This window comes from Gymnoscopelus microlampas (genome assembly GCF_963454915.1).
Source record: "Gymnoscopelus microlampas genome assembly, chromosome: 20".
In the NCBI taxonomy this organism is placed as follows: domain Eukaryota; kingdom Metazoa; phylum Chordata; class Actinopteri; order Myctophiformes; family Myctophidae; genus Gymnoscopelus; species Gymnoscopelus microlampas.
The window spans coordinates 16,193,611-16,337,789 of record NC_139957.1 but is presented as its reverse complement, the minus strand read 5'-3'; the positions used below and the strand labels follow the sequence as shown (position 1 = coordinate 16,337,789).

General features: G+C 41.5%; 5 protein-coding genes across 8 annotated transcripts; 3 read left to right on the top strand and 2 right to left on the bottom strand.

Annotated features, from left to right (window-relative positions):
* Positions 1-8,103: 8,103 nt before the first annotated feature.
* Positions 8,104-9,574, top strand: LOC311036371 (acyl-coenzyme A diphosphatase NUDT19-like; the record flags this gene model as incomplete). The annotated part of the gene is made up of 1 exon (XM_084045016.1): positions 8,104-9,574. One exon carries the CDS (start codon positions 8,104-8,106, stop codon positions 9,331-9,333), a length of 1,230 nt encoding a protein of 409 aa, XP_083901142.1. The 3' UTR covers positions 9,334-9,574.
* Positions 9,575-32,071: 22,497 nt separating this feature from the next.
* Positions 32,072-65,084, top strand: rab11fip5a (RAB11 family interacting protein 5a (class I)). Of its 3 annotated transcripts, none has more exons than XM_084044449.1 (6): positions 32,072-32,771; positions 49,996-50,507; positions 52,412-53,027; positions 56,619-58,988; positions 60,005-60,149; positions 62,320-65,084. In XM_084044449.1, exons 1-6 carry the CDS (start codon positions 32,386-32,388, stop codon positions 62,575-62,577), a joined length of 4,287 nt encoding a protein of 1,428 aa, XP_083900575.1. In that variant the 5' UTR covers positions 32,072-32,385; the 3' UTR covers positions 62,578-65,084. The 3 variants fall into 3 exon arrangements, with proteins under 3 accessions (XP_083900575.1, XP_083900574.1, XP_083900576.1); XM_084044448.1 differs by having other exon boundaries at positions 56,316-58,988; XM_084044450.1 differs by lacking the exon at positions 56,619-58,988.
* Positions 65,085-66,154: 1,070 nt separating this feature from the next.
* Positions 66,155-101,497, top strand: sfxn5a (sideroflexin 5a). Its single transcript, XM_084045264.1, has 14 exons — positions 66,155-66,316; positions 68,408-68,476; positions 70,489-70,566; positions 71,890-71,916; positions 72,863-72,917; positions 74,016-74,041; positions 74,327-74,380; positions 74,989-75,045; positions 75,771-75,836; positions 78,228-78,318; positions 81,637-81,752; positions 90,878-90,963; positions 96,298-96,415; positions 98,593-101,497. The coding sequence occupies exons 1-14, from the start codon at positions 66,269-66,271 to the stop codon at positions 98,668-98,670; spliced, it is 969 nt and encodes a 322-aa protein (XP_083901390.1). The 5' UTR covers positions 66,155-66,268; the 3' UTR covers positions 98,671-101,497.
* Positions 101,498-101,500: 3 nt separating this feature from the next.
* emx1 (empty spiracles homeobox 1) lies at positions 101,501-110,934 on the bottom strand. 2 transcript variants are annotated; one of them, XR_014599860.1, is made up of 4 exons: positions 110,254-110,934; positions 106,663-106,850; positions 102,213-103,578; positions 101,501-102,138 (listed from the first exon to the last, which is right to left on the bottom strand). XR_014599860.1 is itself a non-coding variant. In XM_084045265.1 (3 exons), the coding sequence occupies exons 1-3, from the start codon at positions 110,615-110,617 to the stop codon at positions 103,411-103,413; spliced, it is 720 nt and encodes a 239-aa protein (XP_083901391.1). In that variant the 5' UTR covers positions 110,618-110,934; the 3' UTR covers positions 101,501-103,410. The 2 variants fall into 2 exon arrangements, 1 of the variants encoding a protein (XP_083901391.1); XM_084045265.1 differs by having other exon boundaries at positions 101,501-103,578.
* Positions 110,935-122,387: 11,453 nt separating this feature from the next.
* Positions 122,388-123,140, bottom strand: noto (notochord homeobox; the record flags this gene model as incomplete). Its single annotated transcript, XM_084044543.1, has 3 exons — positions 122,388-122,597; positions 122,711-122,892; positions 123,011-123,140. 3 exons carry the CDS (start codon positions 123,138-123,140, stop codon positions 122,388-122,390), a joined length of 522 nt encoding a protein of 173 aa, XP_083900669.1.
* Between the last annotated feature and the right edge of the window lie 21,039 nt (positions 123,141-144,179).

Genomic DNA, 144,179 nt, shown 5'->3' with positions numbered 1-144,179 from the left:
GCAGTGGTGGAGGACGTACTCAGATTTCTTTACTCAAGTAAAAGTAGCAATACCACAATACAGTATAAAAAGCGCTGAGAGCTTGTAGATCAGCTGTTTTTGAATAGACAAAGTATAAAATAGGTTAATTGGTTAATGTATGTTTTGTAATAATGATCTAATCCCTATAAGTAATTAGTGACAACAGTTTTCAAATAATTATCTCTCAGATGTAGTGGAGTAGAAGTATAAAGTATTGAAACATGGTCATACTCGGGTAAAGTAAAAGTACGGTACATAAAAACTGTACTCAAGTACAGTGCTTGGGAGTCCAGTGGCATGGGATGAAGGGAGAAGGATCGAGTCCACTGAAGAAAACTGAATACCATGCCCCAAAAAAGGATTTGAACTGAGAGGATGATCACAGAATGAGGGAGATGAGTGTTTACGTTTGTTAAAGTTAGAATGGGTTGTATGTGACTGCGTGATATGCTTCATGAAGCATGCCAGTGATATTTGTACCCTCTCAGAGTTAAACTAGCCTCGGAAACCCATGCCTTTTTTTTTGTTTCAAAGAAAAAAAAGGCATGGGTTTCCGAGGCTAGTTTAACTCTGAGAGGGTACAAAGAGTTAAACCAACTCTGATGATTTGACTGTGTACAGTTTTAAACACCAAATTGAAAAAGTGCTGTGAATGGGAGGACAAAGTCAAACAATCATCTCTCAATTCTCAAGAAGTGAGTGCAATGTAAGGTGTTAAAGGTGTTCATTTAACTCTGAGGTTGTACAATGTAACTAATTACATTTATATACAATTTTTTTTCTGTGAGAATGCAAGAAGGAATGCAATCATTTTAATTTGACATTAATGGCGAGTGAAGGGTTTTATTGTCACACGTTTTACAATACAGCTGTCACAACATTGCAGACAGCGGAAATCTTGTACTTAGACTTTCCTTAACAATGTGTGTAAAACAGGGGTAATAGTGTGTATGTGTGTGTGTGTGTGTGTATATATATATATATATATATATATATATATACACACACACACACACACATACACCTTTTTTCTTTGACATCAAGGCAAAGGACTCACTCTAGGAAAAGGGCAGACTCCCTCCTGAAGAATAACAAATAATTAATAGTGTGTGTGTGTGTGTGTGTGTGTGTGTGTGTGTGTGTGTGTGTGTGTGCGTGGGTGTGTGCGTGGGTGTGTGTGTGTGTGTGTGTGTGCGTGTCAGAGAGAGAAAGAGTAAATCAAATGTCAGACAACAATAACTGTGGCAATTACTGCTTTGTAACTATAAAACATATTGTTGGGTTGTACACTTTACTGTCACAACATCCTTTTGACAGTTTGTTTTTCTTCTTTTGCATGTTAATGTTGACACAAGCAGTGCTTGACTGTATTACAAACGTTTGGGCGATAGGTCAAACAGATTTAGGATCTTATCTGGAGTGACTTAAAATGAGTGTGGCAGAAGAATAAGCTTCAAATCTTGGGGTACCAGTATTACACGCAACCAACAAATAGGCTTGTAAGTGCTATTCCAAATAGGGAAACTAATTAGTTGGGCTTGCTCCGCTGCCATCAGTCTGCGATAGTGCAGTATTACTGTCAACTGCAATATTAATGCTGTAACTACAATACCACAATAATAACGCAGAATAATTACATTTTAGTTTTCAGACATTTACTGTAGCTGATGTATTTATCAAAAATGACCAACAGAAGAGTCAGCAGTCATCAGAGCCATACTGCAGTGCATACATAGTTACTATAATGTTAGAATGATCACATATGTAGTGCAGTGGTTCTTAAAGGGTGCTCTGAGGCACACTGGTGATGTGCTGTTAGTCCAGGAATTATTGCAATATACAACTCTACAAAAAGTTATGAATTATTTTTATAATGGGGATATCAATTTACTATATCAATGTGTACAGTGCACACATTTCCCAAAAAATATTGCTAAGGTTTTACTAATGTTTTTTATTTGGCATTAGTAAGTGTAGAATGATGTGTTATAGAGAATATTTTTGCACAGATATGAATACAGGTGTGTCTTGAGATCTTGACTTGCCCTTTGCCTTGGGCACAAAAAGTTTGAGTTGTGTGAGAATGATGAAACTGCTCAGTAACAGCTCACAGGCCAGGTGTGTTGATTCCACACCAGTCCTTCGGCGATCCCAAACTAGTTTTGATTCCCCAAAAGACATGAATGTACGATAAGGATCTTCTTACATCTGCTTACAGGGAGACCTCACAGTGGGCCTTCAGTCCCAAGCCAAGGAAGGGAAATCCTGCAGTCAGAGTTCATTTGATTTGGCTTCCTGTCAATATTGAATATAGAGAAAGCTACCTCATCTAGCTTTATGCTTAATAAAAGACTACCACCTAGTGGTGCAAGAAGGAATAGATAGAGTCTCTCTCTCTGACAAGCTTAAATACCATGCTTAAATTCTCTCTGTCTCTAATAGACAAGCTTAAATAGGCCTACCATGCTTAAATTATATATATTTTTTAAATTCCATATTTGACACTATAATTTCACAGTCTTTTCTCCAATATCACTCGTTTTGACCTATTACATGATGGTCAAAAAGAGCAATTTGGCTAAATAGCTAATTTATGCTTTTTATACTATGTGGTACAACCCTTTTGACAAGTGTTGCATGAAAGAATAGCTGACACTTTTTCATTTGTGTTGAGTGAAAGATGCCATTTTAACTCATTATTATAAATACATGCCACTCATTCTGAAGAAATGCTGTTAAAGGGAACTAATATGTCAATGGCTGGAAGATTGTTGAACTGGTGAGAGATTTCTGGGAGGGGAGGGTTGGAGGGCAGAGGCATTATTAACAGTAGATGGCATCTTAGTTAAAAGTCTCAAATGCCTTGCTTGGTTAAGGTGATTTGTCAACTTATTACCGAAATAAAGTTGAGTGTGGGGTTTACACAGAATATCATTATCAACAAATACAAAAAATATTCGCCTCTTGATATTTATCTAGAACCAGTAACAGTGCTGATATGGGCAGTAGAGGGAGTGCTTGGCTAAAGTAATCCCATGTGTTGTGTAGCATCTAAAGCTGTTTCAGCCACCAGATGGAGACTTTGACACATTCATAGATTAGGTATTCACAGCTGCTTGAATAAAGACTCAATAAGGCAGTATATATCCCTACTAATAAAAAATCCTCAGTATTATTGTAAACAAATGGACCCATTTTATTAAATGTGTACACTCAGGGTGAACTGCTGGCCTATAGCGGTTAAGGCACATACCACATAGGCTCTAATTGATTGATTGAATACTTTATTAACAGTTTGAAATTAAAAGGATAACACAAAAAGCCTTAGGGGCTTGTTTCCATTGTGGTCCTGTGTATTCAATTCATCAAGAATGCAGCCTGACAGCGAGTCGATGGTTTGATTCCCGAGCCCGATGACCTTTGCTCCATGTCACTCACTGTCTCCCTGTGTCTCTCTCTACTGTAGGCTACTATCACTAAAGGCAGAAAAACAAATATCTAAAACAAATACAAATAATTGTACACTCAGGGTTACAAATGGCTATATTAATACTAAGGATTTTACTGTGTAGTATTCCTCCATTCACAGGCATGTATTGTCTGACACCCTGGAGGTGACAGCTTGTTTGACTATAAACTATAAATACCTTTATATTTGTTGTTGTTAAGTTTTCGCCTGCAGCAGGTTTGTGTGATTACTGAATTAGAAAGGCTCTCCCCTACCTCACCAACAACCGTTTATGTCCTTGAGCGCTGAACAGAGCTGGTTGGAGCTGCTCAGTGGTCTAGCAGCAAGCAGACTGGTAGCTCTGTGATGCTTCCATTCAGGAATGTGTTTAACTGTATGAGTGGGATGCAGGATATCAAAGCAAAGAGGATCTGGGATTTTTACCTGGATAAAAAAAACTGTGATGAGTTAAGGTTTCAGGGTCTTTAGATATCAGACCCTCTCAGCCAGGTGAAAATGATCCCTCCCCAGGTAGTGACCACCCAGTAGTGCATGTGTAATCCACATGGAAACTGCAACTGTCATTAAATCCTCCTCTGCAGTGTCCCAGAGCCACAGCTATGCCTGAGTGAATATGTGCTTTATTGGTACCATCACAAGAATGTCTGCCACTGTGGCTTGTATTAATCACTTAAACCATGTATACTCTGTTCACTGGGGTCCCCCAGAGGTCTATTCTTTCTTTTTTTCCTCTATACAAAATCTTTTTGCTGAATGTGTCCCTATTTTCACCAAAACGTTCACCTATTATGACATGCCCAGAGTAAAGACACTAGGGTTCAAGGGGTTAAGCAGATTAATATTCAAGTTAAATTTGGTAGGCCAGGTAGTGCAAGTATCACACAATCCTAATGTCATTGGTTTGAATCTTTCTTGTAACCTCTGTAGTGTCATGTCATACTGTACCCTCTATTGTCTTGTCTATGTCTTTTCACTGTGCTATCATAAAGAAAAAATGCAATAAAATCATCGTAAGAATGACAGTAATTTCATTAATTTATATCAGTCTTTCATGTTTTTTTATGAAATTGACAGAAATAAAGAGAAGCTTACTGCACTTACACAGCCATGTAATCTTGTGCATATGCGATGTGTTTATGGATGTCACGCACAGTCGCACACAAAAGTGCGCACGCACGCACGCACGCACGCGCGCGCGCACACACACACACACACACACACACACACACACACACCGTGGGGTACAGTACATACAAACTGATGAAAGTTTTTAATGCACACAATGAAGAAACTGCGTAGGTGTTTTGTTTATAGTCTCCTATATGCTAAAGAAAATTACGTTTTTTATTTAATCTAGATGACTTGTATGTTCCAGGCCTTTATGCATACGAGGCCCCCATGAAATCTTGTTCTCCATCGGGCTCTGTGCATAATGAAAAGGGGCTTATCGTGATGTTGGGCCCCAGGGTGACGTCGACTTTCTCCATTTCCACCACGAATAAGGTGAACGCCACTTTCGACTACGTGAACGTGTGGAAATCTCCCCGGACACATATAGCCTAGGTGCAGGACTGGGAACAATAACTCTGCTAGAGAATAAAATGAAGAGTTCAATTGGGAAGCGATTAAAATGAATAGAAAGAAGCCTCAACCTGATAAGACACATACCATTTCCTCATCTATTTAACATTCATTGAATTGAATAATCCGGTCTTATTATCGTAAATAGTCTGCATATTTACCCTGAATATGCAAATTTATGTTTGCTGCAAGCGCTCCAGCGACTTAATAATTTTTTCATCAATATATGCATATCTCTGTCCCTTTCTCCTATAGCTATTTATGGAGAGGAGTGGAGAGAGAGAGAGTGGGAGGGAGAGAGAGGAAAAGGGAGAGACTGGTGAGAGAGTGAGAGATGAATACTGCCATATAGTGCTCATTGTTTCTGTAACTTTTCTATTCTTTTTTTTTTTTGCTCTTTGCCCAGGGCCAACCCAGTTACATTTCAATCAAAAGATTCATTGTAAAGTCATTATCCCAAACTAGGCCTCGATAATTGGCTGTCATTTTGCATAGTGGTCCCACTGTGGCTCTGGGGCAAATGGCTGTGGTCTTATCTTTCACTTTTAAGGAAAAATAATGGACAATTTATCATTAATCTTCTCCGGGAAATAATAACAAGTTAAATGTCATTCCCCATGTCGTGCCTTACAAATAAATCTCTGTTGCTTTAGGCTGGAGCTGATCACTGACTGACCTAGCCTCTTCACAGAGAAGGTAAAGGAGAAGTTTAAATGCTTGAATGCAAACGGCAATGGCTAAAGGCCTGTATAGAACTAGAGGATTAACATAGCTTTTCCTCCCTGTCACCGTATGGAATATACAGTCGTAGTAATGTTTTGTAACATAGTAATGTATTGAAATATGATAACACATATGGAAAGTGTATTTGACAAATATATACACATACAATTTGTATTCCAGATATTCTTGGTTACATTAGCTTAATCCACAGCAAGTTAAAGTAAATGCAGAAATTCAGTGTCTTGAAATGTACACACATAGGCCCATCTACTTAATAATATGCACAAATCATTGTCATCAAGTCATTTTGATTTACCTTGCATATCATAATATTTTGATTAATGGGGATTATTCTTTAAATATCAAGCTTCAAATATATATATTTTTTCTTGCTGGTTATCAAAAGAACATCTGAAAGGTTTTGGCCAGTGACCCTGTTCATTCTGTGAGGGTCTCTGAAACCTATTAAGTCAAACAATAGCCAATAAATGGCTAGGCGAAAAGGGGGACATCAGCAGAGGACGACACTCATTCCCATTCGTTTATCGGATTAGTGCCCCTGCAAAGGACAAGGGGAAGGGAATGACTCGTTTGGCATTCAAAGGCAACTGTGGCCCAAGAGGACTTGTTTGAACAAGGATCAATTATCAATCAGTCTATCGTTGAGCGTGAACACGGAGAATGCAGAGATGAACAAATCTTAGATGAGATCTGTTGACAAATAGCCGCCTAAGATCCTGTCAATGAATGCACACGACTGAGCGCCTTTGGCTTTGACACTGGACGGTGACACTGGTCACGGCTGAAATACCCGCTTCAGATTAGGGGGCCTGAGTCAAATAGAGTTTCAAATAACAATAGATTAGTGTGTATTATGTCTTGTCAATTGTTGGACCTCATTTCTGGCCCCTATTGTCAGTTGAATGATATTAAATTGGGGCCCTGACTAGCTTCTACAGGGCAAATGCGTTCTTGTCTCAGTTGATCATGTTTAATGTAATTTCACATCAAATATGAACTCCTTTGCACACCTGGGTATGTTATGTGATGAAGTGTGCATAAGAGGCCCCAGGTACGAGGGGAAAAAAAGAAAAGTCTAATACCTTTAAGGTACTGCATCCAAAATGTTGTATGTTTTCACAAATATAATTCAACATCTTTGTACATCTATTTCTACTGTACATGTGTTTTATGAATTCGAATTACCGTTACAGGATTCAGTTAAACACTACGGCTATATAGGCTGTATCCATAATCGATGATGCAAACAATATTATATAATGCTGGAAATTGAAGACTACTGTACATTCAACCATACCAGTGTTTTTGCATGTTTTTGTTCATTGATACCAAATCATTTATAAATTACACTAACCAATTACTGACCATTTTCCAAAGCATGGCTTTTTGTAGATTTATTTTTTTAATGTTTTATTGTTGAGAGGAGAGTGTATAGATACAAGAAACCCATGGGCAGGGAGAGAGTAGAGACCTGCAAGATAAGACAGAAGTCAGATTCAAACTTCTGTCCCTGACATGTGCACTCACAAGCAGCATGATATGGCCTGTGCACTTACTGGTTAAGCCACCAGGTTAAGCCACCAGGCCCGTAGTTGGGATGTTGTAAGTCGTGGCTCTAAGAAGCGAGACATGTAGAAAAGGGTGTGTGTGTGTTTGTGTGTTTGTCCAAAGCTTATCTTGCAAACCACCGGACCGACCAGTGCTACATTTCTTGTGCAGACTGTCAGCATAGGCCAAGGAAGTACTTCTATTGATGATTTTTAATATTTCACTTCAATTTTACAATTTTACAATGGAAGTAAATGGGGGACGGTTCAGACTGAAACCTTGCCCAAATTTGGAGTCATACGTCATAGATATGTATGATGTCATACACATGACGTCATGCATCCACATGCTGTTATTAGACCTTCTTGGGTAAAACTTTACGACGTGGCACCAAAAGGGAAAGCCGTTTAGATAGATGTCTCCTGTACACATGTATGTATTGTATGTAGGCCTACAGCATGTGTTTATGTACTGTCTGTCTGTCTGTCTGTCCCCCACATTTTGCCCAAATATGGAGTTCAGCTCCAGCTCCAGACTGGACTCTAAGTACTGAAGGCACACGGGAAGCCATGCAACTGTCATGTTTTAACAGTTTTTCCCTACCTCCCAAGAATCCACCGTTAGTACAGTGTGAAAATCTACTTGACAAAACAAGACTTGAAACTTGTTTGAGATACAGTACTGTAGGTATCCCAAAATAATTAACTTTATGTCAGGGTTCAACGTTCAGAGGATAAAGCATGAACACGGCTCTGAAGCAATGGAAAGAAGCAGCCACCATCATCCTGGCTGCAGGAAGGACACATCTGGGCCTACATCTGGGTCCTAAGACCCCTAAGCAAGGCACCTGTCCTCCAGGCCGGTCCAACGCCAACGCCAGCCTTCCACCAGCGTCCTGCTTTGACTATGACGTCCTGCTGCTGAAACGCAGCAGTACGAGCGGCTTCATGCCCAACGCATACGTGTTCCCCGGTGGGCTGCTGGAACCCTCCGATTTCTCCAGTGAATGGATGGACATCTTTAAAGCCTTCAGGAACTTGCCGAATCTTGGTTTGGGTCACGTCAAACAGCCGGCGGAGACCAGACCTCCGATCTTTGCCACGGACCGGGTAAAACTGGGCTCTCCGGTGCCGGGGGAGGTGGCGTTGAGGATCTGCGCCCTGCGGGAGACCTTCGAGGAGAGCGGGGTGCTGCTGGTCTTGAATAAAACACAGGAGAACACGTTGATGGAAAGCATCACGTATGAAACACCTGAATCACGGCCACAACCGCAGGTACAAGAGCTGTGCTGCAGCAGCGAGCTGGACAGATGGAGGTCCCTGGTGAACAGGGACCCCTCCAACTTCATCACCATGTGCAGACAGCTGCAGGTGATGCCTAACATCTGGGCGCTGCATGAGTGGGGCAACTGGCTGACGCCCCGCGGCCTCTACGGCAAGGAGAGGAGGTACGACACTGCCTTTTTCATGTGTTGCTTGAAGCAGACTCCTCCTCACACGCTCCAGGATGAGAAGGAGATCGTGCACTTTATGTGGTCCACACCGTCGGAGGTTCTGCAGAGCTACCAGGCCCGTGACTTGTGGATCCCCCCCCCACAGTTCTATGACCTCCGCCGCATGTGTCACTTCCCCTCGCTGAGCGACCTCCACGGCTTCGCCAGCCGCCGTGCCGCCGAGGGCTGTGAACACTGGCTGCCCATCCGCGTAATCACAGACAGCAGCTACATGACACTGCTGCCAGGGGACAAGCTGTATCCAGTCGATGGCTCAGGGCAGGTGGTAGTTGATGACAGTGCAGACGCTTCTCTGGTGGACCATCAAGAGGAGGAGAACAGTGCTCTCCATCGCATGGTGTTCGTGGACAGGGACCCTTACACCCCAACTCTGCAGGTCACCATCAAGCCCAAATACAAGCACCTGCTGCCTTTCCAAACGCCTGCCCCGGGACAGGGCCCAAACAGCCAGCTCTGACCCAGCCTTATTTTAGGTCATGTTGAGGCTCAAATCCAGGTAATTATTCAAAGGGGTAGTTCACCCACAGAGTGCCTTTTTTTTCCTATGAATTTCTCACCTCATGAAGCCTTTTTTCATTTTTGTCGCATTCCTGATCCAATATCGCAATAGTTGATTAACTGAAGTAAATTGGAGGCCAAGGCAAAACTATATATAAACTATTATGAACTCCTAGAGTGGACTAGGTTATACGCTATTGTATTAAATATAGCATTGATCGTGTTAAGAGCTTGTGTAAAGCCTCCTATTTACTTCAATTAATTTACTATTGGGATATTGAGATCAGGAATGCAACAAAAACACAATTTACACATTTACACAATATCAATTACTCACCCCATGAATTCAAGGCGGGGTGAGTAATTGATAGGGTGATAGGGTCATTTTATGGGTGAACTAATACCACCATAAAGAAAATGTTAATTTGTCACTGTCTATTGTACATATTTCTTGTTTTTCATACCAGTAACCTGTAAACTGATTGTGTGACGTTCTGCGTAGTAGTGTATATTTGTCTTCTTAAATGTCATCATGATTTGAGTGCACGGGGATCTCATTTTAAATAAGCCAAGGGCTTTTATGAGCGATCCAGTTTAGAGGACCTTGTATTGTGAATTGTACTTCCATGTACTTTTACCATGTCTTTCTAAATAAAGTATTCAATCAATCAAAAGTTACGCTTAATAATAATATGCCATCATTCCAGATAATGTAGCTGAAAGCACCGATTGATTTGAAAAGTCTTGCAAATGAAAATAATCATGAGAGAAAAGATTCATATATGAACTAAATTGAACCATTCTTCATGGCGACTTTAATATTAGCCAGTGAAGCAACACATTTTATCATGAGTTTATCACCTGAATGTCTGGAGAAAAAAACATGGTATGCTCAGTTCTCTGCAGTATGTATATGTGAATGATAGTAAATGGGATAAAACAACAGTACATAATCATGGATTATGATATAAAAATATAAACATGTATAAGTTATAACCAGCTTGGTGGCCTAGCAGTTTAAGAGACTGTCCTGTAGTGTAAGCTGAAGGTCATAGGTTTAAGCCCTGCAGCTGCCAGTGTCTAGTATCCATCAAAATCGTCTGGTTGAGGTGCTCTTGACCAAGATAATGAACCTTAGAATATCCAGAGTAACACACTGTTACTCTGGATAAGAACATCAAATAAATGCCTGAAACATAGAATGCTAAATTTGCAGTAGCTGTTGTGGCATATGTGTCTGCTTTTTATTTTATTTAACTTGTTAAGTCATATCACTTTACAAAGTAATCTTATCCACTGTCAAGTCATGTGTCAGAAGGTTTGTTTTCTTTCACCAACATGCCTTCTGTTCTCAATTTGCAATTAATTGCTCTACTTGATTTTAAATCCACTCTTGTTTTCTCTAAAAGCATTCATTTAAGTAATTGATGTTTATTTGGATATCCATTAACATGATACTACTCAGTAAATATACAGGAATTTTGCAGGCATTAACAATTGACAGTACATATGCCACGCAGTCCAAGGACAACAGGGCCTCTAATACAAAAAAGTGTAAAAGAACAGTGGAAAACTATTTGAATAAGTAGCAAAGGCCTTCCACTGATGAACATAAGGGCTGGTCAGCTGCTCAGTTGCAATGCTGGTGCTTTGTGCATATATAAACATTCATATGAATCGGCCTATCAATTGCACTTTGAATATGATTGTTTGATTGTTTGGATAACATCATGCTCACTAAAGCACAGGGAATCCACTGCTCCACTTTCAACAAGGTATGACAGATGAGGGTTTCAACCTGGCCAAATGCCACTGTTTGCTCATGCTAATAACATGTAGACTATCTGGCCTTCTTGTTGTGTATTGAATGGAGGAGATCTTAATACTCTTACAATGGCTATAATAGCATTCTTACACTGTTATATATTGTGTCCTTCAGCCTCATATCCACAACAATAGTGATGGTCAGTGTGTCCATTTGGAGGTCAATCATCACGGCCAATGCGAGGTCAGTGGGTGGACGTCCCCTCTGTCTGCGAGGGCAGGCTGAAGGGCAACAGACTTCGAGGAGGGTGAAGGGTTAAGCCTAAATTACACTTTGTCACACGGCGATGTCGCTCATGCCATGTTTATTGCTTGAAAATCTGTTGTTTTCGGCGAATGACCCCGTCGTGCGACGCAGTATAAATTACACTCCATAGAGAGGGTCATAGAGGAGTGCCTCCAAGAACAAACACTATCTCCTAATCCTGGCCTTCCCAAATTTCTGGCAGCTAACAGTTGACCATGATGGCTAAGAAGCAGGCTGACTGCCCAGGCACGTCTGAACTCTATCCTTAAAGGGACCTCAATTGGATCATCAATGAGTCTATGGACACAGCTGAGTGTGCTGCTTGCATTTGCAAATTATTCAGCGTTTCGTTTTGACCTCCACTGGAGGAGCGGTTTACGCCATCAGAGCATTACCCAGTGTGGTAACTCTTACCATAGTACATAGTGGCATAAAAGGGACACACAGACCTGCCCGGCACCTCGCTCCCATCACCCGTGTCATTTGATCGGCCGGACTGTTCACTGTGGATTTAAGTAGCTTGGTCAACTCTTGCACCGTTAACGAATGGAGTTCAATTGTACCTATTGCACAACTACTGGTAGAGTGGCACAAAAATAGTGAAAAAAAGCAGATCTACAAGCTATGATGCTGTGCAATGCGTTTGCGCTTATAGATTTGCTATTTTCAGTGAAGAGATTTGGTGTAGATGTTTACATTGTTTACACTTACAGTGTCACAAAAGTGGTAACACATGTAAATAGGTTATTTTGCATGGAACCTTGCCTTGAGATTTTGACTAGGCCTATATCAATGTGGTGGACATTTCTGTAATAAAGCGCTCACAAACGAGTCTTTCACAAACAAGAGTCTTTCACAGGTTTATTAGCTCACTTGCAAGTGGGCACAAACAGCCTTCGGCAGAGTTCAGGCTGAACCTTCCATTCGCTTACTTATGCATTTAATATATTCTTGCTGTCTGGCAGAAACCTTGTACATCCATATTTACAGTCAAATGCCCCCCCCCCCCCTTTTTTGTAAATGAATGCCGCACTTCATTGTATGAGAGTGTCCCGCAAAAGTAACAAAAATAGATGTGTATGTAATGACATGCCTAACATAGGACAGCAGGTTTAAAAGTGGTTATGTCTGTCTGTGGGTTTTATACATATTTAACCAATGAAAAGTATAAACAACAGCTTGTGACTATTAATAACTACATTGGTTTCGGACATCCAAGGTTTCCACCTGACAGCGATGATATGATAATAAGAGCATGGGACTATAATTTGAACAGTGTAGAGTACAGGATGCTATAAATTCTAATATAGTCTAGAATATTAGCTCAAGGCAGGGTCAGATGCTGCTAATTAAAATTGTCACTTGTCTTGTGTCCAATTAGGAGGACAGAGACAAGGCCTTATTTGTCACATACAACATCTAGTGAGTATAGGGTCAGGAGGACAGGGACTAGACAGTGACATGGTTCAATTCCTTCCATCAGAATCAACATAGTGATCATTTACTATGTGTTTCAACCTGTTGTGAAATACAGTAGGTTTTTATGTTGAAAGAAACAGTGATATACATTATAATTCTCATTAGTGAGACATACAAGCCAAATATAGATCTGAGCACATATTTAAGACGATTTGTAAAACAACAACCCTATTCACATACTTAAAGCATCTAGATGCCACACACGCGCGCGCACACACACACACACACACACACACACACACACACACACACACACACACACACACACACACACACACACACACACACACACACACACACACACACAAAATGCTTTTCTGTCCCATCTACAGGGGGTCAACCTGGGACGCTTTAAAAATCCTGACTTGGGAAACACTGGAGAAAAGCCTCTTGGGAATTAACCCTACCCTGGCAACCCCAAACAGTAAATGACAGGGGGCTTACATGATTTCTCTGTTCCCTGGGGACATCAAACAGGTCAGAGACAACCAATTGACTGGGTCCATTAAACATACCCTAGTAAAGTTATTCAGCTATGATTTCTCTGTCTCTTTTGGTTCTGTGTGTTATATGGCTCATCATGCATCCGTGGAGTGTTGTGCGTCACTCTACAAAAATGTTGTATTTTCAACAGAGGTAATTGTTGACATTAGTCTTTACTTTGCTCTCTTACAAAACTAAAGGGAGACTATTCTGTTGTTCTCTGCCCTTCTATTTCTGTTGTTTCAGTGTTATTTTGGTCTCTGCAACAGGGAGACATGTCTACAGTATGTCTATGTCTCTGTTCTTCTCTGCCCCTCTCCCTTTCTCTCTTGTCCCATTGATTGTAACCAGTTAAATGTTTAGACAACATTCACACCTACATTACTCTCACTCTCTCTCTCTCTCTCTCTCTCTCTCTCTCTTTTTTTTAGATTTACTATTGCATCCTCTTAAAATGTGTTTCATGTTCCTTATCTGCAGCTAAATATGCCACTGGCTTCACCAGGGCCTGAAAGGATTTGCAAACAGATCTCAGTGGGATACACTGGGTTAAGTCTGAATAAGAAAAACAATGAAAGTAGGATAGGACACTCCAATTCCCACATCAATTCCTCCCCATTGATATGAAGAGGTAAATCACCAAGGTGATGTTGATTTTACACCAGGGAGTCGTCTCTCTTCCCCGCTACCCCTCTCTCAGCAGGTTAGACCTCTGGGTCTGTGGCTGCCCAGTATTGACTTGTCTCCCGGGGAGGAACAATAGCATTATGTCTGAGTAGATCTCTGGGGTGACTGGGTGTCTTCATTCAGAGAGGGGGCCCTGCTGAGACCAGATTAGCCTCTTTGTGGGGGGCCGCTGGGGATGAGACGCCGAGGGAGGAAGTATCAGAGAAAAGACAAATCATCTTGCGTTCTACTTGTTATTCATCGCAAACAGACAGCTGGAGGGTGCGGCCTTTGAACTGAGAGCGGTTGAGGGTGAGTTAAACACTTTCAACCTGTGCCTATTTTGGGGATGTCATTATAGGCATTATAGGCAACATTTAAAAAAATGTAAAACAATTGTCCAAGATTTTCAAAAATAGCTGATTCACAAGCTTACAATGTGTCATGATGCAATGCGTTGCAGAGCTTGTAGATCCATCATTTTGGACACTTTTTGAATAGGGCTTAAGTGGTTAATTCATAAGTAGAGTTGTGTGTTTTATTGTCTCAAAGTTCTTCTTTTCAATTTATCAGGAGCCCCATTGAGGTGATCACAGGTCCTCCTGAGGACCACAACGCACACATGGGAGAACAAGAAAATAAATAAATAGAAGTCAACAACAATAGAGAAGTAGAAAATGACAATGATCATTAACTGAAATAATTACTTGATCTATTGCAAAACAAACAAACAAACAAACAAAGTCATCACCTAAAGTTCAATTAGTAAATTCCAAGGAACCTTAGTTTGATATGCATTAGGCCCCCATTTGATACAGGGTTTATCTCTGGGACCCTGATCTACTCTGTAAAAGCCTGGTCCCTTTGTAGTACACTCTCTGTGTTACAGTTCCATAATGGTCCATTTGGTTCCTAACACCTTCTAGATCTGCAATTTTTGCAATTTTTGAATAATTTACCTATAATGACATACCAAAAATATAGCTGAAAGCGCTTGAAAAGGTATAATTGTCACGCCTGTGTGTGTGCGTGTATGTAGCCTATATAATCTTGGAGCCATGACTAAACAATCGTGCATAATAACCTATATAATATACGTAATATCTTGGAGCCATGACTAAACAACTTGCATAATATTAGCCAATTTGAATTAGGTTTACAAGATTATTTTCATCATGTGCTTTCTTTATTTCATTGCACTCACTCCCTAACATCTAGAATGCCACTTCTTACAGGGTGACTAAATGGGACATGAACAAAGTGGTCTGCACAGTATGGTAAATGCTCTTTTATGGAATTGATCATTTTTTAACACATGTTGCCATTTGATTTGAGTGGACTGTGCCATCCGTTTTCATTGCCAGTCATGTATTCTAAGGCTGGATTGCATGGCCAACAGATGGCGTCAGATACAAACTCAACTTGTATCTGCCTACTTAATAGATGGTGGAGTAGCCTAGATCCTTTAGGCTGGTTTGAAGAATTAAATAAAGTAAGGTAAACATATTTCCACAAAATACAAAATTGTAAATATGTGTGTAAATAATGCTATCACTAGAATAGGCTATTGTGTATCATATGGTTTTTGCCTCAGCATGCTGTTGTCTGATAGGAAAACAGCATGGAAGATTGATTGTACTTTTTTAATTTGAAGGACCTCCAGTTTGATTCATTAGGCCGCGGCCTATGCGAGACTCTTTGCAGTCTACACTGCAAAAGCCTCTGTGATAATTTAACGAGAATGTGCAAATTAATTTGTAGCCTACACTCTGAGTTACAGAACCGTAAGAGGCCGTTTGTTTCCTATCTATCAGTAATTTAGCTGATGGGAACCCTCTAGCCATGGTTCACATGACGCTCGTCTGTTTCAGGGCTAGGAACCCTCTAAAGTTAACCCACCTGAGAACCAGCGTACTACGATTGGAAGTGAATGGGAAGCAGGTTTGATGGTGTGTAGAATTTGCCTACCCAGAAAAAGAAAATCATATCAACTAAATAGTCTAAGTAGAATAATAGCTTATAGTTCATCGACAAGACACATGAACCTACAAATCCACCCTATTACTGAATGATTGACATGTCCAGAGGTCAAAACGGAGTCCCAGCCGCTAGTTTGCTCTGTTCGACTGGACCCTCGACGCCCCGGCGCAGGCGAACACTTGTCCACAACAGCTGGCCTGAACGAGGCGTGTTTTTCTTTCGGAGCTTAATGTGGTGTTGGTTTACCAGCTTTGTGGATTCTCCTTTTGTGTCTGTTAACCAGGGACTTAGTGGTCTTTGTTCGATTTATATTTTAATTATCTGCTAAACTGCATATGAGGAGCGCTGTGTGGGAAAAGTGCAGAGGGTTTGCGTTGTGAGGCTGACTGTGGGTGTTTGGCACTGAATGAATCTGTCGTTCTGTTTGGATAGGATGAGACCCTGCTGTCTACCGTCAGTCCAGGACACAGAATCTATCAGAGCTGTATGGAATTCCAATAAGTCACTGAGCCTTCCTGCATGGGTTAATGTAAGTTGGATAGTGCCGAACAATCACAAATTCCATTGATACATTTCAAGGTCTAGGTTTTTTTCTTTGTAATTTAGGCATCCTAATTAAGTGATCACTATCACCAATAAAGGCCTTTGCTGAAATGTAGCCTATACTTGAACACAAATGTGGTTTTAGAATGAACTTGAATTGTGTTCAGGATAAGCCTATGCTATAAATTAATATTCCACGGTGGCGCAAGTGGTTTAGTAGCAAATAGTAATAGACTAGGAGCACATGGTATAGCATTGAACTTGAGATGGAAATGTTGGCCTATTAAAATGATTTGGACTTGGGTTCTTCATATATATGCAATATTTTCTGTATAAGATATACCAGATGTGCCAGATATGAGCCATATGGGTAATGCAATATGTCATCATTGTCTGCAGGTATGCATGTATATGATGTGATCTACATGTGGTGTATATATGTATATGTGCAGGTATGTAAATGTGAATTGTGATATGTATGAAAGTAGCCTACTACGTGATGTTTTATTTTATTTTATGTGGAACTGCACAATGGAATCAAAAACTAATTTCCCCACAGGGACAATAAATGTATATCATATCCTTTGAAGGATTCTTTATTTTTGTCCAATAAATGCAATGTTGACATAAATGTAAAGACAACAGTGTCTGTCAGATTATTCTAATCCAGTGCTTTTGTGAACTATACAGCATTTCCCTGGACATTTTACATTTGGTTTTATAATTAGCCTGTTTAGAAGTAACACAAAACATTTTGGTGTGTTTTTCTCATTTGAACACCACCACTATAAGTCGATGACTATGGACTTGGCCATTCACTTTATCCCCCTTTCTACCAGGCCTGTGTCCATGAGCTCTGGATCGCCAGATAAAAACTCATTAGAGAGGACCTGGGGGCCCGGGCCCAATCTGTAATCGATACCTGATCTCCTCTTCACAGACTAAATATTTAGATATACATAGGCTAAAGCTCAGAAACATAGACTGACCCCTCTCTCTTACACAGCTGTTTCTAACCTGCAGAGTATCATCTCTAAATGAAACTTAAATATGATACAGGATGTAGAGTAAAATGACAAATGTCTTCTCAAGTACAGCAATCATCCTCAATATAACTGCACTATCATACTTTGCAACACACGTCTAGCCCAGCTCACAAGAACACACAAGGCGTTGGTTCCACTGTGCCTGAGGGTGCTTCAGGATATACGGGATTGAGGTGTGACTGTGAGTGACAGGGAGGAGTCGCTCAACAGCTGTTGTGCCCCGTGTGAGAATCTCGAGTTGGCGAGGGTGTCACGTACAAGGACAGGAGCAGGCATTTCATTACGTTCAGCGGGGCTGAGAATGTGAGCCCTGATTAGGTATCTAATTACCCAGTTTAGACTCTAAGTAGGCCATTTGCACTCTGGTGCTTGAATTGGTTCCATCACAACCTGACCGGGTCTATCTGTTTCTTTTGGCCCCATAGAAAAGTGTCCCCTCACCGGCATCTGTCCCTTATTGCCTTTTGCTTGCATGTGTGTGCGTTCAATCACAATGTTCTATTTTACAGCGTGGATTAACCGCTGTTATATAACAGCTGTCGTCAGGCTCTCAGCGCTCTGATATGAATCTGTGGTGCTGATGAGGCCTTGATTGACAGCTCTACTCCTAGAATAGACAAGGAATGGACGGGAGGAATCCCCCTTTGATGAGGTCCTAAGCTTGGAGTTGATCCTCTTTAGGGAGCCAGGCTATAGGAATCTCTTGGTTCTCCTTTTGATTGGCCTGGGTAATAACTTAATTAGACAGATTAGATTGTCAGAAAATATTACTAAAGATCTCAGGCCTCCTCTTTAGAAGCTCTATGACGCTAGAATAGGTTTTGTCCCAGTCTGATTAGGGTTAAATTGAGAGATGCTAAGCCGCCTTACAATCTAATTCTGTATATAGGTTCATGTTGCATAGTAAAATAATAGGCTCCATCTTAGTAAAAAAAAAACATAGTAAAGGTCTCGACAATCATTAGACTCTGAGCAGAATCTAAAGGGAGATGACACAGGTTATTAACCTGCCCAAGAAAAACAACGATTAATATTGTAGTTGCTACGGGTGTCCAGCAGATGCCAATATAGGCTTCGACTGGTCTGTGGCATGTACATCTTTGGATGGGAAGATCAGGAAGATTGAAATACATTGAAGACGAATTAAAACAAGATGGGGTCTACAACGTGACTTTCCTGTGGATCTCTGACGCATGTGGCCAGTCTTTGATGTCAGTATGACATCAGTCATCTCCATATATGGGCAAAGTTTTAGCCCATTCTGACCTCCATTGACTTCCAGTACAACATGTTTAAGTAAAATAATGTGTGAACATTTTATATTATATATTAGCTGCCGAAACAGACAGACAGGCACTCTAGAATCGATGGCTTGCCCCCTAAGTGACACACCGTAAAGAAATATTCAAAGCAGTCAGGCGTTATCAGAATATCCAATGTCTACTGTGGGTAAAACTTGATAACATGCAAATTTGGCGTACCCAACATGCTCACTGTACTGTACTTTGATTTGCATGAACAGAGGACAGGGATTTTTAGACTCATTTTAGACTAGGTTCATGCAGTGACTGGAGGTCACATACACTAGTGACTAGCACAAAGACCAATGCTAAGGATCAATCTCTTGGGATTTACACAGCATATACAGAGTAGCCTGTACCACAGGTTTTGAAAGTGTGGGTCACAGACCCCAGGGGACCAATTGGAAAATGGAGGTATTTTCACATGCCCACCAACATATTGTGGACATGTCATAGTAAAGATCTTTCAAAAATAGCTGATCTACAAGCTCATAAAGCCTCGTAACGTAACACAACGGGTCATAACTACGTAGATCAGCTATTTTCAGGCTTTTTTGAAAGGCCATTTCACAATATTGGGGCTGCAGCCAGAAGCTATGGCTACTACTCCGCCTTGGCAAGGAAAAGTTTGGGAACCCCTAGATATACCATACCCTATAGGGTATCTGGGTATATATACCCAGATAGAAGCATATACTGTGTGTGCGTGCGCGCGCGTGTGCTTGCGTGCGTGACCCTTCTTTTGAAGGTTCAGTTGTTTTAATTTTATGCAAACCGTCATTGCCTTGACCCAACCTCTCATGCTGGGGTTTGGATGTGCACAAGTGTCCTGTTTATACATATATATTTAGCCACTTAGCAGACGCTCTTATCCAGAGCGACGCACAGTACAATAACCAAGGTAAAGTAATCACATGCATAGAATGCAGAGGGACTGTGTAGTGCCTCAGGAGGAAAACTAGGATCAAGAGTAAACCAAGAATTTAGCATCAGCTTAAACAATATACTATCAAAATAATAATCTGTACATTGAAACTATAGGATACCAGGTAAACAATTGTTTAAATAACATGCTATCTAAATTACATTCTTCTGTTTCAATATTTTTATTAAACAAAAACGATACAAGCATGATGTCACCCAACATGACAATAAAGACATAGGAAAAAAATACAAATCATAAAAAAAATATTCGCACCAACAGCATCTCTCCCATATACTGTAGACCCCTTAACAGACGACGTCACACTGATAAGAACCAGTATGCGTGCAACCAGTATGCGCTAAATGAAACCCATTCTATCAGGTCTCGCCAGGACGTGCCACACTAGCCAACACACAAGAGGGGGTTGGGGTGTGCTGAAACTAGCGCACCCCGAAACAACAGGTTGGAAATTGATTGCGTGAAACAATCACCTTCGCATCCAGTCTCAATGTTAGTAAACAATTAATTGGTCTATACAGCTAAGCCATTTGTATCCATCCCCTGCATCCCAATTAGTATGACAACTGGTATCCTCCGTCACTCCAATACACAAGACATTTGACCACTCATCTCCTATATATGGCGCTAATGGCAGCCATGCTTCTACAAATTCGGCCAAGGTACCCCGTAGAACATATGAGAGTCCTCTCCAAGGGCAATAAGTGTAACACTTTTTGTAACACAAACCATAGTAGGACACTTGGAGGACTGTCATCAATCCATTCATTATGGGTTGGCAACCGAGCAGCACAAGAAAAACAAGCTTAAGTAACAAAAACATGACAACGAATGACCAATGTATGCCTGCATGGCAGTCATATCTTGGTCAGTCGCTTGCATCAATGTACAGGAAGGGGTACATTACGGCGGAAAATTGGGAGTGAGTCTGCAGTTCTGACTGTAATGGGGAGTTGGTTCCACAGTTTGGGAGCCAGGAGGGAGCAGAGTCTATAGGACGTGTCGTGTGGAGCGTTGGCCGGATGTTTTAGGGAAGGTGTTCAGACAGCTTCCCTGTGTTAGCTGATCTGAGTGAGCGGGAGGGGTTGTAGGGTCGGATCAGGCTTTGAAGGTATGGGGGTGCCATGCTTTTGGTAGCCTTGTAGGCCAACATCAGTGTTTTGTACTTCGTACGGGCAGCAACTGCAAGCCAATGGAGGGAGCGGAAAAGGGGATAGACATGTGGACATTTTGGCTGGTTGAAGACCAGGCGTGCTGCGGCATTCTGGATCATTTGGAGGGGCTTAAGTACACATGCCGGGAGGCCAGTAAGGAGGGAGTTACAGTAGTCAAGTTTTGATATGACTGAGGCCTGGATAAGGAGCTGGGCAGACATTAGTTTATATATTTATATATTTATATACATATATACACACACACACACACACACACACACACACACACACACACACACACACACACACACACACACACACACACACACACACACACACACACACACACAGTGTCACACACACACACACACACACACACACACACACACACACACACACACACACACACACACACACACACACACACACACACACACACACACACACACACACACAGTGTCACACACTCATGACTCAATGCTAATTTAATAACCGCTTATATCACTGTGTTGTGCAACATCTCACCATTATTCTGCTATAATATTGTTCACTTCTCTCACTCTGTGCTTCTATTCCAGGCATTGATATACATGACCTGAAAACATCCAGTTCACTTTAAATAAATTATAATGGGTACAAGGATTTGTCAAGTGGACCATGTTGATGCTCTCTTCTTGGTCGCTACTCGCTACAGGGACTGTTTATTCGGTCTTTACTTGAGTGGAAAGTCTCAAGTGCTTCTGTCAAAATACCCACCAAATAGATACTGATATCTCCATGAACAAAGAAGACCATTTGTCTTCAACCAAAATGAGCTCAAAACTAGAAAAAGTGCTCCTCGGAGCACAGGTCTCCGCCAGGTCAGGTATTTATTGTGGCCTCCTGGTGGCGCTATAATAGGCCAATGTGAAAAGGGTGCCATTTATTCTTAGGTCGTTCACGGCAATTGGACACTGCATTCATGATTTGAGGCATTTTGTTCCAAACATTTGTTTTGCTAAATTAGACCTGCTGATGGCGCTATAACAGGCCAATGTGAAAAAGGGTGGCATTTCTTCCTTGGCCTAGTGAATGTGTTTGTGAAATTTCAGGCATTTTGTTAAAAACGGACCAATCCTGCAAATTTTGGAAGCGAACCTTAGCCAATGAGGATGGAATATGGGAAATCGGACAGATCCGTGTTAATCACATGACTATAGAGATACTGTGTACAGATTTGCATGACGTTTGGATAAAATCTGTAGGAGTAATGTAAGAAAATGGGTTTTGCACAAATTGGCCTCCAGGTGGCGCTATAACAGGCCCATGTGAAAATTTTAAGGCAGAGGTTCTGAATTGGCATCCAGGGAGTGTGTGTGCACAGTTTTGCAGCGACCGGGCCAACGGTGCCAGAGATTAGCTGCTAACGGACGGACAGGACACACGGACACACACGCGGACACACACATGGACGGACGTAGGGTAAAACATGGCGGAGACAACTAGTAATTTATTGAGTTCTCTCAATCCCTGTTGTCACGATACTCTTGAGCAAGGCACTGAAACCAACCAGAGCTTCAGTGGAAATAAATAAGAGACAGTTATTGTACTTGGCAGGTCGCTGAAGCAGTGTCAACAAACCCTCTATGGATAATTAAAGACATGGAAATGAATTCACCTATCTATGATTAGTACGCTAACAAATCCATAGCCTGGTTTCCCATATTAATAGTTAAAAATTGCCCAGTTTAAAAAATAAAATCAACAATCACGATATCAGCCAATCAAAAGAAATATCCCAAAACTACAAAGTACATTCTTCTATGAAGCTAAGACAAAAACAATCATAAAAATATAATATGATAAATAATGCCCCATATCTGTCCAAATTGACATAGGCTTCTATAAGCAAGCAGCCAACCAGCTGATCAGTCAGTCAACGACAAGTGCTCTGCATGTGATTTGCATGCTATACAGTAGTGTACTTAACAGGTTTGTGAAATAAACTTATATTTTGATGGCACTTGCAGTGTTGCAGCCTTTTAACATGGACCACTGGAGTCACACACTTAAGTCACCAGCTCTGGCATAATTAGCAACCAACACAAACCTCTACAAATTAAAGGTTATACTCAAAGTTAGCCATGTGAAATGTAACTTGTTGAGTTGTCGCTTGCCCACCCTCGCTTTGCGAGTCCTTCGTGGGAGGAAGTAAGAAATGATGCAAAGCCTGCCTGCAGAGCTAGATCAGGCAGACAACACAAAGCAGCGCCAACTCAACATCAGGTGATCAGTCACATGCACGCTTCACTGATTGGCACAGGCTATTTAAACATCCCTGCTTACTGCTCATTCTGTTTGATGCTGCTCTGCTATGCTGCTGCCTCTCTGCCATCTTGCTGCACTGCTATGCTGCTGTCGCTTTGAGCTTTGCTCTATGAAGACTTTTGCGTTCCCACCACCATCCTAGCATCCAACTGTGGGATTTATTTCTATACAATTCTCTTTGGGGGTCTTCCCTAATTTAATTCCCTGTAATATCTATTTATCAGATGACTTACTTATTATAAACATTTTCATGCTTACAGGGAATGAATGAATTGGGACAGAGCCTTGACTTCAATGTACACATATGCTCATAGACATTTGTGGACAGAGTTGAATACGCACAGACATTATGACTAGTAATGTGGGGGTTTTGGGGTCAGGTTTAATGAATGTTCGTGTTACTCAAACATGGGCTTCAACCCCTCTCTCTCTCTCTCTCTCTCTCTCTCTCTATCTATCTATCTATCTATCTATCTATCTATCTATCTATCTCGCTCTCGCTCTCGCTCTCGCTCTCGCTCTCGCTCTCGCTCTCGCTCTCGCTCTCTCTCTCTCTCTCTCTCTCTCTTTACTTTGCTCTCTTACAAAACTAAAGGGAGACTATTCTGTTGTTCTCTGCCCCTCTATTTCTGTTGTTTCAGTGTTATTTTGGTCTCTGCAACAGGGAGACATGTCTACAGTATGTCTATGTCTCTGTTCTTCTCTGCCCCTCTCCCTTTCTCTCTTGTCCCATTGATTGTAACCAGTTAAATGTTTAGACAACATTCACACCTACATTACTCACTCTCTCTCTCTCTCTCTCTCTCTCTCTCTCTCTCTCTCTCTCTCTCTCTCTCTCTCTCTCTCTCTCTCTCTCTCTCTCTCTCTCTCTGTGTTTCTTGATCTTTACACTCTTCACCAATAAGTAACTGTACTTCATAAGAACAATGTTGGTTTAACTACAAGATATGCTGAAAGAATGTTTTACATGCATAGATTATCAACTACGATCCCTAGGGCGTGTGCCTGAGGGAGTGCCCATATATGGGCAAGGCCGTGGTGCCTTTTTACCACGGCACTGGCCTATTATTGGGCACTTGCCTAATAATAATTGTATTTGGTTAACTTGAAGGGCTTGTGCCAAGGAACAGTTGTGAGAATATGAAGCTAAGCCAAGCCCAAGAAAGAGTCTAAAGATGGCAGGGAGCTACTACATCTGGAGCTTTTGGCCCAGTGACAGAACTTCAGGGTGTTTAACTGTACATCACACTTTCAAATACAAGAGAAACCGGCTCCTGATGTGAGCCAGTGCTGATCTCAGAACAAAAGGACTGTGGGTTTACTTGGCAGCTCCAAGTGGGGATGTGTGTAAATGTGCGACTGCAAATCAGAGTTGTGCCAGAAAAAAGCATGTGTGCTCAGAAAAATGCCCATGAGTTATAATAAGTAGAAAAATGGGAATGGGAGTTATCATTCCTTTCAATGTACTCAATCATTCAGCACACTTCACTAAAGTTATTTTCGTTCAAACAATTTGTTCACCAGTTGGTTCATTGCTTAGCTGGGTTTCCGCCTGTGTTGCGTTGTCACTCACTGAACTGAAACACAGACAGTTTGTTCTGAATCAGTCAGCGCAACACGCTCTACCCAAGCCGTGGGTAGAACATTAACCCAAGCTGTGCTACTCATATGCTGAGTTGGACATGCTCAGGATAGAACCCAGAACCTGCTATTCAAAGGCAAGCACTCTACCGACTGAGCTACAAGGGCACTAAACTCCTTACTCCTATAGTGTAATTTAGCAATATATTATATATATGATAGTAACAGACTGGATATTAGCTTAACCATGGCCTGATGACCCACTGACATCTGTTTTTGTGTACCGCCTGGACACATCGCACCGCAGACCCAGTTAGTCACATTCCCTGGAGAATCACTAAGCTAGAGGCCTAAAATGTCATTACAGCATCTGTCTATGGTCTGTTAGAACGACGATTCCCAGAATTCAGTTTGAAACAAAACCACAAAAGTACCACTCCAAAACAAATGCTGCAGGGTCCTAGTGTTGAGGATATTTTGGAAAGCATATACCATATGCCAATACCATATATGTATACATATATTATGTGTGTGTGTGTGTGTGTGTGTGTGTGTGTGTGTGTGTGTGTGTGTATACATATATATATATATATATATATATATATATATATATATATATATATATATATATATATATATATATATATATATATATACATACATACATACATACATACATACATACATACATACATACATACATACATACATACATATATATATATACACACACACCAATTATTGTAAAAAAAAAAAAAAAAATCATATCAATTTATGGTGAGTTCAATTTTTATTCCTGAGATTTCAATTGACTCCCAAAATTTTGAGGTGAGGAATTAAGATAAAATACCCTGACCGAAGCCTGAAAATTCTGTTACAATGACTTTGATGTGAAATGCTAGTTTGCTAGACTATTTGGTAATAACATCCTGTAGTTGTTATATTGATTAAAAAAATGTCTCAAATGTTTTTTTCATATTTTATTCCTCACATCACAGTGTATATGGAAGTCAAATGAAAAATCAGATGAGGCCTGGGCCGAAAAATAGCAGACAAATGAAAATTCGACTCACCATCCTTTTATATGGCTTTTTGACAATAATGTGGTGGCCATTTTGGATTTATGCCAATTAAACAGGATTTCTTAGGATATTTAGTATTGTGTACTGGTGACTTAATAGAAATGGTCTGTGAAGAAAACAATTCTGTTACAATTACTTTGATTTTGTCCAAAATTAGCTAGTTTGCTTGGACTATACCCCCCCCCCTATAAAATAAACAGCCGAGCGGTCAGCAGGTGGTTTCACTAATCTATGTATATAGACAATATTTTAGGCCAATAAAAAAAAACGATATACCAAATTTCATTCAAGATTCAAGATTCAAGATGTTTATTGTCACAAGGTACAAAGTACAAGTACATGCACTGTGAAAAACTTAGGTTGGGGGTGCTCCATAAAACAAGAATAAAAACAGTTCATCAATAACAATACTAAACATCCGTAAAAATTAAAAACAGTTTAAAAGTCAGTTTAAAAGACCAAGGTCAGCATACAAGGCCGTCACACCATAGAAATAAATAAATTCATTTCATAGACTTATTTAATAGTCTCACAGCCTGGGGTAAAAAAATGTTCTTCAGTCTACTTGTGCTCGCTTTGATGCTTCGATACCTCTTGCCTGAAGGCAACATAGCGAACAGTCTGTTATGGGGGTGTGTGGGGTCCTTGATGACCCTCAGGGACTTCCTGAGGCAGCGCTGGTTATACAGTTCCTCCAGGCTGGGCAGCTGACATCCAGTGATGCGCTCAGCTGTGCGCACCACCCTTCTTAGGGCCTTATGGTCCTTGTCCGTGCAGCTCCCATACCAGCTGGTGAAGCTGCTGGTCAACAGGCTTTCAACTGTCCCACGATAGAAGGCCTTGATGGTTTTTTGACTCAGACCAAATTTCTTGAGACGCCTGAGTCCATATAGGCGCTGTTGGGCCTTTGAGACCACCAGAGATGTGTGTTCCTCCCACTTCAGCTTCTCGTTGATGTTAACTCCCAGGTACTTGAAGGTTTCCACCCTCTCCACTACAGCACCGCCGATGGTAACAGGGGGCTGTGGGTCCCTCCCCTTCCTGTAGTCCACAATGACCTCCTTGGTCTTGGCCACATTCATAAGGAGGTGGTTTTCTCCACACCACTGCTCAAGGTTGGTTACCTCCTCTCTATATGCCACCTCGTCATCCCCGGTGATCAGCCCCACTACCACCGTGTCGTCTCATTTTTTCACACTTGCTTTTAGTTGATTTTGTTACTTCTAATTGTCTGTGTTGTTATTTATGCCTGTACTGTTTGCTCGACTCACTGCCTCCTAGTTTTAGCCATGGCTTTTCTGCCACTGTTCTCTGCCATTGTTTTATATTCTTTATTTTATTGATTTTTGCTCTGGTTACCACTGTTCCTTGCTATTATTGTTCTATACTTTTTGTGTGTTTTTGCTCTATTTTTTACTTCTGTGTTTTATACTTTTTGTTTTTCTTGCTCTGTAAAGCACTTTGAGCTGCATTCGTGTCATGAAAGGTGCTATATAAATAAAGTTTATTATTACCACCGTGTCGTCTGCAAACTTGACGATGGTGTTTGTGGGATGCAGGGCCACGCAGTCGTGTGTATAGAGGGAGTACAGGAGTGTACTGAGAACGCAGCCCTGTGGTGCTCCTGTACTCAGAGTCAGTGAAGAGGAGGTGCAGTCGCCCACTCTCACTACCTGGGGGCGGCCCGTCAGAAAGTCCAGGATCCAGTCACACAGAGCTTCTGGCAGACCCAGGTCCTGGAGCTTACTGACAAGCCTAGATGGTACTATGGTGTTGAACGCCGAGCTGTAGTCAACGAAAAGCATTCTCACATAGGTATTTCTCCCCTCCAGGTGGGAGAGGGCAGTGTGGAGGACGTGAGTAATGGCGTCCCCTGTACTCCTGTTGGGCCGGTATGCGAACTGCAGGGGGTCCAGAGTGGGGGGAAGCATGTGACACATTATTGCTTTGACCAGACCCTCAAAACACTTACTGGCTATAGGAGTGAGGGCGATGGGCCGCCAGTCATTGAGACTGGTGACTTTCTGCTGTTTGGGGATGGGAATAATGGTACTGGACTTGAAGCAGGTGGGAACAGTTCTGAGGGAGAGAGACTGGTTGTAGATGCCCGTGAACACCCCTGCCAGCTGGTGGGCGCAGGCTTTCAGTACACGTCCAGGAATGCCGTCTGGACCGGCTGCCTTACGAGGATTAATCCTACTGAAGGAGCGGCGAACGTCAGCCTCACTGATGGAAAGTGGCTGCTCTGCGACAGAGGGGGGTTGAGGGGGGGTCTGCTCTCCCACGAACGTGGAGGTGAGGGGGGGCCAGTCGTGCTGGTGGATCTGGCGGAGGGATCAAACCTGGCATAGAATGAGTTCAGTTCATCTGGGAGGGTAGGTGTTATTTGTGGGGTTTGTGTTGTTTTTCATACTTCAGCCAAAAAAGGCCCTTTGGCTGCCAGTCATTGTCATTCTCTCAACCAGTGTCATGAGGCAGTCACCTCATAGAATGCCTTTAAATTAACTTAAATTCTTAAAAGTTAATTTTACTTTATTTGAGCATCAGTTGTGTTGTGGTACAGAGTAAATAGCCATATTTGCTCATGGCAAGAGCAGCTCAACTAATCAAAGAGAAACAAAACGTTTCAAGGGCTGAATGTTTGAAATGTTTCTGGCAAAATCCACAAACAAGCCCCCCCCCCAAAAAAAAACAGTGTGATGAAACTGTCTCTCAAGAGGACTGCCACAGGAAAGGAATATGCAGAATTACCTCTGCTGCAAAGGATACATTTATTAGAGCTAACAGCCTAAGAAATCACCAATTAACTGCACCTCTACAGTTCAGGTAGCAGACACACATCTCAACATGAACTGTTCAGAGGAGACAGTGATTAGGCCTGCTTGGTTGAAAAAACACTACTGAAGGAGACCAGTGAGAGGAAAAGACTTGTTTTGGCCAAGAACACAAACCAAAAGTGAGATTTTTGTGTTGTGCCTTTGTGAGATGCAGAGATTATCTCTGCATGTGTGGTTCCTACCGTGAAGCATGGAGGTGGTGTGACACTGGTGACACTTAAACAGCAGGTCTACCACAGCAATCTGCAGCGATACGCTACCCGATCTGGTTTGTGTTTAGTGGGAACATATTTTGTTTTTCAACAGGACAATGATCCAAAACACACCTCAAGGCTAAGGGTTGTGGTCGAGTGCTGCATCAAATGATAATCAAATCAAATCCTAACAGATCTTATTAGCTATTCCCAGACTCTGCCATGATGGGAGCCAGGGGGAGGATTACATATTCACTGGATGCCCTGTTGGCAGAGCATATCCTCTTATTTGCAACCAATTTCTGATCCTGAACAGCCTTTTTAAGCTCCCTTTCAATCCAACAAAGTTTGTTCCATTATCGTAACAAAGTAGTTTCACGTGGCCTCTTCTGACTATGAATGACAACGAGAATTGTTGAATGGTCTGTATCCAGGGATGGATGGGCAATCGGGTGAATATGACACCATACCTTTTCACGAAAGATCTCCCTCTTTTTGCTCCAAAGGCACCAAAACTGTCAACTCCGGTGAATCTGAATGAAGGCTCATCCATCATGACTCTATCCCAAGGCAGATCAGGAGAACTGTTGAGATGCAAACAGATTACACACGGAACAGGACTGTGTTTGCTGCGTTGCTGTTATTCAAACTTAAAGTGGAGGATATGGATTCTAGTTCTAACATTTAAAATGTTAAGATTTTGGGTCTGTGAAATAGGTAACGATCTACAAGCTCACGATCTACAAGCTCATCTACAAGCTCACGATCTACAAGATCTGTAGATCTGCTATATTCAAAAGGTTTCATACATTTTGAACTTGTGAAATGGGACATTCTGCACAATGAGTACTTTTACTTTTGGTACTTTAAGTACATTTTTATACCAATACCTTTGTACTTTTACTTAAGTAAATTTTGAATACCTTACTTTAACTTGTAATAGAGTATTTCTACACTTCAGTATTGATACTTTTACTCAAGTAAAACATTTGTGTACTTTTTCCACCACTGGCAAAAACGACATGCAAGGACGCATACATCCACAGCTAGGTGGTATGGTTAAACTGTTTGAAGGGACTGTTATGCATGTTACTCTGTCCAGTGACTCAATATACATCCTCATCAAATCATAACTTCATATATTAGATCTCAAACTGTGTACTGTGTATCTGACATACTGTATGGTGCAATTTGGTGTTCAAGGTCAAGAAGGTCAATTATTGTCTTGATTACATGACTATTCATGTTAGAAGGATAACATTGATTTGAAATCTTCTCTCAAGCCATTTCAATTCCCTGCATGAAGTCTTATAATTTATACATCATCATATGACTGTCGTTCACCACAAAACACGGATTGGTCTTATGTGGTCTATGAGGTCTATGATGAAGTATAATAGGTGACCTTTACCTTCAACCACTACTGGTTGCCGATTAGATAGATTGACGTGTGCTCAACAAACGGGTGTCAAAACGCTTCCATGCAGTTCATAATAAAAGTATTTATTTTCTGTTACACAGTTGTCGTCACTTTCAGCATACATTTTTCAAAGTGAAAATACAGGCCAAACTTAAACTGAGCACACACAGAGCACAGTCAAAACTGCTTCCCTCTTCCCAATCAAATCAACAACACCTGTGCTACACCTCATTTAAGCCCCTGGCCAGCCTTGCCTTCGCAAGGTTACCCTCAGTGACATAGGCCTAATCGAATGTCAGAAAACAAATATGGCTCTTACAGTAGTTTCCTATGACATAAGATTCCATGGGCCCTAGACTGACAGGTAGCTATCTTCAAAGACACCATGGTTTATTTTATTTACTTGTTTATTCCAGCATGAGATTTAGCCCAGCTCTCCAGCCATTGCTGCCATTTTGTCCTACACACACACACACACACACACACACACACACACACACACACACACACACACACACACACACACACACACACACACACACACTAGCTCACTTTAATAAGGCTGGTAAAACATGAATCACAGCTGCAGATTTCACACCTTATCAAAGTTACATAACAGCTATCCTAAGGCACTAAAGGCAGGGTCTCCCCCTAGCCATGGTTCACATGACAGTCATGTTTCAGGGCTAGGTCTCCCCCCTCAACCCAATGCTCAATCCATGCACACATTGTTCATGCCACCACCTGATGGAGCATACATTGTTGTAAAGCATCTGTTCTCATGTCTTTGCTGTATTTATTTTGTAATGGGTAGAACATACTTTACATTGTCTATTGCAAAGTAAACTTAACCATATTGACCTACATTCTATATCAAGGGAGCGTATGATCTATAGTTATTAAGTACTGTATGGCACTTCTTCACTTTATAATTCATTATTTATTCAATGTATTCATGAATTTGTCTTTCCCACCAGGCATGCTATGGGTCTAGTCTAGTCTAGGCTATTAGAAGTGGACATATTTACTCATGAGCATCTGCAATGAAGTCATTTAAGGCCAGCCATCTAACCCAGTGGTTTTCAACCAGTGGTCTGGGGACCACCAGTGGTCCTTGAGGGGGTTTCAGGGGGTCCCCAGCCAAATTAAGTTAGGAACCAAATTGACCCTTATGTATTTAACTCTGAGAAATGGAACCAAATGGACCCGTTAACACTCTCAGAGTTAAATGAACACTAATGATGATGATACAATGTAGATTGGGACCCCCAAGAAATCAAAATGGTTGAGTCCCTGGCATATCTTTTCAAATGGGGGTCCGTGGGCTAATATGTGTCAATGTGGGGGTCCTTGACGCAAAAAAAGGTTGAAAACCATTTTAAACCACTGATCTAGTCACATAAATCTTTTCATTTCCACAGACAGACCTGCAGAGTGTGTTCACAACAAGAGCATATTTACAATACATTCCGAAGCACACGGACCTGCCCTGCATTATAAATAATCCCATCATAGCAGCACATGTGTTCGCAGCGCTGCTGGACTTCCTTGTCCTGCAGAAAGGAGGATAAAGGCGTGACGTCGCTGCCTGCAGAGGGGCCTGCGTGCCCGAGAGGAGGAGAGAAGCAGACAGAGAGACACGCACTGTCGGGGAACGAGCGAGGCGAGCGCGTATGCGGCAGGCAGCCACACTGCGAAGAAACACACAACAAGGGGGCTAAAACAGCAACGCGAGGGTGAAATTAACCAAAAAAATATATCTCGACAACTTTTAAGGCCACGAGGGGCAATAATGCGGCGCTGTCAGCCGCGGAGTTAATGCGACTACTGCACACCTTTTGACGAACAGGAGGAAACGGCGGGTCTATCGCGTTGAGAGCCCACCCGTGTCCCCCCGTGTCGCCTCGCCTGCGTCCCGGATACTATGTCCTCGCTATTAATCGCAGAGGAGACAGAGCAGACATGGGTGCCCACACACGTCCAGGTAACAGTACTGCGGGGCCGGGGCTTGCGAGGCAAGGGCAAACACGGGACCAGCGACGTCTACACCATCATTCAGGTGGGGAAGGAGAAGTACTCGACCGGCGTGGTGGAGAAGACCACCTCTCCGGAGTGGAAGGAGGAATGCGCGTTCGAGCTGCAGCCGGGAGTGTTGGAGAACGGCGGCCGGAGCAGCGCCTACCCCCCGGGGAGCTGCGACCTGACGCTCACGGTGATGCACCGGGCTCTGATGGGGCTGGATGTGTTTCTCGGACAAGCGGTGGTTCCCCTGGATAAGGCCTTTCGTGACAATGTATGCGTGAAAAACGAGTAGGTTCTCATTCTATCGTTAAGCAATCTTTCCTATAAGTTCTCTTGTATGTGTTTTTATTTTCAATATAGCCGACAGTTAAATCGGTGTGCTTGTGCTGCTGACCCTAGACTGCGTCGGTTTAGGAAGAGCATCTCTGTGGCTGCTGTATGTTATGTGTTCAGTTTATCAGGTCGTTTCCTGTCTAAATGGCTGATCGGTCAGTTAGTTAGTTGCACAGGTTTGAGGTAAAACAACTGTCACATATCGTTGTTGTGCTGTGCTGCATCAGGCCCCTGCAGACACACCCTCTCCTCCCACGGATAGTAAACTAGTTTAGATTCAGAGTGCCCACTACTGTCCTCACTGAGGAGTACCCACCCCAACCTGCTGTTTTTTCACTAGAAATGTTCTAGAACATCTAAGTTATTCCTTTACTATTCCTGAGAAGGTGCTACTGCATTAGTTTTATTGGATATTCTTGGAATTCTCTCTCTCTCTCTCTCTCTCTCTCTCTCTCTCTCTCTCTCTCTCTCTCTCTCTCTCTCTCTCTCTCTCTCTCTCTCCCCCCTCCTGTGATGTACCACATGGATTAATGGCTGTCCTAATTCCAAGGATTATCTAACAGTTTTACATTCTAAAAGCTTTGGATGTATTTTTAACATAACATGTTATTACATAGAGTGACCCATAGATCTTTCTAGACCTTTGAAAGTCAACAAGATTGGTTGTTGTGTAGCAGGGATGCTGTGTACCCCAAAACAAACATAATATCAGCACGCACCATAACATATTGAGGTAAAAACAAATGTGTTTCAGCTATAAACTTCACCGGCATCAAAACCAGCAGAAATGGCATTTCATAGAGGGTGTTGTGCATCCCAAACATTTTTTGGTTCACTTTATGCGGTCCATAATGCTAATCAATACAGTTCATAGACAGTCTACCTTCATCTGAAAGCAACTCCCAATTTTAGAAACACTGACGTTATTTATGGAAACATGTGGGAAGAAATGTGTGTGTGTATGTTTTATCAGAAGATCTGCACATCACAATCTGTACGTTCCCCTCCTACAGTAGGTAGTATTCATCTTGAAACCCTGTCACAACATCATGGCATTGTGTCGACTAGGCTGACGTAGAATAGATTACTGACTAGATAATTTCCACCTCCCTCATTATTTCTTCCTCCAGCCTTGACTCGTAGGTCATCAGAAAAGCATCTGAGTGAATACACTTCACCTAAGGCCCTGACACTTGAACGCAAAATGAAAGGGGAGCCATTTGCCTCACTGACTGCCCACTGAGCGTGGTCACTTGAAGGTTATTGTCAGCCAGTTGATGTGTCAGCAGTTTGATGCCCCTGGAAGATTCAGTGGCTTCATGTGGCGTTCAGTAAATCTAGGTTAGACAACAAAACCATCGCACCTGATGGTGACCGTTGCTTTCAAAACTTACCCCCCTAAACTAAATGACTACATATTCATTTCCCAAGACACTCACTCTTAACAGTAAACTACTGTACACATTGGCTGTAAAGAGCAAACACTTTTCCTACTTTCAAGACAAGTTCTTAATCAAGTGTTCTATTTATTCCCATTTGGAATTTTGGTTTTATCTACCGCTATGCATACAACACGATACATACTGACAAGAGACTAACTTAATACTAAAAAACATAAAATGAGCAGTGCTAATGAAGGAATGTTCCCTCAACAAGACATGGTGCATTTACACTAAGTTTAAACTTGTAACCTGCTTGGAAAGGCAAGTAGACCAAAATGTAAATCCCTGTCTGTCTCCAACATTCTGTTCCATTATCTCCTGGATGATTTGAACTTGGGACTGTTCCCAGCCAGCAGTCCTGAGGAGTAAAGTTTAGTGATGTGTATGTTGGCATGTTCACTGTCCTGGAGGGGTTTCCCAGCTTTGTAGTGTCTCTAAATACAGTAACTTCAATGTTGTGGTCTTAAGGAGGTCAGCAGAAAATAATGTTTTTTTCCCCATTTTAAAGGGCTGTGCATTTTTAACATTTTGAAAGTGAATGTTACAGCTAGAAAAGGGCCTGAAGGGTCATCAGACTCGACACAAGCTGTCAGTCAGAGAGAGAGGGAGAGGGTGGGGGATTGCACTTGCATGTTTTTTCCATGCAGCATCACTGGTGTTCAGCACTAATGCTGTGGAGGAGGATGCCAGGGGTGGGTATGAGCCAGTGCCCTGCCAAAAGCCCTGTCACTTACCCATTTCTAATATTTATAAGGTCTTTCACAGCAGGCAGAGGCGGATGGTGGTACAGTTCTGCAGCTCGTATATTTCAGCCCTCCCTTTTTCTCAGGTCTTTGCAGGACAGGACTCTGCATATCCTTTTCTGTTTACTACAATCAGTGTAGATTTGAGAAATAGTGTTGGTTGTATCAGAGAAGCTGTAGGCCTAGTATGTACCTGCATTTCTCATTGAGTTGAGTGATGTTTTAGTGTGAGTTGGTCTATAGACGAATCCACAGACGCGCTACCTGTAGCTGCCTGTAGGCGGCCATTGCTGCGGTGTCGCGTCCGCGTAACGTTGACACCGCAGCGATGGCTGCGCGCAAGGCAGCGCTCTGTGGATTCGTGTATATCTACATCAGCTCTAAAGGGAAAATACCATGAGGAAAAAGTGTGATTGAATGGACAACCAAGAGTGCACCATTACATTGTTGGTCACCTGCCTAGATATGTATTTTATTCTGCCTCCATGTTGTATTTGACAAGCCTCAGTTGGGGCACAGATTCACTTTGGAGATTGGAAATGGGCCTATTCCCCAATGGCAGTACAATATTTTTGCTGTAAGTTTGTATCCAGCCCGCAGTTTGATTAAGCATAAAGTAATTAAATGAATGAGTAACGCTTCCAGATTAAACATGTCCAGCATGTCTATGCTTGTGTCAGCAGTTTCTAGTACACTGAAGTAAAAGGCAGAGCACTTTACCCTACGTAGTACGTACAGTATTTTCGAGGAAGAGACAGGGGAAGATGGCTCTAGTTTAGATGTGCATGAGTGCTCTGCTACCTACCACTGTATAGAGCAGATTCTCAGAATGGTGCACAATGGGCACACTCCCCCTGCATGCACACTGAGAGGAGGAAGCTACAGAAGACAGACACAAACAAAAATTAATAGATTGAGACCACTGATAGGTCTTTCCCTCTTTGCAGTATTTGGTACTAAGAAAATTATTTGGTGATTATTTTGTTAAGATACAAGTTATAATGTATTGATATACTGACATTGGATAATACCCTTTTTATATTCATAGTTCTTTTTTTGGTGAGTGACTGCTTAATTAGGCTCAGTTTGAAAAATGTTTTTCTTGTGAGACTTTTTCAAATTACATTTTTGCAACTTTAGGTTTAGACCAAGGATGTTGCTCAGCACTAGCCTGGAAACCAGACAAATCTGCCAGTGCAAAAAAGGCCTCTGCACATTAGTCTGGCCCTGCACGGTTGTGATTGGATTTCGCTGCCCCCGAAGTTGTGGGGCACCAATCAGGGCCCAGTATGCAAACATGGCGCAGGTTTATCACCAGAACCTGCATTCCCGCCCTTTGGAAATGCAGGTTCCACACAGAGATTCCAGACTAATATCTACGCAGTGATATTAGTCTGGCCATGCCAGGCTAGCACGGCACCTTTGAACATTCTTAGGTGGCCATCAGAAACTCCCCTGGGCCTCTGATAAAAAAGCTGCCGCCTCTTGCAATTTAGGGAATATTTACAGTAAGTCAATCTAAATTCTAAATAAAATAGTTCATAATCATAATGCTTTTTAATCAGTTGTGTAGTCCTATGTTGTAATCAGGTTTTATTTATTTACCGCTGGCTCTCCCTCCCTCCTACAATCCCTGCCCCGATTTGCAACATTTGGGGTGGCAGATTTTCCTTGGCCTTACATCTTGATCACGACTACAAAGATAATGTGTACCGAGTATGGCACTGCATGCACACCATGCAGAGAGCAGCATAAAGGCTTAATGGCTTTATCAGTGAACTTGGAATTTCATGGAATAACATATTTATTCAGGTTAGGTTTGCAGAGCAGTGAGAGCACATTGGGTGTTGGCTCAAGCAACACCGTTTGATATAATTATATAGTTACAAAACTCCATACCTGGGAGCTGCCCAGTACCACTGCATTCCTTGGCCACTGAGCACATTCACTGAAACCATTTGGGTTGAATGCCTTACTTAAAGACGCACTGAAGTGACATTTTCGGTCATTTTATTTTGAAGGTTCAGCCCGAAACGTCGGCTCAACGACTCTAAACCAATCAGAAGGTCCCATCCCTTCAGGCTATGGGACGTTGGATCTCAATCACTTCAGCCGTGCTGGCACACGGCTAGTGTTTGTTTACAAGTGAGAGAGAGACGGCCAGTGAAGCACGTTTGCTACTACCTGGCTTATTTCTAACCTATAATGTTTTCAGATACATATTTTAGTGTGCAGATGAAGTTTAAAATGAGTAATACACTCATCTTCAATGAGATTCAAAACGGAGTATCTCTGTAATTAAAATCAGCTGTGTTTGAAGAACGTGCAGCTATGGGAATCAAACAGGTGCATGTAATCAAGATTCATTTATATTCGTGAAGGCTGTATTATGTCATCACGCAGCACGTTTTCGTTTACAGGAAGTAATTAAGATTGGCTTTGTATGGACTTTAGATGTAAAAATACACAAAAATGGGTTTTTTTCTTTTTTTTTGGCATCTATTGTTAGGTATGCCCATATGATGACCACGGATATGCTCTAAAAGTGTGAAAAACATATTTTTCATTTCACTACACCTTTAAGGGATTTTCAAGGGTGTAACTGAAGTAGTTGAAAGTAAAAGAGTGATCTATGGGCCTCTTCACACAGGTGCATAACTAGAGATGCCACAGTCTCTTTTTACTTGATGTGCACCAGTTACAGTCCTGTAGTTAAGCTGAGAAGGCAGAATGAGACCACTAGCTAATGTTTTATACATGAATGTACAAAGATAGGAAACAGAATCTGTGCACCATCAGAAAAAAAAGACTATCCACACAGTGGTTAATCCATACAATGAACAGTTAAAAGACCATACTTACGGTCTGGCATGTTTAGGCCATTCAATATGACTCATGGTGTATTTAGCATTACTGCTGACTATTTTCCAAAGCATACCATTGTTTGTTAGGAAACATAATCTGTACACCATCATCAGAAAAGAAGGAAAAAATTATAATAATCTCCATACAAACGTCAATCCATAAAATGAATAGTTGGAGGACCATACCAGCGGCCTGTCATGTTTAGGCTATTAGACTATGATTCATGGTACAGTATGTTTCTGCTGACCATTTTGCAAGGCATATCATTGTTGGTTTGATTTTCTAGGAAGCCATTGGATTCAGTATGGTGTGTAAATAAACTCGCCTGAAACTACCTTGTGTAGTCCAACATGCTAAATTTAACAGTATGGTTCTTTTTGTCAAAGTTATGGTATTATCTTAGCATGTTTTAAGATATTATTTTGGCTTTTTCTGCCTTTATAGTATACAGTAGATAGAATACAGTAGAAATAGGGAGACAGAGACAGGGAGTGACACGCAGCAAAGGTCATTGGGATCGGGATTCGAACCCGTGACACGCTGTCAGGCTGCATTGGAGCCTTTATACAGTAGTGTATATAGTAAGTGCCCGGACCGCTAGGCCAGTGGTCCAGGCCATTATCTTAGCATTTTAATGTATTTTGAAGTGCAGATTCATTTGAAAAGCCTAAAATAGTCCCTGGAGAAAAACAAATTGAATCACTTAACCGCACAATTGTTTGACTGATTTACTGAACATTGACTAAATTATTGAGGTACGTTTAGTAACATTTTAATAACTTTGGACAAAATGTAAACAAATGTGAAGTCTAATCGTTTATGTACAAAATATGGCCAAAGCGATGAATAAACAATTACTTGTACTGACGTCAGTAGGCACCATCATCAGTTTATTTCATCATCAGTTTGCTTTCTAATACATCATTTCTAGTCAGAAAGTTAGCTGACTCTCCCCAGTTACTCTGAGATGACTGATTTTGATATCTTAATCCTTTCCTGGATTTTCTGCTTGAGGCCTTCTGAAACAACAAACTTTTAGAAAGTAGCTGTTATGTAATACGCCTGGCTCTTATCATTTTACATGAAGTGCCCACAGGCATTTAGACTGGGGAGATTAACCAAGAAATCTAGAGTGAGTCTTTTCAGTAGATGGAAATGGAGAGAATCGCAATATATTTGCAATAACACAGTTGATCTGATACTTTCTTACGCGACTGCCCAGAAACATCTGGACACTTTGCAATGTTTACAAAGCCTAGCCTCCTGTGAAGCCAAAAGAAATGGACCTTTAGGTGTCGATACATGCAAGTCAAGAGAACTTATTTAAAAGTTGATTACAAAGTAGTATGTGAACAGAGGAGACAGCGGTAACAGGTAACCTTCAGGATGTACTATAATGCAGTGTCTCTGTATGCTACATGCCATATTCTACCTGTGCTAGTCTTTTTGGACTAACGTAATGGGTTGTATGTCATTAAAGACTCAGTCTCCATGACATTAAAATCTATGTTTATGTTTTCACATAACGGTTGTACAGGACGAGAGCAGTGGAAACATACAATGACTGATTTTCTCTGGGCACCAAGCTGCAGCACTTTCTGGAAATAGACGGATCCGACCGATAGACTTCCGTTATAATCGGAACAGAATATTCACATAATATTCAAACATTTATTGCCAAAACCAACTTGCAGTTGATTTGGCCTGGTGGAGATCTGTGCTCCAAGGAGTACACTTTTCTATCTTCCAGTAAAATCCAGTCAATTCACATGGAAAGTTTCCACCTTGAATATTCCCAGAATTGTGCTACAACTCTAATTCACTTTAGTATTCCTGATCCCTGGGTTAAGCCTGAGAAGTGTTATTTAAACATACATTCCCATATACTGAATAAAAGTTATTGTCTGAGGGGTCAGTCTGTGGTAAGGCCAGGGCTCATCACATCCAGATGTGGAATGTGGTTCCCCTCTGTCTCCTCCATGCCTGTTCACAGCTTCTGCTTGTGAGGCAGTCTAGAAAGCCAGACACCACTCAAGCTCACATGACCCATGTTATTCTACTGTTCCTAGGTATAGATTTGATGTGTGACAATAAAACCATCCCCAAATATTGCCACTGTCATTGCAACCATAAATTGACAAAATGCAAAAAGCATGTTGAAGCCCTGCCTCTTCCTGATGTGTTGCTGCTAGCTGCTCCCTTCACTATATTTGCACAGTGGCCATTTTGTTATGTCATGTCAACCCCACCCCGATGGTCTCCATTCGCTATCCCCCTCTACTTAAATATAATGTACCGTATGTCCATCTCAGAGTGAGTGAGATCCCATGAAACATGTTGCTAAACTTAATAAATACAATTCTCACTAATACAGATATTGAAGTGTTTAAATTACAAATATATCTTCTAACTTGTGTGTCCTCACCCAAGTCAAAATGAAACCTAGTCCCCCAGGCACCCATAATGCTCCAGAAACACAGTGTCTTGTCTGCCCGGCTGCAATTCCTCCCCTAGAGCACTTTAGAGAACACTGGAGGAACACCTGAATATGTCTTTGATAAAGTAGGCTGATAACCTACTTGTTTTAATACCATTGTGCCTTGTCCTGCCTTGAAGGGTGTTTCTGGGGACCCAGTTGCCTCCTCAGTAGATCTATGTACTGCACTTGAAAGTGTTAACCTAAAATAAAGCACCAGCAGCAGTCCCTGGAATTGATCTTGTATATTTTTTCCCTTCCCATTCCTAAGAGGATCAGAGAGGCGGTGGATGATGCAGATGGTATCGTGCTGGGATGGGATGGAGTGGAGTGGAGTGGATTGTTGTGATTTCCTGTTTTGGGGAGATGGGGAAGCAGATATGCAGTTGTGCGCCGACGAGGCTCTGGAATGGGATTGTTTACAAAATAGATGTCTGTGTAGACTGACTCTGCTTATCTGTTCCTTCTCTCTTAAAAATCATCTTGTTCTTAAGATGTACTTTTTCAAAAGCATTTTCAAGCTTGTGCTTTTCTTTTTTCATTTCATGTTTCATGTTTTTGCCATCTGCCCAAGGAAAAACTAATTAACTTTTCATTCAGATTGGCCAAAGGGGGTGTGGCAATGGGTGTGGCCTGTCACAAAAAAAACTACCTAACTTTTGAACAGATTTAACATAAAACAACACATAACAATACTTTTTATGATATGCCAAATCATGGGCCCATGGGCCAGTGGGAATAACCGATCAACTGGTCACATTTATCTTGGAAGTTATAGTCTATTGGCCAAAAGGGGACATGATGCCAGAAGCACCACAACACAACTGCCACTTTGGCACAGGTCTGGTCTCTGTTGAGCACATTTATCATTGTATCATGTATTATTAACCCTTATTTATACTGAGTAGTTTGACTGAACGTGCATGCTCTTTTACAACGTGTTGTCCCTAACATGCATGTGTTTTTGGTGTGTGAGGAAAACTGAGCACCCAGAGGAAACCCACGTGAACATCATGGAGAAAATGCAAACTCCACACAGAAAAGCCTCAGTCAGAATTGAAGCGAGATGCACTCGAGTGGTGCAGTGGTAAAGTACCTACCCACCACCGTAGAGTCTGGGGTTTTCGAATGGTGCATCCGGCTTTGTCGAGTGTCTATATTGGCCCGTGTTCGGAAGAGGGAAGGTGGGCGGGGAGGGTGATATTTGTCATTGCACATACTTCTACTGGCTGGGGCGGCACCTGTCAGCAAGGATTGTTGGGTGGGAGGAGTGGGATGGAGGCTCTACGTCCTTCCGTTGGGGGCTCCTCGATGGCAGGTGAGCCAGTAGGATAAACCAGCAGTGACAACACACACAAATGTGTGTTGGGGGGGGGGGGGGGGGGTTAATTGACATAACGACTAAATTGGGGAGAAAGAGGGGTAAAAAGTATTTAATGTAATTGATGCAAGGACCTTCTCACTGTGAGGCAACAGTATTAACCACTGAGCCACCATGCCATCTGTCATTTACCGAATCCTTTCATCCAAACAGTTTTACGGTATGAGACTGGTGGTCCTAACCCCTAGTAGCACTGGTCCCAAGCTCTGTTTGTTGTGCTCCATGGACAATGGCACCGTTAACCCAGCAATAGTAGCCTCTTTGTGTGTGCAGGTTTTATTTAACAGAAGACATATTCTGTAGTTTTTCCTTTTATAGGCTGGTCATTTTTGTCTCTGTTTCCGTTTTGTACTTGGCTATGTAGGTTTGGTTGCATTCAGATGTTGTTTTGTGCCAGTTATTTATGTGCCACATGACCTATAAGCACAGGTGCACAGAAATATACCTGTAATATTTTCTGCGTAGTCTGCAAAAAGCAAGACAGTAGCTGTCATGAGAATAGCTTTTTAGAAAATGCCTTTTGTCAGCAGAGGCTGTGTCCCATATATTTTCCGCTTCTCGTGAACACCTCAGCCTTTTAATAAAGCAGGAGAATTTCACTTATCTGGCAGTGTTTACTTTAGGGCTGCACAAGTAATCGTGTGCAATAAAATATAGCCCCTTTTTTTTATGATTCATAATTGTAATGTACCCATATGCTATACTGTAATGTGGCATATGGGCAACAGTGAAACATTTCACTTAAGGAGGAAAAAACACTGTTGTCCCTGCCACCACCACCCAGCAGCGGTGCCTCCGGCTTGGCCAGTCGCTCCAATGAACACAATGGTAGTGTTAGTGGGTGGGAAGACAGCAGGTCCCGCCCCCTATAACAATAATTTAATCTAAGATCATGTGCACTGTAGTTGTAGTAATTGCGGCCATAATCTTACAGTAGAGCTGTGATTCACACAGACAAGGCCCTTCTGATTTCTAGACTGCCTGCAATATGCATCCTTTTTGGAGACCTCACTAAGGCTTTTGTGTGTTTGATATTTGATAGATTGTTTAAGTTATGTGAGACATAAGACTATTATGGATCTCGCTTCCTATTCCTTAACAAAATAACAAGAACGGGGTGGTTACAGACTAGCTTAAATGCCCCCTGAGGTCCTAAATTATAGTCCCTACGCATGCTGCTACCACAGTAATGTTGTATAATTTAATTTCATCATGTGAATGATGACATTTAGTAGAAAAGTCGTAGAAAAGAAAGTCCTACACAGTCAAATACCCAGTGTTAATTTGTAACCAAATGGGCCTATCCTATAATATGTCCATTTGTTGTCATTGACACTCAGAGTTAAATTAAAACACGATGATTTTTAACACACACACACACACACACACACACACACACACACACACACACACACACACACACACACACACACACACACACACACACACACACACACACACACACACACACACACACACACACACACACACACACAATGAAATGGTCTTGGAATGTGGACCACTCCCTGGCCACAGGGTGTTGTCCTGGCTATGTCAGGAGGAGAGGAAGGAATGATACTATTGTTGGAGCATTGGTGTGAAACTAGAGTCAACACCATAAGAAGCATTTTGTCACTGTCGGGTGGAAACCTTGTGTACGTCCAAAACCATTCCTTTTTTATTATTATATGAAATAAAATAAAAGTTTTAAAATAGTGAAAATAGCTGATCTAAAAGCTCACAACGCGTCGCATTGTGAGCTTGTAGATTGGCTATTTTCACTACTTTTGTGCGACACTCTTCTATTAATTTTTGAAAAAACATAAAAACAATATGGAGATACGAGGTCTCTGCCTGACAGCAAAGATTTCCGACTGATGTTCAATTTTGAGGAGCTGTTTTGACACAGAAGCCTAAGCAGACGCTTTGCGCAGTTCTGATGTGTGAAATAACTGTCCCAAGTCCAAAGGTCACGTGTTTTACCAGAGCCCTTTGTTCCAAAATGGGTCATTCAGTGTGTTTACATCAAGATTGTTTGAACCGCCAGGCCGAAGGCAGGCCCAGAGATTTAGTTTTCACCCCTGTGTGTCTGTCTGACTGTTTGTGTATGTGTGACTAATCTCGCAAACTACTACACCATCAGGGTAAGACTTCCATATTTTCCATATGCCATTATATTTTATGTTTACTAAAGAGCTGGAGAGACCAAAGAAAAGTCACTTTAGTTTAATGATCAGTACTTGTCCTGTACAGTACCTGCCACAGCAAAATAATGTCATCACATGCACGACACAGACCCAACAATGACACTCTAGTCCAGTCCATTACTGTGATGTAGATGAGAGATTTGTTCAACCTCTTCATACAGCACTATCGTACTTTGTAGTAGCTTGCAAAGCACTAAATGTTGACACTGTATGTCACATTTTATGTAGAACATTTCACATATGTATATGATTGTCTGCATTTCAATTGGGCTAGTGAGGCTGAAATAACAATTGTAGCAAACTAAAACATTTTAACCTGCTATTTTAGCAATTCATACATATGCACTGACTGCAGTTCTGATTCACTTCATCAGAGCAGGGAAATACTTTTACTTTACAGATTGCAATTCATTTTAATGTTTTAAACCCATTTAGACCTGAGGCCAATTCTAAAAACGCCTTCTAAATTCTGAAAAACAAATATGTATTCAAAAATTACAAAACATGAATGTTGCTATATACTGTACATAGCAACAGGAACCAAATGGGGTTCCCGTCTTGAAAGGTATAGTTACAAATACGGGTTCCCGCCCAAAATGGGTTAAGGCAAATATATCTCTGATTTCTTGTATGTATAATTGATAGTGTAAATATCTGCTGTTATGTCAAACATGTCTTTCTGTTGGTCTTTTGTATTGTTGGTAAATATCCTGTTAATTTTCACATTATAAAAGATCACACTCATTCTGTGAATTAGCTCTGTTCTGTTTCCCTCTCCCTTGCTCTACTCAACAACTCTCTCTCATCGACCCCCTCTGTGTCTGTCTGTCTGTCTTAATGGTACAGAAAGTAACTGCAGATGCTCTGTGCCAAGGTGACCGTCTTGCTTCGCTGTCTTTTATCCAATCATAAGATTATATGGTTCTGCAGCTGTGATTGAAGAACATTTGGGCTGTCAAGGGAAATGGTTATCCATAGTTAGCATGGCACTCTGCATGTATATTCTGCTCAATTTGATCAGAATGAAAACTATGAAGTCAGAACTACAGTTCCCTGTGATGATGGCCCACACTTACCCTTAGCTGTCCTATAGAAAAAAAGAATAAAGACTCACTATATTGACGTGGCACAATAGTGCAGGAATATGGAGGGCTGTATCAGATACAGAACTGTCAAGACAGTCACATTTATGCATACAACGAGGACAGAACAATTGTGGTTGAGGTCTAACACAAAAAAAGTCCATCACAGGAACCAAAGTAACGAAACCAGGAAATGGTGTGTGTGTGTGTGTGTGTGTGTGTGTGTGTGTGTGTGTGTGTGTGTGTGTGTGTGTGTGTGTGTGTGTGTGTGTGTGTGTGTGTGTGTGTGTGTGTGTGTGTGTGTGTGTGTGTGTGTGTGTGTGTGTGTGTGTGTGTGTGCGCTATAAGTAGCATGTCTCAGTTTCAAACCTGATTGTGTGCTACAATATGCACTCTCACTCTCTCTCATCCATAGATGTTTTTCTTTCCATCTGGCAGTGTGAAGTGTCAAAAAATCACCTTGAGGGGACTTCTCTTTTCAGTCATAAAAAAAGCCACTTTTTGCCAGTCATAGCCGTCTCTGATGAGATTTCCCCATGAGTCATGTTGTTGTTGACTTGTTTGTTTGACATTATTCCACCTGTTGGTATGAACAAACAAACCATACCATTTCTAAGAATTGTTTTTGTTCATGCTCAAACCGAAAGCAAAGAAAATCCCTCCTGCATCTCTCCTCCTTCATCCAGGGGTTCCCAAACCTTTCCCTGCCAAGGACCCCCAAATAGCCATAACCTCCGTTTGTGGCCCTCCTATTTTGAAATGGCAAACCTGTGTCCTACACTGACACTTGTCTGATACATGATCAAAGGAGTAGTGTGGACACTGTGGCTTTGTGTTCCTTTAGTTTGGCTGCTTGTTATTCTCAGTGGTCTAGAAATCGGAGGTTCTGCAGTTGTAAAACACTTGATTGGAAACCGGGTCTCCCGCATGGGGAAACCAAACATCTACCACTCAACCGAAGGGGAATCCCTTGTTGGCCAAGACAAGATGGATGGTAGGATTCTGGTCTTCGGGCAGGGCTACTCTTACAAAGCCTGATTTATACTTGTCGCTCACAGACAATTTTCTTCAGACTAGTGTGAGATGCATGTATGTTGGTAAGGTATATTGTTGGTGAAGATAATAGTAGTAGACGGTAGATTGAAAAGGTGTTAAACCATAAGAGGTGTATGGTGACCATAAGATAAATGCCCTAAAATGTAAATGTTCATGGCCAGTTTTATTCAGGGTGTACATTGTTAAATCAGAGATGAGTATTCTTTTACCTCATTACCCTTGCTTGCCTGATCTGAGGACAAAAATAGACACCTCCCAAAGGTATTATGGGATGTCTGCTGGCTCTACTCCCAAAGTTTGTTTGGTGTCCGTTTAGTAGGACACAGTCTGAACCCCCCCCCCACACACACACACACACACACACACACACACACACACACAGTATGTATTGTGTTCTACACGTGCACACACTGACAGAGTATTGTGTAACGTGCACAGATGCTTGCGCCCACGCACAGTCTCATTATGAGGACAGATTGACCTTATTTTCATTTACAATTCTGCATGTCCTCACTTAAGTCAGCACTCAATTGTTGAAAAGCACTCTAATTAATTCCTAATTATTCACTCATTGAAAGGTTTTGGAGAGATTTGTATGGTTCTTGTAGCTGTGGGTACTTTCCAAATGGGGGGTGGGGGGGGGTGGGAGGGTGTGTGTGGGTACTTTCCAAATGGGGGGGGGGGGGAGGGGTGTATGTGTGTGTGTGTGTGTGTGTGTGTGGGGGGGGGGGGGGGGGGGGGTTCAACTATATGTCATGTGTATTATGATAAAAGAACACCATCTCAAAACCAACAAAAAAGAACACTACATTACATATGTGTGTGTTCACATTCACAATGCTCATATGTATTACAATTGGGCCGGTGTAAATTTGAATTCATGTTTGAAACTGAACTGAACCACTAATATTGACTTTGGCCACTTGGAGTCACAGTTTTCTTCTAAAGTTTTAGTTATGCGTGTGTATCTCAACAACCGCCTGAGTGATTAAGTATTATGTTCATCACAGTGTCATTTTGCTTATTACTAATGCAATACAAGATAGATGAGGTACTGTGTACCGGTTCAGTTGGTCCATATATAATAAAACTGGCTTAAGCTTGTACACCAGACCGGATCTGGTAAACCGGCCCAACTCTAATATGTATACATTATACACAATAACATTGCATATTATACAATAACAATGTGTGGTGCATGGGTGCGTCAGCTGTTCAGCAACCAGACTGCCTAAGGAAAGAAATTGTTAATGAGATGGATGCTGTGTGATTTGATGATCCGATTAGGGCTTTCTTCTCTTCTTTTTTTTGATGGAAGGAGTGAGAGCAGAACAGGGGTGGCTACTGTCCTTAATTATGTTTTGGGCTTTCCTTTTGCAGCGGGTGGTGTAAATGTTATGAAATTGTGCTTGTTCTGTGCCAATGACTTTCGCTGCTGTCTTTACAGTCTTTTGTAGCAGTCTACAGTTCTGAGTAGTCAGGTTGCCAAACCACACTGTGTTACAGCCTGTAAGAACACTCTCAATGGTATCCTCTATATTAAAATTGGCTAATGGGTGGGCGGGCCGGCGGACCACGGCCCGCCACTATGCCTCAGACATAGCCATAAACAAACCCGATACGCTCATATCTAGGAATGTCACTATGACTCTAACAGAACCATAAACAAATCCGATACGCCCATACATAGACATATATAGAGATCTGGTTGTCCAGAGCCACAGATCCGACCGCTGTGCCCATATATGGTCATGCACAAATATGGGACCAACCGACTTCAAACTCTGCGCGTGCATCGGCACGCGCAGAGGGCCTGCCAGTTAAGAAATGAAATACCCAATTACAGATACAGTCGCCCAGACCAAGACCTCTGAGTTTCAACCCCAGTTTGGATAGTATTCCAAATGGTATTAAACGCAGAGCTAAAATCAATAAACAACAGACATAGGTCGTTTTTTTCTTTTCAAGGTGTACTAAAGCAGTATGCAGAGTATGTGAGATAACGTCACACCTACAGCTCTATTGGAGCAATAGCTAAAACAAGACTGACATGAAATGTCATTTACAGCTTGGCTACCAATATAAAGAAAACCAGTGTGTCTGTGTTTGTTCTAAGCTGGTCCACCTGGAATTGCTGGATAGCGAAAATGACGTAGATGACCGTACCTTTTTTATTTACCTTGGCCTGTCTCATAGGCCTGCTTGCATCAGGTCTGTTCCGGTTCAGGGGCTGAACAGCACTGCACACATACGGGTATTACGGGGCTTGGTCGAATCCACCATTCCTTTGCTGGGTCAAACAACAACACAGCTTTCACCATTGGAATTGCTTCACATAACGTACACATTGTTTTTTTTTTTTCATTATAGTGCAAAATATGTCACCGGAGCTCTGCCCCTTTTAGAGTATGGTATGGGAGCCAATTGTGGGCCGTCCACCAAGACAAAAATAGCAAGACATACCATCTCCGGTTTACTTACTGTATTGCGTGAAACAGCGAGTGGCGAGATTTGCTGTCGGACGCCGGCGCCTACTTAGGAGACCATTTGTAGGATTTGTGTACCGTGTTGCCTCTAGCGGCTCCAATTGGGATGGCATATATTCCTAAATTAACCATCTTTGCCGTCCGTTCAGAGTGTGGGAAGCCATTGGCGACCCCTCATTGGCTGGCCTTTTGCCAACAGGGAGACAGGGAGAAAGTGACGACTAGTTCCAGCGTCTGTATATTGACAGCTTTGCCAAGCTGTAAAAAAATAGTAATTACGAACCTGTTGAGTGTAGCATGTCTTGAGGATGCCATCTTGGCCAGCAGCTTTATGATCCTTAACCCTTTTAAAAGTTCTACTAGAACTTACATCAGCCTCTGTCACCTCCAGATCGACTACATTAGGTGGACACTGTGCTTTGTCACTGGGCCCAAGTTGTGAAGTTCAAAGCGGGCACAAGAGTTGTTCAGCTCAGCTGGGAGAAAGGCAGAGGTGTTGGTGTCCAAACTGGGATTTGTAGTCCATAATTGCCTCCACATCCAAGCAAGTCACATCCACCGTAGTCATTTTCAAATCTATCCCTAAATTGTATTTTTGCAGCTTTGATTGCACTCCGTAGGTCATACCTGGCTTTTGTGTAGCGTGTGTGTGTGTGTGTGTGTGTGTGTGTGTGCCATGCAGTGAAATAGTCAAATTTTCTGGGAATGTTTTTTGAAAATGTTTTAAAATTATAATAATTAAAAACAAAATGTAGGAAACAAAATAAAGGGATATTTAATCGTGACTCATAAAAATGTGTCCGCGACCCACACATGGGTCCCGACCCAGTGTTTGGAAAACAGGGCTTTAGTGAGCCACTATACCTGCAGACTCCTTCATTGGCCTCTAAACAGACTACTAAATAGCTAGACAGTTGCCAAAGACCAACCATCTTGTTCCATCTGTTGATTAATCATATAATACATGTTTATTGTTTATTAGGATCCCCATTAGCTTTTACCATGACAAAAGCTAATCTTCCTGGGCTCTGACGATTAAAAATGTATGCAGACCTACTGTATTACCCAGTGTGTTGTACGAATAATAAACACACAGTTTCAGGCTGCCGGATCTTGTATTCTCTGACAGTGGTTGAGAGTATATCCATACTAACTAACGTCCATAAGTATATCATGCACAGTATACGTCTGCTGCTATATGCTCACGCACCTTTTATCTTATCTCAGGTACCATGTGTAAATATGTAGATAACGTGTTTTTTTTTGTTCTCTTGTTTGATCTCCTTTCCCCCTTGCCCCCCCCCCTCTTCTTCCCTTTCTTTTTGTTCTATGAAAATAACGATACGCTGGGAACTATGCACGGAAATGAATTTCACCCACTTTTTAACTTCTGTAAACCTGTGATGTGACAATAAAGCTGATTCTGATGTCTCTCTTCCAGGTGGTATAAGCTGAACTCAAAAACCGGGAAGAAGGAGAAGGAGCGAGGCGAGATCCAGGTCACGGTCACGTTCACCCGCAACAACCTGACGGCCAGCATGTACGACCTGGCCGTGAAGGACAAGAGCCACTCCACCTTCACCAAGTTGAAAGAGCGCATGAAGGGGAAGAAAAGAGCCAGCGAGGAGGACAGCGCCTCGGACATCCTGGCGAGCGGGTACGGCACGCTCGTCAAGATGCGCAACCGGCTGCCAAGCGACGGCGGCGGGGAGGAGGAGTACGAGGACGACGAAGGGGGCGAGGCTCGGCGGAGCAAGATGAGAAGCTACTTCCTGCGGGGGAAGTTAAGGAAGTCGTCGGACACGCGCTCCAGCACGTCGCTGGGCTCGGAGAGCAGCGAGTCGTCCTCCAGGGGGGGCAGTCTCAGCCCCACGGCGGGCATCAGCGTGGTGGTGTCCGACCTCTCCAATTCGCCCAGCAACAGCAGCAACCTGACGGCTGATAACAGCCCTGGTGAGAGTCACACGATCAAGATCAAAATCACTTTGTTTGGTCCTATGCATACCTTTTCAGATGGGGGGGGGGGGGGGATGTATGAATTTGGGGTCCTTGACACGAAAAGGTTAAAACATAAAATAGGGGAGTTGAATACCTAATCTCGGTTGATGGGAAGACTCCTTTCATCAATAGCTACACAATAACTTCTCTTATTGAGCTTGGTAGGTACAGAACATACTGTGTAACACACACTGGATGATGTAACGGCCTACTGAGAATAGGACCTCACATTCAGTACAATGGGATGGTTGCAGAACAAGACGATAGTCATAGGCTATACTTTTCACATTGCTTAACCCATTCAATCCTGGAACGCATCTGTGTCATTTTAGATTTGAGCTATAACCATTATTTTATGCTTTGGCTATTCAAAAATAGCAGATCTACAAGCTCATAGCGCTACGAGCTTGTAGATCTGCTATTTTTGAAAAATCTTGAACATTTGTAATTCAATACTTCTGGAGGTCCATGGAACAAAATATTTTACAAATGTTCACTTTAAAATATATATATTCAAAGATTTGCACACATTTTCACGACACTCAAATCGACACTGAGTGCCACGCCATGAGCTTGTACATCTGCTATTTTTGAATAGCCAAAGAAATCTAAAATGACAGATGCGTTCCTTCATTGAATGGGTTAATGCATGTACCAGAGTGGCCACTGGTCAGACCTAATATTGAAATCAGTAATTTCATTTACATAGTGATTGTGTTAGTGTATGTGGAGTGCTAGTTGGCATGGTTTTGCACTTGGAATGGGAGTACAATTGGTTCCGCTGTGCAAGACAGGTTTTGCCATCCCAGAAAGGTAACTTAATTTTGTTCCAATATTTCTTGAGTCCAGATCTACTTGTGATTCTGACCTGCAGTGCTATGTTGAAAGGCCAACCAGGCAGTTGGTCAAAGCCTTTATGGTGTTTTATCAATTGATAGGCAGCTTACAAAGTGAATGTTCCCATTGATTTCTTGGAGCAATTGTCTCTTACTTTCTTACTTCTCCCTGTCATTTTCTTCGTCAAGTATTTCCTACACAATATTGTGTAGTTCCATGAAACATAATATTTCAACTGTTTTAGTTGAGCTTGTCTTTTGAAGTTTTGATTATAGTAAAGCTCGTAGTTTCCGTGGATTTCCCATAAATTTACTCCATTGCGATTTCAGAAAATACTTACTTTAGAGTTTTAACTCTGGTTCCAAGTCAACCAACTATGAGGTTAAGTAGTCAAGTGTAGTAAAATGTCAAATGTGATTTTGGGGGTGTTAACGTTGCCACCAATCAGAAATGTCGCTGCTAGACTTTAGGTTTGTGGGTACTGTCGTATTTCTCCATGATTTCTCCACGTGAATATAACAACATCGTAACATTCGGTTAATTTCATGCAGACGTGTGGCTTCAACTGGTACATACACTATACCATTGTTTCACAACCACGTAGCTCATGAGTCTATCGTGAATGGTTATGACATTATGGTTAATAATAAAGTCCTCCTGTCTATTCAGAATATCAAGGGATTTTTACTTCCAGAGCCTCACTGTTGAGCTCTATGGGACAAACCTGGATAAATAAAGGTTTAATGAATACAAGCTGTGATTTATAGTGTCACGTGTATGTGATAGAAAATATTATTACCTGATTGAATCAGCCAAAGTCTCTAATTACTATTATCCTGTGTCTGTCTCCCTCTCTTGCTATATCTATAACACTTTCTCTCTCTCCCTTCCTGTGTATGTCTCCCTCACTCCTTTTACTCCATGTCTCTGTCTCTCATTGTCTCTGTCTTTTTTTCCTGCCTCTACTCCTCCCTGCTGTATGTCGTCCATCTTGGCCCCCCTCCCCCACTCTCGTTTCACAGAGCACACAGACACCTCGCCCAAGTTGTCCCCCCTCCACCACGGAGGTCACTTCAGTGATGAGGAGATTGGTGGGGAGATCACCCTCTTCGTGCCCCAGCCCTTCGCCCGCTTCAATGGAAGCCACACCAAGCCCACGGAAGAGCCTGGCTCAGGGAAACCCGTCCTGGGAAATTCTTTGGGCTTGCTGCAGAGGTCCATGCCAATGTCCATGTCACTCCAGAACCTCAGGCCACCAAGGGCCGAAGAGGAGCTGCCCAAGGGCCCTGCTGGAGATGGCCGGCGCTGGTCCTTCGACAAGGCCGGTGATGAGGAGAAGGCGGCCATCGCTGCGGTCCTGGAACAAAGCGGGTGCCCCATACTTGGATTCGGAGACTCAGTAGAGAGACTGGGGCAGACGGAGTCTGCCACGAATCCTCCTCCTGCCTCCTCCTTTGGGGCAGTGGAGTCCGTAAGCCCGGGTAAGAAGCAGAGGAGGAATCTGTTCTCTCATGGCAAGAGTGAGACTTCGGGGAAGGGGCAAAGCCAATCCAGCGTTGAGCCCCAACACGCCCCAACGCACACCCAGGAGAAACAACACAAGGGAGGATGGTTTGGATCGAAAGACAGCAAACCCAGGTGAGATTAACCACATGAACCCTAGCGACTAGCGTCCCTATTCTGGGCACAGAATTGTTGTTTTGCAACACGTTGTTTGTAGATCATCTATTTTTGCTATTTGATGTGCCACAAAGTATATACGGTTTAAGTGGTTAAATGGCCACAATGCAATGTGAGAGAGAAAGCGAGAGAGAGACATTTATGATACTCTGTCACAGAATAATAGAGGGCTAGTTGTAATATGAATGTGAAAACCTATAAAGGCTCTGTACCTCTGTCACGATGAGTGCTGCGGGGGTTCGCCACATTCAGGAAGTGTCTAACCTTACCAACAAAAGTGTCAAGACAGGAAGAGCGATGGTGTTATTCTGAGAAAAAGAGAAAAAGCCTATAAGTGGTACCTGTGGTCCATTACAAACAAGCTCCTTAGTTAGTGTACACTTAAAAGATGATGAATTGTCATTTCCCTGTGAATTTGAAAAAACAAGGGCCTTTAGATCACTGGTTCCCAAACGTTTTAGCTAGAGACCCAACAGAGACATTTTATGTCTCCCCAGGACCCAAACTAGTTACTAAAAAGTAGATCGGCTGTTTTCACTGCTTCTTAAGTTTTCTGAATTTATGGAATTTATTATTTTTTTATGTGTGAAATTCTTTTGAAAGATGTTTGACATTCGTTTCATTTCTGATTTTTGAAAAAAAATCTTTTGAAATAATAAACATTGTAGTAAACGGGGGGGGGGGGGTTTACTTGAGACCCATTAAAAATGGGTCCGCAACCCAAAAATGGGTCCCGAGTCCCGACCCATTGTTTAGTAACCACTGCTTTAGATCATCTGGAGTAGACAGCATGAGCCGGCACAAACATTATGCCTGTATTGGTTTCATGTTCCCCACATCATTATTCCCTGACTCCAATGTGTAATTGCATGTGACCCGTATTATATTGCCTTATGCTTGTTCTGCAAAACTGGTGGCATGAAAGAATGTGTTTGATGTGGAGACCTGTATTGTACCAGCAGAGGTGGGAAGAGCACTGAAATATTTTAAGCATGTAAGAGATAGCGCTAGCTCAGTGATAGCTCTGAAGGGCTAGCAAAAAAATGTCACTCAGTAAAAATACTTTCATGCTAAATCTGTGGGAAAAAAATATAATTTGATGCATCATTGTAAGTCTCAGAGCTAATGCCTCAGGTTAATGATAGGTAGCCTTTATGATGGTCAGTACATTTTAAGCATTTTCTTTTATTTGAGTGTATTAACCACTCTTGTGTGTAAAATGTAAACTTCCTCAAGCCAAAGTAGAAGATAAAATATAAAATAATTCTAAGTAAAGATACAGAAAGATTCTCTGAGCGCTTTTGTTATGTAGCTATTTTAGTTTATTTGTGCGTGCATAATAGCAGGGAGAAGAGGATACATTTACAGATGGAACATTTACAAGAAAAATAATGAACTCAGTCACTGGGCTTTTCACAATAACAATTATACTCAAGTAATGGCAACTAATTAGTTTTCACATCTGCGTACCAGCATGATTGTTAGAAGGTGCAGGATCCAGTTCTGTATTCCATGTGCCCTACGTCACTTCCTCCCCCAGCAGTTGCTCTCTCAAGGCTCTGGTTACAGGCTTACAAAAGCAGGTATCTGCAATGCAGATGGGGTGGGGTGCTGCTCCACCAAGGCCTGAGTCCCAGTCCACTTAAGTCAATATTATTGCTCAAAGTGAAAATGATAAATGTGTGTGTGTGTGTGTGTGTGTGTGTGTGTGTGTGTGTGTGTGTGTGTGTGTGTGTGTGTGTGTGTGTGTGTGTGTGTGTGTGTGTGTGTGTGTGTGTGTGTGTGTGTGTGTGTGTGTGTGTGTTTTGAATTTGCAAGTGTGTGTCTGTCTATATCTGTTTGTGTCTATGTACATGTGTTTTACTGTTTGTGTCTGTCTACATGTGTTTTACATCCATATATATCAATTTATTTGAAAAAAAGGGGGAAATGAATAGTGTAATTATAGCTTCACTTCTGTGATCACTTTGAACACCCATCATTGTGAGTGGGTTTAGTTATTGTATTTGGATAGTGAGTGCACTAGACATTTATCTTGCACTTATCCCTCACAATTATACTGAGCACAATGCTACTGTACTTATGGTTGTATTTATTTTTAAATTAAGCATTGAATTATTGACTATTATTATACTGTTGAGAGAGATGCATATATATATATATATATATATATATATATATATATATATATATATATATATATATATATATATATATATATACACACACACACACACAAAAAAAGCTACTGTGTTGCCATATATTTGATGAAAGCTAAATCTTTACCAGACAGATGAGAGCATTCTGATTTCCACAGGTCAGATATTCTGGACACGAGTACATTGGATCGTATTTCTGACTGCTCTACAACTAGAGATTTTCATAGCCTGCACTCTCATGCTTTTTAAAACCTTGGGAATAGTGCCAAGTTGGCACCAGCATTGCTACGCAGCCACTATGTCCAAGTTGCATCAGCTTTCTCGCTATACAATACAAAACTGACCACCTAACATATACTGTAAGCCCAGAATGGGTTTAAAAGGATATAACTAAAATATATTTTTCAAAACACCTTGAATATTGTATTTCTTTTAGAAACCATTCATCTTTTACTCAAGAGGGACAATGCCCGTAGCAAGTTGATGACGTAATTTCTCCATGTGTGGGCCAGCCCTATGGAATTTATGGAATGCATGTGCAAAAAAAAAAAAACATATTTAAAATATTGATTTGATGCTCATATTAATTTGAAGTATTAATTTGTTTTTTATTTTCACTTGCATTCCATAAATTCCATAGAGCTGGACCACACATGGACAAATGTCATCATCAACTTGCGACGGGTATTGCCCCTATTGAGTGAAAGATGAACTATTTCTAAAATAAATACAGTATTTAAGGTGTTTTTAATTTAACATTTTAGCGATATAGGACAAATATAATGTATTAATTGGCGTATTAGCCAGGGATCCTTTTAAGAATGAATGAATGATTATTCTGATTTGACCCTATACAGGAATCCAGAATTGTTCCACACTCAAAAGCATGCCAAGAGTCACAGACTAAGAAAGAATACTTATTTTAATTGGAAATAGGAAGAGGGTACAAAACCCCTACCACACATACCTAGTCCTGGAATCAGTCCAGGCCTTGAATGAACTTGAATTGCTGACTTGACTAAGAAATGAAGACTCAAGTGTTAACAATCCTCACTAATCAGCAGGATGGTGTGCCTTCCTTTCACAGCCCGGTGGTATCACCTAAGCTAGAGCCCAGCACTGACCACTACTCCCCCCACCACCCTCACCTCCCATCCCAACCACCCAGTGATCACCCATGGGGTCCCCCTGTACCCCCCATAGATCCCCCTGCTTCTCCGGGTTCCCCCTTCCACCACACTAACCCCTTCTCTCACTCACAAACCAGCCCACCTCCCATGTCCCCGGCCAACCCATTCTTTCCTCTGCCCCAGTGTAACCCTTTCTTTGGGGACAAGCTAGCCAACCAAGCCCTCAAATCTGTGCCTCCACCTCTGCCCTGTCTCTCCAGTTCTCGTCCACCGATATCAGAACTCTTCCCAGAGCATGAAAGGAACCCTAACCCTGCCCTGTGCCATGGCCAAACAAGCCCTGAAGATCCTGTTGCCTTGTACAAACCTCAGCAACGGCCTCTTCCTCCGGTTCCCACAGAAGAAGAGAGGAGATTAATCAAGGAGTTGTCTAATCCTTTCACATCTTCCGGGGCTATGGAACCAGATGCAGAGTGGGACGCAGACTTTGAATTGTTTACAGCTGGCAGACTGCAGTCCCCCGGGAGCCCAACTACACAGTGCAAGCCCCATCACACTGTGCTGAATGGCCCTCAACTGGATCACTGCAGTAACAAAGGAGTGTTACTATTGACCACGGACATGAATGATGCACTACACCCCCAGAATACTTGCACAGAGACATCAATTGAGGCAAAGGAAGTTACTAATCACGTTATTAACTCTGACATGGAAAACCCAGTCATGTTTGCACGGTTCCCCAATGCTAACACACATGAATGCATGGAGGGTGATAATATAATGTTGGCTGCTTCTGCTGATGCCTCTGCTCACTCACCAGAACTGGGTGTTTGTCTTGAAACTATATCTAACCACAACACTAATGCTATTGCTGCAACCACCTCTAATGCAAATGACATCCCCTGTCATGACTGTGATCACATACACAGCATACACACATCTCCGTGCCCCAGCCCTATCCGTAAGCTCCACAACAACTCCCCAAATGCCTGTTCTTCAGGTATCGGAAGCTCTGCAGAGGAGGATGTTCCCACCAGTCTATCTCCTTATTCTGCATCCGAGAAGTTTTCAACGTCGTCTTCATCTGAGGATGTCGAGTTCCAGACTATTGATGGCACCTTCCATGAGAAGTGTCCTGAAAAAACCTGGAAAGAAATTATAGACTGTTCAAAATCTGTGAATCCAGTTTTCAACAAGTCAGATGTCCTGTCTGTCTTATGTGATGATGCATCTCAGTTCATCCAGTTTCAAAATTCTCATGACAAAGAAGTGCAACCAAGTGGCGCTGAGGGGCACAGGCAGTTATTGGCACCGCAAATTACGATCCCTCCTCTGCTACCCCCCATGGTCATCACAGAGGAGTTCGGGGATGATGAAACACTCTGTCTGTCACCAAATCTACCTGATATCTTGAGTCCAGACCAGCTGCCAAAACCCTCAGTCTCTTTACAATCAGTCAACGACCATGGAAAGGAGATACTTTGTAACCTCAAAGAACCTCAAGGGGGTATGGGAGGTTTTTCTGAGGATACAGATAATAACACCTTAATTGACAACACAAAGCCAAACATCCCAAACATTATTTTGGATGATAAAAATGTTGCCACATACACTTCCTTTCACATCATGACCTCCTCCCCCTGTGACAATCCATCCTTGAAGGAATCACCTGTTGATAGCATTGGCTTAGGACCACAGAACTTTCGCAAAGGTTCTCCCAGACCAGACCAGCTTTTCGGGGATTTTCTCAACTCCAGCTACATCGGGACCAGTCCTGCTCAAGGCCAAGGCTTTGACAACTCCCTACTACACACAGGGGTTTCTGATCAAAGCCCCAGCAGCCTCCTCAGCTGCAGCCTGTACGTGAGTGCTGACACAGAGCATTATCAAAGCTGCCTAACTCACCACTCCAATGCCTCAGAGGAAAGCGTGGGCAAGCTAGGGGCTGGAACGCTACCCTCTGCTTACTCAACAGTATGTGGAGCAGAGGCTTGTGATGAGGTGGGCGAGTTTCAGTCAGTTTCAGTTGCTGACACTGAGCCTGTGTCTGTTCTGGGTCTAGAAGATTCTACAAATGAATGCAGTCAATGTGACGATGAAAGCAACCAGACTGAAGGACTGGAGATGCTGAATGCAGAGAGGACAGTAGTGTTTGAGTCATGTTTCACGATGGGGGAGGACTTAAGTTTACACATACTTTCTAATGCACTTACGGACTCTCATATAAGCTCTGTCTCCAATGATCATTTTTCAGACCCCCCCAAGACAGAATGCACTACACTACAGCGCTCCCACTCTGAGGGCACCATGAACATTCAATCTGACAGCCTCCACATGCCCTCTTTTGGCAGTGACCCTGGTTTGTCTCTCTACTCCTCCTCTGCCTCTGCCCAGCCTGTCTCTGACCTTTCTCCTCCTTTGCCCGCCTCCTCTTCCTCCCTAACTGCAAAAAGTAGCTTCCCCTCAGCTCTCAGCCCTGTCCCGCTCCCCAATGGCTCTGTGAGGTCACCACCCAGCATGGCCCCACAAGCCACTGTCCCAGCTCTCTGCACTGCACTGCCAACGACTGACGCGCCGCACACAGCTTTGCCCCAGGAGACATGGTGGCAACCGGCCAATCAGGAGAACAGGTGAGGTTGCGTGCGGTGCTGACTGCTCAGGTGTGGAATATATGGCAGCGAACCTCTTCTTACGCGCCGCTTCCAGCATTTCCTATTTTTCTTCTTCTATCTTCTGTTCAGTGCCTTCAACCTTCTTCTTCAGGCATTTCCCCTTCTCTTCTTCTTTTTCTTCTTCCTCTTCCTCTTCTTCTGTGCCTCAAGGGATTTCTCCTGTTGTGGTGTGACCATCTCTTTGTATCCCTTCTCAGACACACACAGACAGGAACTCTCACGCACAAAAACACAAACACATCTCAGGGTACGCAGACACACATAATTCAGCGTGAATGACACTATCCTGCAGGTGTCTGTGGCCGAGAGGGTGGGGGGGAAACGGAGCCACAGTCCAATTAGCAGTTATTATTTTCCATCGCTCCTACCACAGGTCCCCCCCACCCCCCCATCTCTCTCCCTAACCTCCCCCAGAGTCCAAATAGTGTTCTCACACAACAACAGACCTCCATCTCCATCAGGAACTAGGCATGTACTGTAGATGAAGTGAAAGGGTGTTGTCTGTGTGTCAGATGACATTTTTACCACTATTTCTCCCTCCTGTCTCACCTCGGCTTAGTTACGCACTTAACATAATCATACATGTTTGACTGCACAAATGTGTGTAATTAATTGTCAATTAAATGAATACAATTAAATTATTTACAGTTTTAATGATTTAATGAAATGACAAGAATTATGTAATGACTTGAATGTTTAAAAAAATATATTTGAGGATGGGAATTTTCCACACGATTTAATGACCTTGTGTTTTTAATATGATTTCCATTTCCCCTGAAGAACTCTATCCCATCTCCTTTTCTTCCAACCTCTCAAAACCTTTTGTGGTGGTAATGGGTGCTTTCTGGTGATAACTTCTGATAACCATAACACTCTCTCTCTCCCTCTCTCTGTTGTCAGTAATGTCTCTCTCTCTCTCTCAGTTGTCAGTAATGACTGTTGTGTCTATCCTTATCCCCCCCTCCCCTCTCCAGCCCCCACCCTGTGAAGCCACTGACCACTGCCATACTGGTGGAGGAGAAGAGAACAGAAGGCCGGTCGGTGCTGGAGAAGCTCAAGTCTACCATCCACCCAGGGAGGAGCGCCCAGCACAGCGAGCAGGAGGCAGAGAGCAAAAAGGCATGCAGTGATGATGATGTGATAATGACTGTAATGTTATTTGCATAGTGCCGTTCATATCAAAACAGGTGTTGCCCCAAGTGCTTCAGAAATTATTTTCTCACTTATACTTCATATTTGATGAAGTGAGTGAGCAACGAACGGATGACACTCAAAACAAACTCCCAGGAATGGCAAATAGGGTATGATTAATGTCATTAATTAATGTAATTAACACAGTGGAAGCTGTGTGATATGACTCATATTCCGATATAGGTAATCATACAACATATCACGATATGGCACATTTTCTGTAGATTCAATGAATAAAAATATTATTTATGACTACATGGAAAGGCCTACATTTTGAATGATATACTAGACAAATGAAAGGCACTCACTCATATTTCATTATTTATGTCCAACTGAAATATATTTTTACATTATTTTAGACACTCACCAATGGCTAGATGAAGACAGGCCAAAACACTGTAAGCGCGTCCAATCATTCAGCTGAAGTGCAAGGATGTTGTTTGGACATCATCTGTAGTGACAGAGACTAGGATCCCCACAACAACCCCAGAGCTTTCCTGAGACATCTGGCTATAATTTTCTCCCTGTCTGTAAAAACACTGACTGCAGTGTTCAGCCTTGAATGATGTGCGTTGTCAGGCTCATTTAGGGCCATGTCACTCGGCTCATCCACCACATATCTGTTGTTGTAGTGTACAATACCTTGTGCATTTTCTCTTGCTTTGGTCCAGCACTCTTGATATAAATGAGGCAACTCCACATGAGTGAAGTGTTTTTGTCTTGGGTCGAGTGTTACCACCAACTCATGAAACCCATGTCTTTGCAGATATACAGTAAGTTGCAATGGTAGTTGTTATCTCCTTCCATCTTTGTGATTCTTTGCCATATGGCATGTCGCAAGCAAAAAGCCTCTTGCAATGTCTTTTGTGGCTATTGGGGCGACCGATCTGTGACATTCTTGCAAAGTATTGTTTTCTGGTCAGTGTCAGACTTTTAATACGACAGAAGTAGCTCCTCTTTTAGGTATAACCCCCTTGTTTTGTGTTGGCTGGTCGGAGTCTTTCCCCTATTCAGAAACATTAAGTGTCATGCTTCTCCATGTTGGTTTGTGTTGCCTTTCATTCAATGTGCGGTATGGAAGAATGCAAACCTTTGTCCAAAAAAAAACAATTATGTAAATGTTGCTGTAAAGCCTGTGACATGTAACCTGACTCCGTCAAATGGAAGAAGCTTGCGACACACATTTTGTTTCACAGCCTAAATCCATTTGAGACTAGCAGAATCGGTAGCAGAATCGATGACAAACAGCGCTTCATTTTTTCAAGATACTTGGCAGGTGATTGGATGATCCTGCCCCTAGCAGCCGCTGATTGGTTCGCAAACGCAGCAACCGGGCAGCTCTACTCCCTGTGCAATCCCAGACTCCTTCCTGAAATCAAATGCAAATGAGATTTCCAGAGGGAGGGGGGTTTACCAGGCTATGTGACATGTGTGACACGATAAAATAATATAGAATAATATGGAACAATAGACATTTGTATATTGTTATAGGATGTATATCGTCATCTTTTGTAGTAATATTAATAATACTACAAAGTTGATAACTGTTCTGTAATGATTTAGTACAGGGGGTCCTCAGAGTTGCTACAGGGGGGCTTCCAAATCTTTGAGATGGGAACCTTTTTCTTTTTATTAACCACTTGAAACCTAGCATCAACGAAAATAGCCAATCTACATTCTCACATGCTCAGCTATTTTCAGATGTAGATGACAGTGCTGTCAAACAAGTCTATGAAGCTATCTATGAAATCTATGAACAAGTTTAATCTGCAACACAATTGTATACAATACTGTATGTAGTGGGGGTCCCTGCTTCATCTCTCATCCAAGGGGTCCTTGGCCCGAATAATGTTGAAGACCCCTGATTTAGAACATGTGTTCCATGCATGTGTTGCATTTTTTTTATGGAGGAATTCTGAAAAGGACATTATGTTTCTGTTTACTTAGATATTGTATTTATTACAAACAATTGCAGCGCAATGCTGGCCCACTATGAACTATTTTCATTTCTATTCCCCATCACTTTTCATTGACATAATTTCTTTCTCTTTCCCTCTGTTTTCCTGTCTTTCTCTCTTCCACTTCATCCTTTGTGCAGTCTCTGACGGAGGGAGCTGGGTCTTACTACCACCTGAACCACAGTGAGCTGGTGGCCCTGCTGGTGCAGCGGGAAGCGCAGCTCCAGAGGCAGAAGGCAGAGTTTGAGTGCCAGCGGGTGCTACTGGCCAAGCGTGAGGTGGAGCTTAAGAAGCTGAAGCCGCAGGTCCGAGATCTGGAGGACTACATTGATACGCTCCTGGTTCGCATCATGGAGCAGACGCCCACCCTTCTGCAATTTGTCTCCAAGAAAAAGTGACAAGGGGGGAAGTGAAGGACAAAAAAAACTTGAGTTTGCAGTACAAGTATGCATCTGTTCACTCTAACCTCCACACCACAGCTGTCTAGTCTTTTCCACTGCTATGCTGTCCTTTTTTATATAATGAAGCTCAGCATTGAGACACAGTCTGGGCGATTGTTTCTCAGCCGGCATGCTTCTACTGTGTTGAAACACATCCTCGTTGAAGGGGTTTGGTTTGTTTGGTCGGTGAATCTAGGAAAGGTAGTGGGTCCTCAGGTTCGTTTGGTAACCCCCCCTCTCCAAATGCTTCCATTTTGGAACCTACTGATTGTAGAAACATTGAATTCCTCCTTTTCACTTCACTTTGTCACATCACCACTTCATAATGGATTTCAACCATTTCTTTCACAAATGGTGAATATCCTCTTGTGGAATGAAACTGTTCAAATGTTCCCCAATAGACAACAAGTGCACCAATTAGCTTTGGAGCTACAATCCAAAACAGCAGGTATAAGTATCCACTCTTGTCATGTGCACAATATTGGGGGAAGTTGATTGTAGGGTTAGAAAGATTGTTCAAAAGTGTTCTTAGCCAGCAAGTGAATGGTTTTATTTTATGTTTCATAAATGCACGTAACAGTGCTGAATATCTTTTTTGCTTGTTCCTTTTTCTCTTCTTTTTTTTTAGCATGTTTTGACATTTACATATAATGCTCAGCTGCATAAGCTAACTGATCTGAAGTAGTTTGAGTTGGGACACATACAGTACAGCGTAGGGCTTGTCGTTATCAGGTGAAGACAGTATCACACACTGTAACCAGTCAGTATCAAAGTCAGCCATCGTCGCTTCTCTAATCTAATGCTTTTTGCCGTCGTCCCTACATTATCAACATGATTTTTACCATTGCCAAAATGCCTAAAACATGTTAGTACTTGACTCCTCTGTCCCTTCTCTCCCCACCTGTCTCTCTGTTTGTCACATCCGCTTCTGCTAAAGCACGCAAACTGCTGCTATGCTTTCAGGTGTGTTACAAAATGGATATATACCGTATCTATGTACAGCATATATGCCATGGAAATGCCAAATGCTGCCTTATTTTGTTTTCTTGTCCTATATAGTTCCTGAGGTTTGTTTTGGTATAGCACCTCGTTTTACTTGTAGGGGCCTGGGGGCAAGCTTTGAAAAACAAAAGCCATCTGTTCACTGAGTTATTTGTCCTATACTTTGTTACAATATTTTTTTAAATCATTGCACAAAAATAAATGGTATGGTATGTATGTATGCATACCAACAGAAATATTTTACTTTAATTCCGGTAAAACACCAAATGTTACAGCCAAGCCTTGAAACTTAATATATGGAGCAAAATTGATACACCGTAAAGTATTCTGATATGACACCACCTTCAACAGCATTTGTGGATGTTCTTGCACTACTTTTTCTTCAGAATTTACTTTCTACTGTACCCATCTGTTGATGTTGGTATAGCTGCTGTAGATCTAGGATCACAGCGTACTACACTTTCCGACAGAAGTCTTGACTGTTTCGAGTGTTTAAAGCAGAGGTTCTCAAAGTCGGGTCTGGGGACCCCCAGGATCCTTGAGTGGGTTCCAGGGGGTCCACTGCTAAATTAGTTAATATAGCATCAAAAGCATCAGTTTAACCCTATACAGGCTACATCGGCTATTTGAAAATGGCTATTTAGCTTGTAATTAGATCGGCTATTTGAAAATAGCCGATCATCAAGCTCACGATTTGTGGGCTTGTAGATCTGCTACTTTCAAAATTAACATTTTGGAATACTTTTGAAACATTTAGCAACACAAATCTTGTATCTTGTCCCTGACACAAAATATTTTTAGATGTGGGTCTGTGGCCAATTACATATACATTTTGGGGTGAAGATGGGGTGAACATGAAGATGTTTGAGAACCTCTGGTTTAGAGAAGCACTTACCAGCAGTTATGAAGAACTGGGCACCATGTTGGAGGAGTGAGTGTCATTGCCAATGACAATAAAGAAATTGCCTATTTTTCTGAGATGGTAAGAATTTTCAAAGCAAAATCAGAAAGGAGAAAATAAGGTTGCTCCATTTCCATTTTTTGTCACTCTTACAACATGGTGGCGTGTTTCTCATTGCTCTTTGTGACTTAGCACTTGGCTACAATGACAACACACAAATGACTGAGCTTAAAGCATACAAAAACATTGGAAAGACTGCCATATCATCTCAGTTCTGCTATAATTGCAATATCAAGTGCATAGATTGACTGTAGAGACATTAAATGTGACTTTGCATTTATCAAGCAATTGCCGTCCTCTCCATGTCTTCCATTTTGAAAAGCATTTATTTTTATTTATTTTTTGTTTTAACTCCATTGTATTTCGTCCTCGGTCGTGTAGCAGGTGGAATGTGCTTAAGGTAGAAATATAACATTTGGAAAGTTTACAATCCGTGATGCAATTCTGTTTCACAAATTTTGTATATTTAATAAAGAATATTTTGTGTTTCTTGCTCACAGTATGATTTGGATGTAAATCTTTCTTTATGTGCATTTGAGTGGACTTTGTGTGCTTGTATCTGTGAGCTTAAATTACACAACAAGGGTTTGGCTATTTGCACAGGTGTCCTTGTTTCACCTTCATTTCGTACCAGATTTGGGGAAAACTGACTTAAAATATTTGTAATATGTCTGTTGTTATTAAACAGCCATATAACAAATGCAAACTTCTGTAGCATGGTTAAAATGTTTATGCTAATAATATATTGATATCTATCTCATCTCTCTATAGTATGTAATCTGTTTTGTTGTGGCCACAGACTGGCAGCAGCACTACTACTACTAAAGATTACCACTAGAGGGCTATGTTTCCCCCTACACTGTATTAACCTCGCATCACCAGTCTTTCAAAAACAATGTAGTCGAGTATGATATTGCGAAACATTGTTTAAAATGTTGAAAGTATAATCTGCCACTGGTATTTGCGCCGTCATCAGACAGTTACATTACCCACGCCTTCTATTTTCTTTCTTATAAAAACTAAAATATCAGATGTTTCACTGGGAACTGTAGTTTACTTCAATGTTCAAGATACTTCCTGTTTTGTCCAGCCAGCCTGAAAAACGACATTACCAAGAATTCCACTGTGATATGACTGTTGACGGCATTGTTGCCATGTCGTCTTATTATAAGCGACTTTGGGCTTGTTTTTCTGTAAAGTGCTTTTGGGCTTGTTTCTAAACTGTAGTTGCTTATTTGGGCTTGTTAACTATTTTTGTTTAAACCAGTGGTTCTTAAACATTTTCATGACCCCATCACCTGTTTCCTAGGCTTTTCACTGTGTTCCACTTCCTGTCTTTTGATCCAATGAAATTCAATGAAACCGGTCAGATGACTAATGATATCCAATGAAATCCGACAGGAAGTGGAAAACACAAGCCTAGGAAACACTTATTTTTAACTCTATGAGGAAACAGGTGGATAGATTGGCTGTTTGTCAAATAGCCATAGTTGCTTCTTTTGGGCTTGTTTTCATAGACCTGATTGCTTATATCTCTCGCAGAATCTGTCAACACTGGCTATAGCCGCTAACTTCTGGTCACAACTCTGAAATAAGTGCGTGGTCAGACTCAGAACAGTAAACAAACAAGTTCACTGAGTTGTGAATTCGGATGGTTTGCGCTGCTTTTCAACTGCACCGTGCAAAATGTCAGAGTCTACGACATTCGAGTATGGAAAGTCACGTTTCGACCAGGTAGTTTAAAGTTATTTTCATGCACTGTACAGTTTACTATTGACAACACAAACACATTCATTACATCCTTATTGTGTCCAAAAAGCTCAAATTCACCAGATTGAATGTGAAAACTGGTGACTGACGTTTAAATCAGGGGTCTTCAACGTTTTCAGGCCAAGCCAGGACCCCCTAGCTGAGAGAGAGATGAAGCAGGGACCCCCTATATATTGTATAAAAGTGTGTTTCTGATAGACTTTTGCTGCTTTTTCCCCCCCTCTACACCTATAACTCTTTGCCAAAATTAGCCGATCTACAAGCTCACACTCGCGCTGCTAGGCGTTGTGAGCTTGTAGATCTGCTAATTTTGGCTAAAGTTCTCCTCAGAAAAGGGATGCTAGGGTTCAAGTGGTTAATGTAAAAAATATATATATCACACAAAGATTTGGCGGCCCCCCTGTAGTAACTCTGAGGACTCCCTAGGGGTCCCGGACCCCCTGTTGAAGACCCCTGGTTTAAATGATACTTTAAGTCGGTGGTTCTCAAATCTTTTCATGTGAAGGACCCCCACAATTATATGTATTTGGCTGCGGACCAAAAAACTAAAACAAACAAATGATCAAAGATTTGCACACATTTTCAAGATTTAAAAAAAGCAAGCTCATAGTGCAGCACGAAGTGACGCGCTATGAGCTTGTATATCTGCTATTTTTATAGCCAAAGTATAAGATATGGTTAAAGTGATTTTGCTGGGGACTCCCTGGTATCCCCCCTAGGACCCCTGGGGGTTCCTGGACCCCAGTTTGAGAACCAATGCTTTAAGTAATATTCTATGAATAGAATTTCCTAGTATTTAATGTATTTCCCCTAGTATAAATGTTTTGAATTTCACACATAAACGTTGCGCAAAAGCTTTCCTAAATGATCCTGTTGCAGGTGCAAGGTGCATAAGTCAATGCAACTGGAGTAAAGGTGGACACTCACACTCTCCTCCTGTGAGATGTGGATGGATCCTCATGGTTGAGCGTGGTACTCAGTGGTGGAAAAAGCACTCTTTTTACTTAAGTAAAAGCATCAGTACTGCAGTATAGAATGACTCTGTTACAAGTAAAAGAGTTAAAAATGTACTTGACTAAAAGTACAAAAGTACTGGTATCAAGGTGTACTTAAAGTACCAAAAGTAGGAAGTACTCATTAGGCAGAATGTCCCATTTCACAATTTTTCAAATGTATAAAAATCTTACATAATGGCAGATAATAGCAGATATGCTATTTTCAAATGGCCGAAATGCAATATAGGGTTGAAGTGATTAATGTATGTTTTGTAATAATAATAAAAATCTACGAAGTAACTAGTAACTCAAGTTGTCAAATAATTGTAGTGGAGTAAAAGTGCAATATTTGCCTCTGAGATGCAGTGGAGTAGAAGTATTACAAATTGGAAATACTCCAGTAAAGTAAAAAATACCTCAAAATTGTACGTAAGTACAGTACTTTAGTAAATGTGTTTAGTTACTTTACACCACTGGGACTGTTGTTCCAACGGGGACCTCTATTGGCCAGATAAAAAATAGATTTGATACCCAGTTTCCACACCAAGACATTTTGAACTAGCCATATGTTCAGGAAGTTGCAAGGCACAACAGTTTGGCAGTTGCCAGATTTTCATTCAAATTAAAGACTGCTGTAATTAAGTCTGAAAAGAATGGACGTTGCCCCCCCCCTCCCCTCCATTATAACTTCCTTATGCTATTAGGAATAAATGATAAAGAGATACATTTCTGGCACAGCCTTTGAAAATTTTAATTGCCATGGATGTGAACTGATTCACTCCTCTGGAGAGAGAGAGAGAGAGAGAGAGGGAGGGGAAAAAAACACAGTTTGTAGAGGTATTAATGAGGAGCCTCCACCTGGCGTGATAAAACAACTGGCGTTCTGTGGTGTCACAATTTACTCTGCGACAGCTGCCCATGTCGTCTGGTAACGGGTGGAGAGAGACATGTGTGAGTTCCTGAATTAAAGGCACAATCCCAAATGTATTTTGGCCTGATAACAATCTCTCTCTCTCTCTCTCTCTCTCTCTCTTTCTCTCTCTGTGTGTTTCTATTTCAGAACACTTTCTTTGGAAGGTTCAGACATTTCCTGGATGTGATTGACCCCAGCACACTCTTTGTGACAGAGGTACAGAGCCTTTATCACCAAATATGTAATAACTACTTAGAACTTTAACATGACATTTTTTATAAGTTTGTTTGCTTGTTAAAATCAACATCAGCACCACAAACCCTTCCCCTGCTTAAGATCATCATGTACATGTGGTCTACTTTATTACTACCAGAGCCGTATGGAGAGTTATTACACTAGCGTTGACTCCCATTGTAAGAATGGAATGTGGAAGTGCTCTGTCTATCTCAATGGTATAGTTCCAATGTTTGGAACTATAGCCCATAGCAGCCCACTGTGCGGCGAGATCTGTCTGAAAATAAATCTACTCAATTCTTAACTGTGGCAGACTGGGAAGTTTGGGGGAAGACAGTTTATAGCAGTGGTTCTCAACCTCTGGGCCAGGAAAAAGACCATCATTGCATCAAAAGTAATAATCAACAAACTATACTATAAAAACGGGTCAAACATTGGCCAAATTGTCAAATAATATAAGGAAGAGGCAAATCTTTTGCAAAGCAAGCTGTTGTGGAGTTGTGGACTTGTAGATCTGTAACTCTTACACTCTGTACAAATGGTGTGCATACTGGTTCCATTTGTACACACTCAGGGTTAAATCAAAACAGTGGATTTGTAGATTGGGAGATTAAAAAACATTTCTAGGCCCAGGAGAAAGGCAGAGGCGGGACTCAATCAGTATATGCACGGGACTTTTTTTTGCCACCACATCATCTCTGGTCTGGCATAATATTTCCCCCTGGCCCAGGTGGCGTTGGTGGTGGGTTTGGCTTTAGGAGGGAGTGCAGTGCAGTGCAGTCATCAGTGCCCTGGGTAATGAAGCTGTTAGCAGCCTCATTGCTGACAGTAATAGCAGCAGAGCCTCCTGGGATGAGATGAGGTGTGGACATGTGGGGCAGCTGTGAGGGGTGGAGAGTGTGTGTGTGTGTGTGTGTGTGTGTGTGTGTGTGTGTGTGTGTGTGTGTGTGTGTGTGTGTGTGTGTGTGTGTGTGTGTGTGTGTGTGTGTGTGTGTGTGTGTGTGTGTGTGTGTGTGTGTGTGTGTGTGTGTGAGAGAGAGAGCTCCCTCTGCCCCTAACTCTTGCACCCCGCTGGGCCAGACATAGCCTCAACTTGTCCCTAATGATGAGGAGTGGAGCAGAGTTGGCCCTTGTTTTTGCACACACAGGCAAATGTCCACGTGAACTCACACACACATGCACACATTTAATGTTGTGGCACATGCACACGGGGTGTGCAAGAACACACGAACACACACACACACACACACACACACACACACACACACACACACACACACAGCTAATTAGACCAAATTGGACCATATGACCCTGTATTGTGCTCAGCATTAGTCAATGATCACACCATAGATCGATGCTCATTACCTTTTAGGAAATTCATTTGTCAACGGAAAATCAGCATGATAGTCACACTGAAATGCAATTATCACACACTGAACCATGTGTAGAAGAATTAGAAATAACCTCTTACTGCAGTTGAAGCCAGGCCTTCGGCACTTTCAACCTGGTGTCCCGATTTCAGGCATGACAATATAGAGAAGTTTTTTTTTCCCCACTTTTTTGGATATAGTGAAAATAGCAGACTTATAAGTCACGTCACATCACGATGTGTTGTGAGCTTGTAGATTGGCTATTCATCGTATGACAAAGTATAGGGCTTAAGTGGTTAAAAGATCTTTCGAATGGGTTGCTGTTATTGCCTTTATTTGACCATTTTTGGACGGATTATTCATCTATAATTGTATATTCAGATTCTTCTTTGTATTATTATTATTACCAGTATAGAAATATAGATTAAAAAAAAATCTTTAACAGCAACAACAACTGATTATTGATCTACATTATGAGATTCAAAAGTGCAATAAAATAATGTGCCTTATTTAGACAAATAATTGTGATTAACAATCAGTATCACTCTATGCTGTACATAAAAATATATATATTTTAGCCATGACCATGAAACCCAATTGTCTGTATTTATTTTGCTGATCCAGAAACGCCTCCAGGAGTGTGGGGAACTCCTGGAGCATTTCAAACACGGAACTCTGCCTCCAGGGGTGACAGATGCTCAGGTAAGCTCAGCACTCATTCAACAACACACAACACGCTTCTCGTCTGACTGGTCTCAGGTCTGTGAACGTGACCAGGAATTGGTAAATGGGTCGTTCCCTGAGTAAATGAAAAGCATTTCCCCTTTGACGAGCCTTTGAAGAGCGTCTTAAGTAGTCAGACGCTCTTCTTTTCCTCTCTGTTGTCTGTGGCTGTGTGTTGTTTTTGAAAAAGGACACTGCGGTGTGTTCAGGATGTGTTGACTGGTCACAGACAAAGGGGTGGGGGCTGTCAGGGGAAACCAGGTGTGTTGGAAGGGTCAAAGGGCAGATGAGTTCCATGAGACTCTTTAAGCAAGTGTTGCTTTGGAAATCTACCTGAACTCACTGCCACATGTCTCCAAACTAATAGACCAGTGGTTCTCAAACATTTTCATGTCAAGGTCCCTCAAATTGACCTTGGCCACAGACCCCCATTTGGAAAGATTTCACAAATAGCTGAAAAATAACAGGGCTTAAGGGTTTGAATTGTTCCTCATTTCGCTGGGAATTGGGGACCCCCTGGAATCCTGTCAAGGACCCCTGAAGGGTACCTTGGCTGGACCCCACTTTGAGAACCAGTGCTATAGACAATATATTAAAGGGATAGTTCACCCAAAAAAAAATAGATATTTTAATTTATTTTAAATTCCTACGCCAATAATTTGATGACCATCGGTAGGCAGCGGTTCCGGTAGGAGACACAAAGCTGCCGGTCATCAAATTATTGGCTTAGGAATGTTACAAAAACAAAAACATATCCATGAATTCAAGTCTCCATGGGGTGACTAATCGATAAAAAAAAAGTCATTTTGGGGGTGAACTATCCCTTCAAGGCAGCACTCAACAAAAGCTTAGATTTAGTCAAATTTAACTAATATTGACATCCAACTTAAATTTTCCCCACTTTAAATAAATTATAAGTGGGGAAATTCCTGATTTTTTGCTAACGTAAGAGGTCATCGATAGACTTTGGGTAGTTTACTTTATTTTAGCAAAACACAGACTCAAAGTATTGTAAATACTCATGAGGTTATTAAACAACACAAAGATGTAAATGTGCGTGAGAGATAACAGTTTTCTTCTCAGGGAATATTCAATGCAACATACTGGAACATGGCCCAAAGCCATGATGAAGCACTTAGCAATACACATTACTCATGCCATTTTGTGTTAAAGATCCTTGTATTTACTTTTCCTTAATGTGTTGGGTGTGCGGTTGGGTTACTACTTTGAAATGATGTGGCTCATCTTGTGATGGGCTGAAGTGGGCTCTGTAATTTAGTCTATTTGTTGTTTATTTTTCAGCTTTGGCAAGCTCAGAAAATAAAACAGGTAAAACATGCTTCTTTCATTTCACTCTTTCATTCTCTGTCTCTCCCTCACGCACGCTCGCGTGCACACACACACACACACACACACACACACACACACACACACACACACACACACACACACACACACACACACACACACACACACACACACACACACAAACAAAAACAAATCTTGAGATCATTATCTGTGTTATCCGTGTTTGTCTTGGTGAGGTGTCACTGAATTGGCCAGGAAACTGACACCCGTGCTTTGTACTTGAGCTAAACATGTGTCTGTTTAGTCAGCACGTATATCACTTAGTGATGTCGCAATGACTTAACGGGGAAATTTTCAATTGCAGTATCTCAGTCTGTCCCCCTTCACCTGTCAATCTGTAACTCCGAGATATTCTGTCTCTACTGTGAATATCTGTTATATATGCTAGACTTGGGTGGAGTAAAGCTCAAAACTTAGCATTTGTTTTAACTTGCATCGAGTGCCATAAGCGTTTTGTGTTTTTACTTCTCTGTGCCGAGTATGTGGTCGGTCACAGAGAAGTGTACGAGACGTATATTACTATACTAGAAGTATACTAGAATTAGAAATATTTTCCTGTGATTATTGAATATGGTCTTGCTCTAACTGGGTAGCCCTGCCCATCTGGCACTCCCTAAATGTAAAAACAAACAAAGAACTAATTTCATTAGTGAATTAGTGTATTTAAGACTTAAAACCAACGAAATGACATAAATGTATAATAAAGCAATTATTTCTAATAATGTCATCATGCATAGGCTATATTAAAAGTAAAACTGCATATAGTAATATAATATAGTATTATGCAGTATTTACCAAATTTATACCCAATGTTTGAACGTTTCAAATAATGTCGCAAATATTTACTTTCTCATTCTACTGATTGTACTCATGTATTCTATTCTATTCATTGCACACTTGATCACAGGCCATCATTCACCCTGACACTGGGGACAAGATCATCATGCCTTTCCGCATGTCAGGTATATTCAGTCACCTTCCTTTGAAGACTGGGGTGGTGGTGGTTCTATGTCTGTGTGCACTGTGTTTTAAACCCCAAATCACGGAGACTTGCAATTATGTACCCCTAATGAGTAATATATGTGATTAATAATCATTATCACAACATCCAACAAAATAATTAAGAGCATCATTTTAGCAATAAGTATATAATGTAATATTTATCTCTTTATTATAACTTTATTGTGTGATCTTTAAAAGTAGCAGAGCTGTACATTCAGGGTGCTTGTTATGAGGTCCACCATAGTGGTGTCATCCACCCCTGGGGACTGTCAGGGCACCACAGGGACTCTTCAGGGTGTCTCAAACCTGGAAAAGGTCACTCACAGCTGGGTGCTGATTAGAACTGCTCCCCCACAGTGACCAAGAGGTACGGTTGGACCTCGGGTGAAACCGAAGTGTTTTGATTGAGTTCTTCTCAACACCTTCTCGGGAGGAAAGACAACCTTGGACACGGACAGAGGGAGGGGAGGGGGAGATATGAAGTGAGACATGGAGATGGACAGGAGAGCGGGGGAGCAAGAGATGGAGAGTAATGGAGAAATGGAAAAAGATCGAAGGAATGTAAGAGAAGGAGATGGAATGATGGGAAGAGGTGGAATGAGGCATGGAGTAAAAGAGATTGAGAGGGGACGATGCTAGAGCCAAATAGAGAAATTATGGGGAAAGATTATGAGAAATTGAGAGATAAGAGAGAATTAAACTGCTGGAGAGAAAAAGAACAATGAGAGAAATGATAAAGGTATGGAGAGAGAAAAAATAAGTAATGAAGACAATACAATTACAAATATATAGAGAGAAGCAGCATTGTATAGAGGGTAGAGAAGGAAGAAAAATAACTGAAGAGAAGTCATGGACGAGGAAAATGCGTTGGGAGATGAGGAAGGTTGGAGGAGTGTAATGGAAACACCAAAAAACTAAAAGACAACAGCAAAAAGAAAATGGATTCATCTGTCATTGTTTTGAAGTTTTTCCCCAAACTGTGTCCATGATGTCAATGTGGTCAAATCCCTTGAAATTATGATTTCAACACTGTTTACACCACTCCCTCTTCTTTACAGGTTTCATCCCATTTGGTACACCAGTGGTAAGAAATCTTGAAATATATCATGTTGACAGGATATCTTGGAGCATACAAGCATTTTTACAAGTATAGTTACAAGAATTCACTGAAAATCACGTGGCACCCCGTCTTTAAAAGTTAGTTTAGAATGAGGAACAGTGTCCAGAGAAAAAGAACATTAGGCTAAATGTTCCTCCATCTTCTCATGTGTGATGTACCAGAGACTGTTAATCATTATTTCTGTTACCTTTACTATGTTAATTAATTCATGCTACTTTATGGTTACAAAGAGGTTATCTTTGTGTTTAGGTTGTTGGTCTCCTTCTTCCCAATCAAACGCTGATGACCACTATCTTCTGGCAGGTAGTGACTCAATGCTGTATTGTCGCTGTAAGGCAGTAACCTTGTACTGTATGTCCAAAAACCATTACATTTCTGGAAATGGAAAACAATATTCTGTGTTCTAATGGATCAATTGTAGTTATTATTTAGTCACAAGCTCTTGTTAATACTTTTCATTGGTTAAATATTTATAAATTCTACAGACAGACTTAACCGCTTTAAACCTGGTGTCCCTATTTTTGGCATCTAATTGTAGGCGAAAGTCTTCAAAAGCTTTCACAGCTGTGAACTTGTAGACAGGCTATTTTTGCGCGATACTGTCATATAACAAAGTATAAAAGGGGTCCTTAATTTAGGAAAAAACATAATGATATTTGGAGATAAAGGTTTCTGCCCGAAAATATGATTAGCAAATTAAAACAATATTTTACTGTGGGAGAGGTGTATTTGTGCTGAATCTTTTGTCCACATACGTACCTGCAAGGCTTCATGAATGGAGTGAAATGATGGCTTGACTTTGTTCTGTGCACAGCTAGTTCTTAACACAACTTTGCTAACAATATCAACAGTGTGCTTATTATAAATAACAACCCTGTTGTTGCATCTGTTGTTTCACCTTCTTTTACCAGTGGTTAAACCAGAGTCACAATGCTTGTGTCAATTACAGCAACCGGAATGCATCCAAGGTACAGTATAGTATCCACTGCTAAGAACCTACTGGTCCCACTGAGGAAAAATAACTGTAGTAACCTATATCACTTGACTCTCAAACATGTTCATATCAAGGACACCAAAATTGATATGTATTTAGCCACAAAAACATTGGGCCAGGGACCCCCATAAGAGAAGATTTGTTAACATTTGTCAACATTGTTTGAAAATAGCAGCTCTACAAGCTTACAACAAGTTGTAATGCAATGCTTTGTGACCTAGTAGATCTGGTTATTTTCGAATGTGTTTAAACTGTTCCTAATATTGCTGGAGACCCCCTGGAACTCCTGAAGGACCTTGAGAACCACTGGCCTATATAATCACTTACTCCATGTAATTGTAATTGTAATGTTAGATGACAGTCAACACGTGCACTCATGTTTCAAGGGGTCCGCTCATAATTCCAATATCCCATTATTCTGACGTCCCAATAGTCCGACAAACATTAGGTCTTATGCAATATATTTTCCCAGGTCTTATGCAATATATAGGGTCCAGACCTGAAAGCATGCAGTACAAACAGTAGTCAGTATTCAGAAATGTAGCCTTTTCAATTATTCACACTGAAGAAGGCTTTAGTCTGAAATGCATTCATGTTGTTCTATGATGTGTGCAAATAAATAATCAAAAAGGTTTGTGAGTGTGCACTAATGTTTCTTTTTAATTTTGTAACCTCATGTCCGTTTTCTTGCCACTAAAGCCAGCGCCTGCTTCCAAATTCTTCCAAGGATACCTGGGTGCAGTGACCAGTGCAGTCTCCATTGCTGTGAGTTTATGCTATGAGTTTATTAATTAAATGTCTACCTATGTTACATTTGGTGTCTCTCCATGACCCAAGCTTACAAAAATATATAATGTGAATCAAGCCTTTCATCTGCTACTTTCACTATTGTTGAACATTTTTGAAAAATACATGAAAGAACAAAACAAATTGGTAGGAAAGGTTATAAAATGTGATATTTACTCGCGAGCCATAAAGAACGGGTCCTCGAGCCTATGGGAAACACCTGTCTACCTTATAAATTTGATAGATTAATGAAACATTGAGAATAGTGTCATTAAATCTGTGAATCATATGTCTTTTAAACCTGAGCAAATTATGTCAAAAGGGTCTAGCGCAGGGGTTCTCATTGATTGATCTAATCAATACTTTATTAACAGTTTGCGAAAAGTACAGAGGTACAGTACAGTGGTCCTTGACAGAAGGACACCCATCCAAAAGGATTTTGTGCCAGGGATCCATATAAGAGAAGATTTGTGTTGTAAACGTTTCAATTGTAAAAAAAAAGTAGTGTTGTGAACTTGTAGATCTCCTATTTTAGAGTAGCTTTGGTATAAAATGGGGTTAAACTGATTTTGATGCTATATTAGCAAATTTTGCTGGGGACCCCCTGGAACACCCTCAAGGATCACACTTTGAGAACTGCTGGTCTAGCACACACATCCTGACACTCTCACAGACACCTGCCTTACATGCCACTTAACCCATTACTACCGGGAACGCATCTGTGTCATCTTAAGATTTCTTTGGCTATTCATCTGCTATCTTTTTTTTTATTGTAAAGGTCTTAATGGGTTAACAGCGCTTTACCGCTGCATGGTACTGGGCTGGCTCAACTCAACACTCTACTTGCCTTTTTTGGTTTTCCATCGGGCAAAAATTGTGGATTGTAGTGATGAGCGGGCCCACCTGTAACCCGCGGGTCAACCCGCGGCGCGGGTGGGTCGAGTCAGGATTTCAGAGGCAATTATGCGGGCTGAGGGTGAGCGGGTCAGCCGCTCTCACACGAAAAAAAATAAAATAAATTCACATGCTCTTGTTTTGTCTTTATTCCTAATAAGAATAAGAATAATAACAATAAAACAGTTTGAATACACTTGGGGTGTATACTTGAAGATTATTTTCCTTCATGATTTTACCGATTTTTTTTTACCGCGGGTCGCGGGGCGGGTTGAGCCATAGATTTATATATGGGTTCGCGGGGCGGGTTGAGGTGGGTTGGGTTCCGTGGCGGGGCGGGGCGGGTCATGACAAAACCCGACCCGCACATCACTAGTGGATAGTAAGCAAGCTGAGGCGATACCATAAGGTGACGTGAAAACTGATTGGTCAGTTTTCAAGCATCGTCACTAGCGTCATTATTGCAAGGAAGCTCCTGAATACTGTTAACAAACTTTTAAACTAGCCATTGTAAATGTTAAATTAATCAATATTGAGCAAATGCATGGCATATTTCTGGCCTAAAGTGTGACAAGAAACGTTTGTTGTTGGACTGTATAGGTGCTGTTGTTCTTTTGGAACTACGCAGAGGTTTGGACGACGCAATGACAAACACTGAAATTGACGGTGTACTATCTGCCATGGCAAACTGGTTCCACAAACGAGTAGAGTCAAGTTGTACCTTTCAGTTGAAAAGCCATTCTGTCATAATGGCCTAACCTGCATGTTCACAGACACTCACTCAGACATAAATACAAACACACAATACCAGATACACAAACTCTTTGCACACACACACACTCTCTCTCTCTTTCTTTCTCTCGCTCTCTCTCTCTCTCTCTCTCTCTCTCTCTCTCTCTCTCACACATACACACACACACACACACACACACACACACACACACACACACACATGCACACACCTACCTGACACACCTCTTGGTATAGACGCAGGGACTCAAACTGAGCCAATTAGTTTTCCTGCTGGGTGTCCCATCCGCCCGCTTGCCCTCAGGCCCTGACAACAGCAGCAGGCATGGAGAACCGCCAAGGTTTCCGGAGTTGGGGGGCAGTGGGGTTGGGCGACAGGTCAGGAGGGGGGCGGGACGTCTCCAATTAAACCAATGCCTTGGTGACGACCCCCTGCTTGGACCGGGAGAGCTAGAGGGCAAAAGGGTGATGTGGTGTGATGGTGGAGGTGGTGTCTTATATGAGAAGAGGCTTTGTTATCCGGAGGAAGTTACGGGATGCTCAAATCTAAGGGGCATATTGACTTGGTATAGTCCCAGAACTAGGTGCCGTTTCAGCCCTTAAGTGCTACTTTTTTCCAGTGTTTTTCTAAGATAGTCTGAAACAATGGGGGTTTCATGCGTGTATTTTTGTCTTTGTCTTGGTGTGTGTGTGTGTGTGTGTGTGTGTGTGTGGTAACTTTTGCAGGTAGGGCTGAACGTGTTGATCCAGAAAGCTAACCGCTTCAGTCCAGCCACCAGACTGTTGGTACAGAGGTTTATTCCCTTTCCAGCAGTAGGTACGTGTGTTGAAGAAATGCCTGAACACTTAAATACACGTAATTTAGGCCTGGGCCTATGTATTTTCACATTTCTGTTGTTTTTGTGTTGTCTCCACCAGGCCGTAAGGCATGGCCGAGACTATATTTTGCACCCTGTCCGTCCGTCCGTCCGTCCGTCCGTTCGTGTGTTTGTGTCCGTCGCCCCCTCCGTCTGTGGATAGCTAATCTCCGCCACTGTTGGCTTGATCGCAGCGTTTTCACATGGGCCTGTTATAGCTCCACCAGGAGACTGCTTTTTGCAAAACACATTTGTTGACACTACTTCTACAGATTGTATCCAAACATCACACAAATCGGTACACAGTATCTCTATAGTCATTAAACAAAACTAGTCTTTTAGATTTTTCATATTCCATCCTGATTGGCTAAGAATGGCCTCCAAAGTTTGCAGGAGTGCCTCAAATCATAAACACAGCATGCAATTTCTGTGAAATTTTGCAGCACATTCTCTACATAACCAATTGTCCCCTCTATCTCAGGAGGGATAGGCTTGATTCTTTATCACTTGCGCACCAGTGTCACGCAGCAAAAATAACAGATCTACAAGCTCTTGTAGATGTGCTATTTTTGGTGTGCGACACTGGTGCACGTCCAAGTATAAATCAGGCTAGCAGAGAGGGTCTGTTATGTAGCCACAAGGCCCCCACTTTTTCTAATGTCACCCCACCAATCTCTCCAAACACACACACACACACACACACACACACACACACACACACACACACACACACACACACACACACACACACACACACACACACACACACACACACACAAGCTCAGCACCCCAAACACATAGTCACACCCTAGGGTATTGGACTGTGTGTCCCAGAGTGCCCCGGGGGCTGCTGGCTTGTAATTAAATTGTTTTGCCTGCCCCCCGCCTCACCCCCACAACCCAAAGCACCCTCCTCCCTCCCGCCCCTCCCTTACCCTGGCGGTATCTTTAATTAAATCAACAGGTTTCTGCAGACCCGCTCTTTGCCTGGTAATTGGCTCCTCGTTAGTACTGTGCTACCGCAAACAAATTGGATAATTACTCCTAAAGTGGCCTCTATGTCAGGGCCTCATTTACCTGATTTCTGTTTGTTCATTGTTGTTGTGGTTGTGCTTGTTGTTTTCCGGTACGGGTCTCGCATCAAAGGTAATTAAAATGGCTAATTGAACAGAGCAAGTAAAAAGTGCCGTTTAAAATGTTCCACCCCCCCTGTTTTATGTGACTGCTTACTTAAGGGGGTAGATTTATTTGTAATAACCTAATCAAGCGGCTGTCTGTCATTCATTTAGATTGTGATGAAGACCTTAACTGGAGCATTGAGGCTATACCTCCAGAAATACACAGGGATAATTATTTTTTAATCTGTTCTTGAACAAACATTTTCTCATTTACGTGTGATATTTGTGGTGTAATGCGGCGAGAATACCATTTTAAACGCTTTGTCTGCATTTCCATTAGTGTACTTTCATTTATTAGATGACAATTAGAATGCATATTAATGTAATTATTGACAATAATTATAAACTTGCACCCACATATTGCCATTTAGCTTTGCAGACACACAATAATCAATTAAATTGTATTAATCATGTAGAGTTGACTTAGATGCCTTCATTTGTTTTAATTGCAATCTTTTTTTCCTGCTTATTTGATCCATTTGCTCTTAGTTTGCATTTCTCCCTGCCAGAATCCCCTCATATCTGTCCCTTTATTAATTGGTCTGGGATGAAAAAAAATCCCTTGTAGGTAAAAAGAGCTATTTGCTCAGTCAATTGAATTCCACTCGCGCTGCGGGCCGACAGGCCTTCAGGCCCTCAGTAAAGATAAGTCTGAAACGCTGTTGTCTTAAATTAAAAAGGCCCGTGGCACTAACGCTAAACTCTCTAAAATGAGTTTTTTCTTATTCCTATTAGAGTCAAGGAGACAGGTCTATCTATATTAACATATACATTTGTGTTCATTTTGTGAATACATCACAGGGTGACAACACCACTGCTTTAACCTTGACTATATTGCCTGTTTGTGGGGGCTGTGGCTCACAGTCAGAGTCACACATGCACCGGAGGAGAGTGGTGTTAAACTGTTAAATTACTAGTCGCACAGCTGTTTTGTGGAAGGTGCTGTTATAGGTCAGCATCTTATGCCAATGTTCACCATAAAATAAACAACCACCAAAAACTGTGTTTTCACAGGTGGTAATTGTGGTAACGTAATACTGCTACTATTATTGCTATCCCTTTCACTTTATGACTAAATAATAGTTTCACTTAATAGTTTAATATACTGTATAGATTACAGAATATCTGATTATTTTAATATCCATATCCATCATCTTAAATGGGGTCAGACTCTGTTGCACTCCGAATGCAAAGGTGGGCAAACTGATTTGAGGTGATTTTAGGCTCTGCTGCATGTCTGCACATTGACATGTTGTACTCCAAATCCACTTCAGGTTTAAGTGTAAGACTTTACTATCTCAAAAGTGAAACTCAGGCAGGCATAAAAGCCAGATAATAAATGAAGCATAGCGTTAGTTCATGCAGGACACAGAAGTCTTGCACGCCAAAGCTGTAACCAGCTGTCAGTCAGCTGATGTGAACATCAGCTTTCTATTCCCCATTCACAGCACTGCTGGTCATTACGTCACACACTCATTATCCAATCACAGCTCACGCATGAGCAAAGAGGTTCCTTTAAATACGGCTTAATATTCTCTAGGTCTTTCTTGGTTGCTGAACCAATGCAGCTCCTCCTCCACCCCAGCCTCCACCTTTTGATTAGAGTCTGGCATAGGCTCAAATACTTGTGATTATCATGTATATCTGCTTTGTTTAGAGTCTGGCATAGGCTCAAATACTTGTGGATATCATGTATATCTGCTTGTTTAGAGTCCTGTATAGGCTCAAATATTTGTGTTTATCATGTATATCTGCTAATTCTAACTAATATGTGAATGTACTGCTTATTGTTGACATTGTATCCCTATGGGGGATTTGCTTAAGCATTCCCTGAATATATGCTTATATGCATGTAGAATGTCTAATGGTGAAGATTCCTGTATCTGGAACCACACGTACTCCCACCTGACCTGGATGGGATCCTGCCAGAGGCCTCTCTGCATGTTTTCACCCACTCTCACTGCAGTTATTATCCACTTTCAACCTGAAAGTCCCTGAAAAATGTCAAAAATGTTCCCAAAATGTCAAATTATCTCGAGACATAAAATACAGCTTGTTAATGAAGTGCTTATTTTCTAAATCATCTTCTCTTCTACACAGCCACTGCCAATGTCTGCAACGTGGTCCTTATGAGACACTCTGAGCTGTCAGAAGGCATCAGTGTGCTCGACGACAACGGAAATGTGGTGGGAACCTCCAAAGTGGCTGCCAGACATGTAAGGCTGCTTAAGTGCCCATTATACTTGGTTGCACACGGGTGTTGCACACCGGAAATACCCAATCTAAAATCTCAACACATTGCAGCACAACATGTGAGCTTGTAGATCGGCAATATTTGGTGCACGATACCAGCAAGCAACTAAGTAAAAATCTGACTTTAGCTCTAATTTTCTGTGCATAACTGTTGTCTTGAGTTTCCAGAAGGTGGCATACCCGTTTCCTGTTCCGGATCAGTTTTCCACATATGAAGGTGTATGTGTTTCTGGTTCAAATCTGCTGCCGAGCTAATCAAACAAAGCTATGGGAAACTGAAATGTGTATGCCACCTTCTGGAAACCTGGTACTACTCATATGCACTGAGCCCATTACAGGCAATGTGATGAACACATGAATTGTTGATAATTATGATGATAGAGTATTGTCTGTTGTGAAACATTGTGTCTTTAACCACTTACAACCGTTGTCCCCATTTTGGTCGTGTCATTATAGATGAAAATCTTCAACATAAAACAAGAATGACAAGTCATAATAAAGCCGCATGCGGCAGGCTTTTTTGGCCCCAATCTTGTCAACAACACAACATTTAACTATAAAGAAATGAAGATGACAAAAGACAGCTAATGGTTGTCAGGTGATGGACAATTAACACGTTGCAGAATGAATGAAAGATGCAATCAGAGTGATGCACAGCGAGCCACACAGTATAGGCAAAATAATAATAGTATTCAAATAGTAGCTTTAAGGCTACTAATCATTTATAGAGTTCTCAACGGGCCTGAAAATGAAGGCTCGGCCCTAACTGGGCCCGACTGGGCCGGCCCGGGGCTCGGCCCGAACCCGACTATTGCCATCATGTTAGGCCCAAAACCCGAAAAAAAAGAAAAGAAGATTTTCGATGTTTTGTTTTATTAAATATTTTTAATATTATTATTCTGTTCTGAATATATATTTATCTATTATGAAGATGGCGCTGACGGCAGCGGACATTAACTTACACTGTGCTTACACTGTGCTGATTTAAATGAAGTTAAATTAAATCCTTATCTTGCTCACGCACCTCTGTGCAATGAGATGCATCGTCTGCATTTCTCTGCCTCTCTCGACCGAGGCTTTGTCTCCCCCCTCCCGACTGTTTGAGACCGACTCGAGACTGTTGTTAACCTATTAGCTTAAGTTTACACGCGTTGGGTGAACACTTTTATAATACTGAACTAAACGCGGGTGGATTACATTGTATTGTGAAAACCAGAAAGCACCGTTTCTGCCACTTGTGTAACTTAACAAAACACGACGGCATAGAGCACGCCGGTCAGTTATCGTAACTCACAAAAACACATTGAACAGCCTGTTATACCTTCAAATTAAAACCATCTGAAAACGTCAACAACGACACATGTGTAGTGTACTGCGTGTATGCACGTTCTCGCGCGTGGCTTGCTATATATGGAAAACTCGCTCCTGCGTTCTTCAATTGATTTCTGAACGAACCTGACCACTGAATGTACACTATTGTTGAAGGCTGGTGTACTGTAGACCGAAATTGCCGTGGGTTTTTGTATTAAAAGGGCCCTTGATATGGATGCATCATGCGGTAGGCAGTAGCCCTGAAACATGAATGTGAACCATGGCTACATATGCGGCAATGGATTACAAGAACGCTCGTCCCCAAACACACTCGCCCGGGTCTAATCCGGCGGCCTCTGTCCGCGAAATGAATGGGGGTGAGTGTGTTTTGGGGCGAGTGTTCTGTTTACCTCGCCCAGAATCGCTTTTTTTTTACTCTCTCTCACATGGTTAATACATTTGATTTTGGGATGTACAATACATGAAAATTACGGGATTAATAACGCAACTTGCGTCGAGAACTAATGGAGAGTGGACATTACCGCGTTTGGCTAAAAACAGTTAGTAACATTGTAAGATTGCTCGAGCGGCCAAGGCAGCAAATCAGTGGAGACCAGTCCAGTAGCGACCTTTAATCCAAAGTCTTTATTTTTTCATCTTTTTTTTTACAATTTCACTGACAAGTATTGGGCACAACCTGTCAGCTCATCTCACATACCATAGACTGACTGCCTTTTATAGGTGGGTCCCTATTACCTGGCTAGCTCCTACCATTCCCCAGGTACCTCCAATATATTCCCACACCTATTAACATACAATACAATTTTCCTTAAAACACTAGACTACTGTATATGCACCCCCAATACATATTTACAATTCCCACTGAGCCTTCCAAATATACCCACCCCATAAACATGGTTCAATTAATTACAGTGGATGCCGATCTCCCCTCTCTCCACTTCCCACTTGGTATCACCCTCCCGGAACTAATAAATAGGGTGTGTGTTGCCGGAGGGAACTCTTTGGCCCGAACACCACACTGGGAAGGGGGGAGAACAGACAGAGGTAAGTTTAGACATCAGAGATTCCCATTCCCATTATAGTTGTCAATTTCAAAGTATGCTACTACTGTAGAGTCCTACTAATGTGGCCTTTCTGTTCTTTCATAGGTGTATGATGACATCAGTACCCCCGCACCTTCAGAGTGAAACACATTGCCCCCACCCCCCATAACTTCAATAAATGCATTTGTTACAATCTGTGTCTTTCTTTACATACAATACATATGCAGAGCTGTGTTTGAATATGAATTAGGTTTAGTAACGGCGACCCGTCGTTACATTTCCCCCCCCCTCTCCCAAGAGTACAGTACCTCAGTTCTCATGTACCCGGGAGAGAAAATCGGCCACCAGGTTGGCTTTCCCTGGTCGATACCGAACAGTGAAGTCATAGGGTTGCAAGGCAAGGTACCACCCAGCAAGACGTGTGTTCGAGTCCCTCATCTTGTTCAGCCACTGCAGAGCCCGATGATCGGTCTCAAGGAGGAAGTGCCGTCCCAGCAAATAGTACTTAAGTGACTCAATGGCCCACTTCATGGCCAGGCACTCTTTCTCCACTGTTGAGTACCTCGTCTCCCGGTCCTCTAGTTTGCGGCTCAGGAACAGCAGTGGACGCATCTCCCCCTCTACTTCCTGCAGAAGCACTGCCCCAAGGCCGACACCTGAGGCATCCGTCTGGAGCGTGAATGGTAGTCTAAAGTCAGGAGTGTGGAGAACAGAGTCACTTGTAATGGCACTTTTGAGATCCATGAACGCTCGGTCACACTCATCATTCCATCTCACTTTGTTTGGGGCTGAATCTTTGGTGAGGTCAGTGAGAATAGCTGCCCTCTCAGAACAATGGGGTATGAATTTTCTATACCATCCTACCAAACCCAGAAATCCCCGAACCTTCCTCTTGGTGGTGGGGATGGGGTATGAATGGATGGCATCCACCTTCCCCACTCGAGGTTTAACCATCCCCTGTCCTACGACATGGCCCAGGTACTCCACCTGTTTCTGGGCAAATGCACACTTGCATGGATTGATGGTAAGCCCCGCCTTTTCAATCAGGTGGAGGACCCTTCGAAGGTGAGCCACATGTTCCTCCCACGTCTGGCTAAAGATGACAACATCGTCCAAGTACGCTGCTGCAAACTGTGGCACGTCCCTCAGTACTTGGTCCATGAGACGTTGAAATGTTGCTGGTGCACCCTGGAGACCAAACGGCATCACCTTGAACTGAAACATACCCTCTGGTGTTGTAAACGCAGTCAGCTCCTTAGTCTCAGGTGCCAGGGCCAGTTGCCAGTACCCCTTGCTTAAGTCCAGCGTGGAGATAAACGTGGAGTGCCCCACTCTCTCCAGCAACTCATCGATACGGGGCATGGGGTAGGATTCCATCTTTGACACTGAATTGAGGTACCTGAAATCAATACAGAACCTCAGTGAGCCATCTTTCTTAGGCACCAACACAATAGGGCTGCACCACTCACTGCTCGAAGTTTCAATTATTCCCATTTGCAGCATCAGCTCAATCTCCTCCTTGAGCTTTGGCACCACACGTTCAGGTATCCTGTAGTACTTCCTGCGGGGAGTAGCATCCGTCTTCAGGTAGACCTTGTGCCGTGCCAGTGTTGTAAAGCCAGGCTCCTCTCTGAACAATCCGGGATTCAGCATTTCTCTTATCTCCTCCCGCTAGCCAGGCTGGAGATGAGACAGATCCACTGCACTGTGCTTGGTGACCTTGGTGGGGAACGACTGCTCTCTGTCCTCCTCCCCATCAAGAGCACAGATCAATAACTGATGCTGGACAGGCTGCTGGCTTGGTAATGATGGCTCCTGAAACACCTTCAAGAGATTAACATGAAAACACTGATGTTTTTTCAATTTGTCAGGCATGTACAGTTCATATGTTACCTTGCCCAGGCGCTTGGTGATTTGGTACGGCCCCTGCCATTTGGCCAACAGCTTACAGTCACTAGTTGGAAGGAGCAGCAACACCCGTTGGCCTGGCAGCAATGTCCTGTCTCTGGCCTTCTTGTCATACCAGGTTTTCTGGGTGGCTTGTGCCATCTTCATGTGCTCTTGTGCTAGGGCAGTCATTTGTTCAAGTCTCTCTCTCATTGTGATCACATAGGCAACCACACTCTCCTGGTCTGTAGTCGGTTTCTCCCAATGCTCCCTCAGGAGGTCCAGTGGCCCCCTCACCTGGCGACCGTAGAGAAGCTCAAATGGTGAGAATCCTGTTGATGCCTGTGGCACCTCCCGGTATGCAAACAGCAAGTAGGGCAGCCACTGGTCCCAATCAGAGCCTGTATTGTCAACAAACTTCCGCAGCATGCTTTTAAGAGTCTGATTGAATCTCTCCACTAATCCGTCCGTCTCGGGGTGGTATGGGGTGGTTTTGATACCTTTCACTCCTAGCAACTGATAAACCTGCTGCAATAGTTTTGATAGGAAGTTGGTACCACAATCTGTAAGGACCTCTCTAGGCACTCCTACCCTTGAAAACAGTTGCAACAGACAATTGGCAACCTGTCTGGCCTTGATGGATCTCAGGGGGAAAGCTTCTGGATAACGGGTGGCGTAATCACAAATCACTAAGATATATCGCTTTCCTGATGAACTTCTTTCAAGGGGCCCCACTATATCCATACCTATTCTGTGAAAAGGTGTGTCAATAATAGGTAATGGCTGAAGCTGGGCACGGGCTACTCCCCTAGCTGATGCTAGCTGACATGTTTCACATGAAGCACAAAAATTCTTCACCTGGGTGTACATGCCTGGCCAAACAAACCTACTGGCAATTCTACTGATGGATTTCTGAAATGCTAAGTGGCCTGCCCAGGGTATAGAGTGCCCCAGCTCCATCACTTTCTGTGTAAGGCTCTGTGGCAAACCTAAGGCCTCAACCTGACCCTGCCGCTGGTAGAGAATGCCATTCTTAATCACATAGCTAGCCTCAGCTAAACAGTCCGCCTTACCCTGTTTCTCCCCCTCAACCTCTGATACTTTATCAAACCAGGATCTTAGTGTAGGGTCAGCTTGCTGCATTGCTGCTATGTCAGATGGAATGTGAAAATTCAGTGGCTGACTGGGCTTTGTCATTTCCTCACACTGTCCCCTGGCCGTAGCCAAAACCTTTTCCCTCCTTCTCTGAGCTCTGGATTTTGGTTGCTTGATCGGGTCTGCCTTCAACTCAGCATCGTAAAAAGGCAACTCCTCTAGAGTATTTCTTTTTTCCTGAGCTCTAGTGATTACCATGTTACATGCTGTAGCTGAAGGGTGGGGTTCTAGCTGCTGCTGTTCAGCCTCCTGACTCTGCACCTCCCCTGTGCCCTCTATGATAACCTGGTTATCCCCTTTTGTCTGCTGTATCAAGTCTAGCAGTGTGGGGACATCATTGCCAAGTATGACTGGATATGGTAATCTGGGCACTAATGTGACTGGCATGAGATAAGTCTGTCCACCTACAGTAAGATACACCTCAGCAGTGGGGTACACTTTCTCATCCCCATGAACACAGCAAATGTTGGACGTGGTGTCACTCCACAGCTCTCTAGGGACTATGCTGGACAGAACAACAGACTGACAACAGCCCGTGTCTAGAAGGGCCTCCTCTCTCTGACCATTAACTAACACTGGTACAGTGTGCACTTTTTGCTGAGCAGAGACTGGGTGGGTGGGTCTGGGGACTGAACATAACAAAGAAGGTTTACTCTGTCTGTTGGCAGGGCATGTGTGCTGTGTGTGACCCATCTCATTACATTGATAACAGCGTATGTCTGGCCTAGAACTGGGGAAAGACTTAGTGGCGTTAGGTTTACTGTAAGAGCTTTGCCTGGCACTGAATTGCTGTCTAGCCTGCGTTTGACCACCCCATTCACCCCCCTTGGACTTACTGCCTCCAGTGTAGTAGTTGTCACGGTCATATGCGGTTGCCCTGTTCCCGGATCTGGCCGACAGAAAAACCTCAGCAAGCCGGGCGGCCTCTCCAGCTGACTTTGGGTCACGTTCCCGGATCCAGACCTCCACTTCCGGATCCACCATCCTCAAGAACTGCTCCAGAATCAGTAACTCTGAAATGTCCTTCACCGTGGCGGTCTCTGGTTTGACCCATTTAGTAAACATGTCCTTCAACCGCACATAAAGTTCACGTGGGGTTTCTCCCCGATGAATGTCCAGTGACCGAAACCTTCTTCTGTAGGTGTCCGCTGTGATCTCATATTTGGCTAGAATAACTTCCTTGATTTTGTCGTAATCTTCAGAATCTGCAAAGTCCATGAACACATAAGCACTACGTGCCTTACCTGTGAGTAAAGGGACTAATTGAATAGCCCACTCCTCTCTTGGCCAATGACAAACAGTGGCCATTCTTTCAAAGGTTGTCAGGTAGTGTTCAATATCATCATCCTGGGCGAGTGGTATTAACCTGGGCTCTCTATGGATGGGTCGTGTCCTCTGTGGTGGTACAGGCTCACTTCGCCGTCTGGTTGACGCTCTTACATCTCCCCGATCCTCCTGATGGTGGGGGGTTCTAAGGTTCTCATTCTCCTCATCATCACCGCCATCGTTGTCCTCAGCGTCATCCTGACTGTTCACGCCGCCGTATCTCAAGTCATTCACCTGTGCTTGCATGTGCAACACTTCATGGTGCATCTTTTTCCATCTGTCCTCTTGGCGTGTAGCCTCTCTTTCCATCCGCTTATCTCTAGTCTTCTGGGCGAGTGCCAGCGACTTCACCAGGTCTGTCAACTCCTCCAGTTTGTCAGGCTCACTGGCTGCTGCTGCTGCTGCTGCTGCTGCTTCCTCATGCTGGTCAATTACTGGCTCCCCGTTATCTGGCTCCTCTTGCTGTGCTTGCTTCATCTCCTTTTCCTTTCCTCTGGTCATGGTGGCCATAGTTATGTGCTGTTAAGCACCCACCATTCCAGTGAGGCTGGGACCACTTCTTGACACCACTTGTAAGATTGCTCGAGCGGCCAAGGCAGCAAATCAGTGGAGACCAGTCCAGTAGCGACCTTTAATCCAAAGTCTTTATTTTTTCATCTTTTTTTTTACAATTTCACTGACAAGTATTGGGCACAACCTGTCAGCTCATCTCACATACCATAGACTGACTGCCTTTTATAGGTGGGTCCCTATTACCTGGCTAGCTCCTACCATTCCCCAGGTACCTCCAATATATTCCCACACCTATAAACATACAATACAATTTTCCTTAAAACACTAGACTACTGTATATGCACCCCCAATACATATTTACAATTCCCACTGAGCCTTCCAAATATACCCACCCCATAAACATGGTTCAATTAATTACAGTGGATGCCGATCTCCCCTCTCTCCACTTCCCACTTGGTATCACCCTCCCGGAACTAATAAATAGGGTGTGTGTTGCCGGAGGGAACTCTTTGGCCCGAACACCACACTGGGAAGGGGGGAGAACAGACAGAGGTAAGTTTAGACATCAGAGATTCCCATTCCCATTATAGTTGTCAATTTCAAAGTATGCTACTACTGTAGAGTCCTACTAATGTGGCCTTTCTGTTCTTTCATAGGTGTATGATGACATCAGTACCCCCGCACCTTCAGAGTGAAACACATTGCCCCCACCCCCCATAACTTCAATAAATGCATTTGTTACAATCTGTGTCTTTCTTTACATACAATACATATGCAGAGCTGTGTTTGAATATGAATTAGGTTTAGTAACGGCGACCCGTCGTTACAAACATCATACAAGCATACAAGCTAACTATTAGCCAAATTCGGCTAGCGCTCAGACGAATCCACTGAGAGAGGCGTGTCTAGTCCCATAGCTTGGGAGGACGAGGGTGCCCGTTCAGAGTATGGGAAAGTATCCCATTGGCTTAAACGACAGCAAATCACGCAAAAAAAGTGTCGCAAACATGAATACATGTCGGAAATCTGTCGGGTCAGAGTCAGACTGAATATAGAGCCGCTATGCTTTTCAGCATGCGGCTAAAAAATCACACCCAGTGTGAAGTGGGCGGTGTGGTCACAGTGGTCATCACAGTGATGGAAGTGATTCACTTAAAAAAAACATAAAAGTGTTTTTTTTAAGTGCATAGTCCTATTTATAGGGCTATGCACATGTGTCATGTGTTTCTATCCAATCACAGTCCTGAATAGAGTCATGGTGGCCAATCACGGTGCAGGGTTAGGGGGGTACACTGGTGGCCAATCACAGCGCAGGGTTGGGGGGGTGCAATTGTCCAAACCTCACATATAGGGGCGGTTGCACCGCCCAAAAATTATAAACTAGAAAATGTGCTCCTCCTATTTATTTATATTACATATTGTGATGTCACGTGAAGCTTGACCAATCCAAAAGATTAGGTGTTCACAGACGGACGGACACACACACACACACACACACACACACACACACACACACACACACACACACACACACACACACACACACACACACACGGACGGACGGACGGACGGACGGACGGATGGAGTGAAAACATACTCTCCACCATGCCTTCGGCCTGGCGGAGACAAAAAGGAGGTAGCAAAGGATAGACCCTTGGGGGACCCTGATCGTCAAGTATTTAGGTTAACCCTATATAATTGGTTAACTTGTCATGTGGTTTTATCTTATCTATGCACTAAATGTAATCCATTCATTTAAAACAGTGTGGGATGCAGCATACTTGTTGACGGCCTTCAATAAACATGTGTTTTTCATTATGTTTTTATGACAGGCACTTTCAGATACAGCCCTGACCAGGGTGGTCCTTCCCATGCCAATCCTGGTACTTCCTCCCCTGGTCATGACTGCACTGGAGAAGTAAGTTAACTTTATATTACATGAAATTATCATTACCAGAGCTGAAAAGTTCAAGAGTCTGTCAGATGAAAAATACATGTGCCAGCGATTTGCGTGTTTTTTGTAATTTTAAATTTAAATAAATTGTCTGACTGCGGTTTTAAACACATACGACAGATCTACCAGCAGAGAGCAGCAAATAGACACCTTGATCACCTCGCTGACCCCCCCCCCCCCCCCCCAAACAGGCTCAAACAGTCAATACGTCATAACCGGATGTGACGTTTTCGACAATCCCTGATCGGCCTTAAGTACGATGTGATACACGACGACGATGACTGTTAGTCACCCGGACTAAAGAAAATAGAAGTGGAGCCCTCCGTTCGTTTTTTATACCGTGTTTTTCCCTATTCTGGCCGAAAATGACCGGGGGAAAAAAAAAGAGAACCGGAAACGGAATCTCCGTCATGAAACCGGATCCCGGTGTGTGTGAAGTAAGTGGATAACGAAACCTATGATGAAAAATAAACAGAATAGCGCGATCACAGATTAAACAATGAAAATTCCAAAGAACGAGTTAACTCGTTCTTCAGAATTGCGGCACGCAAGCGATGGATTTGAAAAACAAATTAACTCGATCTAGGCAATCAATGTGTTAAGAAACCTTACATGAATAAGGTAAATTATAGGACATTTCTACATATTGTCGCTGTCAGGTGGAAACCTGTCCAAAAGCGTTACTTTTCAGGAAATGGAAAAATGTATTTTCCAATCAATCCAACGTAGTTATTATTTAGTCACACAAGCTCCTGTTAATACTTTTCATTGGTGCAATATTTATAAAACTCACAGTCACTTAACTACTTTCACTTATTTCTCCTCCAAAAATATCAGGGGAAAAAGCCGATCTACAAGCTTTTAAATCTGCATTTTTCGCAACTTTTACGCAACACTCTTGTACAACTAAGCTGCTAGGCCCTAGCAGCTTAGTCGTACAAGAGTGTTGTGTCCTAGCAGCTATGGCATTCATTTATGGGGGCGAAAAAAACTGAAAAAGTTGAAAAATGGAGATACAAGTTTTCTGTCGGACAGCAACAATATTAAATTACTAATTTTACCCTACTGCCTAATAATAACGGTTGATATTTACCAAGTGCAGGTGTAAAGGGGGATACCAGAATATAACCTCCCGCAGGTGTTATGGAGATAATTTAACAAGAAATCTGTGATGAAGCTAAAAACAACCCCTTTGACAAAGTGTTGCTTGATAGTGTTGCTTTTTTTACCCAGTTGAAAAATCTTTTCAACTGGGTAAAAAAATGGTTATGCAATTAAATTTAAATTCGCTTTTAATATCCCCGATGATGCTGCTGTCATCTGCTTCTTTTGCGTTCTCGGTTTTCATGTGGGTGGTCACAATATTTAATAACCCAAGTAACAAATTATATCCAGGGCTATACATTTTACTTGCCTGTTTGCCAGCGGTGAGTGGTTTTAATCTTGGGCAAATTAACCAGCTAGACAAATAGGTGACGTAGTTGATCAAGCAAGGGCTCAAGTAAATTACTTTAAGTGATTTAAGGGATTTCAGTTGATAATTGGCCCCAGGCAACAACACATTTTTAATGCTTTATTTCACATAGGTCAGTATAGAGAGCGAGACAAGAAACATGGAGAGAGAGAGTAGAGGAGTGGCATGTGGCAAATGGTCCAGCCGGCCGGAGATCAAACCAGGAACTCGCTGTCAGGCTTTAGAGCCCAAGTGGTATGCACCCTAACCACTTGGCTCGGGTCACCCATTTCCATACCTTTTTTCTTTGAATGAGTCTACAAGCTCCCCAAATTTCCCCAGGAATTGGTTCCATCAAAATCCTACTTCCATTCTTCACACAATACTGCTGTAGGAGCTTCCCTGTACCACAGTCTTAAACAACTGTTGGAGCAATAAGGGGTTGGTTTCGTGCTCACGGGCAATTGGGCAAGATGTTAGTGGGCAGTGTTACTTATTTGTTTATCTTGATGTCTACCATCTCATAGTTTCCCAGCAAATCCAGCGATCTAAACGGCTCCTACAGCATAACTGCTGGCTGTTTCAGCATGTCACTTCCATTCCCTTTATCCCAGACGTTGTCATTATTTCATATACCTGTAAGCTCACAGACTACCTGACCGTTTTAGACTGGATTGACTCGGCCCTTGTTTGATGTGACTGTAATGATCCATTAACAATGCGTTGTGTTTATGTGGAAACGTCCCATGATAGACGGCCTAACTGTACCTGCGGAGGTGCCGAGGAATGTGGCCATCTTTGAGAGCCTCTGACAGCAGCTGTCGCGATGGCGGCACTGACTGGCCAGGTGTGTTTAGGATTCCTAGCACTTGAATGATTGAGCCAGGGGGGAGGGGGACAAGAGAGAGTAGAAAAGGGAAAGCCTGGAGTGTGTGTGTGTGTGTGTGTGTGTGTGTGTGTGTGTGTGTGTGTGTGTGTGTGTGTGTGTGTGTGTGTGTGTGTGTGTGTGTGTGTGTGTGTGTGTGTGTGTGTGTGTGTGTCGGGGGGGGGGGGGCTGTGGCTGCAGGTGAATTGTGTATTGCTCAGCCATCCTCCATGTCAGCTTGCCTTCACTGGCTTTCAATGGAGCGAGAACAAGGGGACAGAGTGAGGTACCTGGACGGCCCCCCAGTGATGGATTACATCGTTGAGAGCTGTGTTGGGGCAATGACTGCGAAACCCCCTTTCTGTCTTTCTCTCTCTCTCGTGCATCTAGTATAGCTGTGAGATCTGGTACTCTTCATATTCTCAACTAGAAGCAACTTGTATTTTCATTTTTTGTAACATTTGCGTTTCAACCTGGCGTCCTTACTTTAGCCAATAGGCAAACATTTTCAGAATTTTTCTACAAGCTTACAACAAGCCATGTGGACCATAGGTGAGGCAGCCGATGTACAAGTACACCCCCTAACATGACACAAGTATGTCATATAGGGACTTAACCCCAATACAACCCTCAATGCTGAGTGCAGAGCATGGAGGTAATGGCTACCAATTATTTATAGTTTTTAGCGGCGCTAGCCGCTCTATACCTTTAGGTATAGAGCGGATATTAGCCCTCTATACCTGGCTTTTGCGTCAACGTTCTGATTGGTCAGGCTCGCCAAGGTTCTGATTGGTCAGGTCCGTCAACGTTCTGATTCGTCAGGTCCGTCAACGTTCTGATTGGTCAGGTCCGTCAACGTTCTGATTGGTCACTATTCATGACATCACTATGTTACTAGTATTCATGACATCACTATGATGTCATGAATATAGAATTAGACATTCAAATGAATGACTGTTATTATAAATCATGTCCGAATTGTAACACGAAGGTCATTGAAAGGCATGAACAGTTATACTGCAGAAGATGCAACAACATTGAAAGCTATAATTACAGATTCGTGTTGAAGGTTTTAATAAGCGTTGACGGGTCTGATTGGTCAGACCCGTCAACGCTCTGATTGGTCAGACCCGTCAACGCTCTGATTGGTCCGACCCGTCAACGCTCTGATTGGTCAGACCCGTCAACGCTCTGATTGGTCAGACCCGTCAACGCTCTGATTGGTCAGACCCGTCAACAAAGTGATTGGTCAAGCTTCACGTGACACATGGCTATAAACACATTATAAACACATATCGATGACAAAATGTATCAAAGGCGCCGCTACCTTCACACAGGGTGTGATTTTTATACTTTGGTATGACTCTGCCGGGGATTGAACCCCCAACCTCTCAATCTCAGGGCGGACACTCTAACCAGATGGTCAGTGAACAGGTGACACTTTGTGAGTTTGTAGGTTATATTTGAAGTATATTGGGCTTTCTTTGGGCAATATTGCCTTTTCAACCTCTTGCTAAGGCTTTTGAAACTCACACGCGAGTGTGTGTGCGTGCGTGTACCCCATTCTCCATCTCTTCTCCCCAACCACCCCTCAGTAACCCACCCTGTGCCCCTCACATACCTTGCAACTTTTTCCCATTGACTTTTCTGTCTGTATTCCCTCTAAATGTGTGTCTGTGTGTATGTTCGTATGTCTCGTCTGCATTTGTGTGAGATTGAGTGTGTGTGTGTGTGTGTGTGTGTGTGTGTGTGTGTGTGTGTGTGTGCGTGTGCGTGTGTGAGTAGGCTAATTAAACCATGGCAGCCATATGTGTTAATGAGCTCCCTCATTAGGCAGTAGCTCTCCTCGTTAAGGAGAAGAGGCGTCGCTTGTAGGAGGAGGAGAGAGAGCAGAGAGGGCCTATCTGGAGCGCCCGCTGAGCACGCTGTCCCACACTCTGAACAGGGGATTAATGTACGAAGGGCCAGGAAGAAGGCAAGAAGTGAGAGAGGGGGAGGGAGCGATAGTGGGATGGAGATCATATCACAGACCAAAACCATGCGCCTCCAAAAAGGATGTTTTTTCTGAGGAAGGAGAAAATAATGAATGTTTTCCAACTGGTGGCCATGTTTTGGGCAAGTTATACAATGGAGTATAAACAGCTTTTAAAAGGCCCAAGGGGTTTGAATGTCACTCAGCACACACAGGCAACCAGGGAAAGATTTATTGAAAGATAAAGAGAAACTTACCAAAACTTGTTTAACTTGCAAATATGACTTGCATATCAGACTCTTAAAAGAGGTCACTTACAGTATATAGTGTGTGAATCTATTCTGATGCTGTGGAATCAGTGCAATCTCATCAGTGCATTTAGTTATTTTGTATTTTTTGAACGACACTTGGTACGCCCGGTGTCAAGAAACAGAAGCATTATTACTTTCTAATAACATTAATATATTTTTGTAAGATAGCATGTGATGTGTCAAATATGATGGTTTCCTATCACAGTGTGACCTAATTGCTAACAAGCTAGCAAGAGGATGAAGTGACACTTTGTTTGTTCTCCAAACAAGCATTATCACATTTTGCCATTACTTTCCTGTCTTCAACCATAACGCTCAGACAAACTGTCACTTCAGCTAGAGCATCAGGTGTGCGCTCTGTGCACTTTCATTCCCATTGCGCGACACTGCACATAAATATTTCAAGCCCTTAACAATCAATATTTCATTTCAAAATAGTAGTTTCAGTTCAAAACATCTCTTAAATTTGATTGATGAAATATTGTTTCAACATTTTTTTCATTTAACAAAGGTGCTTTAGTATACTTTTTAAACGTTTTTAAACATTCACCCATGGACCACCTGTAATTATGCCGAATGTGTGATACAGCAGTTACTGTTGTGAGAAACTCAGCAAGCTGTCAATATGTCTGCTCACAAGTGCAAGACAAATCTGTTGTACTTGATTGCGTTTCCTTCTCCATTTTTGTCCCTCTAGGCTTCCTCTACTTCAGAGGCATCGGAGGCTGGTCCTTCCCGTTCACAGCCTGGTGTGTCTGGCTGCCTTCGGTTTGGCTCTACCTCTGGCCATCAGCCTCTTCCCACAGATGTCCCAGGTCCTCCTTCACAACACCTCTCCTCTGTCCAACAATGCTATGTTGCTATACTCCACTGGTTCTTAAGCTTTTTAAAGTCCCCCATAACTCTGAGAGCGTACAAATGGAACCCCCTCAATTAATCTGAGATCCCTAGACTCCATTTGAGAACTACTGCTCTACTCTCAGTGGTTCTCAAACATTTTCATGTCAAGGACCCCCCAAATCTGGCCGCAGACCCCCATTTTTTGAAAGTCCCCATTTTTTGAAAGTCTACAAGCTCACAACAATCATGTTAAACCACAGAAAGGGCACAGTAAGACTTAAGTACAGTAAATACAAGGGCACAATAAATAAAACAGCTCTACGTTTTACACCTTTTACCATGCTTTATTTTTTAAACTTTTTGACGATCGCCTCACTCGCTCAGCTCTGCTGTCAATCCCACAAGCCTTTGCCCGGCATTGCCTCCTGCTTCCATAGAAATTGAAAAGGAAGCATTTAAACAAACACGAAGATGTTGAAGCCCACAGTGCAGTGATGTGGCCATTCAGCCACTTGCTTCGCTCCTGCCTAACAACATTGTATGCCCACAGCTGGGCTGCCTGGCACCGTGGGAAGAATCAGTTCTAGCTTGGGTTATGATTCTTATGAAACCTGATGGCACAAAGGAATGTTCAAGTCGCCATTGGACAGGGATCCCACACTGTTATTAGGCTCTTATGTCTTGTTTCTAATGGTGATACACTGTTGAAAGTTTGCGAGGAAGATGACATAGGGGAGGCATAGAGAAAAAGAAGTGTTGGGATTTGATCCTGGCCTGTGCGTGGGTCCAGAGATGAGGGGCTTCACTTTTACTATTCTTTCTCAGACCTGCGCATCCTAGTATGGTAATTTGTGTCAGCGACGATGACAATGATGATGATAGAAAGATCTCTTGCTTAATGTGTTACTGAAGTAAAAGTATGCATGATATATACGTATATATGTGTATAACGTGACCCTTACCATTATCCATCATGTAACACAAGATAAATTATACACAGCCTTCTTTGCTTTTCTTAGTTCTGCTTCCTCCATTGGTTTCAGTGACTGATGTTGATGACTGAAGTCTTATGACCCCTTTAACGTTAACTAGTGGAGCTTTTCTGAGACTCTACCTTAATGAGCCGTGACTCTGGCTTATCCCTCTGCATTATGATCTTTCCATGCATTGCACAGAGCTCCCACAGAGCAGCCACTCAGGGCTCATTTATACTTCGTCGTACAACTATGTCGCTCGACAAAAATAACAACAACAATAATAATAATAATATTCAACTTACAATCATTTATTTTTGACGAGTGACACAGTCGTGCCATAAAGCATAAATTAGGCTTCAGCCATTGAAGCAGCCGACACTAGCGGGCAGAATCTAACTTTAGCATCAATACATGTCATTCAACTCAACAGGAGGGGCTGTGACGATTTCACTTCTTCTTCCATGTGTCTCTCGCTTTCTCTCTGTCTCACTCCCTCCCTCCCATTCCTCTTTGTCTCTCTGCCAACTGACTTGCTGACATGAGCCTGCCAGCGCTGGCTTTAAAATGTTTAGGATTTAATTACCGATGGAAATAACTCAGACAGCCATATGGCAAAAAACTTCAGACATATGTGCCGCCAACAGTCCTGTGAAAGGCAGGCTCCTCGTTCTGTAGCTAGTTCCTTGTTTTTCTCCTGCTAGTCCTTTTTGCACTTTTTTTTGCGAGGATACCAGACGATAAAAAAAAAAACTCCCTCCCCCCAAAAAAGCAATATGAATCCCCCCGCTCTTCTGCTCTGCTCCCACCGCTCTACCCCACCTACTCTCAATTTGTCCCACTTCCATGTTTCACACCTACCAAGATGTCTTGATTAGAATTCTGCCTCGGAGTCACAGCCATCTGTCTCTGGTTCAAATATTAGGAGTTGCTAGGCTCAAAATTGGACTTTAATCTGCCAAATTGGCTGCCTTGTCCATATTAGCAGCAAAAGCAGAATATTAAAGGCCTTTAATGAAACATTTAGTCTATAAATGAAACTGTTGCATATATTTAAGCAGCAATGTATGGAGATTACATATGTCTGTCACATTGTATATGTAAACATGCTGCATCTGACGTTACATGCCAAATATAATTTTATGCACTATTGACTTATTTTTTTCTGTCCCCCACAGATCAATGTGAGTCAACTGGAGCCAGAGATTGCCATGGCAACTGATTGTAAAATTGTGACATACAATAAGGGGCTTTGAAGGATCCATTTAGCCAAAACATGTAGGATGTGTCTGCAACACAACGCATGTGTATGCAATGGAAGTTGGCATAGACCCATGCTAAATACAGAGCATCACTTAATCAGGTAAATGAATGGAAATAAATGTTTTTGTCATTTAGGGCAATAAACCCAGATTATGTTATATACAATAATGTGTACAGTTATGTTTAGACTGAAATTGATGCCAAAGAGATAAGAGTAAGAATCTGGCATATTCTCATGCAAAGAAATGTAACAAAGATATTATGTACAATTACATATAACGTGCTGCTAATTCATATTCGTATATAATATTAATATTACTGCATTGTCAGAGTGTTTAAAAATATATATGTTTATATACAATACCCTTATTAATGTGATACATTTTCGTGTTTCATGGTTTTATAAAAATGTTTCACTATTATAAAGTAGGAAACTGCTCATAATTACAGCATGTGTTGTTTTATAACCAGTGAGTGGACCAAAAATAAACCTCTGAAGCAGAGGAAATCAACACAAACTGTAGATTATGTTCTCAAGTTTTAGGATTTCACTGACAAAGTTTGGCTTCTGCCAGTTCAGATAAACTGAGTCATTCAAGAACTTCAAATCCTAGGGTACACCTTGATGTGATGCATTGTGGAAACTGCAGGTCAATCAGGGTTTAGTTTAAGTGAAAAGATTCACCTTCATTTGAGTGACTTCCAAAAAACAGCCAGGTGAAAACTAAGGAAGCCCATTCCTATCCATTGAATAAAAATAAGCCCTGAATTCGCCCCACAATCTCACAATTAATAATTCACATCATAATTATGAGACTTTTTTTTCACACAATTGTGACTTTGATCTCAGAGGCCAGTTTTCTTGTTGCAACTACCCACCTCACAAATGTCTGAGTTGCAATTGTAACAAAAAAAAAAAAGACAGGGTCTAATAAGGCTTAGCTCCCATACTGGATCTAGTATAGAACTTCATATGGCCAGCCTGTGATGTCAGTCATCTGCACGTTCTATCTATCTATCTATTAATGACATAAATATGACTCCAAATTGGCCTTATCCGATCTTTTTGAAATTTTAAGTTCATTATTTGAGAAAATGTAAAACCTGAAAAGAAAATGCGTGGATGTACTTCGTTCTAATCGGTCCAGCCTTTTTTAATTTGTGTGACACAGTTGTTAGAATTAGCTTCCATAGAAAACTGCTGAAGGTCTATGAAAGGCATTGGTATTTTCAAACTCAGACAACTACAGATGTCCAGACATGCAAGTCTTAAGTTGATTTGGTGTTATTATAGCCTTCGAATCACATTTCTGTACTTAGCCATGGGTTTTATGGCCATAGTCTTCTCCCTATAGCACTGACCTCATTGTTTTAACAATCTTTGTATATGTAATCATGCCTGATTCATGTCAACTTTCTCGCATGAGATGCTATCTTTTGCTGTAATCTGTGTGATTAGTTTGTTTGCTTGGTTGTCAAGGGGACACGGCACGCTAGGTTGCGGTTCAGGCCAACCTGACAAGACACCACATGATGGTGGATCATTGGAAGACGCTACACAGTAAAATCCTGAGTTTTAGATGGATAAAATCACTCTAAGGACTGTGTTTTTTAGGTGTGAGTAGTGGCAAACAGTGCTAAAGGGCTAGTGCTGAGACATCCTAAATTAAACCTACTTAGAAAACATGGTTCATGCAAGTCATTATTGACAAGTGTTTTGTTTGTTGTGAGCATTTGTCAATAGCATTTTCTATTATGACAATTGAAGAATAAGTTACCCTACGTTTACCCTATTTTCTAATTGATAAGTTTCACACCGATATGCTTTACATTGATTATAGAGATGAAAATATCTGGTTCATTGCTCAATGTTTCAAAAACTGAATATCTCAAAAATGATTCAGTGTTTCTCTTTAAGCAAAGGTCAGTTAAATGTACTAGTACAGTAGCTAAATAATCATCAAGTAATAATCCACGTGTTGGTCTTTTTAATGTCAGGCAATGATTTTGTCAGAAGTAGGCGTCTTAAAAAAAAAAGAAAAGAATTCGATCAAATAAAAACTCAAATCTTGTCGTGTATGTCATTTGTAATCCAGTGTTCTGCTGCATTAAAGTAACCGGATCTGCTCAAAGAATGCTTGGACAGTCAGTAAAATGTGCATCCGTGTAATTTTACTAGTTAGAATCCCTGTTGTAATATCAAATCTCAGGTGGTTTTTAACACCTTCACTCACTGCTGTACATCAAGCGCTGATGCCATGGCTCCATCCCCCGCTACCTCACAACACTTCCTCCCTAGCCTCCTCTGTGTTCCTCCTCGGGAGAGAAGTGTTGTTTGTTCATTTTGCATTCCTGCTCCCTCGTAGTCCTCCACCTCCTCCTCCTACTCCTCCTGTGCTCTGTACTCCCCTCTCTGCTGACTCAGGTGACAGGAGACGCAACGTTTGGGGAGACAAGTGTGACTTTCGCCTAATTGTTTCCTTAACAGACAACTCTGAGAGGTGTGGTTCTTGTTAACCATGCACTTACCTCTCCAAGGTGTGATTGGAAATCACATCTGTTTGTAAAGGGGGAAGACTACAAGTCCCCAAGTTTCATGCTTGTGAGCTACTGTACTGCTAAAGATCCCTCTTTGGTGCTGTTTGTTTGAACAATAAGGAATGCGGAGCTTTTTAACCATGTATTTGCACCTGCAGGGCGTATTAGATATCCAGGAAACTCAAAACAAGGCATCCGGCCCCTTTTGGAAGCACAGATGTCTCTAGTATTGTGGGCCGGGGTACTTTTTCTAAGAGAATGGTAGCACTGACGTTTTTAGCATGCCCGGACTGTTTTTACCCCTTTTCCTCACTGTCCCTGTGGCCTCTTAGCTTAGCTTACCAAACAAAGATGTCAAGGTCAGACATCAGGGGTCGTGCCTCAAGCCTCGGGGGAGGGGGGCATTAAAGCAGACATTCCTTCCGTTTTCTCATGACAGGCGATTACTGAGGCGCTCTGTGAAAAGGAGTCCCTCGCCTCCAAACAATAGTTAACTACTTTCGCCTTTTTTTTTTTTTTTAGGTCATCCCCCACCCCCAAGGCTGAGAATTAGCTTGCGTTCCCCCTTTCCCTTGGAAGTGAAGAGTCCACTACTCTAGGTAATGCACCTGACACCTGCCCAAAGCCCCCATTTCCTGATTCTCTCTCCTCAGTGTTGTTGACATGTCATATCAAGAGCACTCGAGTGACATACGAAAACATTACGTCTCCTATGAGAAAAACTTTAAGCATAATTTCCCTTTTGATTTTTTTTTATTATTCCTAAACCATTTTTTTGTTTTGTTTTGTTATCACACATTTCCTTTAATTTTTTATTTGTTTTGCTTGAAATTAGTTTTTTCATATATGTTTTATACTACATGGTTTTCAATTAAATCTGCAAACTTTCAACAAATGAAGAATAGGAGGCCTGTGATCAACAGCTCCCCACACCCGCGCACACCCGCGCGCGCGCACACACACACACACACACACACACACACACACACACACACACACACACACACACACACACACACACACACACACACACACACACACACACACACACACACACGCACACACTTCACCAGTAGACGCATCTTTCATCTGTAAAGACTTCTGCCCTGTGTGTGTTTGTATTAATGACATCTCTAAGCAGCATTTTTTCAACCAACATAATTCACTGTGGTTGTTCTTTTGCCCATTATGCTTAAGACAGCATTAATAACATTCTTGGCTGTAATATAAATGAATTGAGTCATGACATAAACACCTCGGTTGTTCTTTTTTCCCAAACAGTGGTCTATATGCACTAGCTTGTATGGTATGTTGTTAACATTGCTTTGTTCTTTTGTTGACATGAATTCTATTATTTTATTATTATTTTTAAAATATGAAATAGCTTCCTCTTAACACCAGGGGGCTCTCTATCAGTGTCTTTATCTGTCCCAGGGAGTCATGCACAACTGTTAATGAACAATCTATCTTTCTGTGGTTGGATACTGGTCTGGAGAATCCTCATCAGGAAGTGTCTTGGAGCAATGGAATATCTGTGGTCACCATAAGGGCAGAATCTGTGTATCAGTGTTACAATTCATTCCACGAGTTCATTCATGTCCTGTTTGTGACCATATCCCAGCATGGCAGAGTTACTTGGAAGTGGATATGATTCAAAATAAATTAATTTCACAATATTGTTGAGATTTGAAGTTTGAAGTTTGAATTTGAATAAAATCTGAGGTGTCAAGTTGGGCATAGGGGATGACGTGTGGATGGCATAGGAAGGTTCTAAAATTCAAATTCAATCAAATAAAAAAATCTGTCACACAGGCAAACTTTGTAATTAAACGGTGCACAATATATAAAAATAAAAACAGAACAAACAAACCGTATTGTTAGAGATTAAGTCTGAAAGACTTTCAGTCACACACCAAAGAGCATTGTGGGAGATGTGCAGGATTGATGCAAGTGCCATAAGATAATGTATTTTCCCCTCCGTTTCACATACTTAGTGCTGAACCTCAATGAAGAGACAGGCGATGGTGATCACATACTCATGTCCCCGTTTCTTCTTCTAATGGGGCTAATAATATTACACAATAAATAGGGTTTGGTCCTCTGTTTGCTTCAGAAGGGGTTTCAGGGTATAGTATAGGGGTAGTAGCATTGTAGAAGGTTGAATTGAGGAGGGTTTATGGGTGGTTGTTGTTGCTTTAGTCCTCTGAGGTAACATCAATGTCCTCTGAGCTGCCCTGCTTGGTGGCGATACGCCATCTGTTGATGTGATGGTTCCCTTTCTTCTTCTGCTGATTGTCGGGTCCTTCCTCTTCCAGCTTCTGTCGCTTGTACTTGGTCCTCCTGTTCTGGAACCACACCTTCACCTGGTGGAAATACAAACCAACCAAACCATTTTAAAATATAATTGCTATATTTAAAGGGCCACTTCTGCTGTAGAGAAAGACAAACAAGCTAAATCCCATTGCTCTTGCAAAGCATCACCTTCATTTCAGAACTAACACTTAGATTTTGGATCTTCATCAGAGTAATCAAGCATGACACTTATCTTAAATCAAGATGCACTGAACACTGAAAAACAGGCCACTGAGTCGATTTGCACAATAATCTATCCCCAGATTGTTTTAATTGATTAATTATTTTTTTAGATTTGATTTGAATCCTTCTTCTGGGTGAGGTCAATAGGACATTTCTTTGTTGTATGTTGAAAACAAATTGGGCTTTAGGAATTTAAAAAAATAGATCAAATGCAACTTCACAGGCTTCGTCTACTTGCAAATAGGACAGGAAACAAATTAAGATACATATATCCATCAGCAATATGCTGATGACATTTCCTTTAGCAAACACTGAACTGAACAATTGTAAGCACTTTGAATAACAGCATGAGATAAAATGTCCAAAATGTAACTAAAAGATACAGTATTTGCCGCAATGACTATGTAATAATTTCCACTGCTACTAGGCAACTAAATTATTAGAATAGAAATGAATAAAACATAATGATGGACAGTTTAGCTGTGTGTTTGGTAATATGATATCCTGTATTTTGATGTCATGTAGACTAACACCATTGACATTTTTATTTTTTATTTGCTCCTCAGTTACAGCGGTATCTATATTATTTTTGTGCCATTTGATAAGTCTGACCAGCACTCAGTCAGGTTTACACAATAAAATCCAGAGTTTTAATTTAACTCTGGGAGTGTACAAATGGATAAATGAACACTAAAGATTTTTACTGTACTGCTCAGGTTCTTTAGGGGCAGTTTCATTAGATCCTGTGACATCTCCATTTCCACTAATGCTGTCTATATAGCTTTAGATGTTGTGACAGATTAATGGATCCCTGGGCCTGATGAAAAAATAACACTGTATCTCTCCCCTCTTACACCTCTATGTCTAATATGGCATGGCAAAAAAATAAGAAAGAAAGCTTCCACCTCTGTCCTTGCCCTGCATCCGGGCACCATGCAGCCAAATAGCTAAATTATCAATGTCATCTTATTAAAAAATATGATCTACTGACAATATCATAATACATAGCCTAATGTATTGATATTGTTGGCTTCTGCCCTTTCAGGCACATTGTCTTTGTTTTCTGCCTTATTATGCACTCAATAAGAAACACACAATGTGTGACTAGCTAATTAAAATTCGACTCACTTGACACATTGTAATTTGCATAATGCAGTCAGTGTTAAATTATATTCTTTCTTATTTGATAATGAAAACATGTCAAACTCTCAAGCATCATTTGCCCATCTTTTTATTGCCTATTAGGCTTAATTGACATCTGGATAGTGTGGACTCATTAAACTTTGGCATCAATAATATTTACACACCTTGGCACTAAGACCTCTTTTAGCATGTATTCAATAAATGGACAGAATAACATTTAAGAAGTCCTCTTTAATTTGTTGAATATATGTCATATTTGAGGGCAAATTAGTACAATTCAGTAGCCTATTAATTGGATCAACTGCATATCAATTGTCAATACAACGTTTATGCATTACAGTGAGATACAAATATCACATTGTAAACTGTTTTTTTCTGATAACTTCAGGTTTTAGGTTATTTAATAGCTATTTTAACTAAGTGCACACATCTAATCTCTTTCAATGCTCTTTAGACCCCTCTGTACATTTTAAAGAATCATTCATTTAAATTATTAATAAAGTAATACATATAAATGGTTATAAACGATAAAAAAATCAATAGGCAGTACATATGCTAATCATACTTATCTATCTAGCACAAGTAATAACAGCTGAATACATTACAATAGTAGCCTTTAATGATATTATATATAATTATATAAATAATAATACTATGATAATAGTAGACTACCAATAATAATTCAAAAATTATGATAATAATAATATAATAGGCTGCTGCCAATAATAATAATAAATGTTGTTGGTTCTGTGGTGCTTTGAATTCGTTTAAAAACAAACCTCTGGCCAGTTAAGCAAGTTAAACTGATAAGTGGTTCATAGCAAGTAATTAAAAAACGTTTTACGAGGCTGTATTTGATTGTGCACCTGCGCGCATTTAAAACAGCACCTCTGCGTTGGCCCTACCTATAGCAGTGGTTCTCAAAGTGGGGTCCTTGAGGGGGTTCCAGGCAGGGTGTCCCACTCCCCAGACAAATTAAAATAGTTAATATAGCAAAATAGTTAATATCACCACTAACCCAGATTGGATATGTTGTGAGCTTGTAGGTCTGCTATTTTATTTTATATTTCTTTCCACGGACCAGCGGTTCTTTCTTGCATTTGTTTGACTGCGGTTATGTTTGGGAATAAGGTTAGGTTTTGGCACCGTTTTACTGAGGTAAGGTTACGTTTAGGAATAAGTTATCTACTGTGCCTCGCGTGTTGCCATGTCCGCTTATTATAAGCGACTTTTGGCTTGTTTTTCAGTGAAGTTGCTTGTAAATATTGGTAGGCTACTATAATTGCGTGTTGCGTTTTTGGGGGCTTGTTTCTAAAGTGTAGTTGCTTATTTGGGCTTCCTAATGTTGTTTAAATCAGTGTTTTTCAAACATTGTCATGTCAAGGACCCCCAAATGAATATTGTCTGCAGACCACCCCCATCTGAAAATATTTTATACCAGGGACCCCCATACAAGATTTTTTCAAATGTAAAAAAAATATATATATTCCAACATTTTCTTCAATATGTTTTTTTGGGGGGAAATAGCAGATCTACAAGCTCACAATTGTGAGCTTGTATCGGCTATCTTCAAATAATGCATAAAGGGCGCTGGTTGCTTGTTTCTCTCGCAAAACATGGCAACACTGCCACTGGTCTATCTATTGGTACTAATACTAATAGACCAGTGGCAGTGTTGCCAGGTTTTGCGAGAGAAACAAGCAACCAAGTCTATGAAAAAGTACTGTACACATTTTTTAATGAACATCATTGATTGTCATACATCTTACCTGTGTCTCGGATAAAGTTAAAGTGTTGGCGAGCTGCTTGCGCTCTGCCCCGACCACGTAGTGGTTCTTCTCGAAGGCCCTCTCCAGCCGCAGCAGCTGAGACGGAGAGAAGGCCGTCCTGATGCGCTTGGGCTTGCGGGCGAACGGGCCGCCGTGCAGGAGCAGGTTGTCTGGGGAAACGTCGGTCCCTTTACAGGGGCAAAAAGAAAAAGAGAGTATTAGGAGTGGTGTAAAGTAACTAAATTTACTCAAGTAATGTACTTACAATTTTGAGGTATTTTTTACTTTACTAGAGAGAGTATTTCCATTAGTCAGTACTTTCATTTCTACTACATCTCAGAGGCAAATGTTGTAGGCTACTTTTACTCCACTACAATTAAATGAAAACTTTAGTTACTAGTTACTTTGTAGATTTTGATTATTATTACAAAACATACTCTAACCACTGTCTTCGGCCCTATATATTTCAGCCGTTTGAAAATAGCCAATCTACAAGCTCACAATATGTGGTGATGTGATGCATTGTGACCTTGTAGATCTGCTATTTTCAAAAGATTTTTTATGCATTTTTAACTTGGAACAACTTGGAACATTCTGCACAATGAGTACTTCTACTTTTGGTACTTTCTTTAAGTATATTTTGATGCCAATACTTTTGTACTTTTGCTTAAGTAGGCTACATTTTGAATACGGGACTTGTAACAGAGTATATCTATTGCAGTATTGATACTTTTACTCAAGTAAAACATGTGAGTACCTCTTCCATCACTGTTAGGATCTTTGATCAGCTTAACAACTTGAACAAACAAAAGAGGGTGTTTAGCCGAGTGGAAAAGCGCAGAGACAGGGTATTAGAGTATAGGTAGGCCGATTATGTTTGTATAGCCCACAGGGCAACTTTTAAAAAGTCTTTGGAAGGCATATACCCACTGGGCTAGTAAATATGGCTCTATTATCCAGTGGCAGTCGGAAGCCTTATTGTTCCTGGGTTTCCCACCATAATTAGTGAGAGCCCCCATTGCGTGCCATAGCCTATGAAAATGTTATTAGAAATTACAATTTACAAGTTGGAAAATAACAACTTTCTTGTGATCTATAAGTTAACTGTCACAATGTCTTTTTATATGCAAGGTTAGGCCATGATGTTGAATTATTTTGTAGAGTCCAGATCAGTGGTTCCCAAACTTTTTAGCGCGAGACCCAAAGATAAATTATTCTTAAATGTTTTTATTTTATATTCATGAAAATTATTAGATTTCTTTCATTTTATGTATGAAATACTTTTGAAAAATGTTGGAATTGCTTTTAATTGATGAAAACTTTTTTTTTAAACTTTGTTTAAAAATATTTTTGTTTTTAAATGTAGGAAACGGAATAAAAGCAGGACACGTTTTACTTGCGACCCATAAAAATTGGTCCGCGACCCAAACATGGGTCCCCACCCACTGTTTGGGAAACAGTGGTCTTAGAGATTGTATGTTTTGTGCAGAGTAGCCTATAAAACGTTAATTCTGTGCAACAAAGGGCCGCCTGAGCTGTCATTCGGAAACGAAGTGGGCCCCAAATTACAATCCCTTCCCTTATCATTCATTTAACTCAACTCCACTTGTGCCCCGACACAAAATGCTACACTATTGATATTCATCATAGACCATGTTCATTATTTTATTATACTTCAGTTCTTATGTCTATGAAATCATTCATAATACAATGGTACAACTTGGCTGATATGTGCAGACGAGACAAATAGGTAACTTTGAAATTGTATACCCTTGCAGTAAATGCTTAATAAGACCAATTAGGCTACCTAAATATACACCTAATGCACATTTGCCTGTAGTATTATGGGCATATCGTTGACATTTTCAGCGTCAGAAACGCATAGTCTAAATATCTGCACAAAGATTGTGTATTGAATTTATTATATAACGCGTCAAATTCCTGATATATAAATAAAAATCGTTTGCAAATAATACCATATTTATAAATAAACCCGTTACCATTTCTTCAACCATGGTCATCCACTTTTCATGAGAATGTTATAGGAAATAGGGCTAATCATATCTTATTTCTCATTCAAAGATAAGCTATACAACAGTTGTATTGCAAGACATAGGATATGCCATTGGTTCTCAAAGTGGGGTCCGGGGACCCCCAGGGGTCTTAGCGTCACAATCCTTTTAACCACTTTAACCATTACTTTGGTTAAAGTAATAATACTTTGGCTATTCAAAAATAGCAGATATACAAGCTCATAGCGCGGCACCGAGTGCTGCGCTATGAGCTTGTAGATCTGCTATTTTTGTAACATCCCTGGCTCAGCTGGCACAAAATATTTTTGAGATGGGGTCCGCAGCCAAATACATATCATTTTGGAGGTCCTTGGCATGAAAAAGGTTGAGAACCACTGGGCTATACAACCAAATGGTCACCTTGGGCGAGTTTCTCTGTATGAAGAAACTTCAACAACGGTGCTTATCAGATCCTTGCTGTGGCTTCACCAAAGTGTAGCCCACGGCCAAATGGAAAGTGGAAATATTCCAGGCAATCTATGACTAGCCCATCTCCTCTACAGGGGACATTTGTTAGCCTGCCTTATGCACCTGTGGCTATTGTTTATCGTCCAGCTATATACAATTGTCATCATAGGGATGTAAATAATGTGGCCATGAAATGTTTTGTTAGCCTAATTTAAGAGGATACACGATAGGTGGGCACTAGGGACATCTGGGCACCTCGATGTAAAATTGGCTATTTTGTTAAAAATGTTAAAAATAGAATATTTGAAAAATTGTCGTGAAGTATAAAGTATTATGTGAACGTGCATGGTACATCATTATCAGACTTAATTTACCCATCAACTTCTTGTTATGCCCCAAAATGACTGGATATACAGGTGTTGTAGCAATTTGTAGCAATTGTAGAAATATTAGACCTTAATTGTCGAATGTTTGCAAGCATGTTCTAATCATGTATGCTTTACTTAGTTTAGGGTGAGTCAAATCCAAAAGCCAAACTTTATTTGGCATTTAATTAAACAAAATATGTGTTAGTTATTTTATATATACGCTCTTAATGGGATATTTCACTTTCAAATAAAAGAAACATTAAAACAAAATATAAAAAAAAATGAAAAGGTAATGGAAAAATCACGGGCCCCCTCACGCATTAGAAGGAATGGAATTTTTCAATTACTTTTTTCATTTATTTTTTATATATATGTTTTAATGTTTATTTTATTTGAAAGTGAAATATCCCTTTAATGTTCTTTTCTTTCAACACAGACACAGACACACACACACACACACACACACACACACACACACACACACACACACACACACACACACACACACACACACACACACACACACACACACACACACACAGGCCTACTTAACCACTTAAACCCCAGCATCGGTATTGTGGGGAAAGCTTTCGGTGAAAACAGCAGATCGACAAGCTCACATTCAGCTAAAGCTTTCCCCACAACAATAACAGAAAACACAAAATACACTAGTATTGAGCCCTGAGGGACTCCGGTTACCCATACGAGGTTTAAGTGGTTAATCCCCACGGGTTTTTTTTCACCTTGGAATCTATGCCCGAAAAACCTATTCCTTAAGACCCACGGGTAGAAGTTGAGCGCATCTCGTGGGTGCTGCGTGCCAAAGAAGTGCGGGTGCTGTAGATGTGAGCTCCCCAGCTGGTGCGGTGCCATGGAGGACAGGGCGTGATGATGGTTCACCGTCTCCGGGAACACCAGCTCCGGGCTGTGGTACAGCGATCTCCCCGGCGGACCCCCCTGATAAGTGTTCATGAAGGAGGAGGGGTCCGTGGAGGGGCTCGAGTAGCTCAGAGCCGTCGGACGGATCGGCTCCTCCATGTTCAGCGGGTTCTCTTTGGCCACCAACGACTCGATCGTGAAGCACCGTTTCCCCGCGGACGAAAACATGATGGCAAAACACTTTAAAAGACGCAAGAAATCCCCCAAAGACCGTGTTATATGAAATTGATGTCCTCTTTCAGAACGCCGTGTGTCAATGAAACATGTTGACCGTTTAGGAAGCGTGTGTGTTTTGTGTCCAATCAATGTTTTATTTTTAAAAAAGTCGTCGCTATCATCTCAGTTGGTTGTGCCTTTAATCGCCCTGGTCCATGGATGGAATCTGTCTGTCTGTCTGTCTGTCTGTCTGTCTGTCTGTGTGTGTGCGTGCGTGCGGTGCGCGCTCTGAGGAATACGTGTAGTGTACTGGTGTGTGCAGAATATGTGTAGCCTACTGGTGTGTGTAGAATATCTATAGTGTACTGGTGTGTGCAGCGCGCCTCGGACCCCAAGCAACACTTTGTCTTGACGAGGCGCTGAGCAAGCGAGTTGATTGGATGATACACCTGCCAATGACTTCCCCTCTCAAGTACCTGGTTCTCTGAGTGTGTGTGTGTGTGTGTGTGTGTGTGTGTGTGTGTGTGTGTGTGTGTGTGTGTGTGTGTGTGTGTGTGTGTGTGTGTGTGTGTGTGTGTGTGTGTGTGTGTGTGTGTGTGTGTGTGTGTGTGTGTGTGTGTGTGTGCAGGCGCGCGCGCGCGATTAGGCCTAGTTATGGCTCATAATAATGGCATAATATTATGACAATCGAGAGTCAACCTGCAAGGGAAAATCTGGATTTGTGTGTCACATACTATAGCCTAATTTACAGTATATTCTCATGAGTTAACAGGCGTTATGTTCAAGTTATTATTAGTTGATATTAGGTATTAATAGTTATTATCCTACATGGCTGCTTTCGCTCCATATTGTATAGACACTTTTTTCAGACCTTCAAAAACGTATGGATATAATTCAGGAATATTATTGATTTTATTTATGCATCATGCTTACTTTGAAACCATTCTCTGACACACACACTGTTGTTGGCTAATAGGCCTATTAGCTTAACGAAGTGAACCGCAAAGAGGGAGTGCATCAAAGAGTGTCATGACGGTAATTCAAACTTGGCTGTCTTCAGGCACACGGAGATAAAAAATAAACAAATAAAAAAAGTATAGGCTGTTAATATCAGAGTTTAAAAATGAGATAAAAACACCAACCGATTTCGAACTCACGGTGTAGGCTACTCTACATTAAATACATGTCGTTGACCTAGATAGTTCTGTTGTTTTAACAGTATATTTGTTTAACTTCTACTATAGGCGCATATATATATATATATATATATATATATATATATATATATATATATATATATATATATATATATATATATATATATATATATATATATATATATATATATATATATATATATATATATATATATATATAGGGTTAGGCAAGTTTGCAGCAAGTAAAGGGTCATCTCATCAAAAATAATTCCTTTAAATTATGAATACATTATGATACATGGCAGGCGTTAATAATTGGCTATGACTTCAGATTAAAACTTTATTGAATTTAACCTGGTTTATGGTGTCGAGAAGACATCTATAGCTTCACCTCAACCGGGGAATGTGCTGGAGATAGATTATAGCTAAACACATCTATTGCTTTTCAGACGTGCAGGGAGGATAAGACTGCTATTCATGTATTCATTCTTTTTCAGGTGAAGGCTAATCCAAAAATGCTGTTTTTTTCCTTCCCAAAGGCTTATTGATGTAAGACCCCTGTTGACTCAAATTAAGTGAAATTAGCTTTTTCTAAAAGAATAGGAAAAAAATGTTGCCACCACCTTGGCCTGGGAGAAAACAACAGTTTAAACAGGCTGCTTAATTTTCATTTAAAGCCGGCATCTCCCTTTTATTCCTTGGTGTTTAGCTTTCATGGTGCAGTGCCCAAGTTAATAATTATCCTCTTAATTTACCCGCTTGTGCAGAGGGTGCATTAGAAAATCATTACCGATGGAAATTATGAGCTACAACAAGTTGTTGATTAGGTGTTTAGTCTCCTAAACGCAGTCGCGTCGTCCTTTACATGCAGGTTAGAACCCCATGTGTGTTGTGAGCTGGAAATGGCTTATTTCTATAGTCGAAAATATAGTCTATATTTTTTGTCGGTTTATTGCCGAGTAGACCTACAATAGCCTGGCCTATTATAATGTCCAGCGACTGCATAAACGACCGATTGTAATGCTGAGTAGGCTAATAGGCCTTAATAGCCTTTTAATGTTTCGCCTTCTTCCTAGAATCATTGACTTAAATGAGAACACTTCCTTCATACAATATAAATAATATCACAGTACCTAAACTCAGTCAGCCTAGTGATTTGTTTTAAAAAATATTCCCAGCTAACCCAAAATATAGCCTACACCAATGTAATAAGTATGTATAATAGGTAGGCTCTGTATGCAATCACCTCTCCAACTGCACACACACAAACCATATCTATCTATCTCTCTCTCTCTCTCTCTCTCTCTCTCTCTCTCTCTCTCTATATATATATATATATATATATATATATATATATATATATATATATATATATAATATATATATATATATATATATATGTGCTATACGCACAATGGGGAGACATTTAATATGAAGCTGATGTTTTGTCTTGTCGCTGCGTCGCATCTGTCACAAAACGTGGAATGAGACGTGGGAAATTGTACGTGACACACCCACTCATGCAGCGCCAGGAATTTTAACGGTGATCGAGGCCCGTGAAAATGCAACGCAAAAGTGTAATAAGGAAAGCCAGGCTCATGGCCCGTATCCACTGACCCTGATCAGAGCAGGTTAATAGATGGCCAGGCCGCCTGGCGTTGACAAAACAAGGCAAATGCAGTCAGTCTACAGTTCTTCCGGATGTAGTTTAATTTGACCCCAGGGCACAGAGATTTACTGAGAGCAGATAAGAAACAATGCCTATAGTAGCGGTATAGGTATAGCTATACCCCTCTACCTGTGCAACAATGTTTTGTTTTATTTTTTTTTTACAATATTTTTATTTCAAGGGTTGTTTACTGTTTATAGCAGTGGTTCCCAAACTTTTTTTTATAGCTATTTTCACTACTTCTTAAACATTTGTTTTCGAATTTATGGAATTTCTTAGATTTTTGGCATTTATTTATGAAATTATCTTCAAAAATGTCAGAATTAGTTTTTAATTGAACATTTTAGATTTTTTGTAGGAAATGAAATGAAAAAAACTAAAGGGGATGTTTACTGGCGAGTCGCGACCCATGAAAATGGACCCCTGCACTGTTTGGGAACCACTGTTTACAGCATCAGAGAAAGACAAACTTAAATATTTACGGGGCCAGGCTTCCAGCATGGACCCGTATTGTTATTCGCATTATTCCATTTCTTCTTCTTCTTCTGCCGTTTTTGCCAGTTCTGGCTGAACCGTGCATACGCTTTTTATGAAACTCGGCCATATGATAGATGGTCATGAAAAACGATCAAAAAATAAATCTCACAATCTTTCGTCAAAAGGTGGCGCTATAGCACTCAGTTGAAAATGCCAACTTTGAACAGGTACAACTCATGCCCTGTTTCACCTACAGCCATGAAACTTCTATGCACACATGCGTCTCCTCATGCCTAACAACTTTCACCCTCTGACTTTTGACCTCTGACCTTTAGATCTCCCACCATTTCGAATTATATGAAAAACAGTTAAAACCTATCTCCTCCTGGGATTTTTGAGTAATCTGCACGAAACTTTTTACACATGAACTTTGGACCTATACCAAAAAACGTTTGCAAAATATTTTCCATAAGTGAAAAAATGAAGCTTTAATGAGCCAATGAATATTGCAGTTTTATGACAATTATTCATCTGCCCCTAACACATACATGCAGACTTACCATTCTTTGAAACTTTGCAGAAATGTAAAGGGCCATTCCAAGTATCACTGAAACCAATCTTACTCCAATTGGTCAAACGGGGGCGCTATAGCAATTTTTTGAAAAGGCAAAAGTCATGCCTCGTTTGGCCGACAGCCATTAGACCTGCTTACACATGTGCCTTGACTAATGAGGAACACATCTATCACGTTGACCAGTAAGCACCGCCCTTAGATTGTCCGCAATCTTGAGCAGTTTGAAAAACACTTAAACCCAGGATTTTTCAGCTATTTGCGTGAAACTGTATCATCTGTGTGATCTCCTTTCACAAGTTCTTGTCTGTTGGTGGCTTCTCGCTTAAATGTGTGCCCCACAACCTGAAGGTCACCAGTTCAAGCCTCACTTGGTGCAGACTTCATCTAAGTTGCATTTCACACAACATGACTATCAATGAATACATCTGCAATTGTTAAAGATTTATGAAATACTTAATTGAGTGTTTTTTACATACAGCTGATCTACAATCTCACAACTTTTCAGATAGCAATGAGAGTATGTTTTTTCAATGTATAACATACTTCATTGTGAAAATAGCCGATGTACAATCTGACAACTTTTAATGGTTTGTGAGCTTGTAGATCGGCTACTTTCACTAGTTTTGCTTCTGAGGAGATGTACAATTTCTTCATTGGTAAATGGTTTGTGAACGAGTGATCTTAGTGTTAGTGAAACAGGGGCTTGGGTCATGACAGAAGGCAAGCGTTTGTGATCCTCAACAGACAACATCAGCCTGGACAAAGCTATAATAGCACTATAGGTAGTGTTGCAGCTACCTAAGAGTGCCTCACGACCGCAAGGTTGCTGGTTCAAGCCTCACTTGATGCACACTCATTTAAGTTGAATTGCAAAAAAACATGACTCAATCTATTCCGTTTCCATGGCTCTCTCTCTCTCTTCAATCTATTCCGTCTCCATGTCTTTCTCTTCAATCTATTCCGTTTCCATGTCTCTCTCTCTGTCTCTTCAATCTATTCCGTTTCTATCTTCAATCTATTCCGTTTCCTCTCTCTCTCTCTCTCTCTCTCTCTCTCTCTCTCTCTCTCTCTCTCTCTCTCTCTCTCTCTCTCTCTCTCTCTCTCTCTCTCTCTCTCTCTCTCTCTCTCTCTCTCTCTCTCTCTCTCTCTCTCTCTCTCTCTCTCTCTCTCTCAGGGGCGGCCATAGCTGAGTGGTTTGTGAGCCCGCCTAGGGAGCCAGAGGCTCTGGTTGCCCCAGGTACGATTCCAGGCCAGGTCAGCAAATGTGTCGATGAATTTTGTCATCGACACAAGCAAGACTCTTAACCCCTAATTGCTCACAGGCCCTCATTGGAAACAAGACCGCAAGGACTTTCATGAACTGACCTGTTAAAGGAATTATCATTTCTCTTTCTCTCTCCTGGCCCCGTATTATCGCTGCTTGCAGCTATATTTTTCTCTTTTCTTTTTCCTCCCCATGTCCCTCCACCCCAGAGGACTATGCCCATACTGCAACCATGTACTTGTGAACAGGAAATATAGGCTAATATGGACATCTGTGGGGATGTAACAAGTTAATTTTGGGTATTCAAATTTACAGAAATATTAAAAAACGTTTATTTTGTGTGGTGCTGTTTATTTGCTTGTCTCTTCTGTCAAGCGCCCAGCGCGAAAGTGCTTCCCTAAGGTGGAATCTATGAAAGCACAATATTTAAAGTGAACTAGAAAGAAAAAGATAAAATAAAACATTTTTTTCTTATATATATATATATATATATATATATATATATATATATATATATATATATATATATATATATGTGTTCAAGGTTCAAGGTCTTTATTAGTGTCCCAAAAGGGCAATTGGGTTTACAGCAAAGAGGTAGTAGTAGTTTAAAACATACAGACAGTACAGGACAACAGGACGTGGGACATCATTGCATAAACAGAAACCTGGGCGCTCTTGTGCAAGTATAGAAAGACAATAAAAAATAAAAATAAAGGCTACATCCAGAAAGTGCTTCGATATAAAGTGCTGGCATAAAGTGCTTGTTCGTGCACCGTTATCAGACAAAATAAAAGCTCTGTCCAGAAAAGTGCTATGATATAAAGTGCTGGCATAAAGTGCGTAGTTATACACCATCATCAACATCTTCATCATCATCATCAACAACAACAACATTATATCATTCTTTACCTGTTCCTAGCAGCGTATATATATATATAGACAGACAGACAGACAGACAGACAGACAGACAGACAGACAGACAGACAGACAGATAGATAGATAGATAGATAGATAGATAGATAGATAGATAGATAGACTATATATATAGGCCTGCCGCCGCCTGCCCTACAGTATACTGTAAAATACACAGAACCATATGGCATATTAAATTCGCGCTGGCAGATTCGTGAGGTTTCCAGGATAATTATGACTATGCTCAACCATTACAACTCTAATGTGCTCAAAACTGGAGCTGACAGTGTCCTCAATTTTGTTTCCTGACACAATGCTTCCACCCAGTGGTTAAATGGAGGTGAAGCACGTTGAATCCTGAGCGCGCGCTCTCTCTCTCTCTCTCTCTTCTCTCTCTCTCTCTCTCTCTCTCTCTCTCTCTCTCTCTCTCTCTCTCTCTCTCTCTCTCTCATTCATTTTTCAAATTTCAATTCAAAGGAGCTTCATATATTGTCAAAGCAAGTGTCAAAAACATAAATAAAAACAATTAAAACTAAGAAATGTATTATATAGGCTACAATTGAAAATACAGCAATATGTGACCAGATCTATGTCACATTTCAGTATATAGGCCTGCATGTAGAGCAGGTCAGTCAGTGTAAAGCTTTTTGAAACAAATAGCAACACGTTTTCAGGATTTTCAGCCTAGGTCAAGTTGGTACAGATGAGATGAGGCAGGAGTACAGAATTTGAATATTGCATTTCGTTTTGTCAAATAACAAATTGTGAAGGACTTCTTCAACCTATCTTTCTACATTGAGCATTTACCCCACACGTTTGATGGTTTGAAAACCAAATAAAATCTAAATACACTGAAACATAGCCTACAGATCAGACTACAATAGGATTTCTCACCCAGTCCATTGTCATCTCTTAAATTTGAAAGGAACGAGTTACTAACAGCAAACATAGAAACACCGGTAAAAAACGTGTTGATCATTCGGTAGCTGTGACTAGAGGCCGTGACATCCCTGAGACCCTTCGCACCTCCATCCATTAATAAACTAATTGGCTATTTTGTTTCGCATTAGCTTTGTGTGTTCAGCTAATCTGTTCCACTTAAAAAACTGGAAATTTTCACCCCATTATAACGAGATGGGAAAAGTAGCACATCGCTGCGTTTGTGCCACCTGCATGAGAAATGGGCTCGTTTAGACAATTCCCCCATCGCTTCCACTGCTCATCATTAACACATATATGGCCTACATTTCACGAGTTATTTAGAATAATATCGTAATATTTTCCAGTGTTTTGTTTCACTTTAAAGAAGTAAAAAAGAAACGGTGCATAATGTTAGGCTTATATGGTCCCAGTCAGACTGAGACAACAACACAGTCCTCCTAAAAGTGTTTTATTTAGTCATTTGGCTCGCTTCACGGTGTTCTCTCTTGCTGAATGCCTTGTGAACAGAAACCCTCATTTCCTGACGACAGAACCAGGGACTTTTAAAAGATTGTTCTCCAGAACGGATCGTCCCCGCGTGTGTTACAAGTCATTGTGCATCTCGAACGCAACTCCTTTCACTGCGACACAAAGGACAACGTAGACTTCAAACGGTTGTAATAGAAGCTAATGACTATTAGATGGAGTAGAGGGGGCCTAGCCTCTGCAAATAAAATGCAAAAGGGGATTTTACGATGACCTACCCTAAAACATGGTGCTGCTCAAATGAACTGCACTCAGTATCGGTTATGGGGCTTCGATGAGAACTTTCACACCTTCTTGGGGTGCATTAGTTGCTACCCAGGACATACAATTCAATGTCGGCCTGGGCTAGAAAAGGAACTGTTGTTAACGGCTGGTCAGATTTTTTTTAAGAGAGAGCATCTGTTCTGCTAGTAGTAATTGAGGAACTAAAGTGGATGAATGATCTGTAACCTGTTGCAGAATACTGTCAAGTATGTGTCTTGCACTTCCCTTTGCACATGTCAGTAGCCTAGGTAGTATAGGCTGTATGTATTAGTATGTCTCACTCAGCAGCACTAATATGAACATTTTAGAGCCCTTAAGTTGACAGAATGTTTGGACAGTGCTTGCAAGTTGCACATGACACAGTAAAATCAGTATTAGTCTAACTCTGAATATGTACAACATTACCCATTTGTAGGCTTACATGCTCATGAATTAAGTCATGATTTTTTCCTTACTCCATAAAGCTCAAATTGAGATTTTTTTTCTACCAACAAAGTGGCATGTTGTCACTCACATCCATTGATAAGCTGTTGTTGACATTCCATGACAGGCAAAGAAAAAAATGTAAGATTTTAGTACATCAAGGAAACAAGTGTCAAATTAAGACGCAGCACTTCTTTCCATAAGCAGCTTGGGTTTGCTCATACAAACCCTGGAGGGAGACTTAGGCAACCATGGGCTGGCATGGTTCCAGGGGTTATAAGGGCGTCTATGCGCTAATTGGAACGATGAGCGTTAGTGACCCCCGTCTCTCTCTGGGCCTCTACAGGTTTTTTTCCCCCAGACCTCTGGCTGCTTCTTTCTGTCCTACAATGGGATTACGGGTTGTGCTGCGGGGAGAGAGGAGAACCGGGGGTCTCACATCAGAGACGGTGCTCTGGGGGTCTTACACAAACTCACAAGCCCCCTCGGAAGAGCCTCAGCCCTAATCAGCCAAATCAGGGAGGGTAGGCAGGGGGTGACGGAGCTGAGGAAGGGTAGAAAGGAGATCAGTGCTGGTACTGTTTTATTAAAACTCTGATCCCTTTGATGATACTGTTACTGGCCGTGTTCTGCCTGTCTTATAGCATAGTATCTCCCATTCATTACTGCTCCACCAAAGCCAAAGAATGTGATTAGTGGAACAGAGGAAAATGACATCAAAGTTTAGAATCAGTCCTGGTAAAGGACTGTTATGATGGTCAACAGCATGTTATTCAATATATACTTGTGATATGAAATCTAAAAACCTTGACTTATTTTTCTGCTGATTTGTCTTTGCAGAGCAGAAGAACTGATTATTTTGAGCGTTCGCTTTTTTTGGGCAGGGGGTGGGGGATGGAGGGGTAGGCAGAGCTTTGAGAGCCGTGGGAATACACAGTGAAATCCTAAGTGTTAATTCCACTCTGAGAGTGTTCAAATGTAACCAAATGGACCTATTTGTTACATTTGTACAGTGTCTCAGAGTTAAATTAATACTGTACTGGAGATTGTACTGTATTGGAGAGGTTGATTCTCCTTGAATTGATTGGAACACATCAGTTATATTCTTCACTGAGGCTCAGACTAACTTTTATACCAAGTTCATTTACTAATATAACATTGTCATTTTTATTGATGTTGGAATATGAGGAACAATTAGATTAGGTTATAGGTTGAAGGTGTGAATAATGCAGTTTATTAACAATTTAGCAGCTGGAGAATCAAAGGTTCACATAATATCTGCATAATTCCACCAAACTATAAACTTTTGTCAGGTGCAACTGAGAAAAACAGGTATAAAAAACTCTACGCAATCTTGCAAAAAAAATGATAGAGATTGTTTCAGTGGAGTTGTGTGGAGTTTATTTATATTCTGGAAAGATTAAAACCATTGCTGTACTTCTTTTTATTTTACTGTGGTTGGCATCCAGCTTTTGGTGCATTACCATCACACCATTGCTGTACTGATTCAAGGTTGTGCTTTATTGTTATATCTTGTGTACAGTCTTACGTCTTTTGTTCAGCTTCCTTCAGACAATACAGCAGCATAGGTAATAATAATAATAAAACAGTAAAAAAAAAGAAAAAAAGATATACACCAACAGCAGTAGCTGCCACATTAACTTTTATGCACACAACTTCACAGTATGTTATTTAGGAACAGTTCAGGGATATTAAAGTGCAAGAAAAGGACAGGAGAGGGAGGAGGTGTGAGGGTGTTTTCTTTTGTGCTGATTTATTTTTGTTCTTGTCAGATCGTTCATTGAACGAGGAAAGAAGTTTTAGCAGTCCGTTGCCAGTGGCTCTGAAACTGTATAGCCATTTTCCACCAGCATCATCTGAAGCAGTCTGTGGTTGGGATGACATGGATCCTTGATGATTCCGCAAGCTTTGCTGACACAACGTTAATCGTAAAGGGCTTGGATGTCAGTCACACTTTGTTAACAACTTAAGCCCTATATTCAAAAATAATGTGTAAAAACAAAACTTGTAAGATTATGAAAGCTTTTTGAAAATGTTCACCTAAAATTCCCAAAACAGGGACACAGGGTTGAAAGTGGTTGATGTGATCAAACTGCCTGCTGGGCAGACAGGTTGTTTCAGGTTGACCACCCCAATTAGCTGCTCTGATGGATCCAATCACCACATCCCAATCCCTTCTACACGCTCTGGCTTCTCCACTCTCTTCTTATCCCGTCTGTCTGCTAGTCAGCCAGGCATCATTGGACAGCATGGGTCCCTCTTTCCGCATGGAAGGGGAGGGGGACCTCACATTTCAATGTAGACTCTGTTCTTGTACCAGATAGCACACCTGCCATGGGTGGGCAGGCGTTCAGCGAGCCCCACGTCCATTGAGAACCAGTGGAATAAACTTAGAACAGGCATATTGACCATTTAAACAGATTAAACAGTGAGACGCAGCTTTCCCTCTCCCCTAGCCTCCGAGACAGACTGACCCCTACCACCCCTGGCTATAGATATCCCAGCTAATCCCAAGGTAGTTATTTATTTGCTTAGCTTAATCTGAGGGAGGGGAACCCCTGTGGGTCTGCGGGTCTCTTGTCCCAGGTTTTGAACGTAAATGGCTTTGCGTTAAGATCGAGCCCCAGAGGAAATGTCTCGCCATGTCTTCCTAATCAATCCGCTGAGGTGTGACCAAAGTAGGCTACAGTGTGAGTGAGCTGGGAGTAGAGTGGGGACTCAAAATGATGTCTTTATAGGCAGTGTGCCGCTGCGTGCAGAGTGCAGACTTGTGTACAGGAAAGTCAAATCACTATATATTTAAACCACACAAACCTTAGTGTTCCTATATTTCTGGGGCAAACATTTGGTTAAAATAGCAGATCTACAAGCTCACAACACATCACAATGCGAAACGTTGTGAGCTTGTACATTGGCTATTTTTGGCCAAGAGATTTGGTGTAAACAAATGAGGGGTCCTACTAGATACCCCCGGGGGACACCAGTCAATGGGGGGTTTTAAGTGGTTAAAGTGAAGCAGTCCATATAGCAGTATTTCTCAACCAGTGAGTGAGGGACATGAAAATGTGTTGCAGATGTTATGCTTGAACAAGCAAAATTCTTTGGCCATGGCAAGGGTTCTTTGACCCTGGCAAGGGTCAAACGAACCTAGACGTTAAAGACCTTAAATCTTATATCATTTTCCCCAGGGAAACTATATGATCAGGTAAATGTAAAGGCATGTCTGAAATGCCTTTACTTTACCTTTTAGGATAAGTCTCTGGGATAATTGGCATTAGTTTACATATTCTATTCTTAGCATGTACATCAATGGAATAAAACCCAAGGCAGGAAATTATTTTAGAAAATATATTTCTGAACATTTCATCCAAATATACAAATACAATACAAAGTGGGTACACTCTTAAAAGAGCAAATGCATGGTAAAATAAAATCATTTATGATAATTTAAATATAAATCTATACATCTATTAAATAGTACTACACAATTTTCAGCAGTGCAAAAGAGTATTTTTTAAAAAGTATTTTTCAGAAGTCCAGTGAAGCTTCGGTCAACAGTGGTCAATGGACTCATCGGACACATCGATATCCACGTCTGATGAGTCTGAGAACGCCTCATCCTCGTCACCCTCGTCTCCATGGCCTTGAGAGCCAGGGCTTTTCGGCGGGGCGGCCAGGCCGAGTTTGGCCAGCTTGGCCTGCTGCTGCTCCAGGCTCTGTTTACGCCACTTGATACGTCGGTTCTGGAACCAAACCTTGACCTGGGGATTACAAAAAAGAAAGCTTTGTTAGGCCTATAATCATGAATCATTCTGGACATTCGTTTTAGGGTCATTCATTGCGTTTTCCGTTGACTCGTGGATTTGATGTTTACCTGAGCTTCAGTTAACTGCAGAGCAGAGGCCAGGACAAATCTCTCTGATCCGACCATGTATTGTTGCCGTGCGAACTCCTTCTCCAGGCGGGACAGTTGCTCGTTGGTGAAACTCGTTCGCATTCGTTTCGATTTCCCACCCTTTGTCTTGAACGAATGCACGCTGACCTTTGACATTGAATCTGTAAGGGGAAAAGATTCATTCGTTAGTATATTATATCATCACACTCACAGATATATGAGATAACCATTTTTTTGGGCACTTTGAGAACCATTGATATAAGTGATGTCCAAATTTACCTTGTGCGTAAAATGCTGACTGATAGGTGAAAGGAGGGCAGCAGTAGACAGTGGAGTATGCCTGCTGATGGGCATGGTGATGCTGCATGGCTGGGTGCAACATGCCAGGCGAGTAGAGATAAGGTGGCATCGGTAGTCCCATCTGGCTGGGGTTCCGCGGTGGGAGAACCGGGGCTGCATGTGGATATTTGATCCCGCAGTGGGTAGGACTGCTTCTCCTTGTGTCCTCGGGCTTTGCGAGCAAAGCGTCGATTGTGAAAGATTTCCCGTTTGCAGGCTTCGTTGGCGTTCCTGGATACTGTGGATAAAGCGCCGCTGGTGCGTAATTACGCATATTGTGGACTCCGTATGCTCCGATCGGTCTGTGTGGGACCTGCATGGTATCACCCAAATGTATAAAGTTCCAAACACGAAAAGAAATTAGATCGTTGTGGGCAAGTTGTTTCTCCGACTGAAGCGAGGAGTAGAATGCTGTCCCAGTAGGTTAAGAGTCCTCTATTTATACTCCGGCCGGAGACTGAGGTGTCAACGACCCCCCGTCGCTCCTTTGTCTTCCTAAGTAGTAGAGATGAGAGATGCGAACGTCCCGACAACCAGTGTTGCCATGTCGGCTTGTTATAAGCGACTTTGGGCTTGTTTTTCTGTGAAGTGGCTTGTAAATATTGGTCATTTGCGGGTTGCTTTTTTTGGGGCTTGTTTCTAAAGTGTATTGCTTATTTGGGCTACTTTCCTAAATGTTGTTTAAATCAGTGGTTCTCAAACATTTTCATGTAAAGGACCCCAAATGAACATATTTGGCCACAGATCTGAAAATATTTTGTGCCAGGGGACCCCCCCCCCCTCCATACAAGATTTGTGTATTCAAATGTTTCAAAAACATTAATCTTTCGAGATTAAGAGATAGCAGATATATAAACTCACATCGCGACGCGTTGTGAGCTTGTAGATCTGCTATTTTCAAATATCTGATATATAGATTCAAAGTGTTCATGCATGTGCAGGTCGCTGCTTTTGGGCTTGTTTTCATAGAGGTTGCTTATTTCTCTCACGAAATCTGGCAACAGTGCCGAGAACGTATCCAATTAATTGATGGGCTGTCAAACATCCTACCTCTTTGAATGACAAGGCTTTTGAACATCAGTCCGCAGGGGGAGTTCTCAGAGATTTGATGTTAGGCTACAAATTCTTTGCATGGATCTTAACTCCAAATGTAATCATTACCGCTGCGAAAGCCTTGATGTTACCAAATAATCTTATTTGGAGCCTTTTTTAAGTCAGAGCTGGCCAACAGATGCTTTAAGCAGCGTAACTACTACTCCACTGGAGATCTTCAATCCACCAATAAAGACATGTCTTAGTCCCGATTGATGGATTTCATTGTCATTATAGCCTAATCTTTATTTTACTTTATTTTTTAGCCTCGTTTTGGGGTGAAATTGGGAATGGTTTCCTCATCCTCTAACCTATAAAGAACAATTAAGTATATGAGTCCAAAGGGGAAGAATTCACAATGATTTACTGATTTCATAATTTAAAAGGTTGACTAAACACAAAAGTTTTGACATTTTGTCACTTTTTCTTGTTTTGTTGGCTATTGGTTGTTCTTATTTCTTGGTTAATGGTTTGTTGAAAAAGGCCAACGGGTAGCAGTTTTTAAGTGTTTTTTGTCACCAAGTTGTAAATCAAGAATCCGTTTTGTATGTAAACAGCCTATAATCTATGCCCTTTTTACAGTGAATCTGTTCTTTGCTCAACGTGTGCATTTTCACAGAAGTGGTGTTGCTCTAGTGTCGTGCTTAATCGAGGCGTCAAATCTATCAGGTCGACTGATGGTGCTGTTTTATAACCACCTGCGACTGAAGTAATCCCAGTCGATCCAGGAGATGATCCCATATTTTGAATGCATTACTCTGAATGTGTAACTATGACCAGTGGTGGAAAAAGTAGGCTACTCAAATTGTTTACTTAAAAGTATCAATACTGCAAATGTGGAAATACTCTTGTTTTTTCTAATTCCTATTAGCTGACCTTTTTTATTAGCTGACGTTTGTTTCTGCAAATTTATAATAAAGTATTCAACCAATCAATCTTAGTAACAAGTAAAAGTCCGGAATTAAAAATGTAATTGAGTAAAAGTACAAAAGTAACATCAAAATGTACTTAAACCAAAAGTAGAAAGTAGGCTCATTATGCAGAATGTCCCATTTCACATAAAAATATTTTGCAAATAGCAGGTCTACAAGCTCACACATTGTGAGGTTGTAGATCGGCTATTGTCAAATGGCCGAAGTGATTTTGTTCTGTAATAATAATCAAAATCTACAAAGTAACTAGTAACTAAAGTTTTCAAATAATTGTAGTGGAGTAAAAGTGCAATATTTCCCTCTGAGATGTAGTGGAGTAGAAGTAAAAGTAGGCCTATTGCAAATTGGAAATACTCCAGTAAGTAAAAGTACAGTACTTGAGTACATGCATGTACTTACTTACTTTACACCACTGCTGGATGTATAACTCTGACTGAGAAAGGACACTGCATTAATAAATCTATGCTATAGCAAGACCTAAATGAGCTCTTAATCCTAAATAAAGTTCATATTTATTCTGAATAACTATGAATGACGTTTTAAATGAGTGACATTATGGCCCTGCAAATGCATTAATTGTCTAACTGGAAATCAGACATGGTTCAATTACTGGACCCTCATTAGAGGCTTGAAAGGGCAGATGAAACGACGTGCGGCTTCTTAGAAGGAAGTGATTTGCTTTTGTACACTACTTTAGGACAAAGGACTCTCTCTCTTTCAACTTGGATTATGACCAGCTCTGCAAACTTTCCGAGCTCATTTCCATCATTTGTAAGTAGTGGAGAGAGCGTAAGTAACTGTTAAAACACATTTAAACACCGAGGCGAACCGCTCTTCCCTTTGACTTCAGAGCATCTTATTTATTCGCCCTAGCTGACACTAGAATGTCTAATGAAGAGAGCAAATACAGCCTTTCTCGACTGGGCCTGAACAATGATGCCGCTCTGATGGACCACCCACCCCAGGGCCGTGTATTTGTTGACGTGTATTTCACAACTAGAGGCCAAGGCTAGGAAATGGGATCGTGATGCTATGTGTGCCCTGCCCATCCTCCCTTCCAGTGTTGCCATGTCCGCTTATTATAAGCGACTTTGGGCTTCATTTTCTGTAAAGTTGCTGGTAAAAAATGGTATAGTATTGGTGTATTTGCTTATTTGGGCTTGCTTCCAAATAATTGTAAATAATGTCCCTAATTAACCCACATCTGAAAATGTTTTGTGCCAGGGAGCCCCAGCCATACCATTTTTGTGTTTGTTTCGAAAATCTTCCAAATATTCCACATTTTATTTCAAGATTTAAAATAAAAAGCAGATCTACAAGCTCCCAACGCGTCGCATCGCGACGCGTTGTGAGCTTGTAGATCGGCTATTTAAAAAAGAAAAGTAAAATAGCCGATTCAGATCCAGTTCAAAGTGCTCATGTGGCCTATTAGTCGCTTCTTTTGGGCTTGCTTTCCAAGACATGGTTGCTTATTTCTCTCACAAAATCTGGCAACAATGCTCCCCGCACATCTGGCTATAGCGTGGGCACGGGGGGCATGCGCGCTCAGACTCAACATCGTGTTTTTGTGCCTGTTTTGAAAAGCAAAATCACAAATAATGTACTTTGTTATTGTTGCTATACAATTTGGCCAACATGATGGATCTACAATTTGGAGTGGAGTAGTGGAGCTGCTCTCCTCTGCTTGTGTATTGGAGCCAGACAAGGAGGAATACACTACACTCTAACCATTGTCCAGAGTCCTCCTTTCATAGTCATAGGATGTTTGTAGAGAGAGGTTGAATGGGCTGTTCTAGAATAGCTCTGCAAGCCTTTCCAAATGAAGCTCTACTCAATAGCCTGAAACTATCCATTAAACACCCCCCATCAACAGGTCACTAGTTGAATCTGTACCAGATTATTATGGTTAGAAGGAAACGTGACATTATTGACACTCAGAACAGCGTAGAAAGAGTAATCCGAATGCACATACATAGTTTAGCTGATAATAAATTGGAGATAATTTTAAGTATCCAAACAGTAACCTTTATGGAAAAAATAAATAGCACAATCTTGTAATATGCATGTAAACCATTTATGAAGATGTTTGTTTGTCACTTAAAGCACTGGTTCTCAAAGTGGGGTCGGGCCCCCCCAGTGGTCCTTGACGCAGCTCAAAATTAGCTAATCTACAAGTTCACTAGCTGATCTACAAGCTCTGGCTATTATCAAAAACATATTGACACATGTTGACAAATCTCTAATGGGGGTCCCTGGCACAAGATATTTTCAAATGGAGGTCTGTGGCCAAATGCATATCAATTTGGGGGTCCTTGGCATGAAAATGTGTGAGAACCACTGACATAAGGCCTGGACAGCTATTCCACAAGGAATTGTGTCTTCCACGTGTTTAACCACTTAAACATGTGATTAAACATGTTTCGTCGACTGAGGTCCCCCAAGGGTCTGTTCTTGGCGCCCCATCATTTTATCCCTCTGTCTACACCAAATCTCTTCATCAAAAACTGACAATCTACAAGCTTACAACACACTGCGTTGCGATGTGTTGTGAGCTTGTAGATCTGATATTTTCACCTATTATGGCATGCCCAGAATAGGGATGCGAGGGTTTGTGTGGTTAGTGATCTGACCTCATGTATAGTCAGCATCTCCTGGGACCTGGTTGCCCCCCCCCCCACACACACACCAACACGCATAGGTGTGACAAATAACTAATAATTTGTCTAACCTCACAGATTCCATAACTTTCTGTTCTCTGCTACATTCAATTAAAAGAGTGCTTTATAAGTCAGAGAAGGTCCTTTACAAAAATGTAAGTCAACAATTACTACAAGTAATAGCCAAAAGAAAAGACAAAAACCAGAAACCAAAAACAAGTCAGTTGTGTTTTAAAAAGACATTTTAACAATTACATTTTGGAGGAAAACTTTTGAAACTTTGGAAAGTTTTTTTTTTACATGCCCAAAATAGTTATAGTGAAGATTGTGCAATGTGAGCTATTGGGAAGCCAGAGGCCCCTTTCTCACTATAGTTCACACATGATTGCATAAAACAAAAGGATGGAGAAACACAGTCATCATCATCATTATTATTATGGATGTGAAAGGGGACAGGTTTGTCACCTGCTCAACACATTTAGCAAGCACTGTAATCTCTTTCTTTCTTGTTGAAATGCACATCCATCACTAATGAGTTTATGAAGCGATTTGCAGAATGTTTCAGAATGGCTTGCCCGTTGTCACCTTGCTGCTGTACCTGTATAGGTCATTATGTGGTAACAAAGGGATAGGTCCTTACCTATGACAGGGAGTCCAACGAAAGGGCCCAGGTAATGTTCTGTCTGACTCCAATACACATTTAGATCCTGGCTTCAAGTCTCTACACACACAATTCAGTGCAATTTCAATTCAAAGGAGCTTTATTGGCCTGAGAAAACATAAGTTTACATTGCCAAAGCAAGTGTCAAAAACAATAAAATAAAATAAACTAAGAAATGTATGTACAATTGAAGGGAATACATCGATGTGCAGTTATACACATAATGATTAGTCCTTAGTCCAGATTCAGAACTAATCTTGCTGCTGTGTTTGCAGCTTTGTCAGATAGGTGCTCAGACCAATTAAGCAAATCCTGAATTCATATTCATAGAGCATTCAAGATTTTTTATTTTGTATTATTATTATTTTTACATCACTTGTCTGTCTACTGTTATGACAGACAATTATGTCTAAAATAAATTACAATTATTATGTTGTTAACGTGTTGCTTTGTGTAGTTACTGATTTTGACAGCATTTTGTCAGAGTTGTTGCCAAATTATGTGGAGGCATCATAAAAGTGGTCTTCTTTTGCCTTCTTTCATTGTGTGTATAGGGTAGCTTAAGGGTTTCTGACAATCCTGCAGAGCTGTAGAATTGAAGGGACTCACAACTAAAGGAGCATTTCAACCATTTTTATCGTTATCTTCCCAAATACTTATTATAAGATGGCATCATTTCTGTCTACTCGCTTTGTGTCTCATTGGTTGGCTGATTGATTCCAAGCTAATATAAACTATAGCCTTTCTCTTTCTGGAAAGTTAGCATGCTGAAATAGAAGCCATTGTTTTTGTATTAATAAAAAAAAAAAAAAAAAAACCGTTTAAATGTTGTTTGAAATGTCCAAACCTGCCTACCGATGATGTCACTGGTAGGCAGGTTTCTGGACTGTCCACAGCTCTCCTGTGAGACATGGACTGAGTGGAGAGAAGTGGTGCCATCTTATAATGAGCATCAGTGAGGACAAAATATGAAGATAGGTTGAAAATGGTTGAAGTGGTCTTTACAATGTTATAGGTCCCAAGCAGGCTAAAACACCAAAACAAGATTGCCGCCACTCAAAATTCGGTGCACGTTTACACACCAAAATCAAATATGCCGACACATTGTCTGCTAATCTTGTATATCTGAACGAGGCTAGACTCCTCTGCTGTGAGCCTTTACCTATTTTTTACTTGCCTCACGACTTTAAAGCTAAAACAGATACAGATTTGACCTGCAAAATCCCAGAGCAGTATGTATCTCTGTCACATGATTACTGTAGTTTGCCTACTGCTTTGGATACATTTTTGCCTTTCTGTAGCGTTTTTTATTTTATTTAGTAGGCTAATGTTGGTATTTGATCATGCAGATGCATGGGCAAAGGTATAGACTGTTTAGTATTGTATGGCCAGCCCTCAAATCTCTCTCTGAGCCTGCATTCAAGTTTAACTCGAGTTAAAATCATCTCTGCGATACGGAGTGTCAGTTTGAAGGCCCTTGCACGCAAACAAGGGATTACATTTTAAAATAAACACACTATTCTCTATGACCTCTTCGCACACCTACTTCGATATTGTTATCCGATGAGTGGCTGTGAATATTAATCATTAAAAACTGATTGACCAATAACAATGATAATAAAATCAGCAGACTCTGTGCAATGGTCTTGAGTATAGGGCTGCACAATATATAACAAAATTATCGTCATCATGCTCTGCATATTAACACATTTGGCCAATCACTCGGAGTTCTGCAAATTATTTAACTTGTTTTCAGGTTTTTATTCATTTCAACAATCCAGGTATAAAGGGTGTTTTTGTTTCAAGTGTGTTTTAAGGGGAGCAGTGAGAAACTGTATTTCTAAGTTGGATGGTTTGTATTCATTGTCAATAGCACCTGTAGCCAGGTGCAATATTTTCAATAAAACCTTTCAGTGTATGCGTACAGTAGGCTTTTCATTGTCTGGGCAGAAAGTCATTTAAACTATATACTTCAATATTATTTACTTATCGCGAATCAGATCATCATCACAATATTCAACGTGTTATCGCATATTGTATGTTTTCCTAATATCGTGCAGCCATAGTCTTAAGTACAGTATAAATTATAAGATATGATATGATAAATTAAATCATATAAATTAAGATAAGATAAACATTTATTGATCCCTGTAGGAACAATTCTGGTATCAGCAACAGCAGTTAAATTGAAACACAGGATAGGTGGGCGTACGGGTAAAAAACACTGATAATATAAAAATAGACCAATAGTGGCCATACTGTCCAGACTATTTTCATGAATTGTCATGCAAGAATATGTTGAATGATATGGGTGGGGTAAAATAAATATGTGTTATTTATCAAGACAATGGCAGTGAATATATCACATTCATAAACTAAGCCTATTAGTTAGTTATGTCTTCAGTTATATTCTCAGTTCCCATCCTGAAAATGTATCCAACCCATGTTGTATGCAGATGATGTGTTTGTCATTTACATGTATGGGGGCAACCAGGGAGACCTTAGTTACCTCAGAATGGTTCTGTACCATTAGCATTAACACCAATGTTGTTTGAATAGCTACTGTATGAGCAGCTTTTCTCTGGGCTAATTGTGGGGCATTTAGGCAGAAAGTCTTTCCAGGGTGCTCCCATCCACTCAATCATAGTACTGTCCTGGTCATTACCAAGTTAATGAGGGATTATCTCTTTCCCTGCACAGTATCTGTTCATATGGCCATCCCAGCTGCCTCGTCCTGGGAACAGGGCAATGTGTGTATTCGAATCAACACTGTCTGGCACTCCATACAAGCCTGCTCTGACATGTATAAAGTACTATACTGTATATCAGTTGTGGATATGAACACAGTAAAATCAGTGTTCATTTAATTCTACACTCTTTCAACTGGATAAACAAACCCCCTACCTAGTACCTACACAAACCCCTTACACATGCAGACATGCGTATGCGCACGCACCACACACACGCACACACACACACGCACGCACGCACGCACGCACGCACGCACGCACGCACGCACGCACGCACGCACGCACGCACGCACGCACGCACGCACGCACACACGCACACACACACACACACACACACACACACACACACACCACAACCTCCATTAGACATCAGATCATGTGTCCCTATCCAAATCAGGTTCTTAAATAGCCTCTTCTCTTTTAAGATACTCATAGTGTGGGATGTTAGCTTTTAGTGATTGTCTTTTATTAAAAGTTGAACGTGCATTTTATTTGTGTTTCTGCACACGCTTTTCTTTTCGCCTCCCAGAAGTATTTACAGGCTGATGTCTAATTTTATGTGTAGTTGCACAAGTGTACCTGCTGCCTTTGTATTGCTGCAGTTCCGTATGCTGCCAATGCTGGGGGGAATTGATTCTTCACAGAATGTGTGTAAGAGAGGTGTACAGAATCTCTCGTCTCTGATCGCTTTTTTGCCAGTAAAACAGGATACATGTTGTTGTGGCTCTTATTTCTTCAATTTGCAGTTTTCTATTCTACACAAGCATCCTACAGACAAAATGGCCACTGTGACTTGTATCATTGCAGTTCTTACTATTGGGTCTTACTATATCGATCGATCGATCGATCGATCGATCGATCGATCGATCGATAGATCGATAGATAGATCGATAGATCGATAGATCGATAGATAGATAGACAGATCTATACTATAGAGTATCTATACTCTAATTAGAATAGGGTAAAAATATAACACACAATATAAAAGTTGAGTATGTGCCTAAAACTAAAACTATAAATATGCTCCCATAGATATTTATTAACCACTTAAACTCTTTTGTTGACTCTGGGTCCCCCAGGGGTCTATTATTGGTCACCTCCATTTCCCCCTCGTATACATCTATTTGCATAAAATAGTCAATTTACAAGATTCTAGATCTTCTAGATTTTCGTCAAATGTCCGCCTATTTTGTGATTTTCTACCTATTATGACATGCCCAAATGAACGCTAGGGTTCATGTGATTAAATTATTATCACAAAAGGTGCCGTTTTGAGCGTATAGCTCTCTTTCAGACCTCTTCCACTGAAAAAAAGCAAGATGCTCAAAACGTCACCTTTGGTCGTTTGGATGTACGTGCGTTGGTAAACTGTTTGTGTACGTATAAATGTTACATAAAAAGACAACAATTTGGCAGGTATTTCAGATGGTATATTAGAACCAGAATCCTTTTTGCCAAGCACTACAAAATGACATACATTTCTCTTGGTGACATTGGTGCAGCAGACCATAATGGGCATGCCTTTAGCAACATAATAACAGTGTGACAATGGGACATCACACTTAGCACAATGACAGGACCCCAGTATTTAGTACATAATATGAAACCTATCAACACAAGCCCCTGAGGGACTTTTACTGGCTTCTTCCCAGGTGCTCCAAGGTTCTCTGTAGAGACACTCTTTAATGGAGGTGAGAATTGGCGGGTTGGACTTTAACACTTGACCTGTGTTTACACTTCCTGTGGGTGTCAGGGCTGGTCCATAAACCAACCACTGCTCCAAGGGACATTCTGCATTGAAGAGAGTGAGAGAGAGAAAGAAAGAACCCCAGCGATGAGAGGTGAAAGTGCTGAATGCTCCTCTTTGGGACTGTGATTATTGGGACAGGCCATTTCCCCTCTCTTCACATGCTCTGTTTGCTTATATTACAGCCACACTTCCTTAATCACCCCCCACCCCAACTCTATAGGTCTTTACAGAGAAATGATGATGACCCTGCATATTCAACTTGACACTTGCTCTCAACCTCTCTGGTCTTAGTAATAGAGTTTAATGCATTTGTTAAAATAAATAAATAAGTACATACATAAAATATATATTAAAAAACGCAATGTTTCAGCAGCAAAGATGATTTTGTTCCAAAAATGTGGTTTGCTAAATTAGACCTGCTGGTGGCGCTATTTTGTTCAAAACGAACCAATCCTGCAAACTTTGGAAGCCAATCTTAGCCAATCAGGATGGAATGTGGAAAATCGGACAGATCCGTTGATCACATGACTATAGAGATACTGTGTACCGATTTGCGTGTTGTTTGAACCAAATTTGTAGGAGTAATATCCCAAAATGTGTTTTGCAAAAATCGGCCTCATGGTGGCGCTATGACAGACTGATCTAAAAAATGTGGGGCATAGGTTCTGCTGTGGCATCCAGGGAGTGTGTGTGCGCAGTTTCACAGCGACCAGGCAAACGGTGGCGGAGATTAGCTGCTCGCAGACAGAAGGACGGACGGACACACGGACGGACGGACAGGGGGCAAAACATACTCTCTCGCCATGCCAAGCCTTTCGGCCTGGCGGAGACAATAATAAATTCCATTCATCAAAGAATGTAATTTGAAATGAAAAACCACACATTAGGAAACACATTTAAACAAATATTGGCAGGATGGGTTGCCATTTTGAATATTGCTCATTGCATTCAAAAGGGGGCTTTGGTCTAGAAAACAGGTTTTAAGGAATGAGGTTTTATAAGAAAGAGTTGGTCCAAGTCTGTTAATGTGCTATAACATTTTGTCTCAGAAACTCTCAGATTGAAACCATTCATATTTTCGTCAAAGTAAGTAAGTAGCCTTAGGAACAAATGGTTCAGCTTCCTAAAGTAAACCATGTGGCTCATATGCCCATATCTCCTGTTTCTGTTTCTGTAGCGTGAGGCGGCTTGACCCCATCCATGATGTACAAGCAGACCCCTGGACATGACTCTAGTGTGTCACAGGGAATTACCCCAATCCAACCCTTGATGCTGAATGCCAAACAGGGAGGCAACTGGGTACCATTTGTATAGTCTCTGGTATGACCCGGGCGGGGAATTGAACCTCCCAATTGTTTTTCTTGTCAAAAGGGAGTTATTAACTCTCTAGTCTAAGCATTAAAACAGGGCATCTGCATGTTAAAAACATGGGCTTCTGTCTCCCAGCATGCATGGTATAATTCTCAGTAAATTTGCATTGGCAGAACATAGAAGTTGCAAATCTGAAGGCCCCCTACACAGGCACGCACGCACGCACGCACGCGCACGCACGCACACACACACACACACACACACACACACACACACACACACACACACACACACACACACACACACACACGCACACACCTGCCATGTTTCAGCATACAGCACACACACACACACACACACACACACACACACACACACACACACACACACACGCACACACCTGCCATGTTTCAGCATACAGTACCTTTAATTAACTATACGAGCATGCTGTGTTGCTTATGCTGTGCCACCTGTCATGTTCACAGTAACTTCAAGAACCTCTCTCTCTCTCTCTCTCTCTCTCTCTCTCTCTCTCTCTCTGTCTCACACACACACTTTCTGCTCCAGTCTACACACCTTCACGTTGACAGACACCTGCATTACACCTCTGAGCTGGTAATGCAACAAGGTGCAAGGAAGTTGATTTTTGGAGAAAGTTGCAGGAACATGTACAGTGAAACCAAACTTAGGCCTGGCTGCTACCAACCTGTTAGCAGAGAGTACTATCTTGGGGCATAGTGAGCTTCAATACCCTGAGAAAGTCTGTGTCAAGTTGCTATTTCAATGTGTATTATACATGTATTTACTATCGTTGCAGATATTTAGTCATTACACCTGACATTATTTGAGTCATTCCACGAATTCGGTACACTTTGCACTTTTTTTTTTTGAAAAATCGATGGAAACAAATTACTTTTTTGAATAGCCCACACCATTAAGGACATATTTAACATGCAGAAAAACATATTTTCCCATCTCAGGCATTAAATTAATATTTTTATATGGAATAATATATGTAACAGGGTTGAAATTCATAACGGGGTTGAGTGGAACGGGGTTGAGATTTTTTACTCAAAATGGCCATAGCTCTACCTGTGATGATTAAGAGGAGACCACATGGCATGCATGACATTAGTCAATCACATATATTGCTGAAATGACAAAGACAATTTAAAATAATAATAGTTTTCTATCTTTATTTCATGTAACGGGGTTGAGTTAATTATGCTTTACGACCACGCTTTGAAAGTATAAATGACCCTAAATAGCTGTATAAGAAGTTCGAAATGTTCCTCTTTCTGCAGCATCTTGCTCAGAAGACTTGTAGAATGCCATCACATGTTGTTGATGCCACTAAAGGGTCAGTTTATACTTTTTACAGAGAGGAGAATGACTTGTGTAACGGGGTTGAGTGTGACTGTGGGACAGAGCTATATAACGTGATTTTAATGATAAATCAACTATTTATTAAAAAACGAAACATGACTAGCAATAGAGTACATTGCTGGTTTTATGTGAATAATATAAGTTATGGATTATTCTACACTTTTAGTAGTCATATCTGAAGGCCAATCTCTCTATCGGCCATTGGGGACATGAAAAATGGGCAAATTTAGGCGGTGTCTACTGTAGAAAAGGCAGATAATTTCAGATATAAAGATAAAATATATGATATTTTTACACAATAGTAAAGGGAACATGTCAATTGATTCTAAAAAGCTTTTAAAATTTGATTTTGGTGACCCGATGGATACAATACACTTAAAAAGGTCAGAGGGGACTGCAAAGTGTACCGAATTCGTGGAATGACTCATTTATTGTCTGTCTGTAGCTCGCCAGTGGTGGAAGAGAAGTACTCTTTCTACATTTCTAACCTAAATGTTGCAGTACCACTCTGTTACAAGTCCTGCATTCAGATTTTTACTTGAGTAAATGTACAAAATTACTGGCGTCAAGATATACTTACAGTACCAAATGTAAGTACCCATTTTACAGAATCCACCGTGGTGCATCCGGCTTTGTCGGGCGTCTAGACGAACACAATTGGCCCGTGTTCTAGGGAGGGAAGCCGGGCGGGGAGGATGATATCACTGCACGTATTCCAACGGGTTGGGGCAGCACCTGTTATACGGGGAGTGTTGGGCGGGAGGAGTAGGACGAAGGCTCTATTCTACGTCCTGCAGTGGGGGCTCCTCACTGGCAGGTGAGTCAGTAGGATACAACAGCAGTGACAACACACACAAAAATGTGTGTGGGGAGGAATTAATTGCCATAACGACTACATTGGGGTGAAATGGGTAAAAAAAAAGAAGGGAAGAAAAATAAATTGTATTAGTACTTGAGTGAATGTACTGTACTTACATATTATGTAGCCTACTGCTTTTCACCACTGCAAAATGTACTACGTAACCCCCTTTTATATTTTTCAATTTTTACTTTTGCTCTAAGTTTACATGGTGATGACATATTCAAAATTCCCTAAAATATGATATCAGAAATGTGCTACAGAAGTTACTTCTCAAAGATAAAACGTTTTCATCATGTCTGTATTGCAGAGGTTTATTATACCACAGTCTATTTTTCTGCACCATTTCCCTTTCAGCTAGCTAGTTATAATATAAGGAGAGTACCCTCCTGAGATAGATCAAAGGAACTAAATCTCCATGGAGACATACCAAACAAAGACAGATATGCTGACTTTGTGGACTATAGTGATGGACTTGGTGTCGACTGATGACTTTGAGTATTGAGAGCAATATCATTAGAACAGACAGTCCATCAAACAGCACCATTATACCTCATTTCCCATTCTCTTTTAAAGTATGCAAAGAAACAGTGAGAGCGAAAGTGACGGGGAGATTATGAGATAGTTTTATTGGTGTGGACACACCACTTCAAAGAAGACCACACACTGTAGTAAGTACTTATGGTCTAAATTAGTTATATTGAACATCTGGTGACACCTAGCGGACAAAAGATTTAGTGGCGTTACAGCTGGCCAGTGGTCACAAACCTTGTTGGAAAGCGCTAACAACCGGCCGTAACATCCAGTTTATACCACCACAGTCTCAATGAAGCCACAACAACTACCACAACAACAATATTCACAAAGGACAAATAGGCCTACCGAATACACAATAGCCTATACCAGGGGTCTTCAACGTTTTTCAGCCCAAGAACCCCTATAAAGTTAACTGTCTGAGATAGATAGGGACCCCCTACTGTATGTATAAAAGATTACACCTTTTCATAGATTTCATAGATAGTTTCGTAGACTTGTTTGACATTAGTGTATGTCGGATTGATGTTAATGTGTGTTTTCATGTAACCACTTAAACCGTTAATACTTACTTAAACTTGACCTTTCACTCTGTACTTGGTCTGCTCTTTTTCCCCTCTACACCAAACATCTTTACCGAAAATAGCCGATCTACAAGCTCACAACGCCTGGCAGCGCAAGGTGCTGTGAGCTTGAAGATCTGCTATTTTGGCTAAAGTTCCCCTCAGAATAGGGACGCTATTGCTATGGTTCAAGTGGTGAGTGTAAATAAAGTTCCTATCACACAAAGATTTGGTGGACCCACTGTGGTAAGTCCTGTTGAAGACCCCTGGCTTATACGGAACTGAATATATTTAAACAGAAACAACACTTGTAGCCTAGGCTACACACTGCTACTGCCACAATGTCAGATAACGTGAAACTGCTTCAAAAGACATATGTGTGCAATTTGTAAAGCAGCCTACAATACAAATTGTTGCCAAAAATAGCAAATTTACGAGCTCACAGTCACAGCATTGTGAGCTTGTAGATCTGCTATTTTCAGGTGCAAATTGTAGGCTTGACTTCCAGAGCAGTGTTGCCATGTCTGATTTTTTTGATCGGCTATTTTCAACCCTGAGTGTCTTTCTTTTAGGATTGTTTTTTCGCAGACCTGTCTGCTTGTTTCTCTCGCAACATATGGCAACACTGTTACTGAGCGCGGCATTATCAACGAGGCACACAGTCGGGTGCAGCAGGTGTTTCTCATGATAGGCTAATCAGTCAGTTCACTTTCATTCATTCAATCAGTAAAGACAGAGAGAGAGTTTGGAAAAATCCTTTTAACACCATACATGATGGCGGCCAGAGACAACGATGAGGAAAGGTGGCGAAAATACGAAGAAGAAAGTCAGTTGGCCCAGAACTTCGTCTGCGGCTGCAGAGGATTGCCTTGTTCCATGACTCAAAACCCAGACTACGTCGTCGACACCCGTCACTACTGCGCGGCCATGACAGCCACCGAGAAGGAGTTGTTCATCTTCGGCCTGCTGTACGCCAATCTGGGCCGAGGCAGAGGAGGCTCGCCTTACCGAATCAAAGTCTGCACGAAGATGTTTGAATTCATTCACTGGCAAGTCAAGCTTCTTTCAATAGCATACCTGTATAGGCCATAGCAGTGGCAGCCATTTTGTGGTTCCACAGATCCTAAGCCCATTCATTTCCCCCATAGATATTTCGGAAATCATGACCATAAAACATGGAATATTTAATTACATGATATAAAAAATGGAATAAATACCCTTTGTTTTGCAGGGGTTTTTTTTCTTCACAGAATCAAATGATTCACCAGGAGCCTGGATGGCTTGATTCTAGCTAGGCTTAAAATAATTGATATAAATATGTTTGGAAATCTCAATGGGGGAAAGTTTTTTTTTGTGGAACCACAAAATGCCAGCCACTGCTATGCCTTGTCAGTGCAAAAAACGTTTACAGCTTTTTATTAGGTTGTGCACGTTATTTGAAAAATCAACAAAATAGATTCAGTTTACTAACATACATGTTTTTTCCATATAGCCTGGACCACAGGACCCTCACTGACATCAACAAGAAGTTTGGAGAAAGATTTGTTCCTCTCTCCCCCTGATCCTGTGCTATGATGTGGATAGAATGTTCGAAACCCATGAGTTGCTGTAATAGGCAATTTTAAGGGACTGCTGCATTTGGAGGATCAGGAATAATAAGTTATTTGTGCATATATTTTTGTTGTCAAGAAAATTGACTTTTTTATTGTAATGACAGACAGTGATCTGTGATATGCAAAGTTCTTTGTGCATATTTCTTTGTGAAAATTGACTTTTTGGTTGTTTTAAGTACATTGTAGATTGTACAAACCAATGCATGCAAATGTTCAGCACATACTGTCACCGTCCACCATTCTTTATGTAGTCCATTAAAATTGACTTAAAGATAACTTTTGCCTTTTATTTCCCATCATGTTTACTAGAGTAAGACTTCTTCACAACCCCTTCAGCCCTCCTCCATTAATAGGTGGAGTAAAACAAATAAAAAAGTTAATTAAGGGATTTATCGTAAAGCATTCTTTACGGTTTTCAAAAATTAGATATACTATGTACTGTAGGCCTAGTCTAGCCTGGTAAACCCCTCCCTCCAGATATCTCATTGTCTCCGCCAGGCCGAAGGCATGGCGAGAGAGTATGTTTTACCCTCCGTCCGTCCGTCCATCCGTCCGTGTGTCCGTCCGTCCGTCCTGTCCGTGTGTTACCACCAAATCTCCGGCACCATTGGCCCGGTCGCTGCGAAACTGTGCACACACACTCCCTGGATGCCAATTCAGAACCTCTGCCTCAAATTTTTCACATGGGCCTGTTATAGCGCCACCAGGAGGCCGATTTGTGCAAAACCCATTTTTTCACATTACTCCTACAGTTTTTAACCAAACGTCATGCAAATCGGTACACACTCACAGTATCTCTATAGTCATGTGATCAACCCTGATCTGTCCGATTTCCAATATTCCATCCTCATTGGTTAAGGTTGCCATCCAAAGTTTGCAGGATTGGTCCGTTTTGAACAAACTGCCTCAAACCATGAACGCAGCTTGCGATTTCCGTGAAATTTCACACACACATTCCCACTAGGCCGAGGAAGAAATGCCACCCTTTTCACATTGGCCTGTTATAGCGCCACCAGCAGGTCTAATTTAGCAAAACACATTTTTACAACAAAATGCCTCAAATCATGAATGCTGTGTCTTATTGCCGTGAAAGACCTAACAATGAATGGCACCATTTTCACATTGGCCTATTATAGCGCCACCAGGAGGCCAGAATAACGTACCTGACCTGGCGGAGACCTGTGCTCCGAGGAGCACTTTTTCTAGTTTCCATTTGCTTCCGGAAGGGGGATGGTTTACCAGGCTAGGCCTAGTCTGCACCTACCACCATGATGATAAACAGTGGATGATGCCTGATGTAAGCCATCACACCTGGCCGATGTACACAGGATAAATGAGCCATCCCCAGATTCCCCACACACACAGCATGTTTGATCTGCTCTGTTTTGCCACTTATTTCCATGTGCCAGTAATTACTCATACCTAGGTACATTATAATGTACATCACATACATTGTGTAATGTATCCTGCATTTAGTACTATTGAGTGTTAATGTATCCTACATTACACCTATGAGTGTTATTAACCACATTATTACAATTCTGGGCATGTCATAATAGGCGAACATTCAATGAAAACAGCAGATCTACAAGCTCACAACACGTCGCTTGTAGATTGGCTATTTTCACTAGAGATTTGGTAGAGGGAACCAGGAGACCAAGTGCAGAGTGAGGTCTTAATGCCTGACTGAGGCTGACTCATAACATTGAGCCAGCTTCTTAAAGATTTTTGATATGTCACATTCTGTAACATTGAATAGGAATGCAATATGCTTTTTGTGAGACCGCTGAGCTTCATTAAGATAACCAATAGATGGTCCTTCAGGCTCATATCCACGATCAGGATCAACCACTCAAAGATAACACACTGGTTAAAAATAACCAGAATTCTGTTCTAAGTCATGTTAAGTTGATTTACCCAGGAAAGCGTCTGTGTCATTTTTATTATTTTATACTTTGGCTATTCAAAAATAGCAGATATACCAGATCATAGTGCAGCACCGAGTGCCATGCTATGAGCTTGTAGATCTGCTATTTTGGAAAATAAAATCATGACATTTTGTACAAATCTTTGAATATATATATATTTTTAAAGCAAAGATGTGTAACTCTTTGCTTCTGATATTATAGCAACATAAGTGTTTCAGAAAACTATTAGAATTTAGAATACATTTGTAATGGTCACCAGACGTCTCGACCCAGGACAATTCGCCCAGCCGCGAATTTGAGACAGCTCGACCCAAATCGACCGGGTCTAATTGTCTGAAGTAGTATCTCTGTGTAACCCCTAGAGGGTAGTAGAGTACAAGGTACAAGGTGACGGTGAGGGAGGTCCTGAGTATATTTATAGTATATTTAAGAGTAAATATTGTAAGCATGCTCCCCCAGTTGCATACTTTTTTTTAAGAAGTGTTTTTGTAAACCTTCTTTTCTAAATTAAATAATAATGTATGCCTTATTGTAATGTTGTCTGTTTTGTCCTCCTCTCCTCTAAAATCATTTGAGGTGATCAAAAGGAAATAGGCTGAAGCTAAACATTTATGGTAGCCTATCCTTCCTTAAACATGATTAAGGACACGGTCATATGCTGTGTAGCCTACATATTCACCTTGTAAACAAAATGTAAGTAAGATGAAATATGCAATATAAATGAAATCCTAATTATAATATTTGCATCTCATATACGACAACACTGACTGAGCTGCTGCTAATGTGTAGACTGAACGTCACTTTATGATGTTCTGTAAACGTCCTCTGGGTGGCTCCCTTTAGCTTCCATTAGCCTCCATTAGCTTTGTAAGGAGTGCAACAAAAACACCAACACAGTCCCACACCAATACAGTCTTGAAGCTAAAGCATTCATAGAAACTTATTATAACATGGCAACTTTGCACTTTACCTGAAAAGGGGAGAATAAAGTGAGTGCAAGAATAATTGTCAGACAACACAGATTGAGGATCGCCAGGCTGAACCAATTGATAATAGACACACTGTAAGGATTTAGAGCTGAGGTAAGGAGGTGTCTGATGGCTGTGCTTGAAAGCCTTATCACATCAAGAAGACAATAGGGCTTGAGGTAAGGAGGTGTCTATCTCAATGGCTGTGCTTGCTTGAAAGCCTTTGGGCTTGTTTCACCCTGACAGACAAATAATAATTGTTTGGTAAATCAATGTACATATTATTATTATTATGTCTCTGTCTCTCTCTCTCTCTCTCTCTCTCTCTCTCTCTCTCTCTCTCTCTCTCTCTCTCTCTCTCTCGCGGTCCGGGTCGAATTTGGGTCGAATTGTCGGGTCCAAGCGGGTCGAAAGCGGGTCGACCTGTCCGGGTCGAATTGTCCCGGGTCGATACGTCTGGTGACCTTTGTAATCGGCCTCAGGTCTTTCTAATGGTTTAAATGTACTACCTGATATGAAATGCGCAATTATATAGTCTGGCAGAGGCATTCTTATTATGAGGTCATCTTTCCATTCAGCTCTTCCGCTTCTTTGGATGGCTTGCAGCCTAGCCTTGGATCAACAATCATGTGTTTGATCGATTTTCTCATTTGATACGAAAGTAAAAGTCAGACTCGATCAAATACATCTATGATAGTCTTGATCCAACTAAGGCTAACTTGCAGCTAAAGGCGTCTGCGGTTAGCATTGAATTATTAGATGTTATTTGATGGTATCCTGTAAAAAATAAGACCTTTATTATCACCCAGGCCGGACGGAACTTCTGGCACGGCAGACGGCACCCATAGAGTTATCGGCACCCCGACCCCGACCCCACTACACAACACACAATGCAATCAACATATTTGGGCTACTGCCATAGGGGTACTGCTGACCTCTAGTGGACGGCAGAACATTTCCCCCATCAACAAATCCAAAGTAACAACAGCCATCGTTGTAGTCCACAATTATTATCGTTGTAGTCCACGTCTACTTCTCATATTGGCATACCCCAGTGTGCAATACCACAAATGGACAGCAGGTGGTACTATATCACCACTAAACTGATTTGATCAGGTTCTTGCCTCTGATGCTGCAACTATATGCAGGCTATCTCGACTCGTCTGGATACCAGAACATGGTATATAAACAGTCAAGAAAGTAAACCTGTATTGAATCTTTTATATTGTTTAAATATAGTTATATCAGTTCAGACAACACAAATACGATTATCTGAGGCATATTTAGCTGAAGGAGACATGGAGCAATAGCGGATATAACAAGTCATTTAGGCTACGCTGTGGCCTATAACTGTATAAGACAGTGGTTTCCCAGGTGTGAATGATGGTTTCCCAGGTGTGAATGAATGTAGCAGGCCTATTTGAGGAAAATGTAGAAAGTGTGCTCAGTCAACCTTAAAGGACAACTTAGTTTAGTTTAATTACAACTAAGAGTTATTTTTATTAGTTTGTAATAATAATAATTAAAAGATGAGTGGCAAAAAAAATGTATTTATTGCTTTCTATCTTATAGCATGTTTTAACTGGGAGGCAGGGACATTCAGGTAATTGGTAAAAATGCAATTCTTTTACACAATAAGCCAGCTATTTTTGTCTCTGCAAGGCCGAAGGCACAGAGGTCAGGGAAGAACCTCTGCCCCGAATTTTTCACATCGGCCTGTTATAACCCCCACCAGGAGGCCAAGGAGGTTTTAGCAAAACTTTTTTTTTTATATTACTCCTACACATTTTGTCCAAACATCACACAAATCGGTATGCAGTATCTCTGTAGTCATGTGGTCAAGACAGATTTGTCAGATTTTTCAAATTCCATCCTTATTGGCTAAGATTTGCTTCCAAAGTTTTCAGGAGTGGCCTGTTTTGTACAAAATGCCTCAAATCATGGACGCAGCGTCCGATTGCCATGAACTTTTGAATCCAGGGAAAAAAATATGTTGATTGTATGACAGTTCAATAGTTATAGGTCAAAACGTGAATCTGCCTGTTATATCACCACCATGAGGCTGATTTGAAAAATGGAGGGTAGCATTTCTTTGTATCCTTATG

Bases quoted from the DNA above. Each gene is read 5' to 3' on its own strand.
- rab11fip5a (XM_084044448.1), top strand. From the start codon at position 32,386: ATGTCCTCGCTATTAATCGCAGAGGAGACAGAGCAGACATGGGTGCCC. The intron at 50,508-52,411 runs GTGAGAGTCACA...CTCGTTTCACAG, and splicing joins GACGGCTGATAACAGCCCTG to AGCACACAGACACCTCGCCC. The intron at 60,150-62,319 runs GCATGCAGTGAT...TCCTTTGTGCAG, and splicing joins AGGAGGCAGAGAGCAAAAAG to TCTCTGACGGAGGGAGCTGG.
- sfxn5a (XM_084045264.1), top strand. From the start codon at position 66,269: ATGTCAGAGTCTACGACATTCGAGTATGGAAAGTCACGTTTCGACCAG. The intron at 70,567-71,889 runs GTAAGCTCAGCA...TTTATTTTTCAG, and splicing joins CAGGGGTGACAGATGCTCAG to CTTTGGCAAGCTCAGAAAAT. The intron at 75,046-75,770 runs GTACAGTATAGT...TTGCCACTAAAG, and splicing joins GCAACCGGAATGCATCCAAG to CCAGCGCCTGCTTCCAAATT.
- emx1 (XM_084045265.1), bottom strand. From the start codon at position 110,617: ATGTTTTCGTCCGCGGGGAAACGGTGCTTCACGATCGAGTCGTTGGTG. The intron at 106,851-110,253 runs GTGAAAAAAAAC...GCCCCTGTAAAG, and splicing joins TTTCGGGCATAGATTCCAAG to GGACCGACGTTTCCCCAGAC. The intron at 103,579-106,662 runs GTAAGATGTATG...TATTTCCACCAG, and splicing joins TAACTTTATCCGAGACACAG to GTGAAGGTGTGGTTCCAGAA.